The sequence below is a fragment of the Alexandromys fortis genome, unplaced genomic scaffold (genome assembly GCF_014885135.2).
Source record: "Alexandromys fortis isolate MF-2015 unplaced genomic scaffold, M_Fortis_MF-2015_v1.1 scaffold_17, whole genome shotgun sequence".
Classification (NCBI taxonomy): domain Eukaryota; kingdom Metazoa; phylum Chordata; class Mammalia; order Rodentia; family Cricetidae; genus Alexandromys; species Alexandromys fortis.
Window position 1 is genome coordinate 8973840 of NW_026067896.1, and position 122707 is coordinate 9096546.

At 35.4% G+C, this 122707-nt stretch overlaps 1 long non-coding RNA gene across 1 annotated transcript; it reads left to right on the forward strand.

Annotated features, from left to right (window-relative positions):
- Positions 1–29305: 29305 nt before the first annotated feature.
- LOC126514326 (uncharacterized) lies at positions 29306–107413 on the forward strand. The gene is made up of 3 exons (XR_007595552.1): positions 29306–29404; positions 95380–95499; positions 104524–107413. It is a non-coding gene; the product is annotated as an uncharacterized lncRNA (long non-coding RNA).
- Positions 107414–122707: the final 15294 nt, after the last annotated feature.

Genomic DNA, 122707 nt, shown 5'->3' on the forward strand with positions numbered 1-122707 from the left:
GGGGAAGAGACAGAAATCTTTAATAAATAAATAAATTAAAAAAAAAAAACAAAAAGCCCTGGGTTTGATGACAGTTCTTTATAAAGTGGTCATGGCGATAAATACCTCTAAACCTGGCATTTGGGAGTTGGTGACAGGAAGATCAAAAGTACAGCCTCATTCTTGAAATGTGGGCTGTTAGAGGTCAGCCTAGGCTCAAGACCTTACCTCAGAAAGTAGCTAATATTGAGTATTTTAGATTATTATTACAGGTGTCAAAAATAATCTGTTTTTAGCTATTCTAGTAATAGAGCAAAAACGAACTGGAGCAAAGAAATCAAGATACAGGGCTTTAGTAGAACCACAAGGACAGAGAATAAAAAAGTAATCTAGTGACTTCTAAATGAGAGTTAATGAGTGAATCTGATTGAGGGCGAAATGGGGAAGACGCAGAGAGAAATTCGAAGAAGAATAAACTGCATAATCCTATGAGAAAGTACATAAGAGAGAGCTAATTAGAGCGAGATAAGTAATATTGATGACACTGCTGTGTGCCTCCTTGGTATTCTAAAACCAAGCTGCCTTATCTTTATAAGCATACCCTGAAGGCGTCCCTTTCCTTGCAATTTAGGAATATTTTAAAATGAGGACTTAATACATTATTCTGAGAATTTTCTCATCAAGTAAAATTTGATTTTACAGTTGACTTGAGGATGGATAACTTATAATTAAAACCTAACATGTAAAAAAATAGTTTTAGACCCGAAAACTTCGACAATATTAATGGTACTTTAACAGTCAATGGCCTCATATAAGATGAGATATCTTAGTCATCAGAGGGTAATGTCGTGGACTTGATTCTGTGCCTTATAACCTGTGCTTTACTCATAAATGTTTAAAATCTTGATCTCAAATGAAAAGAGAGGGGGGCAACTTTTGTAGTTTGTTTTAATTTACATGCTGTAAATTTTAAGACACTAACATGATATTGGTGACCTGGACTTGGGGGGGGGTACAATTAATTCTAAAAGCATATAACCCATAAAAACTCATTTCTTGGTATTTGGATATGTGGTAATTATTCACTTCCCTCCTTGTGTCTTTTCTTTGTCTGTTCTATGCATCTGTTACCTGTTTGTGTTGCTTTTCTGTTATGAGTGTCTGACATCAATGTCCCGAAGCCTGTCTGTCCCTACCATATGGGTTTACTTTATCTTCAATGAATGACATCAAAAACAGGGTATAAGAAAGGAATGACGAAGGCTTTACAGGAGCCTTTAACAGACTTCTGCAATTGAAGAACTTATTTTTCTAAACTAGTTGATCCAGATTAGCACCGAAAACAACCCCCAAATGTTATCAAGATCTATCCACAAATCATTGTCAACATTTATGGGATTTAAATCTTTTGTTTATGTAGCTTTTAAACCGTTCAGAAAATGTTTATCACAACATGAACACACACCCTCACAACCTCCTGGTATTCTAGGTGAAGGGAATAGAAGATTGTTGTCTTGAGTTTTCTGTCCTGCCTAGTTCCCGCAGTTGTTAAGTCCCAAAGAATCACACAGAGGTCTCCATTAATTATAAATTGATTAGCCCATTAGCTCAGACTCTTTATTAACTCTTACAAATTATATTAGCCCATTATGCTTGTGCCTCAGTACCTTATTTGAAGAGGCAGTCACATCTTTCTTCTTCTGTGGCTGGATTACAACTGCGGACTAGGACTACCTTCTTCCCAGAATTCTTCAGTTCTCATTGACCTACTTTTACTCTTTTTTTTATTTTTTTATTTCTTTTATTTATTTATTAAAGATTTTTTTCTCTTCCCCACCGCCGCCTCCCCTTTCCCTCCCCCTCCCCCAATCAAGTCCCCCTCCCTCGTCAGCCCAAAGAGCAATCAGGGTTCACTGCCCTGTGGGAAGTCCAAGGACCACCCACCTCCATACAGGTCTAGTAAGGTGAGCATCCAAACTGCCTAGGCTCCCACAAAGCCAATAGGTGCAGTAGGATCAAAAACCCATTGCCATTGTTCTTGAGGTCTCAGTAGTCCTCATTGTCTGCTATGTTCAGCGAGACCGGTTTTAACCCAGGCTTTTTCAGACCCAGGCCAGCTGGCCTCCTTTCTGTCTGTTTGTTCTGCCTATACTTCCTTCCTGGCTACTGGCCAATCAGTGTCTTATTAAAATACAATTGAAAGGGTATAAACCATTGTACCACACCAGAAGAATACCTATTGCAGAATAAATTATACATTTAACATACAATGTAAAAGCTGATTAAATGAGAAGTACAAGGCATACTACCAAGGTTGGTTGCATAGCCTTAAAAGCAAGCAAAACTTAAGACAGATGAGTACATAGTAGGATATTGAGTATGTGGTTTAAACGATCTCAAGGTATTTACACTTTGGTTGCAAGGTCTGGCATATGTTCAGTCTCTTCAGAGTTCAGGCTAGAACAACAGTAAGTTGTAGTGGTTCCTCTGCAGGCTTCCCAGTCTGTAGGGAAAGATCAAGGGGAGATAAGGATGAAACTCAGGTAGACCCAATTTTATTGTAGCAGGTGCTGGCCAGGAATTCGAGTCTTTCCAGATGATTTTACTTTAGTCATATTTAAGCACAGCACAATTTTAGAAAAGAAAATGTATTTGTATAGCAATTAACTCAGTTCCAAATGCAAAACAATTTAAGACACCTTTTACACTGAAGCTCTTTTCAAAGTACATATGGCTTCATCATCAAAATGGTTTCTTGTTGACTAAAAAAGAAACCCATAAAATAAAAATCAGAGAAGAAATTGTTCTATAGAACACATGAGAATTAGATATAGCTAATGTTGTAAGTAATAGGGTAAATTTCCACAGTTGTGAAAATTGCTGTATGTTATAATACATGTTTATAGAGACATAGTACAAGACAAACAATTGAAAGTAAAAATATTCAAAGTAATTACAATGAATATTAAATCTTAGTCATGGAATAAACTGAGGGTATTGGGTCCCTGCATAGCTCAGCTTTTCCAGGCCTTAATGTGACTAATCTACAGGTTCCTAAGTATTCTAAAGGGAGAAATAAAGGCTTAATAGAGTATTATCCTGGAGTCATTAATGTAATCCTTTAAAATGTATAGGTGTTTGATTTTTGTAGCAATCACTGAATATTTCAACAGTAATGTAAGGAATTTGCCTCTGGGTATCTTCTAATGACTTTTTATGTAACATGATTGGCTATTGGCTTAGAAAATAAATTAAAAATCACAAGAACATTCTGAATATATTTTCCATACTGGTTGGCTTTCAGGCTTTGCTCCAAATGCAAATGCAACTGCCTTTTAAAGTTCTTTATGGAGAGAGAGAGAGAGAGAGAGAGAGAGAGAGAGAGAGAGAGAGAGAGAGAGAGAAATTTCAAAAGACCAGACTTGTTCAATATGTTCTAGCCTCTGTAAAGATCTCAAACATCATATTTTATATGTAATTTTCTCTAGTCCAGCTTGATGATTATTCAGAGAAGGAAAAAGGAGACAGAGACAGACAAAAAATGCATGCACAAGCACACACAAATGTAGAGACAGAAAGAGAAAGAGAAAAAGATAAATTGACAGTCAGCAATCAGACAGACACACACAGATACAGAGAGAGAGAGAGAGAGAGAGAGAGAGAGAGAGAGAGAGAGAATCCATCCAAACACTTTATCTCTGCTACAAGTGTAAAACAACTCTACAATGTCCATGGATTTGTTTTTCATTTGTTTTGGTGTTTCATGTGCGCATTAATAGTAAATAGGCATGATATTGCTGGACTTTGCTACAGCAGATAGATAAGGAGCTCGCTTTGTCACTGACTTGAAGAAATATTCCCCTTTCAATTGAGGTGCTAACACTACATTTTTCAGGCTATGTCTTCCTACCTTCCTCAAATATGTTAAGGCAGAAGTTCACAAAATGTCCCTGTCCAAGGAGACGAGCTGCCTTGCTGCGTGTGAAATGCAGGGACTTGTGGAGGTGGCAAGACTGAGTTTTAGAACTACAGTCTTTCCCTTCCCCTCAGGCCTTGGATCAAAATCTAAAGGAGTTTTCTGATCATGATGTCAATTTCTGACCAATGGGAATACTAGAAGCCTCCAGTTCATAGAGGGGGCCTATGAATTCATAGAGGAGTAAATATATAATATGAGTACAAGGGTTGGCACTGGAAATAAAAAACTGAGTTCTTTTTATCTTTATTATTCTCATTATGGGTGTTCTTTGGAGATAAAGATGTTCATACAGTGTAACCCACTATTCCCAGGTGAGTTCCAATAAATGGAATCAATTCTGCTATGTTCAGTGACTTTCAGAGAGCCAGTTTGAAAAGGCAATATGGGATAGTGAACAATGGGTGCTCCTCCTGTGTGCTTCACGCTCTAGTTTTACACAGAAGAAAAACACAACCTTACTGTCTAGCTTGAACAGCATTTCTGTAGCAACTTCAATCAAAAATAAACTAAGTATCACAGGACCAAAGGGAGTTGAAAATAATGTTGTATTTCATCAAATGAAGTCACTTTTAAGAGTGATTTTCTAAGATCTAAAAATAGTGAATTTCTTTTTGTTCTGCCCTCATGGGTTTGCAGCACATTTTGTGAAATGCCAAGATTTGATATTGCTTTGAACAGATTTTCAAGTGCACCAAATACATAGCAAATTTGATCTCTCCTCTTTTTAAAATACCTCCATAAAATACACACACAGAAAGCATGTCCTAGTTGTATTAAATAGTTGAAAGCACATACAAGATTAATTTTGAAGAGCATAAGAAATGAATTGTAGAAAAATTAATTGAAATTATTTGTTGAAAATAATAGGTTATATGAAAAATTTTCTGCTGGCTCCATACTGAGTGGATCTTTAATTTACAACTTTATTAATTCTTGGTTGTCTGGGGTAATTGCAGCACAGAGTATGTGGGAGGGGACAACCGATGTTTGGTTTAACTTGAGGCCCACAGCACAAGTGATATCCCATGCCCTATATTATCTGGATGTCCAGGAACCAGAAACTGGATAGTCCAAAATCCTAGGGTAGAACCAAACATGCCTGATATATGTACATACACAGATAAATAAATAAATAAATAAATAAACAAGCAAATAAATATTCTTCATGATATTCTGCTATACCCATAGATCACTGTCTTGTCTACTCATCATCAGACAGGGTTCCTTAGGCAGCAGATCAGAATGGGTGCAAAGACCCACATTTAGACACTGTGCACAGAGAGTGAGTCTAAATTATAGATCCCCATGAGGTCTTCATGCCACTCCCTCAGAGATCAGAGAACCTTGTGGAAGATGGGGAGGAAAGACTGTAGGAACCAGAGGCGATGGAGAACACGAGATCATGGTCCACCAAACCAAATAAGTCGGTCTCTCATGAGCTCATAGAGACTGGAATGACAAGTCCAGGGCCTGTTGCATATATTATGGTCTGTACTAGGTTCTTTGCATATATATTATGTCGTCTGTACCTTGGTGTTCTTTTGAGACTCCTAATAGGGTGAGTTATTGTATCTGTTTTTTTATTTATCCTTCTTTTATACATCCTAAGCACAGTTTTCCTTCCCCCCTCTTATACCAGTCCCCCCTCCACTTCCCATCTCCCCAAGAGATCCACTTCTCCTCCATTTCCCTTCCTAAAAGGGCAGATCTCCCAGGAATATCAACCAAACACGGCATAACAAGTCGCACTGAGGCTAGGCACATCCCCATCGTGTTAAGGCTGGATGAGACAACCAAATGAGGGTAAAAGAAACAGAGACAGACATACTTTCACTGTTAGGGATCCCACAAGTACCTTGCTACACAAGAAGAAAGTATTCAGAGTACTTAGCACCATAAAAATCCGTCATTGTTGCTTAAGTTTCTGTGATCCCCTATAAGTTCTGCTTAGTTGATTCTATGGGCTGTGTTCCTGTGGGATTCTTGACCCCTCTGACTCGTACCCTTCTTCCTTCCACTCTTCCACAGAGTAGTGCAGCCTAGAGGTTTCCTGTGCGTGTCTGCATCTGCTCCTATCATTTGCTGGTTGCAACCTCTCTGATGACAATTGGACTGGGGAAAAAAAAACTGAGTATAGCAGAATATAAGAGAATATCATTAGAAATTCTTTAATTGACTTGTTTTGTGGGGGTGGGGCATAGAGAATCTCTTTTGGTTCTATCCTGGGTCTCTGGGTCCCGGTAGTGTCAGGATGGGTTCTCTTTTGTAGCATGGGTTCAAAGTTGGACCAGTCATTGGTTGGGCATTCCCATAAGTTCTAGGCTAACTTTTGCCCCAGCACATTTTGCAGGCAGGACAAATTGTAGGTCAAAACTTTTGTCCCTCAGTTGAGGAATGACTCAAAAATATGTGGTACATTTACATAATGGAGTATTATTCAGCTTGATAATAAAAAATGAGAACAGGAAATTTGCAGGCAAATGGGTGGAACTAGAAAAAAAGCCACCACTGGTGAGGTAAGTGAGACCCAGAAACACAAACACGGTATGTTCTCATTTATAAGTGAGGATTGCTGCGGGAAGGTTTACAGCTAGTAACTACCGCCTACTGAGGCGTGGCCTCATAGACTACCCTAATGTAGAACCATGCCCTGCCTTTTCTCTCCTCCCCCTGGCTCCTGCTTGGTTAGATTGTTTTCGATCTCATCTCCATCCTCGGTTCAAGCAGAGAATCCTGGTTTTGTAAGTTTTCCCCATAAATAAATAAAGGTCTATTTTTCGATTCTGAGTCAGTGTGAGATTTCTTCTAAGCGCCCGGTTTCTTTGCCCATCGGGGTATTAGCTGTTAATTAAAGGATAATCATGAACAATCCACCCACCTAGAGAGGCTAAGTTACAATGAGCACTCAAGCAGGAAAGCACATGTCTTCATGGGAAGGGGAAATAGAATAGATTTAGTGGGTGAACTGGAGGACAGGAAGGTGAGAATCAGGGAGGATCAGGTGGGGAGGGGGATGGAAGTTGAGTATACTGGTAGAGGCTACTGGAATTGGGGACGAATTGGAGGTTGGGGTAGAAATCTAGTGCAACCTTAAGTCCCTGGAATTTACAAGAATGACCCTAATGAAAACTCCTAGCAACAGGGGATCCAAAGCCAGAATGGGCCAACTCCTGTGACCAGTCAAAGCTTCCAGTGGAGGAATTGGGACAATAAGCCAACCACAAAACCTTTGACCTACAATTTGTCTCTGACTCTTTGCCTGCTACTGGGCCTCCTTTGTTCCTATTGGGTAGCCTTGCTCAATTTCAACATGAGGGCTTGGCCTTCTCTTGTTGTATGTTGTTTTGTTATATTTGGTTGTTGTCTCTTAGAGACCTGCTCTTTTCTAAAGAGGAAATTAAACAGGGAGACAGTGGATCTAGGGAAGGGAAGAAGTGTGGCAGGGAGCAGTGGAGGGAGGGATGTGCTTTATGAGAGAAGAATATATTTTCAATATAAACAAAGCAAAGAAAATCCATTCACATTTTGTGCTTTCTTTAGATTTTTCCATGCTCTGTCTTACCATTACTAGGGAGACTAATAATAACCAGAGGTGGCAGTTGAGAAAGTCTGAAAAATGCAAAAAAAAAAAAAAAAAAAAAAAACTCTGTCTTGGCTGAAAGCACAGTCCTTAAGAACACCCATGTTCCAGAAATTTTAAAGCCCTGTTTTAAATGTTCTTGTAGTGGTTATTTCTGACCGATTTTTGGTGGATTCTCCTTAAGGATCAAAACTGTGATAATGTTTATCTTCCCATCTCGACTCAAGAATTGAAAAACGCTTGGAAGAGGCTACTCAAGCAAAGTCTGCACAGCCTTTCTGAAATAGGGCTCACTTCAACAGCAAATGAAAACACAACTGCAGGAGCCAGGAAGAGAGTTTTTATCTTCGGGAGTGAGAGCCACTCGTGAAGCCCCGGAAGATGTTGTTGATGTCAGACATTTAGTTCAAGGGGAAGCAGGTGAAAGTGAATTTATTAACTAAATGGGAAATGCTGTTACTTACATTCACACCGAGTTTGGCAGAATAAAATCATCTAGTTTAAAATTAACAAACCTCATACAAATCTGATTTTTTTTTCCTGAATAGATAGCACTTCAACTTATATAAAAATGATTACATTGAATATATTCTTTTATACCATTTACACATCTTAATTTTGTCATTTTCATTTCTACTCTATGGACTCCATTGAGAATGGAAAAAAATAGGGAGAAGACATGAGAAGACATGGCTTCTTATTTTGCTTTTGTTTTTGTACTATCCTGGCTCTCATTGCTGGTACTGATGTTTCCCAAAAGGAACACCTTGCTTCTAAGGTTGATATTCCTGTGAATTTACATGGTACTAGAGGTGGTAATATTTCAGGACATGCTTTCTGAAAAAAATCATCTATAATGTAAAGCTACCTGAGGAATAGACTTGTTTATATCATCTTCAGTAGGGAAGCTTCATCAGCTCTGTAGATTATGCTGTGACTTTTAACTAAACAATTATTAAGGATTTGATTGCAAAAAAAAAACCAAAAAAGACATATGTAGATTTAGAATATTCATTGGCTTTGCATACAAGTAAAGGTTATAAGACTGAGTTTCTGTTGTTATCTGTGAAATTGGCATATGATTGATGGGAGCACAGGGTCAGAGTTGAAGACTGAAACAAATTCTAAACTACCCCGGAAGAAATACCTTTTGTTCCAGCACAAATCCTGGCAAAATATATAACGCCTTTGATGACTTCTTATTCAGTGTTGTATGGTAGTTTCAAAAATCTCAAAATGTTGAATTTTTCTTTATTCACTATATCTAATCCCTTTGTTTCCCATTCCATACACATTATCATCTTATCAGTAAATATTTGAACATTACCCAGCATAGTATGCATTGACAACACATGGTAATATGTCAATATGCACAGGTTTTATTTTATGATAAAATATTTATCAATCAAAATGATGGAGTCACTTAGGATCTAATCTTTTATAATCATCTTCTGTTTCCTCACCTATATATTTTCCCTACTCTTATTTTTTCAGGTCTGATTAAATAAAGTGAATACCACCTTATCTCGTAGCTCAAACTATTATTGAGGAGTCCTTTTCTATCTGCCTTTTCTTAAGCAAGATCTTCTCTGTTCATGATTTTCAAGTGCCTTGATTCACACTATTTTTAATTTAGTTTTCAATAGACCTTTTTGTGGACTGCACCTTTACGAATGTTTTCCTTTAATATGTACACTACAGAGTGCCTTTCTATAAGCCAGAAATGACAGCCTTCCCTAGCAGGGAAGGGTCGTCAGGGTTGTTTGAATGTTGGCTCTAAGTGCAAAGCATTCTGGCTGGTCACCACCTGAGAAAGCCTTCCCTGCTGGTAGAAGTCAATACATGTAGGACACATATTGTGTGCACATACTCTTGGACATTCCCCTCATATGCAAGAGCTCACAATGTGTTGTTTATTCTAAGTACAGTGGATTCAGGCTGTAGAAATGCTTTGAAATCTCCAAGATGCTCCTTATGGAAATAGAATATGTTAATACTACCATTGCTGCTGTCGTCATTTATAGTCCGCAATTTTCTTTAGTTTGAGTGGGATTGACACGGGATGGGTGTCTTTCACTTCCTCACAAGTTACTCTTTGGACTTGTAATCCCTTGTACCATAATAAATGTATTATATTGTTTTCCATTTTGCATTTCCATTAGTTCAACAACATGCTGCTAAACTACTATTACTCAGTGGACATGTTCTGTGTGCTGAGAGATGCAGTCATTAAAATGAATTGTATTTATCTACTTTTACAGTGACTACAAAATACTGAGTGGTTCTATTACCCCTTAATGACTAAACTTGAACGACAATGTAAACGTTTTAAAGCTGTGTTTTCCAGAAATGGTTCCTAGACTAGCAGTGTCAACATTATCTGAGAGCCTACCAGAAATCCTCCCATATGCATCAGACTTTTTCAGGAGGCTCAAAGGTATGTGCTTTAACAAGGGCTCGGGGGATTCAGTTGATACTGGAACTTGAGATCCACTTTTTTTTTTTTTATAGAATTCCTGTTAGAGAGGTCAGTTGACTCTGGAGGGAACTGACAACAGGATTGCTGAGCTATAATAATATAAGTGGAAAATGAGAATGAAGTGATTACTTTCACATTGAAATGAGGAGTCAGACAAGAACAACTCAATATGGGGGTAAGAAAAAAACAGGATTTTATTTAACATCTGAAAAGCAGACCTACAAATATAAAGATAAAACAGCAATTAAAAGATGGGTTAAAAGCTATTGAAGTCATGCTGGTTTCCCCTGTAAACACTGAATTCAGGAATGTGAGGCTTCAGAGAGTTCGAGGCTATTCTAGGCTATATTGTGAAACCTGTAGGAAATGAGAGAGAGAGAGAGAGAGAGAGAGAGAGAGAGAGAGAGAGAGAGAGAGAGAGAGAGAGAGAGAGCAAACAGAATGCAACTGAATACTAAGCTTACTTGTGTCATTCTTTTGTTCAGTAGTTGCTTCAGCAGTCAAGGTAGATGGCATCTATTCAAAACATTGCAGCACCCACAGTGCTTGCTACAATGCGTTCACTGTGGATGCTTTGGTGTCTTTCTGCAGATCAAACCTCCCCGCAGCTGGCTTTTTCCTAAAATTTCTATTGTTGGATATCTTGTCTCACTGAAGATGCCACTTGCAATATTTCCATACTACAAATAAAAAATAGAGGTTGTTTTCTAGTTTTCTTTCCTTGAATTTATTCTCTGATCAAATGTTCCTTTAGGAATCTTCCCTGTTGCCACTTATTGAAGTATGTATGGTTGTGCTCAATTCATGCATCTATTACTCATTTTTCTAGCCAGCCAGTATATTATGAGTTTATCACTTCTGTAAACATAACTTTGTGTTTAAAAGTGACTGCTACACAGTACATGTTCATTAAATTGTTACTAAATGAAAAAAATCGGAGCAAAAATATATAATTGAGCAGCTATTTATTGTGAAATTATATAGTATGAATATATTTTAATTAGTACATAATAAGGACATAAATGGCATCTTATTAAAAGTATGAGAAGGAAGATGGCAGAGTAGTAGATGTGTTAGGAAAACTCTACCCAAGTTTCTTAACAAAATGCTAGAATATACACAAATTAGCAAATGGAACCTCATGAAACTGAAAAGTTGCTGTAAGGCAAAGGATACCATGATTCAGACAAAGTGGCACACCAACCCAGACTTAATAGGGGGTTATATCATGTTGTCGAGTATTTTGATCACACTCGGACATACCTAAGACTCCCAATGAAGCTAAATCTTGAATCAAAGAGCAGAGCCACTGACTGACCAGATTCGACAGTAGAGAAACCAATAATTCGAGTAAAAAAAAAAAAACACAAGAAGAAAAGGGCAGAGACTTAAATTTGGTGCTTTTTTTGGTTCTGGAACAAGGAGAGAGGCATGTTTCTTATAGTGTCTCTGGCCAAATAGCAAGGTCAACTAGTTAGTGCTCACCCTTTCTGAGCTAGCAGGGTTTCACCCCAGTCTTTGACTCCTGAGTCTTATTGATAACCGAAGGATAGAGACTTAATTTAAACCTACATATAGTATGTAGTTGACCATAAATCCTGTCAGTTCTCAATCTGAGTGGCTGGTGGAGTGCAGATATTGAGTGCATAGGGCTGCAGACCATAATTAAAATATCAATAGATTCATATGGAACCACTAAACTGACTGAAAACATCCATTTTTGGAATATATAAAGAACCTACACAACTATTTAAACATGGAGAAGTTAAATTGAGGCCTACATGTAGTCTTCACTCCTGCATGCTAGTGATTGATACAGGAATGTAATTTACATACCACTAAACAATGTTAACAGCAACCCAACTACAAACTTTTTGATCTACAATGGTGTATTGCCGGCAAATTAAGCTAGTGAAATGCAAAGCTCGAAGGAATAACTAACCAATATCTGATTTGACTTAAGACAACCTCAGGAGATGGAAACCACATGAGATAGTGCTTGTGTTACCAAAAACCTACGAAAAGATAATCCAGGGACCTAGAGTAAAACCTTTTTTTTTCTAAAGAAAAAAAAAACAGTGCAATGATAAAGAACAATTAATAAAACTCAAAGTCAGAAGTTGGGGTTCAATCTATAGATTGAATAAGCAAAGCAGCCAGCCCCTGGCTCTTACCTCAACCTCAGTCTGAAATGGTGGTCCTGCCCCCAGGAATATCAGAATAAGACTAAGACTGTGAGCTGTCTTCTTCGGTTTTATATTGCTCTCTAAGGCTGGGATTGAAGGTGTGCACCACTGGGATTAATGGCATGCATTGCCCTGTTTCTGAGGCAGCTAGTGTTGCTTCTGGGAATAAAAGTGTGTGCTACCAGTACCTGGTTTGTAAGGCTGACCAATGGAGCTGTTTTACTCTTTGCTCTTCAGGCAAGCTTTATTTATTAAAATACAAATAAAGCGGCACTACAAACTGACTCCTAATGATATTGTACTATGCTCACAGATCAGTACCTTGCTCAGTCATCATCAGAGAAACTTCCTCCTGAAGCAGATAGAAACAAATACAGAGACCCACTATAAGCCATGATGCGTAAAGTGAGAGACATCAGAACATTCAGCTACAAGCAGAATGTCTCCTTGAAATCCCTCCTCTCAGGGCTGCAGTAAAGCCTAAGTGTAAGAGACAGAGCTCATGGAAGGACACCAAGAAAACACGACCCCTCTAAGTCAACAGGATCAAATCTCATATGAGCTCACAGAAACAGAGACAGCATGAACAGGGCCTGCATGGGTCTATACCAGGTCTATACAGGTTCTCTGTGTTATATGATACTATATTTATTGTGTATAGCAATATCAATGCATATATATGTGTGTGTATGACATATACTATCATATATTATGACTTCCAGTTTAGTGGCTTTTCTATGGGATTTCTTGAGTGCGTGAATTAGTGGGTCTCTCTGGTCCTTTCTCCTTCTGTTTGTTTGATTTGTATAATTTTGATGTGTTACATTTTGTTTTATTTTAGTAATTTTTTTCATTTTCCCTAAGATGCCTGTTTGTTTTCTAATGAGAGACAGAAAGTGAGTCAATAAGGATGAGATGGGATTTGGGAGAAAATAGGAAGGGTAGAGGGAGGAGAAACAGTAATCAGAACATTATGTATGAAAAAAATCCATTTTCAATGAAATGGAATAAACCGTTATAAGGGAAAAGGAACAAATTTATATCTTAAAATCAAAATATCTAATCTTTAATTTGGCAGTGAAAAACCTTTCTTTTGATGTTGAAAATATAGATAATCATTGCTACAATGGAGGGGAACAGAGAATATCTGTTCTAAGTCCTGGATTTAAATATAACACCGAAAGTTTAGTGTGAGTACAAACACACAAACATTATGTACGTGTATACATATTCCTTATTTATGCATATACACATATATAATAAAGATATTTTAGGTATATAATATATTATTAAATACATATTGTATAATATATAGTAGACATATGATAAATACATGTGTAATATATCTTGGTTATATATACATATATTTATACATATTTATTTATATATAGTGTAAAATAATTAATTGAACAAACTAAAAATGAAATTCTGATCCCTGAGGCCCATTCTCAATGAGATAGCGGTGAGTATTTTCACAGAAGATCAAGTAGCCTGTCTTGACTTTCACAGGATTATGTGCTGCTGTTAAATCTTATTAACACAGAGCTTGGCAAGAGCAAGGAAAACAAACGCTGGCTCTCTCAGGTAAGAATTTCCCTGCAGGCTTTGTTTATCAGTTATTCTCTGTAAAGCACCAATAAGTGGAAGATTTATCTCTCATGTACCTGCTCTCAAAAGATTGGCAGAAACCATGGTTGTTTTAAGAGGAACTTTATCTTCCTTGTTTGGAGATGCCTATGCATTCTTTGTATCGGCAGTTTTGAATGCTGGAGCAGCTTGTTTTCTGTGATTTCTGGAGATGTCACGGCATCTAAAATGCTCTTTTACTCTGATTAGATCGCCCTATGTCCAAGTCCCCAGTAACTGAGGGATTCCTATTTCCATAAATTCAATCAAATCATCTTCAGAATTTGCCCAACCCTAGAGTCTAGCAATATACAATCAAGTCTGGTTTTTTAACTACTCAATCTTGTTTAGCAAAACCTGATTAGATTTTATCATCCTACTCATTAAAGATTCCATCTGTTTAAGACCTCCTTTCTGTTAGAATAGAACTCATTTCTTCATCTATGCTTTCTTGATGGCTTATTCATTTGGGGATGGTGTAATTCAAACTGGGAGCTGCTTGTATTTTTATTTGATTTTAGCTTATTTAAATACACGATTTATCTTTTTTTCATTTGGAGAGATTAATAATATTATTCCTTAAATTCAAAATTCTAGACAGTTTGTTTCAGTTTTAAACAGTATGCTATGTCAAATGAAATGAAATCTAAGGTCTCTACAACAGAGGAATTAACAGATTTAGTTAAACACACAAGAATAGTACAAGGACATTTGAGATGGGTGATGAATATGCTTAGTTCCATTGCTTCAGTGACATGTCGTAGATATGTCCAATCACATTAAGATGTGCATATTAAATATGTACATTTTACATGTTTCTATTACAGTTTAATAAAACTTAGAAAATTACAACGAGTTTCAGATGTGTTGATTATGATAATTAGTACTAAAATACCTGCTAAGGGGAAATCTCTAAATTTAAGTAAAACACTTATCTGGAGGACAGATATTTTCAGGAAAGATTATGTCATAAAGGGAGAATAAAATATTTCTTAAAACAGTGTTTTTTAACTTGTGGCTTGTGATCCTTTTGTGGGTTGAAGTAGCAAAGATTTAATGTTTGGGATCACCATGATATGATGAGCTGTATTAAAATTCCTAGCATTTGGAAGGTTGAGAGCTACTGCCTTAAAAGGAGGTGTGCAGGGAAACCTGGAGCGTTATTAAAGGAGGCTTCTGTAATCAGATAACTGTGAAATTTGTAAATAAATCCCACACTTTCAAAAAAAGTTCTTAAGTCAAATTAGCCAATTATTTGGATTTTAAATAGCTTTTTTATAAAATAGAAATATTAATACAACTAGCTACTTCTCGGTTTAAATGTATAGTATGGAAACTCTTATTCAGTGGAGTATACTGCAGCTTTAGGTAAACCCTCTGCAGTTTCTCACTTCTGACTCTATCCCATTCCTATATTACTTGTTCTTAGTGATTCATATTTCAGTTGTATTGTATTTGCTTCTTGAGGGCGTTTCACTTCCTTAACCTAAAATCTTTCCCATGTCACATGACCAACCTTGTCAACCATTTTTTTAGCACACAGCCCTCTCTAAAAACTCCCTTCTTTTATAACAACATGATAAAATTTCTAGTTTCTATTCTTCAATCATCCGTCACTATTTGAAATTATAGTATTCATTTGTAGACATAGGTATTATCTTCCCCACCAAAATGACAGAGTACTGACAATGTAAGCTAATTCTATTCCTATCCCAGTATGCCCTTAAGTCCAAATAAATCTTTTTAACAAAGTAAGCAATGAATAATTATTGAAATAACAACTAACTTAATGAATATGTATAAATAGTTTAACACTTATTTTATATATTATTAATGAGTCTCTGAAATGAAACATCAATCTAAGAAGAATATAAATCTTTTAAATATCAAGACAATTTTATTTGTATTACTTAGATTTGCAGTATTCAAACATATTGAAGATGCAAAAGAAGAAAAAAAATCCCTGGCCATTCCAGGAGATGAGTAAGAAAAGTATAATGTTAAGAAGTGATTGGAAAATATTATTAGAAGATACACATCATTTAAATGCTACTCTTCTTTATAATTTCATGAGAGTAGTACTATATAAGTTATTCTGATAACGCTGTTAAAAAATAGTAGATAATGCAGTTCAATTCACAGACATGTTTTATATCAGTGAAAAAATTAAAACCAGTAAGTTTATGTTGATCACCAGTTATATGCATAGCATATAGAATGCAAAATTTGTTAACTTCTTCTTTATTCTTATAAAGCACACAACTTAGTAGAGAAAAAAAATACAAACAGTTGCAAAGGTGTTGGTGCCCTTGATTAAGAGACAGTAATTACTACTTGGGCTAAGGAATAGGCATGCTAAATGCAAGCACTCACCTGTCCTCCAAACTCATTCCCCCAGTTTGTCTCATCCCCAGCTTTGAAGCAGACTGCCTGCTGCAACCTCCCCTCCTCTTTGTCCCCGTGAACCATGCTCATCAAGATTTTTTCTTCCAAACTTCCTCTCCCCCATTCATCCTCTTACTGCAGCCTTCGGATCCAGTGTTTCCCAAAAGATACCCCACTCCAAACATCCCTCCTGCAACTCATCACTTTATAGTAGCCTCCAATCCAAGAGATAGTTCGTGGGAAAGCAAAGGCCTCTGCTGTCAGGGAAGAAGGTGGCCTAACTGGTGATTTTCACATCTCCCTCTTTGACTCTAAATATAATCCCCACTCTCACTCCACACTCTGTAACAGACTCTGCTACAACCTTCCCATCCTATCTTCCGACTTCCAGTGGTTGATAAAGAACAGTCTTTCCCCCCCCCGTCGTAATTAGGGATTTTATTGCAGTGAAGGGGCACCACGTCCATGGTAACTCTTATAAAGGAAAACATTTAATTGAAGATGATCTATATTTACACTGTCACAGGTTTATTCCTTTATCATCATGGTGGGAAACATGGCGGCATGCAGGCTGACATGGTGCAAGAGAAGGACTGTTTCCTTTACTCCACAACCTTCCAGCATCAGCGTTTTTGATTTTGGCATTTCTTATAGGTATAAGATAAAATCTCAAAGTTGTTTTGATTTGTATTTCTCTGATGACTAAGATTGTTGAGCCATTTCCTTAAGTGTCTTTCAGGCATTTTAGATCATATGTACTCACCCATGAGTGGTTTTTAAACATAAAGCAAAGAAAAACAGCCTACAAATCACAATCTCAGATAACCTTGACCATAATGAAGACCCAAAGAGAGACATACATGGATCTAATCTACATGGGAAGTAGAAAAAGACAAGATCTTTTGAGTAAATTGGGAGCATGGGGACCAAGGATGAGGGTTGAATGGAGGGGAATATGCAGGGAGGCAGGCATAGAAAATGTATATTTCAAAATCAATTAAAAATAAATAAAATAAGAGCATATATCAATTTTAAAAACAGAGAAAGAAATTTCTTAATGAAGGTACATGGGGACAGGTGTTAACAGAAAAGTGTGCAGGACTATGTAGATTTATAGTGGTTGTGAACCACCAGACACAAGCAGCAAAATGAGACCATGCTTACACAGTAAATAAAAAAGCAAGAAGAGTAAGATGGCTTAGTGGGTAAGAGCAAACACTTGCTGCCAATCCAAAAGACTTGAGTTCCATCCCTGGTGCCCAGTGGTAGAAGAAGAAAGCTGACTTCATACAAGCTATTGTCTAATCCCACATACGTTCATGGCAAATGCTTGTGAATCTGGGCACAAACAATGAATAAATGTAACATAGATAGCCTACCATGACAAAAAAGAAGCATTTTAAGGTTTCTAACCCAAGGAATTTCAAAAAATTGTTTCCATTTCCCAAATTTTGCTTTATTAATATGACTTATTTAGTATAAGAACAGTCCATTTTTTCTTTTACCCTATCAGGAATATATATCTTCTCTGAAATTAATCTTTGTGCTTATGGAGAATAGTAGTTGCTGTAGCCTCTTCTTAACACCACCACTAATTTATATTAATTTCCCTGTGAATTACAAAACATCCCTTTATATTATTATTTCAACTCTTCTAAGAGAGAGAATGCAATGTGAAGCCAACTGTGGCTCATCTATTTTCAGTGACAGGTTCTGGGACATTATGACAAGTGCGCATAGATGACGCCTTTAGACATTCCTGTAAGAACAAATTGCACACCTATCAAATAACTTTATTGAGCCAAGCCAAAGAAAGATCAAACAGAACAAGATTTGCAAGATGTGAACAAAGGAAAATATTCATGGGAACCGTTTTTAGACTATTCCCATCTGGCCCCTGATACAGCAGAAAAGGCATCAGAGACTGTAGCACTGTTTGGGGCATATTTTGTTGGCAGGCACCTCACACTTGGGGAATTTTATTTTATTTAACGGATGTCAGAAATCAAAGGGTCTGCATTATCACATTTTACAGAAGTGTAATTTGGAGCAACAGCTGCTAGCCTCTGCACACTGTTGGTAATTCTGCTTCTTCCAAGGTCCGCTAGGCGCTCATCTTTGATTCCTAGGATTTTATTACATGTGCTAAGTAGATTATGGGAGACGTGCAAAATGGAGGTCTAGTTTTTGTACAGAGGCATTCTACTCAGAATAGCACCTGAATCTCAGGACTGTTAGATTTCCATAGCTGTTTTTAAGAACTGTATAACTGATACGTTATGTTAAATGTTACTGCCTTGTTGCCAATTATGAAGAACATGTTTCAGATTGTTATTGTCTATTTTAAAACTCTTAAAGTATTTTATAAATTAATTGGCTTTTTATTTCTTGTTTTAACTGCCTCTGACAACCTGTTATACAAATTAGTAGATATGTGTTCAAGAAAAGATTGAACTTTGCAGCTTCCACTCTATAAGATTTTTTTCTTTTAGCGTCTCCCTTTCTGCTTGCTTTCTAGAGGGAAATCACAGAGTCAGTTTACCTGGGGAAGTTGACCTGAAATTTAGACTGGTTGAAATATCCTCCAGTAAAAAGAAAAAGTTCATTTTATATTTTTATTCCATATTCTGTAAAATTAATTGTCTAAAATATGTTTTAAAGAATCTAAATTTCATTTACATTGCATAATCACCCAAGTGGCTGAGAAGGGTTTCAATATTGTTTAGGTAAATTAAGATTTCAGGATTTTTGATTCTTTGGAATTGTATCCTGCATCTATAATTTTCTTCTTTAGTTTATGTATTTCCTTTATTTTTGCCAATTATTTTCTCAGACAAAATGACCTGATTCTAACACTGCAATGGAGAATTCAACTATGAACTTTATTTCCTTTTCTCATGAAAGAGGTGAGGAACAGAGGAACATTTAGAGCGGAGTAACTTATTTCAAGTGAGACATTCATTGGAACATGAAACACACACTTTGTTCTGCCTTTGAGTGTATAGTTCAAAAAGAGATGCTAAGATCACAGATTTTCTAGATGCATAGAGTTACATCTGTGGAATACAGAGAGAAATGAGAGTCTGTCCAGCATTGTCGTTGCATCTTTTTAGTACATTGCTTGTTCATTCTTAGCGTCCTTACTCATTAATAATATATATTAAATAAGCAAAAATTGAGAACTAAATCTTCAAACCATCTTACCATTTTGTAGACAACTCTGTTATTATAATAGCAACTATTCTTCTGAATTAAAAACAAATATGTATAAATGTGTATGTTTTCATGAAGTCTAAACTGTTGACTGGTGTATAGACTAACCTTTTCATTCCAAATTTAAATTTGAATAATTGAATTATTTCTATATCTTTATTATGCACACTTTATAAAGAATTTTTTTAGAGTACTGTGGTTTTACCTCAAGGTAATGAACAACTCATACATTTGCTAGTGAGCTTTGTGCATAGCAATTATTAACATATGATTTCATTCTCTCAGTGACTCATTTTTAACATTTGTTCAGTTAGAGAAAATGTTGACACTGTCGTAAATTAACTAATAATCAATTAATTTTAAAACAAAATAGATGTATTTATCGTATGCTGCATGTTCATTTGAAATACATACATTATTTTTTTTTAAAATGAAATGTAGTTCATTCATATATTCCATTATCCCTCTTTCTGGAAAGTGTCTTGGTTTGGATGTGCATTCAGAAATGTAGTACAGATGCACAAGAGATTTTTATATGCCTACAATAAAGAGGGAAATCCTGTCCTTTGTAATATAAATGTACTTGGAAGACACTGATGGTTGGAATAGAAATTTTATTTTTGTCTTCATTTTCATCATGGTATTTGATGAAATGCATCAAAGTACAGAAAGTGAAATTTAGTGGTAGGTCTTTTGATGATTATGGTCTTTATATTTGTGACGAAGTACAAAAAACATGAACTTTGTTATGTATTTACCTATCAATTTTGCATTGAATTAGTATTTTTTCCCTAGTAAATTGTAAGAAATGTCCAGTTTCTCAGAAGTAAGTCAAGTGTGATTAATTTGAGCTCTGAAAAAATTGACTCCAACAGACTCCTCCTAAGAGTGACTGACTCCCAGAAATAGAACAATGTCAGTGGTGAAATAATCAGTAATAATTACAGTGTTGATAAGGCCAATAGTTTCTATTAAGCTTTTTTTTTACATTTTATACTATATTAAATATGCTCTCTAAATTATATGATTTGACTTTTATTTTTTTTTTTTGCCCTCTGAAATGGATGTAACAATTATACCCACTAAGGAAATAGTATATGCAGAAGTTAAGCTATAAAAATCAACAGTAACCATATCTACCCATATAACTATCTGTTTCCTTAAATGTTAAAAATGAAGGGCAGGATAATATCTCTGTAGTTAATGAGTTGTGGCCAAGCCTGAGGTTAGGAGTTTGGTCATCACTTCCTACCTGGTCATGGGAGAAAACCAATTTTCTCAAGATTTCCTATGACCTCCTAAACCACACACACTAAATAATAAACAGATACTTTAAAAGGCACTGTAAATTAAATTAATTATAAAATATATTAAACCATAAAAATAAAGAATAAAAGAAAAACATATATATCTTAGCTACTGTTCTATTTCTGTGGCAAAATACCATGACTCAGGCACTTTTTAGAAGAAATCATGTATCTGGGACTTCCTTACTGTTTCTGAGAGTTAATCCATGCTCACCATGACATGTCATTTCCTTCATTTCCTCGCCAGGCAAGTAGCTGGGAGCAGTAACTGAAAGCTTACATCTGATTGGCTAGATGCAGGGAGATGGAGAAAAAAATTGGTCCTGGCTAAGGCTTTTGAAACCTCGGAGTCAAAGCCTAGAGACACACTTCCTCCAACAAGGCAGCACCTCAAAATGCTTTGCAAAGAGTTCCATTGATTAGGGCTATGCATTCAAGCCTGTGAACCTATGGGGGCATTCTCATCCAAACCATCATAAGAGAGATTAAAATCTATGAAATATATAAGTATTTGCTATTTAATAATGAAGATAAAGCAAATTGATTTCCATGAAAAATACAAAAAAGACTGACCAGATTAGGCAGTGAATAGAAATGCAGACTCTAAATATAATATATAGCAAGCAAGAAAAAAAAAAGGGCAGTGCTTTCAAGAATGGGTTGAAAGAATTGCAAAGCACAACTGCCATAGTCTTCTACCTATTGGTTATTCTATACTCAAACTTTTTAAATGAAGAGACAAAGGACGTTTTTAAATGATGAGAGAAGGTGTTAGTTGTACCTGGAGTTGGCAAATTATTATTTCCTAAAAATAAATAGAAAACTAGATGTAAATCCCATTAAAAACGTGGGTAGAGGATGACCAGAATAAAATCATAGATGGCAAACTGCAAAGTCATCAATGTCTATTCAGGTATGTTAAATGGTTAGTATTATCATTTGCCTTTACCCACTATTAGCCATAAAGTTAGCAAAGGAAGTTATTACACAAATAGTGCTTCTATTAGAAAAAGCTAGAAATCTCACAGGTTTCTCTGAGAATAAAAATACTCAGGAGCATTTGTTAGTAATTATAGTCTCACCAACATTGAGAAAAATAACTACAAGCTCCAACCTGTATAGAGGAGAGTGGCAGGCAGCTTCCATCACTGCCCGCATCTGTAGGCAATGATCGGCTTACTAGATTTTCTTTCAGTGAAATTTATTTTTTCCATGTACCAAGAAAGCAGTTATTAGCTATCCATCACACTTACAGCTTCAGGCCATCCCATGATGCATAAAATTATCTAGCTCAACTTATTCCTGGACAAGCCTTATCCAGTAAATGATTAATGTAGATGAAGGAAACTCTGGGCAGTTTGTCCAATTAACCAAAGCACTGAAGAGCCATTTCAGCTCCAGAATTATCTGAGGGGTTGCTTTGGAGTGATAGTGGCCTGCATTGTGGCTCGGTGTTTTTTTCATTGTGTATGCTTTCTTTCCCTCCACTCATACCTTAATATATTGCCTGCACGTTAAATTGTGTAACTGAAATAAATTATAGGGATACTCAACCAGTCTGAGAGCAGTGTCCATAAGTGATCTGAGCATGCTGCATAGCCAAAAGTACAGAATTGGTCCTGAATATAGTTGTTAATCCTGGCAGACTGTAGCAAAGAGACACCAGAGTGGTTTGCTCGTGCATGTATCATTGGATACATGAGTTGCTATTCTCAGTTAGGTACTCAAAAGCATTCATAAAGTACATGAAAAATGTGATGATATAGGCAATGGTGAGAGCCGGCTCTATGAAAATTGATAAAACTATGGGCCTATTTATAGACTTTTTTTTTTTACTTCTACTCCTTGACATTGTAGCCTAAACTAGTTTAGGTAGCATAATTGGCCTGGGAGGGATGATTCCATTCGAAGCACAAAACATCCACTGATTCCTCAAGGATTTAACACTTCTTACACACTCAAAGTTGATGAAAAAAGTAAGAGTCACTCAGTTGTTACCATGAACAAATAAAATTCCTTTAAAATAATGTGGGTAGGAAGTATAAGCCAGTGCTATCTTCAAAGGTTAATAGTCAATTTAAATTACTTTGGACTACAAAGAGTTAGTTTACAATCCTCAGAGATGTAATTCTGGGTGTTCATGCCTTTGGTAGATAAGCTGCCATGGGTCTTGAATTAATTCAGTTCAGGAAATAACCAGGCTAGCTAAAAGATAAAACAATTATATTTTTATTTATTACAAGGTGAAAATTCATGAAACAGGAATGAGAAGTCCAAACTCAGCTGTGCTGCAAGGGAACCACAAAGAGAGAATGCACGTGGTCCATACACTGTTTTTCTCCAGGTCCCAGAAAGCCACACCATAACTTGGTCCCACCTCTTAAAGATATTTGGTTGACAAAGACTCCCCATCACCTCCCCCTTTGTCTAAATAAGAGCTACCCAAACCCAGTAAAAACTATATACAATAAGAACAGATATCAAGTATAAAATTACAATCAACGCCAACAATATTAAGCAAGGAACACATGGAACTGTTTTAATAAATATTATATTCCAAAAGTCTAAGTCTTGCATCAGAAATAGGCTTGACTAAAGCATAAGAGGAAGGTAACTGTGATTATCTAATCTCCAACCCCATTGAAGGCCAGAGAAGGGAGATATTACTTGAGTCAAGCAGTATATGATGGAGACAATTGGCTACTTGAGCAATTACCCAAAGTAATTTGCAGTAGTGAAGCAACCAACATTTGTTAAGGACTAGCATACCTGACAGACCATTTTTAGAACCAGGAAAAAGTTTAGAACCACCTTACCCTGTCTTAGCAAGGTTTGGCAGTTCTTTTCCTTGAGTCCCGCATATCCAGTCTGGATACCGTGTACTTTTGTCAGTGGTTGAGGCATGAGCAGTTCCTTGCCCAAAGGCCAGTTGTGCCAAAAAAACCAAACCAAAGCAGCAAAAAACCTCCAAGTGGAGTGCCTTTGGTGCTCAACATTCTCTCAGGAATAGATTTGTGCTGTCAGGAGTAATCATGTCTCATGTCAACAGAACCCTAAATTATTTAAATGCCGTGTTCTACAGGTCCTTGAAATTTTTGAAGATTACCTATCTAGGCAGAATACAATCTCTATATATCTAGAGATTCTAATTGATTTGACTATATGTATAATAAACATACATAACTATTGACCTATAGTATTTAATACCTATATAACTTAAAGATTAAGACTTTATTTCAGAATATTTAATAGTCTGTAAACAAATGTGCAGCAACTGAAGACAATGACCTCAAAATGTAAACAATGTATAAGTATCTTGATCAGAGGTAAGAACAGAATATAATGCAATATGGAAATATATTCTAAAAGTTGTATCAAAATACAAAATGTCTTAAAGAGAGGTAGAAACATGCATTATGCAATCTGAGAGAATACCTTTGCATAGGTGTACAAATATTGTAAACAGGAATAACAAATATAATTTGAGCTTATATAAATATATAAAAATATACCAATGTAAATTATCCATAAATAATAACTAACAAGTATTCACTCTATCACCCACTGATATTATTATTAGTGTGAATAAATTCACACTAAATTAGCTATTATCCTATTCATTGTTTTTTGAGCCTACATGGTTTCACCCGGACCCTTCTACCTTATATAAGTAATAATCAAATCCCTTCACATTGGGGGCCAACTGTTGAATTAACTCGGTTTGGGAAATAACCAGGCTAGCTAAAAGATAAAATAATTATATTTTTATTTATTATAAGAGAAAAACTCACAAAACAGGAATGAAAAGTCCAAGCTCAGCTGTGCTGTGAGGAAACCACACAGAGAAAGGGCACCAGGGCCGCTTGCTGATTTTTTCCACATCTCGGAAAGCCACATCGTAATTTGGTCCCACCTTTTTTTTTTTTTTCGAGACAGGGTTTCTCTGTGGCTTTGGAGCCTGCCCTGGAACTAGCTCTGTAGACCAGGCTGGTCTCGAACTCACAGAGATCCGCCTGCCTCTGCCTCCCGAGAGCTGGGATTAAAGGCGTGCGCCACCACTGCCCGGCTTGGTCCCACCTTTTAAAGACAATTGGTTGACAAAGATTCCCCATCGTGTGGGGACATCAATCTTCTTTCCCCATGCTTTTGCTGAAAAAGAAGCTTCACTAAAACCACGAAATAACTGTAGGAGACAATAAAGCAGCTAAAAGGATAAACTGGCAGTGTGTATCAAAGAAACATGTGATAGTACTGTTACCGGTGCTCCCAGAACACAGCTTAAGCTGGTATTCTCTGGAAAGATTACCCAGGTTTCCCTTGTATATTGGGAAATGACCACTACCTACCATATTAAGGACATAAAATTATAAAACTCTGACTAAATTGTCATATGTTACTTAATACAAAGAAGACTTAAATATGTATAAATATTGGTGAAAATAATTGGCTAGATAGAAATTTCACACACCAGAGTTTCATACCAAAAATTTGGGCCATGGGCCAGTGAGATACCTGAAAGGGCAAAGGCACTGGTCACCCAACAATGTAACATTTGAGTACAATTCTTGCAACACATATCAAGTTTGATTATTTTTTTGATTTTTTTCGAGACAGGGTTTCTCCGTGGCTTTAAAGCCTGTACTGGAACTAGCTCTGTAGAATAGGCTGGTCTCGAACTCACAGAGATCCACCTGCTTCTGCCTCCTGAGTGCTGGGATTAAAGACGTGCGCCACCACCACCCGGCTCACATATCAAGTTTGAAGTAAAGAACTGTCTCCACAAAGTTGTCCTCTGTCCTCTACATGTGTATTGTGTTACACATACACACACTCACACAGTAATAATAACAACAACAACGACAATACTAGTTGTTTCCTATTGGACCATATATATAAAAAGATAAAGTCGAATATTTTTTTAAAAATAATTACCATTTTCATATCAGAATTTCTAAAATAACATCTGTAATAGAATAATTTCATTATAATTATTTAATATCATCATTTGAATTCTTTGACTATCACAGTAATTTGATATTGTCATTGTGTATTCAGTAGGATCATCCTGCCCTCAAATTCAGATATCTGCAATATAAAACATGACTAGGAAAGTACTTGTATTTTTTAAACAAAATTTCATTGTGAAATTTTGACTGATCTAGGTCATGGTTACTGGCAGAACCTTTAATTGACTCAAGGCTTTATAGAAAATGCAGTTTCTTTATGTTGTCTGAAAACAAAGGTTCTTCTATTTGGATCACTGGGGAATGGGGCTGATTTGGATATGTGGGGATCCTGAGTACCTGGCTCTCTTCCCAGCCACTTGTTCTCCTCCCTTCTGGTTAGCCCTGTTTCTGGTTTGGGAACTGATCCCATCACTGTTTCATGCCAATTCCTCCTTGGGTCCAGCTGGCCCTGACTCGTTGTGGCTCTAGCTGTTCCAAATTTGCATGCCAGATTAACTCTTCTATTCCAGTGTGGTTGGTCAGAGTTATTTCACCTTTTAGACTACACTGAAATTCACACAAATTAGAAATCTGAGCGTAGCTGAGCAGAAGTGGGATGGGTAACTGGGTGTGTACTTTAATCCATCAAAATTTGTGGTACATTCATAATAATATAGCAGATAGCCTTCCTTTCCTGAAAAATTTTTGTCATTTGTTTCCATTATTCTATGTTCATTTTCGCTGCCAAAGGTGTGTGTTCAAATGATGTTGGGTCCCTTCAGGCGGACTGCCATCACATAATATTCCCAGTATTATATATTTGCAATTTCTGGAACTTACTATGGTAGACAGCAATTTTTTTGAGTGCTAGTTTATTATCGAAGTAAATAAAAATGCTAATTTGTAATTGAGAAAGCATCTAGTGCTTATTTTTCTTACACCAGGAACTAAACTCCAATCGTAAGCAGGCATTCTTTTTTATTAAATAAAGAACAAAGCAGTAGATAGAATGACACCCGAATTTCTTCTTTTCTATTGGTATTGAAACTATTTAACCAGAATAAATCAGTTTTGGACATATGGTATCATTTATCAAAACACAATAATTGTACAAATACAGTTATTCATTTCAATTATTCTAAAAATTCACATTGAAACACAAAGCTTATTTCTGTGACATAATTATAATGTAAAAAACCAAAACAAACACATAAATTAAGTCAAATGATTTTATCTAAATATACTGTATTAGTTTAAAAAAGCAGCTGTTTCAGGACAGTCTAAAATAGATTAAATATAACTGTATCAATTTGTAAAATGAATATATTTTTGCCCTCCTTGAAGCCAGGATGAATGCACAAACAACAAACTCTAGCAAATACCAAAGCAAGAATTTTCACCAGCCATTTCTAAACTGCACAGTTGGTCACAAATTTGTCAATTGTAAAAGAATAATGCCTACTGTGATTTCCACAGTGTTCCTTAATAAGTGTCCACTAAATCAATTGACAGCTATTATCTGCAGTAAATTCAGCTACTTAGAGGTGATATCAATCAGACCTGATGAAGGATGTTTTTAATTCCAGCACTTGGGAGATAGAGGTAGGAGAATTGATGAAAATTCAAAGCCAGACTGGGTACCATCATGAAACCTTGTCTCAAAACCCACAACCACAAATAAACTAACAAATTATATAAAAATAAAGAAGTATTTTAAGAACTCACTAATCCACTCAGAATCTCAGCATGAACTGAATCAACTCAGGATGGGCTTGTGCAGTGTTTCTTGCAAAATGTCAAAAATCTCATTGTATATTTTTGTTTATATATCAAAATTTAAACATGTTTTGTGTTAAAATTGTGATATTGCATACCTGATCTACTAATATGGCATAGAACTTAAATTTCTGTTAGTAATACAGTTATCTGTTAAGCTATCCTAATACTAGATGACAGTGAACCCTAGTATTGGTTGGGGAGATGGAAGGAGGCCAGAGTCAGTATGTAATGAAAATTGCAAGGCCACACTCTGTTACACATAATAGTTGTCATAAGTATGTCGGAAATCAGAAAATAGGTCTATAAGAGTTGCTGTGGTCATGGTGTCTCTTCCCAGGGATAAGCCATTTGACTAAGGCAGAAATTGATACCAAGGACTAGGGTATTAGTGAGATAGGCCTGACTATGTTTTTGTTTAAAGGAATGTGGAGCAATTGGTGATTTTAGAGAGGAAAAGTATTGAAAACTTTAAGATGGTTAATGGGCTACCTAGTAGGAGAATGGAAGACAGTGATCCGAAGTGTGATTGAAACTGCGGAGTTTCAGATGGATCGAATATTAGTATGTGGCTTAGAGAAAGTTCTTGAAATATTTTAACGAAGAATGTGTCTCCTTTTTATCCCCGTCAGAAAAGTTTGCCAGTGAATAAATTGAAGTTTTGGATTAATGGCTTTGGCGGAGGATATTTCATAAAAGCCCAGTAAGGACTGTGTTGCCCTGGGTGTTAGTGATCAGTCTTGTGCAGATCTACAATGAAAAGGAGCAAACCGAGAAAGAAAAAAGAAAAAAATACAGAGTTTGAGGAGAAATGGGACACTGGGAAATGGAATACAGCTATGTCCTGTTTTCAAAAAGATAAAAAGATTAAGGAAAAACCTGATGCTAAAAGAATAAAGAGAGTGGTGACATCAGGGCAAGACACTACCCAACTAAACTTCCAGCTTGTAAAAAGGAATTAAAGAAAAGCTTAAGGCCAGGTGTTTCCTCTCTCTATTCTAAGCACTGCAGAGGCAGACACATTTCTGAGGTCAAGACCAGCTTCGACTACAGATAGAGTTGGAGGTCTAAGCTTAGGCAGTGAAAGAAACCACCAAAAACCAGAAAGCTGATGAAAATACATTAGAAACTTGGGGGCCATGTTCAAGCCCTAGCAAACAAAATACCTTGACAGCTTCAGCCATGCGGTTCTGGTTTCAAGGGAAGGATAGAAGAAGGGATGTATGGAATCTTCCTCTTTACCTAAGGAACACAACTGAGGCTGGGCACGTGTCAGTGAATGCTCTGCGTGGACGTCTGGAGGAGGCATTGCGTGAAGCTCTGAAGGCAATATTTGGATTGCTTTAGAGACGCCAAGGTGTTGGAGAGGCCAGAGCTGCGAAATACCTGCCAAGGAAAGCCGCAGAGCGCCTTAGAACCAGAACAAGATAAAGAAGTGTGTTGCAGTTAACACAGCTGAAAGGAGTTGGCGATCTTGAGAGTATTTTGCTTTCAGACATGGAAATGAAGAGCCTGAAATTTGTCTCTCTGGTTTTCAGACTCACTTCAGCCCAGCATTTCCTCGTTATGCTCCTTCTGCTCCCTTCTGGAACGGTTATGTATGTCCTGTTCCATTGTATCCTAGAAATATGTGGTCTGAATTTTGATTTTTAATTTTACATGGGTTAGAATCAAGAGACTTTTTTGAGTCTCAGAACAGACATTGAAATTTGGACTTTTAAACAGTGTGGGGATGATGTGGGAAGGCCATTTGTCAATCTGTTGTTTCATTGGTTAATCAATAAAGAAAACTGCCTTGGCCCATTTGATAAGCCAACCCTTAGGTGGGTGGAGTATACAGAACAGAATGCTGGAGAGAAGGGAAGTGAGGCAGACGTTATGCCTCTCCTCTCTAGGACAGAGGCGAAGAAGCTATGACCCAAGATGGACATAGGCTAGAATCTTCCTGGTAAGCCACTACCTCATGGTGCTACACAGATACTAGATATGGGTTAAAGCAAGATATGAGAGTTAGCCAGTAAGAGGCTAGAGCTAATGGGCCAAGCAGTGTTTAAATGAATACAGTTTGTGTGTTGTTATTTCGGAGCAAAAGCTAGCTGGTGGTGTGGGAGCCAGGCGGGACGAAAAGCAGGCCTGCTTGCTCCTCACTACATGGAGACAGTGATAAACTATGGAGAATTTTGAGGTTACACTGAATTCATTTCTGCATTATAAAATGGCTTTAAGACTATGGGGGCCAGGAGTGGAATATGGTGGTTTAAATAAGAATCCCCCCCATAAGCTCGCTTTTGGAGTGGCTTTAGGGATTGTGATATTGGGACCTCGGAGCAGTGTGGTCCTGGTCAAGGAAGTTGTCACTAGGGATGTGATGTGAGGTTTAAAATGCTCATCAGAGCATAGTCTCACACTGCCTGTTATCTTTAGATCTGAATGTAGAACTCGTGATTATTTTCCAACAACACGACTACCTATGCACTGCCATGCTTTCCACCATGATGGCAGAGAACTAATCCTTTGAAACTATCATCAAGCCCCAGTGAAATGCTTTTAATTTTAAGCATTGTCATGGTCATGTTGTCTCTTCAAAGCAAGAGGACGCTGACTAAGACAAGGTCTATGAGTGAAAATTGCCTGGTAAGTTTGACAGAGTTTTATGTCTATTGCTCCATTGGCAATCTGCTTCCCCAAATCAGCCAAATTTTTAAAGTTTCATGTCATGAAAATCAGGTGCATTTTAGTCTTAGGAATTGATGAACATGTGCTTCTTTCTGGGGAATTTAGGTCCTCAAAAATAGACAAATGACATTCAATCCTATAAGATAATGTCTGTTTAATTTTCTCTAAACTTAGAGATCTTTGGTAATGGTAGAGTCTTATATCCTACGTACAGCAATATAAGAAATGACCTTCCTATATTTTAGTCAACCCAATTTTCTTTAACAACTTTTATTAAATATTTTAAAAATACAGAATTTGGTTTTACTATATATAATAATAGTGATTCATTTATATTTTATCAAATATTTGTGTTTTTTTGAGATAATGTCTCACTGATGCACTGGCTCTGAGTGCCCAGGATCTGGCTAAATAGACCAGGTTTGCCTCTATTGCACAAATAATTTTTCTATTGTTGTAGTGCTGGTTTTAAAGGCATTTGCCACCATTGCCAGCATTTCTCTAATGTTACTGGTGGGTTTAATAAAACTTCTGGTGATAACATTCAGTTTGGGAGAAACCTTCCTTTTATTTATTACCACATGTGTATAAATTTCTGCTTGAAATCACTTATCCCTTGAGGGCCCAAGGCACACTGTGCATGTCTACTCTGTATATAGTGAATCTCATGCATATTAGAACTAGTTTTTCTGTCTTGGAATCCTATGAATTGGTGTACCTCATACCTCTTCAAATAGGGACACACCTTGATTTTGATTTTTCCTGCTCTTTTCTGCTGTTGTTTATATTAAACACTGATAGATGAAAAGTTTCAACTCATTCTTGCAAGTTTTTGTGCTTCCTCAGTAAGTTGTCTACACTCTACCCAAACATTAGCAAAGAAATAGAAGGCTAAAAGGTCCTTCTAGTTACATGGCTACCCTCATTATGTTTTCTCAGCTTCTGAGAATTCCAGCTGCAAAACATTATGAAAATGCGATTGGGTTCAATTATTTTTCTTTGGCTTGTGTAATAAATGCATTATTTCATTCCTCTCCATAACACTCACTAATAAAAGTACTTGGATTTTCAGCTAATAATTTTTTTCTACTTAACTTTTACTTAAAATTAAAAATAAAAAAAAAATTTGTGGCTTCTTTATTGCCACTTTCCAGATTTCTTTATTCATTGCAGCTGATGTGAAGAAACACCAATATTATATCAATAAATATAAATTAACTTTATATATCAATATTACATATACTATATGATCCATAATTATTACTTAACATCCTTATACTTGCAGATGGTGTATATTTAATCTCAACACTGAACAGGAGCAACCTGCTGCACAATCTAAGAATTTTGCATGTTTCAGTGCAGTAGAGTAGCAGAGTTGAAGTTCAAAGACAAACGCGATCATACTGACAATTTAACTGCTTCTCTCATAAACTGAGAATCCTCTATTATACCTCTCTGCAAACATTCTTCCTTTTGAAAATTAGCTATTCAATAAGTTACAGATGATTCTATAAATTACAGATTCTATTTAAGTGTATTTATTTTGCTCTCTCCTGTAAAAATATCAAACAAAGGAAGAAAGGATTTACTTTTGTTAAGATTACAGAACATCAGTTTGAGAAGGCATAGTCACGGGAGCATGAGGCCCTTAGTCACATTTTCTACAATTCTGAAAATACAGAGATGAATGTCAGTGCAATACATAGTTTGTATTTTTTTTGCTTTCTTTTTATTTATTCCAGAACTTACGTAGTGCCATCCTCATTCAGAATGAATCTTCTTTCCCCAGATCAATTTATCTGGAAATGTTCTCAAAGAGGCACCATGGATGTATACCTAAGTGATTTTTGTCTCATAGAAATAAAATCTAAGCAAAATTATAGACCACAGTTAATCAAATCAAAGCAGGATATTCAGAGACAACATGTATGAATAATTTTGTACTTTTCTTTTACTCGAGAGAATATTTAAATATTAAATTTAAAATTAAGTATTTAAGTTAAGTATCTAAAGTTTATCTGTATCTCCACACCTGACATGAATTAATGTAGAAATCAATAAATGGATTTACTATAATTTGATATAAAATTACTTTTGGGAAGTGTGTTTGTATTTTTGTGTGATTTTGACTTATTTGTTTAAATACACGAAGATTCCTATTGTAGAATACAAGGAGGAGTTCCGAATTTTTCAGGCAGTGATGCTGTATGTAATCCAAACACATTAAAACGACCAAAGTTTTTCAGGAATGTGCCTTAGATTTCAGCGATACTATGCACAGAACTCCCAGGCAATTGTTCTGTTGATAATTTAAATTGCAGATGCTACAATTTCCTTTTAAAGTAGCTTTTCTTTAGTTCAAATGTTCTCAATGTGGTCTCTTATTTTCCAAATTTTATGTTTTCACACCTGGACTGATATATGAATACATATTGATTTCCCAAACAGTAAGTATTCTGTGACATCAGAGAGCTATTTGAAGGAAAATAACACCATACGTTGATATAATAGCATGTACAAAGATAAACATTATATTTTGAGAGAGTTTTGTGTTCAAGGTCTCCAAAGATAAAAGGAACTTAGTTATAAGCTGATGTGTTGCAATTTTGGTGTACCAAAATATCCCAAGCTGGCATTCCTACTTTCTTTTCTCACATGTTGGTAAAATACAGAAAAACAGAAGTATAAAAAATAATATATAGAATCTAAAGTTCTCACTGTAGCATTGGTGAAACAGAAGGATAAAAATTGCTTCTGAATATGCTGAGATGAGTATTCATGATTATAAAGCTTCTCTGGTAAGCTTTAAAAATATATGCAAGGATATATGTTATGAAGAATTTATACCAAGATGTTAAAAGTGATTTAAAAATCCCAGTAAAGGAAATAACCCTAATCATCCACAATAACACTGCATTAATTATTGATAAATCTAATCAGTAGTCTGAAATTGCTCACATTTAATATTAATCAGAATAGGGAGATGAATTCCTAGCATGCTGACATGCTCTCTGTGCCTCTGACAACCTTTATAATGTTATTATTTACAGGCTTCTGAGTTGTTGGCTGAGTCAAAACCAGAAAGATCAGATCTTTCAAAAAAAATGTCTTCATTGAGATTGGGTGTAACTTGCAAAATAATTTCATCAAGTCATAAAATCTTGTACTTTCAATGGATTTTGTTCTAGAATTCTTCTTTTTTGATATCAAATTATGTGTAATTTTCTAATATTTTCTCTATAGTTATGTGCAGAAGTAGTCATACATTCAGAAAAGTATAAATGCATTTGAATATTTATTTTCTATGTTTATTTTATTTTATTTCTATGTTTGCATTTCTGAATTCACTTCTATAAGCTAGTTTGCAAAAGGGAAGAGAATACATACATTTTGTGTATGCATCTGATATGAAAATCAAGGAGACAGAATTACATTCTGAAGAGTAGTATAAAGTATTAACATAATTCAGCTTAAGATAAGTCACTTAAATCCGAGAGCATTTCCAAAATCTTCCTGTGTTAGTCTCCACATTTAAAACTGCAGCCTACTATTAGCTGGAATTTTCTTAGTGTTAAACAACACAACATAAATGTATACATATACATATATGCACATATACATTCACAGGCAAATATGCATACACACATACTATATTCATTCTTTTATTTTTATTTTTAACTATACAAATTTTATTCATATTAATGTTGCCTTTTAGAACTAATTTAGTGCTATAGAATGTTCTAATGTATACTTATGCATATTATAAAATTCATCATTTAATTTGCTGGTGGAAATTAATTTCCAAATTCCTGAAATATCAAATACTTCTATTTTAGGTATTCTCATACATGTCCATAAGATAAGACATTCCAATGTTTCTCCAGGGCAAAAAAAAAATCTAGAAAAAAAGTATATTTTGTAACACTGTCTCAGCATCACTAATTCATTCTTAAAAGCCATGGTACTGAAATGTGCTCCCATTATCAAACCACGTGCTAAAGTATGTTCCCATTATCAAACCATGGTGCTGAAGTGTGCTCCCTTTACAAAGCCATGGTGCTAACATGTGCTTCCATTATGAATACATGTGTTAAAAGTGTGCTCCCATTATAAAGCCTCGTGCTAAAGTGTGCTCCCATTATAAAGACATGGTGCTAAATATGCTCCCATTTTAAATCTGTGGTGCTAAAGTGTGTTTCCATTATAAAGGGATGGTGATAAAGTGCGGTCCCATTGTAAAGCCGTGTGCTAAAGTGTGCTCCCATTATAAAGTCATGGTGCTAAATATGCTCCCATTATAAAGCCATGGGATAAAGTGTGCTCCCATTATAAAGTGATGGTGATTAAGTGTGCTCTCATTATAAATACTTAAAATTTTCAGTTTATTTGTTTTCTTTCAGCATGGCTTTTTGCTAGTCTGACAAATTTAAACAAGAATGAAAGGGAAAGAAAATCATCAGTAATCAATTAGACACAAGTTTAGTTCCATTCATAAATGTCAGCTCCTTCCTTGCCTCTTGCCTCTCTTTTTTCGCTGAGAGTTTTCTTTGGAAGTAGTACCAATGTAAAAAAAATAGAATAGATTTTAAGGATCTACCCCATTCTCCTTCCTTTTGAATGGCAGAAAGTAAAGCAAAGCATGGCCTTTTCTTCTTTTTTCTTATTATGGTTATGGCCTCCATATAATGTGCTATAATCCATCATCGAAAGTATCTGGGTTCCTGTTAGACAGTTAAACTAATTAAAATAAAAAATAACAATCAATCAAATTTCATGGCGCCTGAGAATGAGTATAATTAAAAGTTTTTATGTGTCTAAATATAGTTTCAGTTGCTTTTATCTTATATTTAAGCACTTGGCACACACTGGAGTTGCTACAAAGAGATCATGTTATGAAGCCTATTGGTAAGATATCATGGATGTCTAAATGGAGTTCTCTGATTCACACACATTCATAGTAAATAAAAGGATATAGAAAAGGTATCTATCAATCTTTTTCCTTCCCTTCTATAAACGTCTCTGCTGTCTTAGTTGAACAAGCTGGAAGCTCAAGATACAGTTGGATTGTGTGATTAGGTTTGCTTTTTAATTGTTCAGTGAAAAATTTCAGAGACCCATGCAAATTTGAAAAGAGGTATTACAAAAGAGAGTTCACTTGAGTTGTATTTGTCACAGAGAGAACGGTTGAAACATGAATAATGGGTGGATGTCCATGGTGTCTTTGAGTTAATTGCCTAGTGTCCCCTCTTTAGAAATACGTGTAGCTTAGGTTTCCAAGCTAAAAGTTGTTAGATTTGGGGGTTATTTAATAAAATTATTTTCATTGTCTTTCCAGATAGTCACCCTCCCTTAATAAGGGAGCACAGTTAGAGAGAGAGAGAGAGAGAGAGAGAGAGAGAGAGAGAGAGAGAGAGAGAGAAATAGACTAATTGATTTTCCTATGACACTTTCTTGATAACTAGATACATATTAGCATTCTGGAAAATTTATAACTAAATCTTCAATGCCTGAAATATGATTCTTTTTAATGTTCATCTTTCCCTACCCCCAAAAGAAACCTGCTAACGATTGCAGAACATAAAACAGATAGCCACTTTATTACCAACTTCTTCAACAGTCTTTATGAAAATTCTGGGCGGGTCAGAAACCCTGGGTGGAGAACTACAGGAGATTCTAAAGGAACAACGACTTACTTTTCTGGGTTCACAATCCTAAGGAAGACCTAAGAAAGGAGAGCTAACTTCACTGAGCCAAGGGACATAAAAGGAAATAACTGTCTCCCTTTTCTGAGTAATTGGTCCCTTTGAGCCTAACTCTGCACAAACCAGATATAATTTCAAAAGAAGGTACAAAACTCAGTGGGATACTTCTGGAGGTAATGCGAGGGGAAGGGTAGGGTGAGAGTGGGGCTGGAATCCTTGGAGAATTGCCTGTCATTGACACGGGGGCTCTACTTAGTTCCAGGGACATTTTGAACTCTTTTAAAGTCTTTTATATAGAGATTTTACTACTGACCCCAGTTTATATAGAACCCAATTGTACAAATACCTGGAGGATAAATTCCCAACCTCATATCTCATTATCAATGCTAACAAGCAAGTATAAGATGCTACTGTGCCTAAAATATAAGGTATAGAGTTACTCAGAAATGTAAATCTATCTACTATCTAGTTGTTCATTATAGAAAAAGAATGAATTTTTAATTGGAACACTTGATTTGAAATTTACCTATTGCTCTCCCCCAATAATGAAAAGAAAGGAAATACTTGTTAAGTATTAATCTAATATAGAGTAACATGCTGACTAATATGAAGGATACAATCACAAATCAGTGATCTATGCTTATGATAATCCTCAATTTCAATGACATAGGTATAATGACTGGAACACTCTGACATAAATGTGTTAAGTGCCACAATATTGTAACATGAAGAGTATAAGATTGATTTAGTGTGGTGTTTCAGGTAGTAACCTAGGCATTAGACTAAAGTCTAGAACCTTATTTTTTTAGAAATAATCAGAGTCTTCACTTTCTAAAATAGACTTTGTATATATCCCTAACTAAATTATGCTTGTACATTTACCCACAGATATTTATTTCTGCAGGCCTACTGCTCTTTGAATAATCCTTTAGAACAGATGGAGAATATTACCAGAAAGTACAGTTAGTTAAACTACAGAGTTGTGGTTCTCAGTCTCAGTAGATACATCTACAAAACAATACCCACAGTTAAGGTTCAGGGAACATTACAGAAGAAGGGCAGAAAGGTTGCAAGAACCAGTAGATAGAAGACTTTGTCGTGAGACTTCATGTCTCCTACTACTACTATCAGAAGGAACACCCTTAAAGTCTCAGCACCCTGATTGTTTAAGCATTAGCTGAAGAACAAGTGAAATACTGAAGCGGATGGTCAAAGGACTAGATGTCTTAAGCCCACATAAGAAATTACAGGAATTGAAGGAATTCAGAAAGTGGGAGAATTCATCCTCCTCATGAAATATATTACCAATTGATTATCCAAATATCACATAGTTAGCCCTTAAAACACACATACATAATACATATTTACATACATACTTACATAGTACATAAATACATACATCTCTAATCAGTTTATTTAGTGTCTCTCTTATGTACCTGTATTTAGGGCTGTAGTTAGGATTGGATAATCTCTTAGGAGGCTCATCCCTGGAGGAGACTGATTGCCCCTCCTTCAGTAGTTGTACTTTGCTTATAGGTCCCTATCTAAAGGTAGAGCCTTGTGAATATTTTTTCATCTCTATCACCATGTTGATTGATTTAAAGATACTGTCTAGGAGAAGGCATCCTGGTTCTCTGGAACTTTCTATCTTCCTACCCAGTCCAGTTCTGCAATGTTCCCTAAGCCTTAAGTCTAGGGCTGCTTGCAAATACACCAGTTGGGTTTAAACACTCCATCATCACTTTTCCTCCGTACTTTAACAAGTTTGGATCTCTGTAATATTCTTCCTCTGCTACAACAGGAAGCATCTTCAATGAAGAATGAGAACTATATTTATATATTGAAAAAAGACTTTTATTTAATAAGATGTTATTTAACTCCCAAATAACAGTGCCACTATTCTTTCATTGGGGATATCTTGCCAGAACAATCATTGCTGTGGTGCATGGACTTTAAAATAAGGTAGGATTATTGACTAACTTTCTCCTTTAGGAGTTTGTATAATACCTTTGGAAACTATGAGACCTCATCCCCTTGAAAGAGTTCTTCAGGTCACTTCAGCTTGATTACTCCTTGTTCTGTATCAGAAGGGCCTTGTTTCTTTAGAAACAGGGTCTTATTTTCAAATTCTATAAGGTACCAAAGGCAATGAGAATAGCTTATATTCTTGTTTTTCTTCATTACTATTACTTTGTCTTTTTGCCATGTACTGCTTTTCATCCAAATTTTTACAAGTGCCTTTGGTCATTGTGTTTATCACAGCAACAGAACACAAACTACTTAAGTGTGAAATAAACAGTAACACACAACAAAGCAGGCAATATTTGTGCCCATGTCTTTCATTATTATGTAAACTGCTCCATACATTATGTTTGGTCCTGGCTACATCTTCAATTTTATCTGATTTCAATATTCACTGTTACTTTTCTACTGTACCTTTTTTTTTTTCTGATTCTCATGTAGTGACGTAGTCTTATTCCATTATTATGAATCCCATCTGTGCTAATTTTGTGAATTTGTAAATAGGGAACTGTCTTTTCGTGTTATGTGTACCACAGATCCAACTTTCACTTTGTGGGCTCAGAAATGTGGTAGTAGTCATTTTTCCCTAGGTGGTTCCAATGAGACTCTTCCCCAGTGCTGGATTGCATTTATCCATCCGGATCCTGCTTTGATTCCTCCTAAGACTATTCCCCGTAGAAGCAAAGCTTTCCTCTATAGACTGCATTACCTCAACTTCCAAGCCCTGCGGTTTTGGAAGCAGAGTGCAACTTCCTGAAAGTCTGCAGAGGAAAATGTATTTGAGACTCAATATCATAATTTTCTAGATGAGAAAACTGTGTCATGCTTTTGCATTTTATTACATATGCATTGAAAGTGCTATATCCGTGAATTCCCTTGCATGCCATATAACTCATATAGAGAAATTCTGAACCTATCTTTCCAAAAGGTCTTGCTGACTTAACAAGTCATAATATACATTGTTATCTGATTCCTAGAGGTAAGAAAGAACAAAACACTTCAGATGTGTCTTTAGCGAATTTCCCCTTTTCCTTAAAGCTTTCTCATGCATATGGTTAGGGATATGATCTACTTTATGATATTAAGATGGCCAAATTGAAGCTAGATGTGTGAACATCCCCATTAAACTCGAGCAATCCACACTCTTTCCACAAAGCTATCTATAGCAGCAGTCTTTTTCGGTGTAGAATTCCATAGAACTTACCCACCTGTATCAGAATTGGAACTCAAGAAGAAAATTATATTCATCTTAAAAGTGGAAAAAGAGACAAGTCTGTGGCTAGCCATTAAGCAATTTATCTTATCTAGCTAATAACAAACAGAATGTGTATGAATTTGTAACTATGATACTCATAAATAACACGCTTATCCTTTTCTATATCTTTGGGAAAATAGTAGGTTAAGTTAAATTGTCAAAATGAAATTTGAGAGAGCTCTAGATGCAGTAGCAATATACACTGCTTATCTTCCACCAACGAGAAAAGTCCGTAGGTTGAATTAATCAGAGTTATTTTTGTTATAGGCTAGAGAAATTAAGCAGGAATGAGTTTAAGTAGGGGGTCAAAATTCAACTTAAAGACATCAAACTCCAGAAATTCATGGCAATGTTCCAAATTCATTCAAACAACTAATTGAACCAAGGAGAAGAAAGACACAATGATTTTTTGTACCGTATTTATGCTTTTTTCTACTTACTAGTTTCTGTAGCTCTCAAAAGGGCCTCTTCACAGGGCATGGGACATTCCACTAACATTTCCAAATCAACACCCTGAAGTTTTTCAACAAAGAGAGATTGAATCTTTTAAGTTTCCTTTTAGTCCAACTAGACAATAAAACCCATAAAGCTTTAAAAGGTTTGGATTAGAACATGCCTTGTGTTTGGATAGATTATTTGTTTAATTCTTCGATTAGTGTGAATAATGATTGCAAATCAAGTGCTTTTGAAAATAGTAAATATTATTGAACAGATAATATTGACAAGACAGTAACCAATGTTCTAAATATTCTTTAGACAATACCAGTTTATTTTAGAGGTGACATTCTCTATTGAGATCAGTTACTTGGTATTCTGGTCTTGTTCAATATTGTTACATAGCCAAACACAGTAAAGTTTCTATATTTACTCAAACAAAGTCCCTTTCCTGATTAGGTACTTGTTTCTCTTATTATTTTTATATGTAATTAACTGTCTTTGTATAGCACTTTCTTATATTCAACCACAAATTTTAGGAATACTCAGATCCTCTGATTTCAGGACATATGCTGCTAATAATATTTTTTTTATTTCCAAAATTTCCAAAAGTATGCAACTTTAAAATTACTTAATAGACATTAATTAGCAACATTTGGATAATCATGAGTGGATGTGTGTCTTTAATATATGCTTTGAGTGTCTGTGGATGACATTTGGGGTACATAATTCATTGAATACATTTTTATTATAAATGAAAAAGAAGCTAGTCATTAGTTGAGAGCATTTATGAGACTTATTATAAATGAAAAATAAGCTAGTCATTAGTTGAGAGCATTTATGAGACTTAAAATGGTCTGCATATTGTCCATCCTGGGTAAGAATAATATCATGAACCATTGTGCACAGTAACTCTATTTTGTGTGGACATCGAAATTCCATTCCATAATAGTTCTGCCATAGCTGAAATATAAAACACGTACACTAAAATTGTGCATCATTTATTTCAGTTTCATTGTTTTTTGTGCTGTTTGAAAAAAAACTGTTTATTTCTTACTTGACCACTGGTTTCACTGGGAGCATGTCATTTCCTTTCGTGGCTCCAAAATTAAAATCTCATAGTTGTTTGATTTGATTTGCATTTCCATGATGACTAAAGGCGTTGAGAATTTCCTTAATGTGTCTTTCACCTCTGTTTATCTCTGCACTCAATTTTTAAACTGGATTATTTTATATTTGGATATCTAGTTTCTTGAGTTCTTATTTTATTTTGGATATCAGCCCTCTGTAAGATGTGGGACTGAAGACCTTTCTTCATTCTGCAGGCTGCCATTCTGTCTTAGTGACTGTGTCTTTTGTCTTACAGAGGCTATTAAGTTTCAGAAGGTTCCATTTATTAATTGTTAATCTCAGCATCTGTGCTACAGGTGTTTTATTTAGGAAGTGGTCTCCAGTGCCAATTTGTTCAAAGATATTTACCACTTTCTCTTTTATCAGGTTCAGTTTAATTGGGTTTATATTGATGTCTTTAATCCATTTGGACTTGAGTTTTGTGTATGGTGATAGATATGGATCTATATGCATTCTTCTGTATATTGACATCCAGTTATGCCAGCACCATTTGTTAAAGATACTTCCTTTTTTCCATTTTATAATTTTAGTTTTTTGTCAACAATCAGGTATTCATAAGTGTGTGGATTAATACCAGGGCCTTCAATTTGATTCCATTGGTCCACCTGTCTATTTTTAATCCCAATATCATGCTGTTTCATTACAAGAAATAGTATAGCTCTAAGTCAACGATGATGATGCCTCCAGAAGTTTCTTTGTTATAAACAATTGTTTTGGCTATCCTTTTTCCATATGAAGCCAAATATTGTTCTTTCAAGGTCCGTGAAGAATCGTACTGGGCTTTTGATAGATTGCATTGAATCTGTAAATTGCTTTTAGTAAGATTGCTATTTTTACTGTGTTGATCATACCTATCTAAGAAAATAAAAGATCTTTCTATTTTTCTGGTGTCTTCTTCACTTTCTTTTTTCAAAGACTTAAAGTTTCTGTCATACATGTCTTTCTTTTGTTTGTTTAGAGTTACCCCAAGATATTTTATGTTGTTTGTGGCTATTGTGAAGAGTGATGTTTCTCTAATATCTTTTTAGTTGTAATTATGCAAATAGATTAAGTTTTAATAATGTATCAATTATTACTTTATATTCTAATTGAAAAACACCCAAACATGTTGGTGATGTAAATAAATTGGAGTCTAATTTGCTATTATGTGAATTTGGCAAAGAGACAGGGAATCTTGGCTAGATGTGAAGTTTCTACACTCAGGATGATTCTGTTTTCTCCTTTTTCTACCATGGCTTACGTGAGTTCTGTTTTTATTGTTTTTATTGATCTCAGACACCAATTCTAAGGAAAGAGTCACAAACAAATATCCCTTCATAGAAATACCCTTCATTGTCTGATTGTCTTATATTAGCTTTTAGTTGACAAGATGAAATTGTATTGGCATTTCTATATAAGATGATATTTTGAAATTTGCATAAATTATAAAACAACAATCTCAGGTTAGCTTTCTTGTGCCTTTCCACAGCCCCAACTTCATGTTTTATTAATTATTTGGAAATTTCATACAATGCTCACTGATTACACTCGCTTCTTTTTCCATCTAGATTCACCTTTCCACTATTGAATAACCCCCTCAAAAACCCTATTTTATATTGTCAATGTACTCATCGGAGCATGATCAAACCCTTCTGTTAAAACTCATGCTGAAGACCTGTCCTTCTGCTGTCTGCTATGGGCCGCAAAGCTTAGTTGGTAGTGCTGTCAATGGCTGCAGACTCAACTGAGAATGAGAGTCATTCAAGGCTTCTGTGACAACTTGCACCCACTCACCAAAGAAAAGGAATAACAGGAAGCTTTTGAGAAGCGTCCTTCAAAATCATAATCAAGATACTGAAATGTGTCCCTTCACAATTGATGGCTTCTGGCAGGGAACTGGGGAAAGCTTCGGTTTTCTTTAAATTGTCTTTTCAGGAGTGTTTATTAGAGGTAGTTCCACCTTGGTATTTATTATTAGCAGAACCTAATTCCAAGGTTTCATGTGTCTATGCAAAGGGAGATTTTCATAGGAAATATTAGGACAAACAAACACCACTCTCTGATAAAAGCACTTATCAAAGAACAATTAAAAACTCACATGTTGAAAAAAAAATACTTAGGAAGTTAAGATGTATTTACTATAAGAAGTTTCTTTCACTGAGTGCATCCAAATTTTATTTATTTTATTTATTATTTTAACAAATTGGAACCAAGTAATGAATAAAAATTTAAATACTTAAGTACATTAAGTTGTACATATTAGATACCTAGGAGACTAAGGGATATTATGCTATTTTACACTTATAGAGACACAGAAAGAAAATAAACATAATGTGGCATTATCATTTCTCTTTATATATTTTCAATAGTGTATGAAACACCTTGCAAACCTTTTAGAATTTGACTTCAGTGATTAAGAATCATTAAATGCTTAATTTTTTCCTCTTTTTATTGATTTTATTGAGCTATATATATTTCTCTGCTCCCCCCTTCCTCGCCCATCCCCTTCAACCCTTTCCCATGGTACCCATGCTCCCAATTTACTCAGGAGATCTTTTCTTTTTTTTTTAATTAAAATGTAATTTTAATTAATACGGTTTCTATGTGATATTTATTTATTTATTTATTTATTAAAAATTTCTGTCTCTTCCCCACCACCGCCTTCCCTTTCCCTCCCCCTCCCCCAATCAAGTCCTCCTCCCTCGTCAGCCCAAAGAGCAGTTAGCCTCCCATGTAGATTAGATCCATGTATGTCTCTCTTAGGGTCCTCATCATTGCCTAGGTTCTCTGGGATTGTGAATTGTAGGCTTGTTTTTTTTTTATTTTATGTCTAAAAGTATGAGTGAGTACATATGATATTTGCCTTTCTGAGTCTGGGGTACTTCACTCAATATGGTGTTTTCTAGATCCATCCATTTGCCCACAAATTTCAAGGTGTCATTAGTTTTCTGCTGTGTAGTATTCCATTGTGTAAATGTACCACATTTTTCTTATCTACTCTTTGGTCAAGGGACATTTAGGCTGTTTCTAGATTCTGGCTTTGATGAACAATGCTACAAATATTTGTCCTTGTGATATGATTGAGCATCTTTTGGGTATATACCCAAAAGTAGTATTTATGAGTCTTGAGGAAGGTCGTTTTCTAATTTTCTGAAAAATTACCATACTGATGTCCAAAGGGGCTGTACAGTTTTCACTCCTAGCAGCAGTGGAGGAGTGTTCTCTTTACCCAACATCCTCTCCAACATAAATTGTCATCAGTGTTTTGATCTTGGCCATTTTTACAGGTGTACGATGGAATCTCAGACTTGTTTTGATTCTCATTTCTCTGATGGTTAAGAATTTGAGCATTTCCTTAGGTGTTTTTCTTTAAAAGATATATATTTATAGAGAAGAAACAAATATAAGTCATTTAAATTACACTAACATAAAGAAATCAATATTACTTGACTTGATTAGTTATTCCCAGTAATTCATTTGCAATGCAGTCAAATAATTAATTTCTACAAGTTGTGGTACTGATCATTTTAAGAATCCTTACACCTCACAGTACATTGTCTATTATCTCAAGAGCATAAAACTTAACTTTGATTGTACATGAGTTTAATCATATTGTACCATATACAGAATACTTATAGATAAGCAGTTCATCACAGAGAACTAGAATTTGTTGGGACTATCAAGGGGAAAGAAAAACTCAATTTTCTAGAGATGAATAAATTACTAAGATAGTGGAGCCCCTTGTTTGAATTGTGAGAGAATCATTTCTGTCATTATTTGTCTCAAGTTACTTTGGGCCACATTCCAAATTAATTTTCTTTCCTAAATGCCCATGCCAATCAGAGATTTTCTTGATAAAGCACTGCTCGTTGTACAAATAATTGTCACAGTCAATTCCCTAATAGCCAAGCATCCTTTGAGGAAATCAGTGTTTTTTCATATTCACAGGAAGGACAGTTGCCAGAACTCAGTGAATTTCCTGGAGCCATACTTCATGGTGAGGTTTCCCATGAGTGGCCATATGGCCTTTTGAGGACAAGTAGCCTTTAAATCAGTCACTGCAGATTTCAACTTATTATCTCTAGGGTTTCTAATGCTAACATTCCAAAGGGGACATTTGTTTTATGTCATTGTTCAGGGCTCACAGGATTATAATTTACAAAATGCCAAAGCAAAGAAATGATTCAAAGATATATTACTATTACACTATATTATATATTATTGCATTATCTTCACAGAAAAACCAATTAAACACAGGGCAAAATACCTAATTTTGATAACAGAATCAACTTGAATTTAAAAATTTCAATATCCTGTTCTGATCATTGAGACAATAGTATTGCCTCAATTCTGTACAGTGCAAACTCTATTATAAACTAAATAATAATTGCTCTCAAAATTTCATAATATTAAAGTTCAGATTATGCCATCCTATTGTATTCAATATTCAAATATTGGAATTGCTGAAGTATTAATATGTTCTAAAAGATGTGATGTAAGGGAGAGATCCTTCCATTTTCTTCCATAAGTACATTGTCTCTCATCAAGCAGAATGCAGGATGCCTTTATGCTCCTATGACCCCCTGTTCTTGCATCTACATACGCTGAATATAATATAGTGGTTTCTTTTTGTTATTACTCATAGAAGGTGGCATTTGAACTATATATACAGTTATATTTCTCAGATGTTTAAAAAATTTTCAAGAATTCTCTATTTCCTTTTAAAAGACAAATGTGTGTTATTGTGCTTAGTATATTAACTACTTCCCATGTTGCTCTAACCCAATACCTGATACAAAGCAGCTAAAGGGAGAACATGTTTATTTTTACTTATATTACAAAGGGATATTAGCAATCGTGGCAAAGAAAGCATTGTTAGAAAAGGAAAAGGTAGCCCTTCTCTTTGTGGCCACAGTTAAAAAGCAAGGATTAGATAGTATGCAGGACTCTGTATTAAAGTGTCCAGATCTGTACCCTTGGTGACTCACAGTGACCCACTTACTCCACAAACATTCACAGCCTTCTAAAAGAGGACCACCAGATCGGGACTAAATGTTTAAATAAGTGAGCATGTGGGGACTATTTTATATTGAATCATAATACTTACAAAATACTAAATCATTTGACTCCTGAGGAACAGTGGATTTTATAACATGGTTTAAATAACTAGACTCACAAACATGTATTTCTAACTTAAAATATTTTGTAAAACCATAGTAGTAATAAAGACCATAGAAAAGAAAAGCATGAATGAAAAGTTAATTAAAGGGTAAGAAAAACATTGTACATGTGTATGAGTTTGAGAAAACATAAAATGTCGGGAATCTACAGTCTATAAGTTATACAGTATAGATATTTCTTGACCGAGGTTTCTGTCCTGCCAGGTCCTGTAGATTTTCAGCACCACAGAAACATACAAACATCTACATTAATTATAAACTAGTTGGCCTATTATCTCAGGCTACTTATAAACTCTTATAACTTACATTAGCACATACTTCTTTTTCGTGCTAACCATGTGGCGTGATACCTTTTATCAGTGAGGTATTTTCATCTTGCTTCCTCTGTGTCTGGATGATGACTGAAGACTGAACCTTTCCTCTCCCCAGAATTCTTCTGTCCTCATTGACCTGCCTATTCTGCCTGCCTGGCAATTGGTGTTTTTATAAAAATACAAGTAACAAATCTTTACAGGGTACAAGACCATTGTCCCACAGCAGATAGTCACAAATCTATTAGAATTGTTTACAATGAAATATAATTTAAAATCTTAAAGCTAAAGGCTTAAAAGACTCCTTGTCTTTTTTCCCCTCTCAGTTTCAAGACCAACTGAGAAGGACCCTGTGTAGCCCATGTTCATGTTGCCTTAGTCTCTATGAGTTCATATTGCTTCAATCCTGTTGTATTTGTTTGCTGTTTTTAGGTAGAACAAGAAAAGGGCATACATTTGGGTAGGTAAGGAGATGAAATTTTCTTTGCAAAATAGGATTATTATTTTTAAAATTGAACAGTACTGCTCTTTCCTACTGATGAAAATTCACCTAAGCCCCTCTGCACATTCAGCAAATGTCAGGGGTATCTGATAAATATTCATAGTCTGCAAGGTTGAGAGGTAGGAATTCTATTTTCTTTGTTTTATATCCTTAAACCAGTAGTATGTATCAAACAAAAAAAATGCTAATTTAAAGATATTTAAAAAGCATTCATCAGAGGGTCACATAGCAAGTTGTTAACTTATCTGGATAACTCTTTGTTTTAGACTTTCTCATGGGTATGTTGCTTGAAGTTATGACATAAAAGTTTACAATATCAATTAGTTAAATGAGAAATATAGCCACTCTACATTGAGTTTGGGATTGTGGCCACAACTTAAGTTCTAGCTGCTGTATTCCCTGAACCCTTGTATTTAGGTCTTACATTTAGGTTTCCTGTCAAAGAACAGGAAGCAGCCTCATGAGCAAACAAAGTTTCTATATAATGGATATAGAAAAGAACACACCTTAATAAATAAAGTGCTTTCTCAATTTTTGCTTATAACACTCACAGAAATAGTCTATTGACTAAAACACATTGCCAAGTTGACTATGAAAAGGTGACAGCTGTACCCCATCTCTCTCATCAGAAAACTGAAATTACTGCTAAAAGGTTTCTATGAAAGAAGAAGCAGATAATTACAGTCATAAAAACAAATGACATCAAAGATCAAAAGGGTTTTAGTTTTCAAGTGGTCTAGATATTGCTTTCGACAGAATTATAACTACTTGAAAAACAAAGCCACTAATATCACTAAACGGATGCTTCCTACAAATACTTTACCAGAAAATTATTTCTTATAAAATATCTTGTTGAATATACTCTCTGTAGTATTTTAATAGTGATATCTGATATGCTGTTTTTTGGAGTACTGGTCCCATATTTAGGCTATGCATTTCTGTCAAGATGACTTCTCCCTTCTGTTAATGGATTTTGCTGGATAGTCTATGACTCTTGCAGGGAGTATTATCATCAAAATGAATTCTGAAACAAATTCTAACATTTGACATCCCATTGAAGATTAGGAAAATTTTCCTGGGCCCAACCCTTAGAAGTAGTCAACAATTTCTGAGAAAGAAAAAATTAGTCTCCCCTTACAATGAGCCCTTAATTTGTTTTCCAACCCCAACACATTTGTCGGTCCTAAAAGCGTATCCATGCAGGCAAAATCACATGGACAGAGCAAATTGTGTTTATAAAGTGAATCTCTTGTGTGTTTATGCAAGAACACAATAGCTAAAGAAGAGAAAACTATGAATTGGAGGGAGCCTATATATGGGAAGTGTAGAAAGAAGGAAGGGGCAATTTATTTTAAATTTAAGTAAAATTTATGAATGGTTACTACTTTTGCTATAACTTCTTTCCCATTTTTCCCTTTATTTTTGTTTGTTTCCTTTTATCATTGCAGGGTATTAAAGTCAGCATTCTTAACAAAGTAGTTAGAAGATTCACCAATGAGTTACACTCCAGGATTTTAAACTAGAGTTTTTAAAGTGTATTGCATGCAGGAGATAGTAAGATGAAGCCATTGGTGCTGTAGAGGTCTCCTTCCTTTGTTTAATGAAAACAATTATAAATATAAATATAAATTATAAATGCTGTGTGAGGAGAAATCAGACTGATTAGTTATCAGAACCAAGCAGAATCGTGACCAGTGCTCACTAAACTGTTCAGTTTCTTATCTCACTTAGCTTCATATATCTGGCATTAGCCATTTCTGAAATTAACAAAACTTGCCCATCATCAGTTGATTAAAAATACTATTTTATAAATTGTAGGAATATTTTAAGAATGGATAGAAGGTTGGGTTAGCATTACATAACATTTACTTTTACTAAGAATTTTATCCTGGTGGAAAAACAAAATTAGGATTCCAGCCAGCTAGCCTCAGTTCAAAAATGTTAGAAGCACACGTTTCCAGGAATAAGTGACACTCTACTGTAATTCTCAGTAAGAGAAATCAAAGTTGAATAATATCCACAAGAGCATTGCTCTTCTAATGCTTCCTGGTGTTGGTTTGGGAGACCAAGGAGGCAGAACATGCAAGTAAAGTTAATTGCCTATAAGGCTTACAAGGAAACTTTAAGCAAGAGGGAAATCATTGCATTAGAATTCAAATACAAAGTTAAGACAGGAAATTAGTGCATGAATATAAGGTCAAATGTAGCAAAAGATCAATGAAATTCTACTCAAAAGTTATCACTTGAAATGGTTATACATGTATGAAATACATGCTGTCGGGTTATCGACTTATTTATTAATAAATTACCCCCAGTGAAAACGAGGCTAATGTTGAAACAATGAAGACAATGAACAAAGAGAACTTTAGAACTTATAGGTATAAATATCAAATCATAAAATACCTAAATTTCTGTAAGGAAAGACATCTATTGTGTAATAATTATTTAGTTATCAAAGAAATAGATAATTATTTGACACAGAAAAATTAAAACACACTGTATAAAAATTTTAATAGAAATTCTGAGAAGTTTTTCTTGAGTTTTATGTCTATTTCAAATTTATATCTTAATTTTATGTCTTAAAATCTTTATGTATTAATAGTATAACTTATATAATCATTGAAAAATTATTGTCACATTTTTAACTTCATTCTTTTCTTATATAATCCTGCCCATATAAGCCTCTCCTCCCTCCAGTCCTCCCAGCCCATCCCCCTCCAGCATTTCAACTCTCCTCCCCCAGATTCATTGTTTCTCCATTTCCCTTTAGAAAAGAGCAGGCCTCCCAGGAATATTAACCAAACATGGGATAACAAGATGTACTAATACTAGGCACACATACTCATATCAAGGCTAGGCAAAGACAACCTAGCAGTGGGAAAAATGTCCCAAGAGCAGACAAAAGAGAGTTCCTACTCCCACTGTTAGGAATCCCACAAAATTCTTAGGCTAAAGAACTATAGAATGGATGCAAAAGACCTAGCACAGACCAATGTAGACTCCATGATTGTCACCAGTCTGTGAGGTTTTGTGATCCTGTGAGCGCTGTTCTCCTGGTTGCCTCGGTCCCTCTGGCTCTGACAATCCTTTTAATAACAATTTAATTATTTCATGCCTCCCTTTCCATGTCTTCTCTTCAATTCTATTACTATTATTATTACACATATAAGAATGTATATAAATAAATACATAAATACAATCTGTTAAGTCCATTTTGCATGGCTGTTTTTATATTATTTAGGGCTGATCACTTTTTATTAGATATCCAATAAGGGAGCTTATATCCCTGTGATAATCAATTCTTTCTGTCTCTGCAGTCATTACTTGCCTTTAGTTCTTTGTCTATAGGTAGGGGCCCAAGAGATCCTCTGATCTTCATTACTGTGTCTAATGATATTATTATTAAGTTCTTGTTTAGGTGGTCATAATGTTGAAAGATCAAGAATGAAGCATTCCTGTAACTGCAAGGAAATAGAATTTTGTGTCAGACTTTCTGTTTTTTTTTTTTTCCCATCCTCTTTTCCCCAGTATTCCTTGAGGCAGACAGCAGTATGATTACTCCCCATTGTAGCTTTTATAACATTCTGGTACTATTAATGTTGGAACAAAGGAAGGAGGCTTTCAGGTGAGCTTTCAATTTCAGTCTTCTAAGTCCTTTGCCTGACTTGTGGTGTCTTTAATAATAGGAACATGCCCTTAACCTCTGAGATGCAGCCCAATGTCTCAACAATAGCCTATATTGTTTTTGAAGTCAGTCCATTTATCCTGACCATGCCCTAACACTGGTTTATAATGCGGGATACTGGGATCTGTGTTGGATAGGGAACCTCAGCAAATCACACTTCAGTTTTTACTCTGCTTAAACATTCTTCAGATCTTGCATCACTATGTGAAATCCAATTTGCTTTTTGATTGTTTACTTCTGGTCTTGGTAGTCGCACACCACTTAATAGATGGCAAAGAGAGCAAAGGGTGTGTATCATCATTTTCTCACAGTCTCTTTCTTAAAAGTTGTGCTGGTTTGGCTGTTATTGTCAACATTAAACAACCTAAAATCACCTGGGAAGCAGGAATGTCAATTCTAGAACTCTTTTGATCAGATTAGCCTATGACCATGACTGTAGAGTATTGTTTGATTGATGAGTATGGTTAGAGGGTGCAACCCACTGTGGGTAGTACCTGGGTTGTTTAAGAAGGCTAGTTGATTCTGTGGGTTTTCATGTGGTGCCCTTGGCTCCTCTGGTTTCCAGAATCCTTCCACCCCCACTTTCACAGGTTTCCCCAAGCTCCTTCTAAAGTTTGGCTAAGTCTGCCCATCTGTTTCCATTAGTTACTGGGTGAAACCTCACTGATGATAATTGGGCTAGGCAACAATGTTGCCCACTTTGGGGACCCTTTCCTCCTACTGAGCAACCTCATCTAGCCTTCATAGGAGAGGAGCAGCTTAGTCTTACTGCAACTTGATTTGCTATGGAAGGCTGATATACATGGGAGGACTGCACTTTTCTGCAGAGACAGAGCAAGACTAGATGGAGATTTGTGGGGAGAGCCTGAAAGAAAATGAGGGAGGGAAAACTATGATTGGGATGGAAAAATTAATCAATTAATCAATAATAAATTTTACAAAAAGCAAACTAGCTGAAAGAAAGTAAAGAATAATGCAGGAAGCACATTTATTCCTTTGTTTCTGCTCCTAAAGCTTACTATCTCTTGACATTACTTCCCACCATGGTGGGCTGTGGTCTACCTGTATAAACCACAAAACCCTTTCTTGCATCCAAGTTGTGACTGATCATTTTGCTTATCACAGTAACAGAAAGAAAACTAGAAACAGATGGTATGAAAAAAAAAGCTAAAATGACAAATTGACTAAATTGAATATAAATATACTTAGATGGGTGAATTAATTTTAGTGTAATATCATTGTGGGGTATTTGTCTACTCTGTAAAGATGTGTCTCTGCCTAAGGCCTTTTTCAGATTGGTTTGAAAAAGATCTGAATGGCCAATAACTAGGCAGGAGAGCACAGATGGGACTTCCAGGAAAAAAGAGAACTCTGGGAAGAAGAAAGTAAGACTTGCCAAGAGACTCCAGGGAAACAATGAAGAGGTCAGATATATTGTATTGCAATTAATTTAGTTTCTGTGTGGTTATTTCAGTTCCAGGACACCGGGAATGAATGAGCAGCATCTGAACAAAGGGGGAACAATAGTAGGTAGGGAGATGGGACAAAGGATTGGGGAGAACAATTTACTAAACATTTAAGTCAGTTGATATAGTCTTTCTTGGACCTGTTTTGCCTGCATGGCCCTCATTCTGCCAGCTACCAAATGAGTTGGATATGTTGTAGATAGTGATGGCCATGGTGCCCACATCCAGAGAGTTTTCTGGACACTATCGAAAAGCTCAGTATTTTTCACTTTCTTTGTGTTTTATTCAAACAATTTGGACAAGCTTATATTAAATAAAGGCTCCACCACTTAGCTCTTTTTATTATTTGTAGATATAAAGATGTATGTTTAAAATATTCACTGGGTTACATCTGCGGGATATGCTGAAACTGAAAAGGGAAGATCATTGCTTTGCGACATGAGGTACAATTATCACTGTTATATTTTTTTAAACAAGAACTGTTTATCAGCATGAAAGTCCAATGTGCTTTAGACAAATATTTTTCATGTGCAGTATACTAAAACTTGCAATACCCTTTTCATTTGGCTCTATATTTATTTAGACTGTTTTCCATTAGGAAGGCAAGCTTGCCTGAACTAAATTACAGAGATGATATGTAAAGGACTCTAGAAAGAACAATCCCCCACCTCAATAATGAGGAAGTAAGTTTACACATTATGAGTGAGAGTCAATATCCTAGCAGTTTTTTATGCAGTTTGATTGTTGCTAAGCAACAAACAGAGGGTGGGAGGTTAAACTTCCAGAATAACTTACAAATTAATTACAAACCAGTGACATTAGAATAATACAATCTTTAGTTGTGACAGATATTATGTATGTAGTCATACTTTGCAGTCTTCTTTCTACCTAAGAAAAAAAAAGAGACCTGTGTGGTATTTGTCATGTTGAAATGGCATTTTATTAGGACTTGAAGGTACCAAGGGAGTATTTTTAGAAAGAAACAATTAGGCGTTTTATAGCTATCTTTCCCTTTCTTCAAGGTTTCCTTTCCTAATTGCTATTGACTTTGCATTCTTTGAACTACTGAAGCTAACAATAGTTTAAGTAGGTATTAAGTTCCCAAGTTAAGTCTTCGTTAAAGGGTTTTGATGACGGATGACTGCATGATTGCCGAAGTACTTCAGACGCAATGGAATTAGATACCATGAAATGCAGGCAAATGAAAGTGGACATATTATTCCCTATACTAATCTTTATCAGAACTTAATTTTCCCACCAGGAAATGTAGCATTCACAAATCAGGGCTTCTCAATCCCCTTTTTCAAAGAATTGGTATTACTCTGTACAGTAACTCCCGCGTGGAATTGAATTGGCGTACGCCACTCCTCTCCTTTCAGATGAAAAAGCCTGAGATGTCTTAGCGCCAGCAAACACCCTTCTCTTTATCAATATTTGGCAGTAAAGTGGCCTGTGCGATATTGGAAATGACAAGTGCAGTGAGCTGCTCAAAGTCTTATCTGTGCAGAGTAGAAAAGCCTTGGCTGCTGGTCATGCACTCTGCGCTTCTCCGTCAGCAAATCTTACGAATGATTTTCGGTGTATCGTGGCCATGGACTCCAGTCTATTAGAGAAGTGCTATGCCAACAGTGCTTTTGCCTTTGCCTGTAGAAAAATCCTTTATAGACTGTGCAAAGTGAAGTGGACTATGATAATAAAATGTAAAAAACTGATTCTGATTTCAGCTCTGGTGTTTAATATCTGTTTGTTCAAAGATTACCATTTAACTGTTACCTACACTAAAGGAGTGTGGGAGGGTAGACAGTGACCTACTGCCGCGCACCGCACCCCCTCCACCCCTACCCCCCCACCCCCTGTCTGTGCTCTGTGAGCTAGAACCCAGTTCGCGAGCTTCGGGGGCAAGGGTCTGGAGGTTGAGAATACACACGCAGAGACAGACCAACACAGGGACCTCTAATCGCTGGTACAAAAGCCCTTCTTTAATAGCCCCATGGAGGCTTAAATACCCTTCAGTCAATGGCCAACAGGTGAAAATCCCATCCTCTGATCCTCTAGGCAAAGCACAGCGTTTAGCAACTTCAATGAGAAGGCTCTAGCAGGGAAGAGCAGCTGAAGGCCAGGAATCAATTAATCCCAACAACCTACTTCAAGGAATCACTGGGTGTCACAAGATGGACCCCTTTTCTTATTATCCACACTCATTGTTTGGAATCACTCACTTTATTCCTTTTCAGACTATTTATTATTGCCTGCTATATACATGTTCATGAATACATGTTCTTGTATGCTTACCTGTGGATCTGTATACCTTTGTCTGGAGAAAAAAAAAAACTTCAGGAGTAAATAAATGTAAACAGTGTAGAAAAGCTAAGAACATAAAAAATAATCTGAACTATCAATGAGAAACTATGGTTCTTTGGTGAAATACAAATTCTTGTGAAAATATTAAAATTACCTTCCTTTGTGTTATTGTTACAATGAGACATTAAAGTTTGGAAAAACTTAATTTTATCAAATATGCTGCAGTTTAAACTTACATGCTTCTGAATAAGTTGTTTGTTCCTTCACAGAAACACATCAAGCCTAGTTTGAAGCTTGCTTATCTGATGCACTTTTTTCTTTTATTTTGCAGATCAAACTCAGGTTTGACATCTTGTCTTTCACTTACAGTTAATGCTCCTCTCTATATTCGGGTGAGCTTTAGACATTCTCTCCATTCTGACTTCAATATCATGGAACATCTCCAACAGTCCTTGCCCAAAAAGAGGCCATGCCCTACACTAAGTTACTCTTTATTGTGTAAAGCAGTACTTTCTCAGGCTGTGTTCTTCCCTGAGACTCCATTTTTCACTCAGTTCTTGACTCTGTTTTGAGAATGGAGAATGTCTGTGATCCTGGGAAGACAGTACCTTTCTGACACCATCCTTGTAGCAGATGCATAAATGATTGTTTCACGGGAGGAGAAAGGGCATCACCCTATAAATGTATCAGGGTGAATTGGGATGGACAAAGCATGTAGCATATTATAATGATTTCACAGAATTTAGGACCACGATGTAACAGGTGTGAATGCCTAGCACTGCAGCGGTGAGAACCCCTAATAACTTATAACCAGCCTAATTTGTGTGCCACAGATTTAGAGCCAAGGAACTCCTGACTGTCCTTAGGAATTTAGATCTGCTTCAGCCCTGCTTTGACATGAATTACTTGATGTGTGCCCTCTGCCCATCTTCCTGTTAACCTGTCTAGACTTTTCATCCTCAGGCCACATATATGCTTGTTCCTGCCTCGGCAGCTATGCTCAGTTCCATAGCTCCCCATTGACACCAAGAGGCCTTCCTCATAGTAGTCACTTCTTAGCTGTGGTGGCTTTTGCTTTATTATTTTATCAATATAGATGTTATTACATTTTTATTAATGTACTCTGAAACTTCTTGAACTGTGACTCATCCTCTAAATTTTTGTAAACATTTTGTAATACATTTTGTAATTATGTACGTTTAACAAATATATTACTATGTACATATATGTTGAAATATGAGCGGCGGGGCTGCGTCCCCAACACCCCGGCCGCTTGGCTAGCTTATGCCCGAAATAACAACACACAAACTGTGTTCATTTAAGAACTGCTTGGCCCATGAACTCTAGCCCTTACAGGCTAATTCTCGCACCTGGACTAGCCCATTTCTAATAATGTTTGTAAGCACCCCAAGGTGCGCTTACCGGGAAGATTCTAGCCTATGTCCATCTTCATCGCGTGTGCCTCAGAGAGCAGAGCTATTGCGTCTACCCGGGAGAGCTGAGCATGGCGTCTCTGCTCCAGAGCGCAGAGCTGTCGGGTCTGTCCGGGGGCAGAGCAGAGTCTGACCTCACTTCCTCTTCCGCCCAGAATTCTATTCTGTTTACTCCTCCCATCTATGTTCCAAGCCATGAGGCCAAGCAGCTGGTTTATTATAACTTAACCAATGAAATCAACAGATTGATATATGACACTCCCACATCACATATAAAAAATAATTTTAATATATATCTCATCTATCATATATAATATGATATGACAGATGTCAGGTATATACATATATAATATATGCACAACTATAGATTTCTTGTGTGACATGATATGAGTGTTAATATTTGTAATTAACATTTACAAAGAAGCTGTGGCTTAGGCAAGTTGCCAGAGAAAGAAGGATAATCTGGCAAATGGTTATCATTGACACCACTTTATTTTGTAAATTGTCATTAATCAATAAATAAATTCTGACACAAACATTTTCCTCTCTTAGAAAGTGCTCAGGAGAAGGATGTTTCTGTCCTGCCCAGTCCCACAGATGTTCAGTCCCAAATAAACACACAGAGGCTTATATTAATTATAAACTATGAGGCCTATTGCTCAGGTTTATTACTACCTAGCTCATAGAATTTAAATTATTTCATGATTCTTACCTATATTTATCCATGTGGCTTGGTACCTTTTCATCGTATGGCATTCTCATTATGTTCCCTCTGTGCCTGCCTTTCCACTGCATCTCTGCTTTTCATCTTTCCAGAATTCTCCTCTTCTAGTTAGTGTGAGTGACACATTTTTTACATTGTACAAGAGAATTATCCCATGGCAGTGCTCCCATGACATGTGAAATTCCATTTACATAAAAGGTTCTTTGTTCTACTTTCTTTTGTTCATCACTTACTGTCTGATTGTTATATAATTTTCTTCAATGTCACTTTTCTCTTCAGGCCGATAGATTTGAACTGATTAGGTTCACCAGCACTATGTCTACCATCTTGAAGGAAGCGGCGTCAACATGTCTGTAGTTGAGACTGTTTTATAGCATTTCACATTTAATTGGAATCTCATGGTTAGCATTATTGTGTAATAGTAAATGGTAACATCCCTCCTTCAGATACTAAAAAATAAAATGCTGATGTCAGTGTATAAAGAACCAGGCATGAAGTCATTAGTCACTGACAGTGGAAAGGGTATGTAATAGGTCACATGTCTGTGCATCAATTTTTTATGTAGACTTATCAGCTGGAGAGAATTTCAGATTGTAGAAAGAACCACAAGGTTCGAGGTGATCAGACCTATAAGGTGAAAATATGAACAACTGTGTGTTAGTGGTAGAATAAATATCAGGTTTTAAGTCCTAAGAAACAATGTTTTCTTTTCTTTTCTTTTCTTTTCTTTTCTTTTCTTTTTTTTTGGACTAGGATAGATAGTCTAGCATGATAATTTTAGGAGTGGTAGGAATTTGGCTAAACATATAAAATGTTTTTAATTTAGAAAAATAGAGATATGGCAACTTAGGATTCTTCACTGTGGAAGGATATAAGTCAAAAATGACAAATATCTTTGAAATTCCTCTTGTCCTCATCCTAGAGATATTGACATAAATTAATAAGTACGTGTGGCTCTCTTTTTTCTAGATCCTATTCAGCTAGTCACAATAGTTATAAACTATAAATCATATGATTAATCACAATTTTGACTGTGAGTACATTTTTATATGTCTTTACATAAAACGTATTATAAAATGTAAAATGGTAAATGATAACTTAAAGTATTATTAAGTATTATATTAAAATGCAATACTTTATAAAGTATTGTATTATAAGAATATTATATTACATATAAAAGACTTACTATTGATATATTAATGAGTAGAAGTAGACTTCCACAAATATAAAGGCATGAATTGTTCATTAATATCAGGAAGAATGTAAGAACTACACTCAATTAAATCCAGATTTAGGCTTTGTGAAATATAGTGATTTGAGATACTTTTAACATGTAAAACTAGAACATGATAATAGTAACATTAAGAAAAGCATAGAAAGAAATATTCACAATTGTCTAAGAGAGTCTTAGCATAGTGACATGCCACTTGGCTTTTTGAAAATAGATTATATGAATTCAAATTTCAGTTATGTCACTTAATATATAATCATACAATAAATTTTGAACTTCTCTAGTCTTGACTCTTCTCTGAAAATGAGTAATAACATGATGTCTTAGTTAGGTTTCTATTGGCATGATAAAGCTCTGTGACCAAAAGCAACTTGAGCAAGAAGGGTTTATTGCAGCTCAACAGCTGGGTCACACTTCATCCCTCAGGGAACTGGGGGACAACCAAATAATACTTCTCTTTAAAAAAAAGTAATGACAGAATGACTTCTAATGATATTCTGCTCTACTCATAGATCAGTACACTGTTCAGCCATAACTAGAGAAGCCTCCTCCTTCAGCAGATGGGAACAGATACAGAAACCCCAAATCAGACATTATCTATACAGTGAGAGACCTTGGAACACTCAGTCCTAAATGGGATGTATCGATAAAATATCCCTCCTTGGAATTTAATAATTCCACACTCCATGGCTGTATTTTATGTGTATTTGTGTATGTGTGCTTTTATTGGTAATAGGGTTTTTTAAATTTTATTTTGCTTATTTTGGGGTGTAGTTTTACTTTGCTTTCCAGGGTTTGGAGGTTTTGTTGTTGCACTGGGTTTATGTTTTTTTGAGAAAGCAATTACATTTGGGTGGATAGGGAGGATCAGTAAGAACTCATGGGAAGTGAAGACAAAATAAAAACAAAAGAGCTAATTTTTAAAAAAAAGTTAAAAATAATCCTTTTTCCTAGATATATCCAGGTTTGTGACAAGTTGGGAAAACCAACCAAAACATCTAGCAATAGCACAATAGCAACAACTTCTTGATGTAGATTTTGTAAATTTAATTAAATTAAAGCATTTATGAAACAATATTTAATGGATAGTAATTGTGACTATCTTTCCATATGTGTCAAATCATGTTGAGGGAGGCAGTTTTATATGTAAATTACAACAGTCACATTAGCAAACTCATGTTATTGTTAGAAGTAGCTTCTAAATCATAACCAAAATATTATCAATCCCTATATAAATTGTAAAACTACAAAAATACTGCACTCTTATTTTTTTTATAAGTGTGGCAGGAATCATTTACTTGCAAATATACATAGCAAAATCTTTGACATAATAAAACTTTTACATATCTCTAATAAAATATCAACAAATGACTTAACATACTGTTCCTTCGTGTGTTCCAAAGATAAAATTCCAGAGAAGATTTTGAATCACATTTTAGGCTCCTCCAATTCTCAGCTAAGAATAGTGCCTAGGAAGGGCAGAGGTTAATATTGGCTCTGCAGTTCCATGGCTTTAGAAACAGGAGAAGCTTTTGATTCAAAGCAAGTTGCTGTGGCTTCATTCTACAGTTGAAGAGGTAATCTCAGCTTCCTGTTCCAGCCACCAGCTGGCCTTCCATTCTTTTCTATTATGGATTCTCTGTCTGGAACCATAAGTCAGAATAAATTCTTTCTTCCAGAAGTTGTTTTTGGCCATTTTTATCACCACAACAAAAGGTATCTGTTGCAATGTACAGTTGCATTACTCAGCTAAATCATATTTTAAAAAATGACTGTCACAAGGTAGGTGAGAGCTATTGACTACTGATAACAGTTGGGATAATAAAGGTTCTTTTTTTTTTCTTTAAGGATATCATCCTGGTAGTTTGACAACACTCTAGTGGTCAATGAAGGTTTTTATTTTGTTTATTTTATTTATTTTATTTTATTTTTTTGTGAGAATGCAGTAGTTGGTAGACGGGAAATTGGGAGTAGATTTGGGATGAGTTGGTGAAGGGTAAATAAAATCAAATGCACTGTTTGAAATTTTAAAGTAACTAATTCTAAAATATTGGCATGTAGAAGTGATGCTAAGTGATACTGGGGCACTTCCAACATCCCAGTGACATTTTACAATCACAGTTTGTCATGATAGTAGGCATGTTGTCATCCTCTATTACACTTTGTCAAGATGTTAACAAAGGTTGGATGTAATGACAAGGAAAAATTGATGTTTTGCTAAATGTGTTAATGATTCTGTTGCCTTACACATAGAGCCTGTCAACAGCTGCCTTCAAGCCAAATCCAGGCAACATTTTTGGCTGCAAAATTTTATTAGCATACATTCAGGGGTATTTGGTATACATGTTCTGCTGTTGACTTTGTGTTACATGACCATAGATGAAGAGTTTTGACAGTGATTTTACAGCTCTCAGAAACTAAATTAATCACTACTTAGCAGATTGCAGAAGTTTTCTTACCTATTTTTTACATACTAGTGATGATGGAGCCTATAATTAAATAGTTTCATTGCCTCCCCCTTAAGAGTCTGTCAATCTGTCAATGTGTATCCCAGTAATCATATTTTTATTCTGTTGAAATGGTCACTTTTCTATTCATATATTTAAACGAAAATCATTTTGTGAGAGATATTACAAATGATTTTTACTTAATTTCTCATTGTTAATTTCATTTCTTTATGTTTTGATGACATTGAATGATTAATAGTATTGAAACTTCAGTCTTTTGACATTATTATAAATTTTGAGATGTCAAACAGCCATGAGATGCAACATAGATTAATGAAAGTAACATGTCAGAAAGTACAAAGTAAATATTTACATTGTTGGTGGGAATGTAAACTGGTACAACCCTTTTGGATATCAGTATGGTGATTTCTGAGAAAATTAGAAAACAATCTTCCTCAGGATTCAGCAATACCACTTTTAGGTATAAATCCAAAGGATGTTCAATCATACCACAAGGACATGTGCTCAGTAATGTTCATAGAGGCATTATTTGTCATATCCAAAACCTGGAAACAACCTAAATGCCCTCAACCAAAAAAGGATAAGTAAGATATGGTCCATTTACACAATGGAGTCCTACACAGCAGAAAAAAAAATCACATCTTAAAATTTGCAGGCAAACTGATGGATCAAAACATCATATTGAGTGAGGTAACATAGACCCAGAAAGGCAAATATCATATGTACTCACTCATAAGTGTCTTTTAGACATAAAACAAAGAAAACTAGCCTACAATTCACAATGCCAAAGAAACTAGACAACAATGAGGACTCTAAAAGAAACATACATGGATCTAATCTACATGGGAAGTAGAAAACGACAAGATCTCCTGAGTAAATGGGAAGTATGGGAACCATGGGAGAGGGTAGAAGAGGAGGGGAGAAGAAGAGATGGGAGCAGAAAAAATATAACTCAATGAAATCAATAAAAAAATTAAATTAATATTTACTCATCTTTTGAAAAGCAAACAAACTAGAATTGGAGCAATGTTTCAGTGGTTAAGAGAACTTTTTGCTTTTCCAAAAAAAAAAAAAACAGACTTCAGTTAAGAGCATTTACATCAGGTAGATCACAATGAACTGCCTGTATCTTCAGCTCCAAAAAATGTGATGTGCAACTTTGCCTCCAGCTGCAAGTACATCTGTGACAAAGTCAGAAAGATATGCAAACACACAGACATACACACACAGAGACAGACAGGTAGACAATATAACACACCGCTACCCCATCCTTTCCCATACACATGCCAATTTAAGGCTCTGAAACCTATGAGTACTTACTCCTCACTGAGGTTCATGGGCTTTTCACAGTTTATTCCCCTAAAAAGTGGGATATATGCACCATATTCTGTCTATTTTAACATAAATTATCTAAGAAATTATTTGCTTCTCTTGAGTCCTCCGATCAGCAAACTAAATCAAATCATACTATCTGCACATCTTTTGACTTTATGCATATATTTTCTTCTAGGCTGTTTATACATGCCAGGCACAATTTATCTTTCCATCACCCACCTGCTTGTCTACATAATTATCTACATACCTACCAAATATTGAATGATTTGCATAATATTAGTTTCAGATACAAACTAACATTAGAAACTCTTCTTTTATGTTACCTCAACATCACATGCTAACTAACACTACAGCAATCTCAGAAACATACTGTTTCAAGCTCAGTAAAATTTTTCAATAAAGTATCACTCAACTTTTGTATAATACAATTCACATAACTGTTGAAATTTTAGGTAAATTGTTCTATTATTTTGTCTTTCCAAATACTCACTCAATGGACCAATAATAGTGACATTAATTGTTTTGTGTTTTTTCCAGAAAAGTATTTTAATATTTTGATATTGTTAAAATATCATGCTTTATTTGGAAAAGCAAAACTACCCTATTTATCATGCTAACTTCTAGGGTTCATTCTTGTCTCATGTAATCTGGGTGTGGTCAATCAAATCCTTATGCCTTTCTTCCCTAGCAATAAGTACAGGGATTTGAAATTATGGAATGTTCAGTAAGACATTGTAAAGATCATGTAACATCACAGAAGAGGGGAAGGAATGTTGTAAGAATAGTAGAATGTGGAAGAATATTGTGAAATGGTTCAGGACAAGACTTCACCATTGTAGTAATGACTTAAAACAGCTGTGGTAACCTGCAAAAGACCTATAGCTGTATAAGATTAAGTAAGACATAATTCCAGCTTGTTTAATAGCAAAGTGCTAGAGGAGGTCAGTTGTTTGTTCCCTGCTGCTTAGTCCTGGAATAATCACACAGGAACTGTATTAATTAAATCACTGTTTGGCACATTAGCTCTCCTTTTATTGGCTAATGCTTATATGTTGTATTAGGCTGCTTATTTGTCCCAGCCACCCAGAACCAAAATAATCACACAGATACTATATTTTTTAAAATACTTCTTGGCCCATTAGTTCTACCTTCTTATAGGCTAACTCTTATATCTTAATTTAACCCATCTCCATTAATTTGTGCATCACCACGAGGTCATGGCCTACCAGCAAAATTTCAGCATGTCTATCTGCAGCAGCAGCTCCATGGCTTCTCTCTGTCTCTGCCTCCTTTCTCCCAGCATGCCATTTAGTTTTCCCCATCTACCTAAGCTCTGCCCTATTAACAGGTCAAGGCAGTTTCTTTATTCATTAATGGTAATCACAGCATACAGAGGGAAATCCCACATCACTTATATTAATTAACCCATTTTTATTAATCTGTATATCGCCATGTGGTTGTGCCTTACCGGCTAAAGTTTTGGCGTCTGCAAATTTATTGGAATTTAAGGGCTTCTTTGGGTGGGAGAATCATTTTACTTTAGTGCTTTAGCTAGAAGTAAAGTTCTTCTTTCAGTCGCCCCCACACACATATGCATATACAGCACTCATAGAAGTCAATGATTTTTCTCCTTTCTTTCATAAGAAAGATTTTAACTTGGGAGGCAGATGTGCTGGATGTGGTACATGCAGAGTTGGCAGGTGACATGGGGATGGGTTTAGTCAAGATAATTTAAATACCTGTATGAAATTTTCAAATAATAAATAAAATATATTAAAGGAAATTTGTAGTGATATAGTGTTTGTGATCTAACAAATAAAGCTGGCCCGAAGATCAGAGTGTGGAACTAGCCACCAGTTAGCCATAAAGGTCAAGCAGTGGTAGTATTAATCCCAGCACTCAGCTGGCAGAGTTAGACAGATCTCCATGAGTTCAAGGCCACCCTGGGCTACACTAGATTGATCTAATCCCAACAAGAAACATAGCCAGGCAGTGGTGCCTCACACCTTTAATCCCAGTATTTGGGAATTATATGCCTTTAATCCCAGCATTGGGAAGGCAGAGACAGGAAAAGATATGTCTGGGCAGAGAGAGGAATATAAGGCAGGAGGAGACAGGAGCTCAAAGCATTCATTCTGAGGACTTGTAGAGACAGGATACCCCATTTGGTCTGAGTATTTTATAGAGGAGAGAACTAGTGTCTTGTTGTTCTGCCTCTCTGATCTTTCAGCTTTCACCCTCTAATATCTAACTTCAGGTTTTTTATTAGTAAGACAAGTTAGAATTCATGTTACAGAAGTTATATATTTTCAACTGAAATTATTATCCAAGTAGTATAAATAAATAAGAATTACTGAGTCCTAGAAGACTAAAGAATCGATTAATAGAGTTTGGTAATAGAGATAGAAAAGTGGATAGAGGGGAACAAAGATTTATAATAGAATATTTTTTTCTAGTGGATCAGGCTGCCAGGCATATCTCTCTACCAACTCTTTTATGTAATATAAACTGCTTAATTTCCACTCTTAGAAAATGGAAACATTTGTCTGAGCAGTCTTGTTGTAGAAAATACATTCAGTATGGATTTAAGCCTTGTCACTAATTTTAACTCAACTCCTACTAGAACTGGAATGTGTCGCTTATTAAAAATAAGAAAAACAATGGTTTTCCAAAAGTGAAAAGATTGCTTATATTCTTTTTTTATTTTAAGACGAACTTATTTTGCATAACAAAACCAGTTTCTTTTCTCTCCCTTTCTCCCTCTCCTCCCATCTTCTCCCCACTGCACCCCCATCTGCTCCTCAGGCCTCCCCTGGGGAGTTAACAAGGTCTGTCACCTCACTTGAGCACTTGAGGCAGGAATAAGGTCCTCCCCACCTGCTGTATGTAGGTTAAGCAAGGTATATTTTAATAGGGAATGGACTCCAAAGAGCCAGATCATGCACTAGAGATAAACATGGGTTCCACGTGTCCCCACAAACTTCCCATGCCACATGACTGTCACCCACATTCAGAGGTTCTAGTTTAGTCTTATGCTGGTTCCCCAGCTGTCAGTCTCGGGTCAGTGAGTTATCTCACCCATAAGCAGCCATCGCAACTGGAGGAAACCAATTTTCATTTCCTTATGAGCAACTGCAATGTAAGCAAACTCTTATTGACACTGACATAAAATAGTATCAACTAAATCTAATTCCTACCAGTATATTAAAAGTGGTGAACCCATTTCAGGTTTAATGGATGAAATAAGATGTTTAAGAATGTTTTTCAAAAGATGTTATACTCTTGGTTTTTGTGTTTTATTAAAAATCCTATGATCAAAGAAATGATTACATTCTTGATTTTTAGGTATAAGGCGCGTAGAAATAAACACCTCTCAAGTTTTAAAGGACTAAATGTATTATCCAGTGAATTTCAGAATTTTCTTATATTTGGCCTAGTTAGGAGGTGTTAATTCCAACTTTAAAATCATTACTACTCAATAATAGACATATCGAGGAAGGAAATGTATCATTTAATAAATAATTATAGTGAAATCTTCTGGTAAGCAGAGATATGATAATCATATTTGTACTCCAGATGCTTTCACCTGAAAATGTTTATGCTAAGCATGGTGGTGCATCCCTTTAATCCTAGACTCTGAGGAGCAGAGGCAGTAGGTCATCTGTGAGATCAGAACCTGCCTGGTCTCTATAGAAAGTTTCAGGCCAACATGCCCTCATGGTAGGGACCTATACATATGTATGAATTTGTGCATATATGTGTGTATCTGCAAAAAACTGACTTGAGTTCTTCCCTGAAAGGCTCCTGGCTGATTTTCTCAAGCTAAGTCTCTCGACTGCCGGAAGACAGTGTGAAGATATAGAAACTTAAAAATCAACAATCTCAATATTCTAAATACTAGTAGCACTATATGAAAGAGTCCCACTCAGGCTGTTTTTTTTTTTCCCCTAGCTCTATCCATTTGGCTTCCGATTTTCTGTTGTCTTTGTTTTTAATAGCTGAGTAGTACTCCATTGTATAAATACACCACAATTTCTTTATCTATTTCTCAGTTGAGGGACATCTGGAATGTTCTTAGGTTCTGGCTATTACAAATAAAGCTGCAATGAATATAGTTGAGCATGTGTCCTCGTGGTATGATTGAGTATCCTTTGGGTTTATGCCCAAGAGGGGTATTGCTGGGTCTTGTAGTAGGTTGAGTTGAATTATGGAGAAACTGCCACACTGACTTCTACAGTGGCTCTACAAGTTTGTGATCCCACATGAAAAGGATGAGCATTCCCTTTACTCTAGATGCTCTCCCAGTATGAGCTGTCACTCGTGTTTGTAATCTTAGTCATTCTGACAGCGGTAAGTTGGAATCTCAGAGACATTTTCACTGGCATTTGCTTGATGGCTAAGGATGTTGAAGATATTCTTAAGTGTTTCTTGGCCATTTGACATTCTTCTGTTTAGAATTCTCTATTTAGATTTGTACCCCAATTCTTAATTGGATTGTTTGCTTTGTGGATATGTATTTCTTGAGTTCTTTATATATTTTGGAAATCAGCCTTCTGTCAGATTTGGAATTAGTAAAGATTGATTCTTACTCTGTAGACTGCTGTTTTCTTCCTATTGACAGTGTCCTTTGCCTTATAGAAACTTTTCAATTTCACGAGACCCCATTTATTAATTATTGTTCTTAGTGCCTCTGCTATTGGTGTTCTGTTTAGGAAGTTATCTCCTGTACCAATGCATTCTAAATTTCTTTTTCACTTTATTTTCTATCAGGTTCAATGTATCTGCATTTATAGTGTGGTCTTTGATCTGTTTGATGAGTTTGTTGAAGGGTGATAGATAAGGATTGATTTATATTATTCAACATGCCAATATCCAGTTAGATCAGCACCATTTGTGGGTGATGTTTTTCTCCCATTGTAAAATCTTGGCTTTTTTGTTGAAAATCAGATGTTTATAAGTATATGGATTTATATCTGGGCCATTGATTTGATTCCATTGTTCCACCTGTCTGACTTTGTGCCAATACCATGTAGTTTTTGATACGATAGCTCTTTAGTAGAGCATGAAATCATAGACGATGATACCTCCGGAAATTCTTTTATTGTACAGCATTGCTTCATGTATCCTGGATGTTTTGTTCTTTCATATGAAGCTGAGTGTTGTTCTTTCAAGGTCTACAAAGAATTGGGTTGGAATTTTAAGGGTATTGCATTGAATCTGTAGATTGCTTTGGTGAAATGGCCATTTTTGCGATGTGAATACTACCAATACTTGGGAATGTAATTTCTGATATCTTTTTAAATTTTCTTTCTTTAAAGACTTGAAGTTCTTCTCACACAGTTCTTTTATTTGCTTGGTTAAAGTTACACAAATATATTTTATATTATTTGATGCTTTTGTAAAAGGTTATTGATTCTCTGATTTCATTCACAGCCCATTTATCATTTGTCTATAGGAGGAGTATTGGTTTTTCTTTTTAATTGATCTTGCGTCCAGCCACTTGACTAAAGGTGTTTATCAGCTGTAGGAGTCCTGTGGCAGAATTTTGAAGTCACTTATGAACAATATCCCATCATTTGCAAATAATGATGAATAATCCAACCCAGTTGAAGCACAAGAAAATGACCTTAAAAGTACAGTATGAAGATGCTAGAGGGTATGAGCAAATTCCTTAAAGAAATTCAGGAAAAGACAAATAAAGAATTTGAAGAAATGAACAAATCCCCCCCCCCCCAAAAAAAAACACGCCAAGACAAACAAGCAAACTGATAAAGGAAACTACTCAAGATCTGAAAACTTAAATAGAAATAATAAAGAAAATACAAATGGAAGAAATCCTGGAACTCCAAACAACATTTTAAAATGTATTTGTGAATAAGATGTTAATTGACACTTAAAAATGTCATAAAACTTGAGCAAAGATGTTTTACATGAAATAAACTCGCAAATTCATGGAGATTTACAAGCACAAAGACTGGTACTGAACAGTGGAACTAGTTGTCATTATCTTCATTCAGATGCAGAAATTTATGTTGTCAAATTCTATTAATTTATCTTGAAGTTTGAGCATAATAGCCCGTCGTGCCCTCTAAGTGTCTTATTTGAAAATAAAAGAATTCATTTCTCATCAAGAGAATGTACTTTGACAGGAAAAAATGAAATTTCAAGAAAGAGAATAAAAGCAAGTCAAATTCTTTAATTTCATAATCTTAACTAACACAATTTTGCCATGGTTCTCTTTGATAGAAACTGCTGTATTTCGCCTACCCCTGTTTTCTTTATAAGTCTCTATCTGCCTGAAATTGAGCCAGAAGAATCACATAATCTTGGCCCTACTTTCTAAGACAGTGACAGATCTTTCTGGGTTCTGCTGTACAAAGATAAAATGTGTTCTACTAATGTCAGTAGAAAGAAAGTCTGTTTTCTTCTTTAAGTACCAGAACATTGTGGTTGAGCCTCATTCCTTCCTTTCATCTCCTGTGGACTGTGAAATCAAAATACTAACGCAATGAAATGCAGACGTTGAGAAACAGAATGACAGGTCACTGGGTTGAGTGGAAAATGTAGATATTTTCTCTCCAATATGAAATCTGATTTCTTTCAAGTTGGTGGATAAATATAGCTGATGTTATCAATCTGGTAGCTGAACATTTGCTTCATCTACTCAAGTGTCCAAGATTTCAGTGAAACTCTTCAAGCAGGGTTTGTCTTTTAAACAATTTGAGATCAACGCACCTAGAAAAATCACAAGACATACTGAAGTTACTAAGATGTATTGCCAAATTGCACTGAATTAATATAATATAGTCACAGTGACAAGTAGATAAGTCGATCTTAGCAAGTTTTTCAATCCTAGGCCATTTGGTTCAGCTTTTTATTGGACTAATACACATTATTTATCTTAAGTATAATAATGCCTTTGTGTGGATATTTTCATTGCACCATAGAGCCGGTTTTCTATTAATTACCTACTTTTAGTGTAAAGAAAGATTATTTCTACTTGCAATCACTGAGCATTCTCTAAGCTCTTGAGCTTTTAATTAGGAAATTACTTTTTTCTAGGAAACATAGTCATTGAGTATGAATTTTCACCACCATGCAGATATGATCATGCAGTTTCTATCAATGGATATTCAATTTGTATGTGAGGTGTGCTTGGGAATATTGTTATAACTTTTAAACTTCATTTGCCCACAACGATGCAGATGTTTTGAATTACCATTTTATTTCCTGCACGTGAAAGGACTCATGTCATTACAGAGGCTTGCTGGAAGGGAGCTGTCCATGTTTCAGCCAGTGGAGGATTTCCTGGGTACAGCATTGATTCTCCTCCTACCTTCCTCATGAGACCCTGACATACCCACTCTCTTTTGTCACAGTGACTATTGGATGACTCCTACGAGGGGAAAAGAAATTGGAAAAGCTGATAAGCTTAGAGATGAAAACATTGGCATCTTTAAAGTGCTTAAAAAGCGATGCAGGAAACGACTAAATACCCCTTAGTTTCTTGTTGCCATTTATGTCACTAAGTTTTGACCAAATATGTTTGCATCACTGACATCTTCTATCTGTATTTTGTTTTTAATTACAGCACTTACTTAAACGTTCTTTTTGATAAGGTATCGAACCTTGAATTCAAGTTCTGTCTCATTTGCTGTATGGCTTTCACAGACTAACATGACTCTATTTTGTCAATAGTAAACCTTGCAATTCTTATGTCACAAGAGAATTGTCAGAAGCAACCTGCATAGGGCCTGGGATAAGTTCCCACTGAGCGCTTTATCTTCTCTGAAAGAGTGCGCTTTTTAAGTTGCAATGCTCACACACCCAAAGTACATAAATCTAGTATGAATCATTAGGCATCAAATTTTCAAACAGATACATTTGTTCAGTTGAAGCATTGGTAGACTTTCTTGAACTACTATCTTTACATCTTGAATCATTCATCTTCCTAATAATGTTACTAAGAGTTATTCATTTCCCAATTTTCTGACTAAAATGAATATGGTCAAAAAAGTGTTTTTTAAGTTTTAAACCTGATAGATGAATATTATTTACTCCTAGTTTTATATTTCATTTATTTGAGAGCTTCTTTTCAAACAAACATCCAATTTTCTCTCGAATCATGCCTTCGACCTGTTTTTATGGTGTAATTTTTCTGAGAGGTTTAAAAAGGAACTAAGAAATTCATGTAGGTAGGGAAAGATGGGGCATTTTTCAACTTGTGTATGCTAAAATCCTCTAAGGCTCAGTCTTTTCCTTGGTGCAATGAGGTTTAAAGCCTTAAAGAGGCTTCCCCCTTTCACAGACGGGCTAAGAATGGTCTGGAGACACACGATGAAACTGCAAGGAAACGGTGTCAAAAGCTGCTTTAGATTCTTCTTTCTACTGTTTCATTCAGTTTTTATTTTAAACAGAATGGAGTGGTCCTTAACAAATCTTAGGCTAGAAGGACAGATGGAAGAAGTAGAGACGTTGGCCAAACGAATAAGGTGTGAATTATTCAGTCCCTATTGATATGAATGATGGTGGCAGTAATAAAATATTGAATCTAAAAAAATTGCTAACGTAAAATGTTTAATCATTTGATAAATTGATGAAATGATGCAAATATCCAGTGTTCACCTTAAGGCAGGTAAGAGATAGCTCATTTTTGAGCCATATATGAATGACCGTGGCCTGAGAACAGAAGTTTAATTCAACCCAAATATTATTAACCAACATGGTAACAGGTCAACAAAATTTTATAGTAATGGAAAAAACAAAATCGTATATCAAGACATTTTTCAATTATGTTAGTAGAAACTTGTAGTGTTCCATTCTTTCCACATCACTGCAATTGCTACTTAGTCAGTCTTACAGAAGGTTCAATGTAGGAAGTGGTTCTTTTCTTTAATGCCTTCATTTTTTATATTATAATATAATTACAACATTGCCTCTTTCCTTTTCTTTCCTACAAGCCTTTCCATACATATCCCTTACTCTCTTTCAAATTCATGGCTATTTTAAAGTTTTTATTACATATATGTGTGTGTGTAAATACATATATTACACATTTTACCTACATATTACAAATAATACTAAGTAAACAGATCAGTTTGTATAATATTACTCGTATTTATGTGTTTTCAGAGCTGACCATTAAGTATTGGATAACAACTGGTGTGCTCTTCCCCAGGGAAGACTATTTTTCCCTCATCCAAGGTTATTTAGTTGCATGAGCTACTAATAGTTCTTTTTCCTATGGTTGAGGTCTCATAGCTTTCACATCATCACAGAAACATATTTATCAATGTCCTCCTTGTTCAGGTCATCTTTTGGCAGCCATGTTGGTGGGACTTCATGTGTATGGCTCCTGACACTTCTACAAAGCTCAGTCTTTAGAGCAAACTCTCCATTCTTCGGCTCTCACAATCTTTCCATTCCCCTTTCCACAATGTTCTCTGAGCCTTAGCTGCAGGAGTAGAATGAAATACATCATCTGGGACTGGACTCCACTACTCTGCATTTTGATAGGTTGTTATTTAATTTAATGGACGTCCTTTATGGTAAAAAGAAGTTGCCTTAATGAGAGCTGAGATCCATAAATACATACTTGTGGCTTTAACTACAAATATGAGAAAGCAGTTAGGGATTATGTTTCCTTAGCAAAGTGGTGGATATACAGTCTCCTCTAATGACCATGATTTCACTTGCTCTGATAAACCTGTTAGTTAGGTTTCCTGCACCAGGCAAGATGTCCCTGTTTTGAAATAGGCCTTAAGTCTCATTAATGGGCTGGCTGTTGGATACCTCCAAGGTATTTGTGGCATCATTGTGCTCTTAACGTTCTTGTGCTGCACTTGTTCTCGTTGAAGCTCATAGCAATGAGAGGCTGGATAGGACTGCAGTAGCTCCATTCCTTTGGAAATTGTAGGCCCCTTTTTGGTGCTTTGAAAACTAGTCCCCAGCAAGGATCATTACAGGTACATTCTTTCACTGATGGGTATGTTAATGAGTTTGATTGATTTTTTTACAATGTATACATAAATTAGACAATATCTTATTACCTATAAATATACCCCCCAAATTTTGTCACTTATTATTTTCAAAAACACATACATAACTTAACAGTTTATAATGTCCAGAATTTATTCAATAACCAATACAACTCAATTTATTGAACATTACACTCTATATGTAACAGTTTGATTTTTACTTACTTTTATTTATATAGGAATTTTGCCTGAATGTATGTTTTCATGCCACGTGCTTTCATGGTATCACCTAGGGGCAGATATGTCGTAAATCACCAGGAAGTGCAGTGAAAAATGGTTGTTAAGTATAATGGGTGACAGAAATCAAATCTGTGTCCACCAGAAAAGCACCTGATGTTCTGAACTACTAAGCATCTTTCCAGCCCCAATTGTCTCATTTTATTATAATTAGTAACATGCATAGGAAATATAATGCACCATTAATAAAACACATGGGAGCTTAAATGTTCCTCATGAGCATGCACTTCTTGCTTAGTGAATTCTATTGAATCTGACACAACCAGTTTTCTGATTATCATTTCAACAAAGAGAAAATAAAGACTACTGATATTTAACTCTATATTTACATTATTAAGTAATTCCATCCATCTATTTATATGGCCTTCAATCACATTAATAGATACAGATAATATCAAAAGACTAAAATACAGATTATTGTTTCAAGAAAGACATATAATCAAAACTATATCTTCCCTAAAGATATGGTGAAAAATTATTTAGTCTCTATAGGATTCTGAACAATTAATAATGATTAGACAGAACAAAATGAAAAGTTAGATAAAACTAGTTAATCACCAAATGTTGACAAAGACCATCATTACAGAAACATTTTCACTGAATAGCTGTCCATGTCCACAATATTCACACTGTCTTATGTTCAAGAAAGTTCATAAGTAGGTAAAATATGTGAAGGTCACCTCTATTATCTTTAGAAATAATTGTCAAGAGTTCTGCGTGGATGTTGAACTGTGTGGGCTGCAGATATTCTTAACTCTTTTTCTATTTGGCAACTTTGTCCTACTTTCTTTAATGAAGAATGGCAAATTCATGCTCCTTAAAGTGTCATGTATTAATTGGTTATGAAAAATGCTCAGGGACTTGCCTTAGACTTTACAGTGACCTAGAGTGGTAATCACAGGCTATCCTAACTGCTTCCCTACAATTAAAAACTGGGTCTCCCTAGCATGTTCCATGTAAAGATAACTGTGAGGGCTCATGGTTAGCAGACATTATAACAACATAAAACCATTCCTGAAGACATTTACTTTTCAGTGCCAGAGATTTTTTTTGATAAAATTCTTTAGAAAATATCAGAAAAGCATTGTTTTGAAAGTCATAAGTGATATCACTGGTAAAAGAAAAGATGGCCCTCTAAAGATGAAAAGGAACAATGACTTTTGTCATGGTGTATATTAAACAATACTTGATATATTAAGGATGGCCCAGAAAGTTAAAAGGAATACAAGTCTGTATAAAATTATTAGGAAAATTATTGTCAGTTTTAAAGTTCTTTTATAGCTATATATGAAATATTATTATTACTTAGAAAATATTCACCAATGTATATTTTCATAATATTAAATTAGAAAATAAACACTTTGTCACTGAAGAATATTTTAAAATCTTATTATAAAAAGCATGATGTAAAGAAAAAGACCAATGTCATGCATTTAAAAAATGCTTTATACACATTAACCACTTTAAACTCTACAGTTCTACTAACATGAGCTTTATAAAATGCAAATCTCCTTTTTAATACTTTAATGGATTGCCTTTCAACATTCATTGAACCTTTAACAACAAAGCAGTCTTTATGTGCAGCTCCATAATGTTGCTATCACCTCCAGTCTTAGACCTGGCCATTCTCCAAATGTCTTTGTTCCCTAAATGTTCTTGTCATGACTTAATATTCTTTTTGAAAAATAGTATTTTATTAACTTTTAAAAAAAATTTATGTAGTGTATCTTTGTTCCTTTCATCCCTTCCCTATCTCCTCCAAAATCCACCATACCTCCCTGACATAGGAAACTTTGCTCTCTCCCTTTTAAAAAAATATTAACTATAATATCTGTCTTTAAAGATGCTTCTGTGGAGGGCTTGTTTTAGAGAACAGTTGATTTACCATAGGTCACAGTGTTAAAGAAAATTTCTCTCTCTCTCTCTCTCTCTCTCTCTCTCTCTCTCTCTCTCTCTCTCTCTCTGTGTGTGTCTTTCTCTCTCCTTCTCTCTTTCTCGGCTTCTTTCTCTCTTCTCCCCCTCCTTCTTCCCTCTCTTTCTTTCCTTCTCAAAGAAGATTCCTGTGCCTTGAGTCCTAGAATGTGATACAGAAGTCTCTTATTTTCTGCATCTTGGCCAGTTGTGGGTCTCTGGGTTAGTTGCTTCAGTAGGCTCCATTTTATTATTCTTACTTCTTGTGTAAATGCATATCCTATGTCAATATTCACTCTCATTTATCAGCTCATATATTATAGTTGCTTTATCCTTTGATAACATCTGATATGTTTTATATTTCAGCACTATACTATGTTCATGGGAAGGAAACATATTGTCTGTTCCTGATCATGCTGTGTGATATAGCATAAAGTAGCCTGAACAAAGTAGGGTATTGAGAAAATGATGGCACTGCACAATGACATTTTATAAAAATGTTCATTTTTATAGGAAATTTTTTAGTTCAAGAATATTCCTGTGTCAGAAGGAAACAAGTCGATTGCTCAATATTCAATTATTTTATTTAGATAAATCTGTGTTCCTTTGCATGAAGAGAAGTACTTCTTGATTTCTTTTCATCCAGCTTCTTTTTCAACTCTCAAATAATTCAGTATTAGCAACTCCCATTGACCCGGATATACTTGATTATCTGAGTCCATGTATGGAAATATTAAAATCACAAAATCCAGAAAATGTTTGTGTTCATCTATTCTATTCTAAAGTACTTTATAAAACACATATAAAGTGCTTTGTTGGAAGATTATTATTTTAAAAAATAAAAATCTTAAAATTAAATGACAGATACTAACAGAATAAGAATAATCATTATTACATAATATATAAATTTTGCTTCTTACATAATTATGATGTATGTGTTTACCTTGCATTACACATATTTTCAGAAAGGATTGTAAAGTGTAATGTGTATGTATTCTCATAAGCATTCATTTTTATATGAACATCGTTAAAGACAATATTACAAATGTCAAAAATTTTTGCATGAATACACTATGTGTGTGTGTGTGTGTGTGTGTGTGTGTGTGTGTGTGTGTGTGTGCATTTGGGGTGCAACCACCCAGGTGTGTCTACATGTGGAGACCAGATTTTGGTGTTGGGTATTCTCCATTTATCTCTGTTACTTGAGAATGTTACTGTTTTCAACACCTATAGATTCTAAATTTAGCTAGACAAGTTAACAAGCAAATTGCTAGGATCCTTCTGTCTCTGTCCTAAAGTTCTGAGGTTATAGACATGTGCCTCCATTCCTGAAATTTATTTAAGTGATGGGGATCCAAATATAGGTCTTCATGTTTGTGTGGCAAGCACTTTACAGGAGATATTTATCATCACTGCTTCCCCCCAATGTTTTAAATAAGTTAAGGAAATAAAACACATATTTATGTTTCCCCAGAAAAAATGGTACAGATTTGATTTTGTCCTTTTATATTAAACACCCATTTTTTTTAACCTCTGTGGATGAAACCACTGTCTCGTTACCAGTCTTTCTCAATCCTAAACATGATTCTGAGTTTGGGAAACCACAATATTTTTCTTTAGTTATTAAAGGTATTTTGAGCAGTTTTGCTTCCAAGTAATGCCTGTTATTTCATGAGATCAGATTGCGAAGTATGTTATCCGGATGGAAGAAATAGAATTCAAAATTGTGCTGTGGTGGCAAACATCTGTAATCCCCTGGCGATAGGAAGAGGGGGAAGAAAATCAGAAGATCAAAGTTGTTTCAGCTATGAGGTGAGCTGAGGCCAGCCTAGACTTAAGATACTTTGTACCAAATATACCAATGCCCTAAAGAAACTAAAACAAAAAGGAATGAAAACATATATTTTAACTTACCTTTGATTATGCTTCAGTTGATGGTTACACTCATAGTCTTATTTCCTAGGAAATTTTAAGTATATCATTTATTTCAAGTATTTTATTTCTATGGATGTGAGCTGAAGTTTGAGGTTTTCATTTGAGAGCCATATTATTCTTGTCATCAGCAGAATAAACAGTTTGTAGAACAAGAGAAACTATCGCCAACTTTCCGTTTCACAGGGAATTAACACTTGGAATATATGCAAAACTCAAAGGTTTCAACAAAAAACCTGCAGAGCAACCACTCAGGGAAGAGAAACAAAAAGTTCCCAAAATAAGAACTATAAATGGTCAAAAAACATATAAAGAATATTGAACATTCTTTGTCACCAGGAAAAGGTTCATTAAAGCTATATTGTGAGATTCTCTCACTCCAGTAAAATGATTGGCTTATTATGCAAACAACAAGAACAATCACAGTGAAGTAACATTATGAACACAGTGGTCTGTTATCCACTGTGGACACCTGTATGGAGGCTCCTCAAAGAGGAAAACAAGAACTTTTCTGATACATAAAATCATGTACTTATGTTGGGAGCAGTGAGACCCCAGATCCTGAATTTCTTGTAATCCCCTGATCTGAGTGCCTACAGCTGCTCTAAGTGCTTTAGGACTTCCTGATGGCAGGAGAGTGGTTTCTGGTGGGTTTGGCTGGGGCGTGGCTATCTCTATATAATCTGCCCCTGAACACAATAAAGGCGGCATTCTTGGGGGATTCAAGGATGACCCGTGTCGCTGTCTCTCTGTCTCTGTGTGTTTGTGTATTTTAACCTCCAGCCCCTTGCCCGAAGCTCACGAACTGGGTGCCAGCGCACAGAGCGCAGACACGGGGGACGCGGTGCGCGGCATACTTACACCCATGCCCTATGTATGCAGGCTTGCTCATGCATACGTGTATATTATACAGACACACACACACACAACATGAATGTGAAGAAGAGCAGAAGGATTACCTAGGGAAGGGAGAAAGGAGAGATGAAAAAGGAAATAGTGAGGGAGTGGTAAAGGATGCCACAGAGGAGTAAAACTTTTATAACCCTGCATGCAAGCACACACCAATAGTATTAGTTGAGTTCAATGGTTGTAAAACAACATAAATTTGGGAAAGGTATGGGAGGTATGCCCATTAATAATTCTGTGTTTTTATTTATAGCAAGTTCTAAAAAGTTCAAGGGTCTGGCGTTACAGATAACTAAAAGGATAAAGAAGAAAGATGTTGCAGAAGAGATATATGATTTCATGGTTGTTTAAACATGTCAACACTTATCTACTTTATATTTTAAATATCTGCTGCCCAACTATGCCAATTATAACCTAACAAGTTTTCATATGTTTTCTAGAAATACATATTCAGATTTGACAGCCACAATTTAGATGCTAGTCATACTACTTCATGAATAAGGACGAAGAAAAATAACCCACAGGCAAAAATCCATTACTTCTAGAATGCAAATGTATGGAGTCACACTTACACAAAATAAAATTTTCCTCTGCTAAAATCCTCATAAAACTTGACTCTATATCAACAGCACAAATGTAATCAACGTAATCACACATTTGATCTTGTGAATAGCTATTTATATATCTTTAAAGTATCTAATTAAGTGTTTGTATGTTTATAAGTTGGCTTGGTACGTTAAGTGTATCTAGGAAAAATTAACGTAATATGATGACAAATGTGTTAATTTAATAGATAAGTGTGTGCTAGCGACTATTCTAAATGGAGAAATATTTCTTCCTAGTCAGCAAGTTGTGATTCCATTAAATATAGAATTTGTGATGAAAAAGATCTACTGGGGTGAGTATAGCACTATTAGTGGTGGTAAGAGCAAGATGCCCAATTAGTGACATTGTGTTCACGACGAGAACATAGAGATTTGACAAGGGTGGCAAAGGTTTCTATTTCAAGTGAAATAGAAAATCACTAAACATAATTTAGAGGGATTCTAAGTAGACTTGGCTATATAAAACAGGAAAAGAGCCGGGTGAATCAGATTTTCTAATTCCTGATATTTGAGTAATTAGGTATAATGTCCACTCAATATGTGGATGAACAAGTGTACTTCATGAAACCAAAACAATAGAAACAAGAGCATCAAATGCTGTTGTCTATCATGTGTTTTGCACATTATTGTTCATTGAAATCTGAATAGGATTTGCTGATGTCTAAAACTTTAAAAACAGTGCTGGAACTAACTTGTGAAGTATTGGGTCTAAGTTCACGCTGTTTTAGTCTAACCCGAGAATGTCTGCCCATTCTCTACCTACAATTTGTAACTGAATCTTTGGTAACATACTCATTCTCATATATAATTCTGACTACTTTATTCTGGTTAGTTTAGATCTCCAAAACAATGATTTTTAAATTTACTACTTTCCCTTAACGTTGTAGATCTTGCTCAAATTTCATCTTTAAAAAAACTCTTTGATAATATAAATAGTAACATTTAATATTTTTAATACAAACTAAAACAAATGTCATATTATGGAACTAAAAAATAGCAATTAAAACAAATACCTACATCGACTTGTTGACTGAGAGTTCACATTTAGTCCAGCTGTGACTTGAATGTATTAAGCCAGCAGGTGCCAGTCTTTGCTCACAGAACTGAGACTGAAGGAGTTGTCCAATAGTAAATTCTATTAGAAGAACTTCAATTTTTAAAATGCAGAGTGTAAATATTTATGACAAGAAAAATGTCAGTTTAATGATGTAACAAATATGCAATAACTTAAAGAAAGCTGTCAATAAAGAACTCCAACTCTCTCGACCGGAAATGAGTTTTAATAACAGACACTCAATTTTAATAGTGTAACTCTAGGGACACCCTCTGTCCTGGAAATAGACCATGTTCCCTGAATTTGACAGTAACTTTTGAGTAAAATTCTTTAAAATTATATATATATATATATTTTTTTTCTGTACTTTACTGAAACAACATTTTTGTCCTTAGTTTCCTCTGGGGAAAGTAAGTAGTTTTGGTTTTTCTTTTATATTATATTTCTGAGAATTTTTTTCTGTGAGTATAATATATTTTTATTATTATTGATTTTATTGAACTCTACATTTTTTCTCTGCTTTCCTCCCTTCTTCTTCCCTCCCCTTCAACTCTCGCCCATGGTCCCCATGCTCCCAATTTACTCAGATCTTGTTTTCTTCTACTTCCCACGTACATTAGGTCCATGGATGTCTTTCTTAGGGTCCTCGTTGTTGTCTAGGTTTTCTGGGATTGTGATTTGTAGGTTGGGTTTCTTTGTTTTTTGTTTAAAACCTACTTATGAGTGGATAGATATAAAAATTGTTCTTTTTGGCCCGGGTTACCTCACTCAATATGTTTTCCAGATCCATCCATTTGCCTGCAAATTTCAAGGTGTTATTATTATTATTATTATTATTATTATTATTATTAATTTGCTGTATAGTACTTCATTGTGTAAATGTACCACACTTTCCTTATCCATTCTTCAGTCGAGGGGCATTTAGGTTGTTTTGATGTTCTGGCTATGACAAAAAATTCAGCTATGAACATAATTGAGCACATGTCCTGGTGGTATGATTAAGCATCTTTTTGATATATACCCAAAAGTGGTAACCTATCAGAGGCTTCGCTCTGGAGAAGACCGATCCTCCTTTTATTAGCTGCCAACAGTTTCCTATAATTTTCCTCTATGGGTTGTAAGATTGTCTTGATCCCATATCCTAAGGGGGGTGTTAATAGTTGTTGGCATTGTGCAAATCTTGTTTGGGGGACATATTGTTAAGATTTCAGGGGTGCAACTCTGTCATATGTAAAGATGCAATTACTGGGCTGTGACTCTAGTCTTGTGGTTCTTAAAAAAATTTTCTCAAAACCTCTTACAAAACCTAACCCTAAGAAACAAAAAACAATGTAACAAAGAAGGGCTGGGTTACTGGAGGGAAAACCATAATGATTGTTATCTCTTTTGTTGACATAGTCAGACCTTTTTCTATTTACCTGTCGCAAGACTATCATCCATCCTTTTCAGCTCCAGGTGTGGCTCACGTAACTGATATAATCACACGTGTCATCTGGGTGCTGGTTTTCCCTGTAGGATACCATTCTATCGTGGAGACCATTCCTTACAGTGCTGTGTCCATGACCGTTTTGTTAGAGCATGCTTAGACGACGTAAGGGAAAATGGGAGCATCCACTTGAACCCACTTGAATGTTGCTGTGGTAACTTTCCTCTGAATTTAAACTTTTTTCTTTAATCTTCAAATGCTTCAAAGAAATTGAAGGGATATTAAGAAAACATGAAAATAATCAAAATTCTGATATATAAAAGTCAATTTAACTCTCATGAAATTGTGTATCTTATGAAAATATTATGAGAGTATGAGAGCTATGCAGATAAATATGAAAAAATAAAGCCTCATTCTGTGTTTGTAAATATACTGTCTTTGGCAAAATCCCAGATCAAAAATTTAAATTTTGAAATGGTTATGAGAAATTTTTGCAGGAACCACAGGGCCAGGATTGCTGCTGAGTAAAAGAGTTTCCTACTACGACAGGGAACTGAACCCTTGAAATCTCAGCAAGATGGCTATCAAAATACGATATGTACAATGACCACAACAGTCGAAATTTCCACATAGACCACGAAATCTCACAAGAACCACTCCTAGATGAGCTATATGAAGAGGTATAAATATATGTACACACATATACATGCTATCATTGAAACGGTGTCTCAATGTGGAATTGTCTAGATCAGGTTGACCTGTGAGTTTGTCTATTGGGAATGCCTTGTTTATATAATTGATACGGGAAACTTCAGCACTCTGTGGGTGCCATCATTCCTCAGATTGCGGCCCTGGCCTGTCTGGGAGTGGAGAAAATGAGTGTACACCAATTCCTCTCTTCTGCTTGCACGCGAGGTGACTAGATGCTTTAACATTTCTGGTGCCTAAACTTCCTTTCTCTGATGGAATTGTGAGGAAAAATAAAACTTTTTTTCTCCTAGGTTGCTTTTTTTTTCCAGGGTATTTTATTGCAGCCACAGAATCAAAACTAGGGCATTGTATCGCTGACATTATGGCTGGGAGTATTTTTAGCTTCTTCCCCATGGAATAAGCTCCTGCCATCACTAACCCGTGTGAGCACTTCCATTACCTGTTTTGAGAGCACTTTCATGGGGCGCACCATCAACGATTGCAGTCTTGATGTTCTCACAAACCCTATCACAGAGCTGCATCTTTATTTGTAAATTAGAATAAGGCTAACTGTTTCAATGATTTCTCCACTGCTTTCTAATAAAATGTAAGCCCATGACATGCATATCAGCCATGGCAAAGTCTTGGTCCTGGTGTCCAACCTGTGGCTCTTCATAAGTGTCTCTTCCTACTCATGTCTTACCAGGTGTTTCATAATGCAGAGTTAATAGAGATTGTTTGTTCCTTTAATATTTTAAATTATTTTTTGTTCGTCTAGAGTAGTTCTGAACTTTTTTTTAATCTACCTGAAAAACAACCTTTCAAAATATATGTACCATCCACAAAAGAGAGAGAGAGAGAGAGTTCACAGTGGGCATACTGGAACTGGCATTCCTATGAATATGTGCATTCTTCCATATGTGTGTGTTTGTAGAATGGTCACAAAACAATAATTAATCTTATCCATATTAAATGTGACATTTCTTCTCTTTCTATTTAATTATAATAATTAATCTTTTTGTTTTACTGCAAATAATGCATCCTTTATATTTAAGGGAGGGGTTATTTCATATGGAAAATTTAGAAAATAATGGTTTAATTTATTCAGGAACTTTAATTGTTATTCCTTTATTTGCCACTTTAATCGATAAAGCATGCATATCAATTGTGCTTCATATGATGTTTTGACATATGCATATATTATACAATGCTTTCTAAAAGTTTAACATATTTTTTCACAGAATTCACTATTTCTTTACTATGAAAACTTTCAAAATCTTTTCTTTTACCTTTTCCACCTAATAGCTATTGCTTAACTTTTTTTTTCATAATAAAACATACATTTCAAGTTAGGCAATCAAGAGAGCAGCTAAGTGACTTCATTTCCAAAAGTTTCATACTAGGAGTGATATAATTAAATTATACATGCTAGAATAGAAGAACCATGAAAAGGTGTATAAGGGAAGGGGATGGCAATACTTCTTCCTTTATGGACTCATGTAACTGCATGAACTATGATTCTCTTTGACTATTATCTTCAAGGAGAAATCCATGAATCAAGAGGTCTAAAGCAATATATATTACATATTATATATAGTATATTATACATATAATTAATATATTATTAATATTATGTTATACATATGTAGTATATTATAACATATAATACTATTAGATAATAGTAATATATTGTAATATATTAAAGAAATACTTCATATACACATTACTAAACACAAACTTTATTTAGTTCTTTATTTGCTTTGATATATGCATTATAGACAATTGTACCTAATCTTTTCCTAAGCAACAAATGATATTTCATTTGCTGTACCACATATAAAGTTTACCTCTAATTTATTCTGTAACAACAACCTCACCATATTCTTATGCATACATACATACATAAACTTCAGATACATTTTAATTAGAATTTATATTTTTAGAGCTATTCATTACCTACTCTTATTCAGCCCTCACATAGACTGGGTTTTGCTATACTTATAGTTTATAATTTTCTTGAACATATTCTTTTTCTAGCTTTTGTTGTGACTTTGGTCATCACCTAAATCAGAGTCAGCAGTTAATCTTGCATTTTTACCATGTTTCATCTCTAAATTGCTATGATGTGGAGCACATTTTAATTAATATAGTAATCTGTAAGAGGGTATGGCAAGGAATTTTGATTTTAATATCAGCTGCTAGTTACAGCTGCTGTGATTAAAAGACAGTTTGTCCACATGGGTGTAAAAATAACTTAGATCTGTCATACAAATTCATTTTTGTGATCATTCCTTGATCCCTCATTTAATTGTCTGTCAACCTAATTTAGCCTGTTGCTTAAGCTCATAAATACCCAACTCTAATTAATATGCTCCATGGTTCTAATTATAGACATATCACATGCATCACACAAGCATTTCTTCCCACATTTCCATAAACCAACCATTGGTTCATTGGTAAGTCTCTGGATGATATTTAATTAAGAGGATACATATAGGGAAAATTCAAATATCCTCTTAATTTTGTCCTTATCTAGGCCTGTTTTAGGGAACTGTCATGTTGAAGTATCATGGGCAAATAATATATGTCAAATCTAGAATAAACTATGTTATGGAACATGTGTGTTATGATCAATGCTGATGAACTATTGTCAGATTTCCAGTACAGTTCATTTTATTTTGCAATTAAATTCCTATCATACCTTATTTGTATGATCATTTGGTCTCAGATACTTGGGCATACAGTGTCTGAACCCTAATGAAGAAAAGCACGCACAAAAGTAGGCGGTTTCTTATAACATAGGCAGAAGCCATCTTAAAGACAGGTCGCCTTCTGGGGTGTATGCTATATCAGTAGGAGAGTGCTTGTCCGACATAATTAAAGCACTGGATTCAATTTTAAGAGTTTTAATAAAGATATATGTTGTATAAATTTACCTTGAACACAATAAAAGCCCCACATGTTATTAATTAAAATTATTCATTTATCTTATATCTCGACCACAGTTTATCTTCCCTACTTTCCTCCCATTACCCACCTCCAACGCTTCTCCACCCCACCCCATAATTTATTCCTCCTTTGTTACTGTTCAGAAAGGGGCAGACTTCTCATGGGTATTGGCAAAACATGACACATCAGGTTGAAGTAAGACTGAGTACCTCCCCTTGTGTTAGACTGTGCAGGGCAACACATTATGAGGAACAGGTTCCCAAAAGTCAGCCAAAGTGTTAGGAACAGCCCCTGCTCCCATTTCTAGGAATCCCACAAGTAGAACGAGCTATGCAACTGTCAGACATATGTGTGGATACAATTGTTAAAATATGTTATGAACACAACCAAAAAAACAAAAGCAAAAAACCAAACAAAAACATTTTCCAAATTTCTAATAGATTCAACATCTTAAAATTATAATTGACTGTTAAACAATAGAACATTTCATCTAGAAGGAAAATGAAACCTAGTTTATTAAGCAAAGCATAGAAATTTAAATGTATGGAAATTAAATCATTGTTTTCATATGAGGCTGAATATCAAACTCACAGCCTCAATGAGCTACATTCTCAGCTCTGAATATTATCCCTCGCATTTTAAACAGGCTAGATTGTGTAAGAGCCAGCACTTAGCTACCCAGCCAGGGTTACCTGGTTATGGTCAGAGGGAATGTCAATCAGGCCAGGTCAGAGGGGTCACAGCAAGAGTGAGGCTGAAACAGGTTTATTGCAAGCAATCAGACATTTAGAATTCAGGGATGGTTGTCAGGAAGAATGCAAATGATAGTTGCCAGGATACAATGAGGATTGCAAGCTATACAGGGTCCATAAGATTAATGTCTAAGGCTAATTGTTCTTCCAAGCTCTGTGTGCTTTACTGACTGCTAGAGAACACCAAGATAAACAGGTGGCCTAAATGCTTCACGGCCTGAAGAATTATCTCAGTTTCTCAGGAACTAAAAGGCAACCGTGCTCCAGGTGTCAAGGAATCTAACCTGAAAACACTATGACACATATCTCTCAAGGCAACTAGATCAGACCAGCTCTGGGATTCTCAATTTTCTGATCCCTTGCATGAATATATTAAAAAGGCCACACATTTTTGATTCAGCCAATTTCCTTTAAGGCAATATGGTGCTCAATGTAAAACTTATATATTTTTTATATTTAATTTATCAATTCATTTTACATCCTGATTGCAGTTTCTTCTCCCTCCTCTCTCATTCCCTCCTTCTACCTTACATCTGTCCCTCACTCAAATCTATCTACTCCTCTTTTGTTTCTTTTCAGAAGGGGCAGACCTCCCATGGGTATCAACAAAGGGTGGCATATCAAGTTGAAGTAAGACTAACTAAGCTCATCCATTTGTCTTAAAACTGGGCAATGAAGATGAGGGATAGATTCCCAAGAGCCAGCCAAAGCATCAGGGACAGGCTCTGCTCCCCCTGTTAGAAGTCCCACAAATAGATCAAGCTACATAACTGTCACATATCTCTAGAGGGCTTAGCATGGTCCCACTGCAACTGGTTCAGACTCTGGGAGTTCCTATGAGCCAGGTTAGTTGTTTCTTTGGGTTTCTTGTGATGTCCTCAATTCCTCTGCCTCCTACAAATCTTTCCTCCCTCTCTTCAGCAGGACTCCCAGAGTTTGGCCTACTGGTTGGTTGTGGGTCTCTGCATCTGTTTTTATCAGTTACTGGATGAAGGTAAAGCCTAAACCTTCTGTGCAATAAATTAATTTGATTTGCTAATGTGATGAACAATAACAAACTATTTTATTATGTAATATTCAGCTAACATCAAAAAGTCATGTCGGAAATATTAGTATATACATGATATTTGTTTTTCCTTAAGAGATATGTAGCATATAATATAGGATTATTAAGAATTTTCATATTAATTGTATTTATACATTTAACAATAGCAATTAAACAACAAGAGAACATGAATTTGAAATGCTGAGGAATGGATGGAGAAAAGAAGAGGGAAAATGATATAATTACATAAAAACAAATCATAAAGAAAGCATTTCTTGTTAATTGTCATATTTGTGTGTATTTTATGAAGCTTTTTGTAAGCCTTCAAAATGCCTGCTTCCAATGAATGACATTTTGTGTAATCTGCCTTATGTTACTCCGATTATTATTTTGGGTATAACAATTGCCTCTTAACAATAGAAAAGGTTCCATGCGCTTATAATAACATTTTATCTGTGGTTTTGCTTCTGGTTGAATCTTTCACTCGTGTTAGTTAAAGCAAGATCTGAATATATTAAGTGAAGAATGACAAAAATAATTCACAATTTTACACTGTGAACTATTCTAAGGAATATTAAAAAAAATTTCTGGGCTATGCTCCTCCTTCTATCCCAGAACATGAAACTTCTCTTTGTCCTGTATAGACATCATTTGCCTATTTGTTAGTCTCTGTCTCGAGCATCAGGTCAGCTTCCTTCATGGTGCTTTGCTGGTTTTCAGATCACTTTATCACTTAGGTGTTGTAGCTCCTTCCATTATCTTAAAGAGAAGAGTATAGCTGTGATGTCAACGGGTAAGCATATAACAGAAAATGCAGCCCTTGTACAAAATTGAGTTTCACTCAACAATGAATTTATGTTTTTCTAAGAAGATGGGTAGAGTCAGGGGACTCCATGTTAAGTGAAATAAGCCTGTCTTACAAATACACATGCCGTGGAATATTAGTTTAGATGTGTTACATTTATGGTGTGGAATATTTATTTAGTGATTCAAAGATGTGCTGCATTTCTTTATGTTGCATTTGTTTAATTGGGTAATGCTGTGCTACTTTGCCTTCTAAAACGCTTGATTGGTTTGTTAATAATCTAAATGGCCAACAGCTAAGCAGGAGACAGAAATAGGTGGGGCTGGCAGGCAGAGAGAATAAGTAGGAGGAGAAATTTAGAGAAGGGAGAAAGGGAAAAAGTGAGAAGAGGAGGAGAGGAGGAATCCAGGGGCCAGCCTTCCAGCTACACAACAAGCCATGGAGTAAGAAGCAAAGAAAGGTACATAAAATAGAAAGGCAGAAGCCGGGAGGCAAAAGATAGGATTATCATTTTTAAAAATACCTGGCAAGAAACAAGCCAAGCTGAGACAGGGCATTCAAAAATAAGACTACATCTCCATGTATTTATTTGGGAGCAGGGTGGTGGGCCTCCAAAGAGCAAAAGTGTTAAATAAATAAAACCCACATATTGTTTGATTCTGATATGTGGTCACTGTGTAGTGTTGTTGGGAAAGAGATTAAAGTATCATGAGAACTACCAGACTATGAAAAGAGAAGGGGAAAGAAGAACCATAAATGTGAATATCTGAATGAGTAAAAATGAACAATGTATTTTATATACATTGATGGAAATGCCATATAGTAAGCTATGTGTGCAATATGTGTTAAACTTTGCAATGATATGTGTTAAAATGAATAAAATAAATATACAAATAATGAATAAAGGCAAAAATTGAAAAAAAGAAGTGTGAAAAATACAATAATATATTTTCTGATAAAAATATCTATAACTTTTTTTTTTGAGACAGGGTTTCTCTATGTAGCCTTTGTTGTTCTGGAACTCCCTGTGAAGACCAGGCTGGTCTTGAACTTTTAGAGATTTGCCTGCCTTAAAGGCATGTGCCACCACTGTCTGGCTGTCTTTTATTAAACTATATTATCATAATAGTTTAAGCATTATTAGTTTCTGTTGCTAACATATTATTGAGACTGATTTATAAAATTTAAGTTTATAATATATTAATGTAGGAAATAACATTGCATATACATGATTCAGAGTTAAACATAGTTTTAAACATTTACTGAGATTCTAAAGATTCTCTACCAGACATTAAAATTCTAAAGGACATGTTTCCAATTGTCCTGATACTCCACCCTCCATTAAAAAGAACACTAGTCGTTCCTTAAGCTCTAAACTATGCTTAAAATAGCTAATTGGCTTGGTTTCATGTTGTAAATGTGATATCGTAAAAGGGAAGTTGATTGGGAAATTAATGATATGAATTACAAATTTACTCTTTCAGGTGATGTGAGAAAAATGTTAACAATAACTTGAGCTAAGGAATGGAGTCATTTAGCTCAGGCCATTTCTGAACAGCAGCTCCTGGAGAGAAATGACTATAGCCCTGCAGCCTACTACACAAGTCGCTCTGACCTCATTGGAACTGCATCGTCAGCACCAGGCTGTGAGCTTTACTCTTTCTCTCTCGTGTTCTGCTTAAGCTTGCAATATATCTACTGCCTTGGAAACAGGACAAAACTGATTTGGCTTCAATTGGGACAGACTGACTATAATAAAATCACATGTAGTATATATATATATATGTAATATATATATATATATATATATATATTATATATATACTATTACCCAGCCAACTATGCTAAATAAATTTTCAACTACCTTTCAGTATTTCACCATGAGGAAGAAATTTATTCACTCATTTTATTTTATTTTTATTTGAGGACAATAACCATAAAATACTTGTTTCAGCAAGCCAATTCCTATCTTGCTTAAAATGACATTTTTAAGTTTCCCACAAACATGTGTAGCTGATTATTCTCTATATTGTAGAGTTGTTGACAAATAGAAAAATATTCTGTAGACAATCATTTTTAATTACAATGTGAAGTGAACACCTTCTTCATTGTTTTCTGCTTGTTTCTTTGTAATTTTGAGACAGAATGACTCTGTGTCTACTGCTCTTCAACTTCTGATTCTCCTGCCTCTGCGCCCAACCATTGGCGATCCCACATGTGAACCTTGCTTCCTTCAGGATAACTTCTTTTGGGGAAATCACCCGTGTTTCTGAAGAAATGTGTCCCTGAAGATGTCAATCACAGGATGCGGTGCTCAGTTCCCTTTTACTGCTCTCTGCTCCATCCCACACACAGATAGTAGACGTGGTGAGACTTCAGCCTGACTAAAGCAAGAAGACTCCAGTTCTGGCCTCTTGGGAGAAAAACTGTACATTGTGTGGGGAAAAATTCTTTTTAAATTTTGAGTGTAATGTATTATCATATACTAATCGGCATGCTAGGCATCTGTAGTGATACATTGCAACTACCTTATCTTCCCTAGAGTATATATTTATTTATGATGTTTTTGTGAATGTTTTAACCAGGAAAATGACTCATAGAAAGTGGAAAGCTATGTTTTTCCCTGTGCATTTCTTTCCCCAGTGGCATCTCATTCTTATGTCTCTGTATTACATGGCATTGTCCTTCACAACTCTTGAATTCATGTTATGAGACATATAAAATATGTATAAATATATGCATAAAATACATATCCTTGCTACAATTTCCCTCCCTTTCTCTCAGTCCCTCTCCTCCATGCCTGCTCTGTTCTCATGCCCAATTCACTCCTCCTCCTTTTCTGTTCAGGAAAGGGCAGGTCTCCCATGGATATCAACAAAACATGCCATATCAATGTGCAATAAGACTAAGCACCTCCCCATACCTTAAGACTGGATAAGATGACACAGTATGAGGTGCAGAGTCCCAAAAGCCAGGAAATAGTTGGAGACAGCCCCAGTTCCCACTGTTAGGATTCCAACAGCAGTCCCAGCTACACAACTGTAGAGTACATATATGCAGAGTTCTAGGTCAGGTCCATGAAGGCAGCCTGGTTGATGTGTCATTTTCTGGAGTCCTATGATCCTAGGTTAGTTGATTTTGTGGGTTTTCTTGAGGTGCCCTTGACACTTCTGGCCACTACAATTCATTCTCCCCGTTTCTGCAGGATTCCTTAATCTCTGCCTAAAGTTTGGCTGTGGGTGTGCATCTTCTCTGATGACAATTGTGTTAGACACCAGTCTATGAGCACAGCAGAATATCGCTAGGCACCATTACATTGTCTAAGCAGTCTTCTCAAATTGGACAGTTCTTTTCCTCGAGAGGCCATAGATAAAATTTTATGATGGAGAGGGATAGAGGAAGACATCTAACAACAACTTCTGAGATCCACAAGCAACCTACTGCCATGTGTGTAGATATATACACACATAAGCATGCATACATTTATACATATAAATGTACACATAGAAAGACTCTACTGTCATAATGGCTGTCTCTCACCCACAATACATGCTTACCTCATGCCATTCATTGCCTATCACAGTGCTAGCCACATGTGAAGACTTGGTGGATTACTAAACTTTAAAAGTTAAAAAGAGCATCAATTTGAGAAAGAAATGTTTTGATGGGTCCGAAGGAAAACTAGAAGGAAGTTTTTGGGGTAAGTACAGTCAAAATGCATTTGTTGAAAACACACACACATACAGATAAACACACACAGACACAACACATGAAATTTTCAATGACTAAATACAAATACTTTAAAACAAAACCATATTTCAAATTAATGCTTGTATAAATAAATGAGGAATCTGCTATATTTGAACAGATATTCTTATTCCATTGAAGGAAATGTTCCATTTGATAGAGCTAGAGAAAATTAGATCAATTTGTGATCTATGTAATAATATAAAAATAAAATTTGATTATTTATTGTTAGATATTTATAGCTACATTATGTTAAATTAGAATGCATTATCGGTTGGGTGGTAGGTGCCATGTCTCAAAAATGATCTATTAAATCATTTTAATAAGGTAAGCATGTTTTACTTCGTACTCATAGACCAATCTATTAAAATGAGTACATAAGCAATTGAGAAACAAAACTTACATCAGAAGGAAGAGTTATATAAGGTAGTTTATTTGCCTGTGGGTACGTGGCTGATTAAAAACTCTAAAGGATAAAGAAGGAAAATGAGATACATTTATGACTACTGTCACAACTGGTTTCAAAGCTTTTTATGAATGGCTTATTTGTGGTGTTCTTAGTTCCATGCTTTATAAGGAATGTATGGAAGTTCCAATGTGCCCCACAAAGTGTTATATTTAAATAAAGCCCCAAGAGCCTTCTAAGCAAGAGAGAGCCCATAGTCGTTGTTGCACTGTTTCTCTGTTGCCAAAGCTTGGCTCTAAAACCTTCTAAAGCAGCTTCTGTGCATTAGTTTTAAATTTTGAAACAAAGTTCATTTATTTCATTGCCTGGTTTTATCTATTCCTGATGACAGATGGGAGATTGTGCATTTCTTCTTAGGATGAATATTTAAAACAAACACAAATACAGCATTTCCTTGAAGAGCAGCTAAAATGGGACACAGACCACTCTTTCTCACTTACCCTTTCCTTTTCCAAGTCCAGTCTGACTTTCCTCCTTCTATCGCAAGAGGTTTTGACCTATTATCACAGAAGTTTAGGATAATGCACACATCCCATTTGAAGATGACATTTCTGACAGGTTGAGTTCCAATCCATATGAATGCCCCGTAAGACTGATACTGAGTCTGTAGCCCTTTGCTCAATGATTATAATGGTACAATCTGTCCTTTTCATAGTTCCTGCAGCTGTTGCTTCTAGCCCTAAACTCTACTGATTTTAAAAATAGAATAATTGTTTCTTTATAAAGAACGTCTGGCTGATTTTGAAAGTTCTGACAAATTTTCATTTTCCCGTATCTGGTGTCCAAATTCTGGGTTATTTTGGAAAAGCTTCATTCTCTTAAACAGTATGATTTTTTTGGTATGGTTTAAAAATTGCCACTATAACCTTTATTCCATTTGTTTTCATGTTTAAATGTGGTAATGTGGTTAATGAGGTACACTCTTTTGGAGTTAGAGGTAAATTTTTGAGTATTTGAGTTTGACAGGCAATGGGGCCCTGGAGTGGGTGGCATCACTAGAGGAGAAAATGAGGTTCAGGGCATTATTGAAGTGCTCAATCTGGCCTAAAATTTCTTCCAAAATCACAATGCTGTCTGGGAATTGTCTAATCCCAGTTTAGATTTGTGATGACTTTTCCTTTAGAAGCAGCCCAAAAGAGCAAGTAACCAAGTGTATCTGGTTATTCATTCTCTGGATCTAAGTGCTTCCAGAAATCAACAGATTCTGTTTACTCCCTGTCCTATTTATCCCCACTCGCCTATTCCCCTCAGTGGAAACCAGCAAACAAGTACAGGTTTGACCAACTACGCAGAGTCAGTTTCCGTCAAAGCAGGCCCAACCATCTGAAACTTTCCCTTAGCCATTGGAATCATGAGAAACAACTGAGAATCTTGTTCATTTGTTTGCTCTTGTTTTGTTTTGGGTATACTTATATCTATTAAAAATTAAATAAGAAGCTCATCCCCGGGAGAGATCAATTCTCTCTCCCAGCAGTCATTTAGCTACCTTTAGCTCACTGTCTAAGGACAGGTTCCTCTTAGGTTTTCCTCCTTCCATGTCTGTATGCTCACTCCTTGAGACAGTGCACGACCTGTGATATAGATTAACCACTCCCAGGGGTGAGCCCCAGTATTGAGTGTCCAAAAAAGAGTTGTCAGCCTTGAAACTAGAAGCATACAAACAGCAAAAATTAACTTTAGGTTGTATTTATAGATTTTGTACATAAAGGTATACATATGAATGTCTATGTAAATGTGTGCTTAACAACGTTAATCAAAGAAAAAGAGTCCATAAGTTTGGATGGCGAAGAACATGGGAGGAATTCAAAAGGAATTAACTTGGGAAGTTTAAGTGAGGAGAAGGTGAAGAAACATTATGTAACTATGTAAAAACATATTTGAAAATTAAAAATAAATTAAATAGGAAAAGAATACATCAACTCTTTGTACCTAGACAGTAAAGCAAAACACAGTATTCAGCTTCTTCATTACAACCTGCCCTGTTTTTAAAACTCTGATGAAGGCGTTAGTAGAATACTTCTCTCAAGAACCCGAATGGGACTAGGTTACCCCTCACAGTGCTAGGAATGTAACTCTTCATCTTTCACATGCTAGATAGGCCGTCAGTCACTGAATCACAGACACACACTTTAATATCCTGACAGTGGACTCGCCTTCAATTTGATTTTTGCTCTTAGTAAAGTTTGGGAGGAAAAATTTTTTTTTTTTTTGGTTTTTCGAGACAGGGTTTCTCCGTGGTTTTGGAGCCTGTCCTGGAACTAGCTCTTGTAGACCAGGCTGGTCTCGAACTCACAGAGATCCGCCTGCCTCTGCCTCCCGAGTGCTGGGATTAAAGGCGTGCGCCACCACCGCCCGGCGGAAAGATATTTCTTTACCCATGATTTCTCCATAGAATCAGTTGAAGCCCAAGTGGTTAACTTTGTCTGACTTCTCAAATGGAAGACTACAGGGCCAATTGCTAAATGAAGATGTTCTGATCATTTAAGATCAATGCATTCAATACAGAGACATAACATGTTTTATATTTCATATTTGGTACACATGGAAGAGATGGAGACAGGGACACAATTCATCTGGGAAAAATGCCAGACTCTGTTAAGAGACTTAGAACATGCAGCTTTCTGTGTAGTTGGATTAGGGAATGTATACTTTGTGTATACTTTTTTCCGTGTCTCTTATGAGAAATAAACTGTATTTTTCATGAATTCTTCTCCATAAAATAATAAGGTTTCTCTTCTTTTGTATGTACCCCTTGCATATATATCTTCTACAGCATCCTCCTTAGAAACTGTAAAATCAATTCCATGCATTTTAAATTCTTATGCCATTTTCCTTTTGTAACACAGATCTTAAATTCCATGTTTGCATTGTAAAACTGAAGAACTTATTTGTTATAACATGTAACATCAAACCTTCAAATGACCTGGAGATAGGGACGATCTTTTCTACGGGGCTGTGTGTTGCCATGCATTTCCTTGACAAGATTGCTATGTTCAGTCCCAGGGTGCTACCTGAGACTTGAAGCACATTCATAGCCCCTCTGGTTTCAAGGATTTTGTGAGAATTGTGAACCCTTGATTCTCCTCCTCCTCCTCTTCCAAAGTTTATTATTCATGTTCTGATCTATGGTTGTCAATTGCAAGGTTTGTGTTAATATTTAATTTTTCACTTGTTAATATTGCATCCCTATAACACCACGAGTATTTCCCCCCTTTTAGACCTATGGGAAGAAGCATGGAGAGCCACCTGTTTAAAGGAGGAAGCAGGAGGAGGCCTCACTTGATCTAGCAGAAATTGTCTGAACCTGAGCACTCAGCTTTGACATTTAACTTCTGCATTTTGAAAGCTGACCCGAGGACAGAAAAGTTGCCTTAATCGTGTGTTATTTCATAATTTAGATAGGAAAAGAATTTGTCATTTTTTTCGTTACAGTCCCTTCATCTCTGACATTTCTGTCCTTCTGCTCAAACAGCGAAGACAGAGCCATGAAAAGCATTTGCACTTACTTGAAAACCCCAGCTATATTTTGGAATATCTGCTATTATAATTAATCTTGGTGAAGAGTTTAATGAACATTCTCATCCTAATGTAATTAAAAAATGATCATTCCCAATAAAAGAAGGGGAAAGGTTATTTAGGTTTCTTTCTAGTGAGAGAATTTGTGGAGGATTAGTATCTGTTATATGAGCCTACATGTTGTTACATTGTGCTATATAAGGAAACACACCTGCTATTTGAATGAAAATTACCATGATCTTGAATGTCCTGGTAAGTTTCCGTGTATCAGTGTACAAACTGATACTACCTCATTTATAAAATTGTATATTTTTATTAGCAAGCATTAATAATAAAACACTTGCCCATTATATAACAGAGAGTAAAATCAATTTTTATTAAAATGTTGAAATATATAATTAAAATAGTTTTATTTTTAAGTGCTCTGAAAATTCATTTGCTGATTTCATCCACTTGCACGCAAATTTTAAGATGCCATTATTTTCTACCGCTATGTAATACTACATTGTGTAAATGCACCACATTTTCTGTATCCATTCTTCAATTGAAAGGCATCTAGGTTGTTTCCAGGTTCTGGCTATTACTAATAATTCTGCTATGAACATAGTTGAACACATATCCTTGTATGATTCTTAATTGTACATACAGGACTGTCTATTTAGGAGTCTTGTCACTATGGAATACAAGTGTTAATTGTCTAACCCTGAGATCTGTTCTGTTTTTAAGCATATGGATATCACAAGGAGGTGGAAAATTATCACTGAGATAGGCGGTGGCAGGTTGGATCACCTTTGGATCATATCATATTCCTAATAACTTTAGTGAGGTAAATACTTTGTGACTATGAGCTGTAAGTATGGTAAAAGATTCAGAAAGCTTCATGGTGATGAGTCATAGATAGTCTTGTTTGTACTCCAAGTGAGGTTCTGATCCAATTATGTTTCATTTCCAGACAGTACACACCTGGTAGGTTGGCTTATTTACTGACATCTAAAGTAATAGTTTAGTCACACACAAAGGAAGCTAAAAATTTTGGATGTGTGTATATTGCTTCTGAATTGTTTCAGAAACTAAAAACACATCTCCTCATGAATCCAATATTCAATAACTAGTGCTCACTCCTTTGTAAAAGGTTCATTCGTCACAGTATCCAGAGCATTTGATTTAAGCAAAAGCGTAGACAAAATCTATTCCCCACGTCTGTCGTGTCGCATACACCATTTCTCGAATCACTGAAACACATACACATAAAACTTAGGCTTCGAAAAACCAAAGCACTTCCCACTGGATGTTAAATATTCTTTCCAACATACCATTTGTAAATAAATCCTTGTTCTATTATATAGATTCAGAGAGCTTTCTTTTTTTTTAAAAAAAAGTGCTACAAAACTTTTTAGCAGCTCTTTGGATTCTTCTCAGAGGACAGACAGAGAAAGAAGACATAGGTTCAAGCCTTATAAATCATTCAACTTGTTCATTACAGGTGGAACCAGACAGACACCTCCGTCGAAAGATCTTGTGTACAAATTTCATAAAACATTAGTTTTCTTTTTGTTGTAGCTTTCTCCGGGTTGTCTCATTGAATATATTTTTCATTTCTAAAATATATGTTCTTGCATTTTTCCTATATGTGAAAGATAATAACTTTAATTAAAGGCAAAAAGATTCTAGGTCTATAGTTATACACAAACTCATGCTTGCTTTATACATTTCTGAAATGAATAACTTCTAACCATTAGTTATCATTACTTCCTCTAGACTGTGTGTGACTTGTCAAAAGATAAAAATTTTAAATTTTTACTTCAAAGCTAAAGATTTTATTAAATATAATTTTGAAAAAATTTTATGGTTTAGATCTTGACTGTCTCTAGAAAGGCCTAAGGGTTTAACTTGCATCTCAAGAGATGTATTGGGAGTTTGTCTAGATTTAGGGGGTGGCCCTAATGGAACGTCTTTGGGTCACCCTAGGAGGATAAATGAAACATCAGCTCCTTCTTATTTCTTGTTAGACCATTGCTCATTTGGAGAGCTGCTTGCCTCACTGAAAACTCTCTGCGGTCCCCTCTGACAACTTCACCAAAGGCTTAACAGCAATGGGCCCTAGGATTATAAATTTGACTGCCTAAAATGTGAGTATAGTCATTTTATTTTTTTAAAAGAGTTGATTATGTCTGGGACACCGTTATAATAATGGAGAGTTACCTAACACAGTCACCATGTTAATGAGATAATGAGAACTGTAGTCATAGAAATAGAGGCTACTTATACGATAAATTGTTATAGGTTCTCAATCACAAACATTCATTCATACACTAACCCTGCTGAATATCTACTTCATGATCCACAGAGGCTCATCATAAGCCTGTCATTGAAAGCTTACCTTAAAAAGACAATAGAGTTATTTGACTGTATCAGACTGTGTCCTATGGGAATTGATACATATCTCAGTTATGAATTTTTTTTGTCTTACAGTAAGATTTCAGGCAGCAATTGTCCATTTATTTAAAGAGCATGTGATATACTGACATATGATGTGTCTTAAGATTGCTTATGACAAATAAATTCATTTTTCAGCAAAGGGTCTGTGACTGAGTGTTTCTCACAGGGAATACATGTATACTTTCAAAAATTCCACCACTCAGGAACTGCTGTCCTCAATGGTATTGCCTAGCTGACTTAGTTATACTTTTCTATTGCTCTGAAGAGATATGACAACCATGGCAACTCTTATAACAGGGAGCTTTTAACTGAAGATTTTCTCACAGTGAAACTACCATGGGTGTTAGTCAATGACCGACACGACAAGAACCGGGGAGTGACGGTGCTATAGCAATGGCAGAGAGGATTACATCCTGTTCATCAGGCATCAGAGAAAAGGAGAAACACCAGTGCATATTCCATCCAATAAGACCATGCATTTTCTCACAAGCCACACCTTTCCAAAATAGTTCATCAAATGGGAGTAAAAGTGCAAATTTCTCATTCAAACCACCACCTTAGTCAATAAAAGGCAGAATGCATTCTTTATATGATGTTTATACTCTGCAGGGATTCGTGCCATTTTCTGTGATACAAGATTCACTATTCAGAGTGAACTGGTATATAATACACTCACTGTCCTTCATAGATGTGAGACCAGTCACAGAGTTTCAAGGAGCAGCAACAATCAACAGTCCTAATGTCTGAGGCTTACATTTTTAAGGCTTTCTAAGTTATCATATTAAAATTCACTATCATATTAAGTTATCCTTCCTTATCATATTAAAATATCCATAACTTAGGGGATATTTGCAAAGTGTACAGTATGGAGTTGTTGCCCGTGTGTCACCCTGTGCATCTTTCTATGTACGATGATGAAGAAGGGGCTGTATTCTGTGTAAGGAGTGTAAAATAACATCACCTGTACTTGATGAGATGCTTTATGAATTGTTTCCCCAATTCTCTCCTATGGTTTTCAGTGTGGTGGTTTGAATGAAAACATCTCTCATAGGCTTATACATTTGACTGTTTAGTCCCCAGTTTGTGGAACTCTTGGGAAGAATTATTATAAAAATGTGGCCTTGCTGGAATTGATTTGATCTTATTGGAAGAGGTATGTGCTGGGGATGAGCTATGAGGTTTCGAGGTCCATTCCAGTCTAAGTCTTAGTCTTTCTGCTTGCTGTCTGTGGGTCAGGATGTAACACTCTCTACTGCTGCTCAGGCACGATGCCTGTGCGATTCTCACCATGATGTTCATGGACAAGATCTATAAAACCATTAAAAAGCAATTAAATGCTTCATTTTATATGTTGCCTTTGGAATGGTGTCTCCTCACAGACATAGAACAGGAACTAAAGCATCAACTATACCGCAGAATAAGAATAAAAAAATTCCCGCCTATTTATTTTACTAATTCTTCTACTGGAGGTCACAAGAACTCACTTGTTCTATGACAGGCACTCTGGATGAGCTTGGGACTCAAGGTGTAGACATAGGAACCTCCACTTCCTACAACTTGCAGGCATCTATTTGCTGCTGGGCATTCTTTTCACTTAGTTCTTGGCTCTGTTGGGCTACAGACAATAATTACAAAAGAAGGAATACCAAGGCAGGGAGAAAACAATAAAAGACATAGGAACACCACAAAGACAGAAAATGAAACCACACTGGGATTTCAAGATCTCAAATCTGAGATATAGCATAATTTCTAGGAACCATTAGGCCAATCTCTTAACATAATTTTGTTTCTGCTTATATACTTCAATAAACATTACATTATTTTTAAATAATACTGATTTTTACTTCTTGCTATAATGTTACATTGCTTTTGAACTGATGGATATAGGTTTAAATTATATTTTATTTGAAATCAGACTACTAAAGGCAATAAATTTAAATATTTATTCTAAGACAGGAGAAACTTGAGAATGAAGATCCATTCTCTATCTGTATGACATTCCTTCCTTTTACTATAGTCAATTTCTTCAAACCTTAATATATGTTTGCTGACTTGTATTAATTGAATTAACTAACTATTGCTCATTGATTTACCAAAGCAAACAAAATCATTATGGAAACTACTACTGATAAGCTGTTTAAAGACAAATCAATATATTGTAGTATATATATATATATATGTTTATACAAATTTATGTTTATAAAAACAAAACAAAAGTTTAAGTGTCCAGTTCCTGTATTTCTAGCTTAAAATAAATAATTTAAGGGAAACACCTCTTAGCAGCAATGACCTATCACTTTATTATTAAAATAAATCATTATGGCCTGACAACTGCATGAGAAACTTGGTCAAAACCAACAGAGAATATAAGTGGATGTCTTGCCAAAATCACAGGATTGTGAAATGAGAATTGGACTTATCCCAGAGAAACATGGCATGGGTTATCAGATGGACAAACAGCGCTTCAATGTGAAGTTTCCCTCAGTCTTGATGTTAGGGAATTATGTACATAAGAATATAAACACTCTTTTCTATCTGACCTTCTGCACAACAAAGCAGAACTAAGACCCGGAAAATCCTTTATCATGTTTGTGCTTGACCTATGTTCTACCTAACTGTTTCCAGCCACATAATGTAGTGCATTCAAGCTTTACTTGGGATGTATAATGTCACTTGAAATCAAAAGCATCTTATTTATGGCCAGTTAGCATATCAAAAATATTAAAATAGTAGTAAAATCAACAAGACACAAAATCAATATTTTAATTTTTAGTAAGCAACTATTTTACTTTAGTGCTTATCCAAATAGAAGGTGAGAACACATAGTGTCAGAAATACAAATGCATCCATAGTCACCTTGTATAGGTTGTAATATTTTTATCTCAAATCTGAGAGACTGTTAATATTCTGAATACAAACATTTGTGAATAAAATATAGGAATAAAGTTTCTAAAGAATGAAACTTTAAATTCAACTCTCTGATGATGTTTTGTTTGTGATGTAGCAAAGAAAGCCTGCCTGAAGCTCAGAGTGCAGACCTAAGCCACTATTCAGCCTTAGAGACCAGGCAGTGCTGGTACACAACTTTAATTCCAGCACTCAGGAGGCAGAGGCAAATGTGAAATTCCCAAAGAATCAATCAAAATTATGCTTACAATTTAAAAAATGAAAATTCAGAAGGAACAATGCATTTTACAAAGAAGGCAGAAGACTAATTGTGAAATATAACATCCAAGCTAAAATTAGGGCTGGAAAATTTAATTTGTTAAAATAATATATGGTTCAGTATTATGGAATATTAACACTAAACTGTTTAAATCTAACTAACTGCTTATATTTACTGCTTATGAATTGATGTTGCTTTTCACATGAAAAGTTGTAACTTATAAAAATATATGAATGATGGTCAAAAAACAAAGTTTCATTTACACACATGGAAGGCAGTGGATGCTACTTTCCTTGGCAGCCAGCTATAGGCATGGTTTTATTAAGACAATTATGTTATACTGGAAAAATGTACTTAAATTATTGCAAATTGTATCCATTAAGTTCTTGCTAGTCATAGAAACACAAAGCAGATCACAATATGCACTAATCGAGTACTCAGTAGCAACTGTTTTACTGCATGTATGCAATGTGCATTTGCCCCAAAACATACTATATACTTTAGATGTATCATATAATTAAAAGAGCGAGCACTTAATCAGCTAATGCTAAGATTAGAATTTGCAATACTGTGTAGGCTAAATATTGTACATCTCATAACTAGAATGGTAGCTAAAATTATACTCCTTTAATTTATCAATATTTTATTTTGTTATCATCTATATATACATGGATGCTGATAGTGGAGTTAGTACAAATAATATTTAAAATGTTGTGAATGCAATACGGAGAAAAAATAATGATAGTCTATTTTAACTTCATCTTAGAACAACTTGAGCCTCTAGAGTATACACTCACATTATGCTTTGAAAAAGAATCAGTCATGTCCTGAAAGAGGTTATTTGCCAAGTTCATTTAAGTGATACTTCTATGGAGTGAAGTTGGGATTTACAGCTAGGCCTACAAATTATATAAATTTTCTCAAATGTTATTTCAAGCATGTAGCCCTAGAGGTCACTCAATTTAACTGTCTCATGAAGTTATAATAATTGATTATAGTGGAAGTCAAATGGCTAGCACTTGGAACTCATAGCCATAACTGAAAGCCATTAAGTACATTCACAATGTCAGAGTCAATTGCTTTTGGAGGTGCTATTCCTGTTATCATGTTGATCAAAAGGTAATGGGAAGTGACAAGCAATATCACAGACACTCCATCGTAAACAAAATATTCTTCAAACACTTAAGTGAGCATGGTGAAATCCCGCTTTCATAACCCACCAATCCTTTACCGCTTTCAGAAGCATTGCTGTTTTATAGAAGCAAATCTTCCCCTAAGGATTTTTGAATCAAAACTGATAAACTGCCTGAAGAATAAAAGCAAAAAAAAAAAATATTGGTGTAAAAACCAGTTTACGGAGCCTACTTTCAAATGCAGCTTACATTTTTTTTCTGGTTGCTTTTTAAATATAAATAAGAATACCTGTGATGTGAATATAGAATCTTCTTCTTGATCATATCATATATTTTCTGGGCCATAAGAATTTATTATTTTTTCCTTGCCTGGAATGACTACCTTCTGCTTCTTGTCCCTGAACAGCACCATGCCATATTTCATAATTTCCCTTGAATATTACATTCCTGTAGTTGCTTTATCTAAACTCCTTTACTCCTAAATGGTGGGTTTTATTTAAATTTAATACTTTAACAAATTATGCAACTCATTTCCCACATATACAGCTTGCTCTGCAAGAACAGAATTGAACTAATATTTCTTCTTTCTCAAGGCCACTTGCCAATTCCCCAATCCACTTTCTGTTTGATCAATTTGCAAGTGATTATACCACTTTATATGTGTGGATGTTGACTACAGACTGAACTTTTCTCCTCCCAAAATTCTCTTGTACTCTGGCCAATCAGCATTTTATTAAAATACAATTGAGAGGGTACAGACTATTGTCTGACAACACTATATCTCTCCAACTTCTAGCTTCTATGTGTCTAACCTAACATTCCTCTGGCTGTTCCCTGTAGACAACTCTGTATAGACATTAATGTAATATTTGTGTAATACAGAATTATCTCTTCTTAAGGTATGTGATGAGAAGATCTGCAAAAAAAAAATGACAGTATACAATAACACCCACAGGTTCTTAGTACCAGGAGCATGATCTTTGGAGTCATCTTTCTGCCACACTAATCTAAATATCTTATACTAAGTGGAAGAGGGACTCAGAGTCTTGCATATAGTTTCTAATATAACCCAAAAGAATCAGCTTCTGGGCTGCTAGTAGGGTTCAGAGAAAAACATCCACAGAGTCACAAACTTAGGACTTTTTTAATATGAGGGATGTTCAATGTTTTTAGTACCCCTAGAGCTTATTTGTGACGATAATGACCTTCATGTTCCACACCTGATGACATGGGTTTGATTTCTAAGATCATACATCACATTCATAAACACGTTAATAATAAGGAAAATTAAAATATTTTGAATCAAATAACAAGGTTAGGTGTTAAATTTCTTCTTAATTTAAATGTGAATATCATTAACTACAATTTAGCATATATACAGTACATGTTGGGTGCGAGTTGCTAGGCTTCCTTGAGCTCCCTTATTCCCCAGAGAAAGGTGAGTGCACTCTTTCCATTCTGTAGCCCCCATGATACAGGACAATCCAGCCCCACCATGCAGGACAATCGGACATGATAGCGAATTGAGTCAGTCCAGGAACTCAGTTTATACTGTGAGCATCTGCTTATAAAAGTTAAGCAATGTCCTGTGATGTGGGGGTACCTCCAGCCAATGAGAGACAGCTAAACCCTCTCTTTGGCTGGAGGGGCAGCTACCTAAATTTTGCTATCTCATCCTCATTCAAACTCAAGCCAGGCTTTTCTCTGTCCTATAGGTCTTGAGGTAAAGGCCCTGAGATAATTTTGGCCCAACATCTCCCCTTTTGTTTTTTATCCCACCCTCTACCCCAGTCACCAGACCAGAATAGCTACCAAAAAGAGAGTATGGGTCAAGGTCACCCTTATCCAGAATTTTGGCCTAGACACCTCAAATTAAGAGTTCATCCATGGGGTGAGTTGTATTGAGCCTATCATAATGTACTTGAAGGACCATGAGTTGTACCTGTTGTATCTGTTTTTGGAACGCTTCTTTCAGTCTTTGGAAACCACATGGGGCAAAAAGATCAATAAACAAATAGCCACCAGTCCAAGTAGGGAAGAGATGAGTGTAGTAAGCCATGGGGACCAATTAAACTAGGTCTCATAGGGGGTCCTTGACTTAAATGAATCAATATCTTTTCTTAACTCATCTAGGGTTCTTGTAACTATCCCAGAAGCAATATTTTTCCCCAAGTGTGCTGCAAATTTTTCCCTTTTCCATAAACAGTAAGTCTAAGCCTTTCCTATTTTATAAGGTTACCCTTGCTGAGGAATTCAAAGACTATTGTAAATAATGTAATGCAGACTCTGCATTTTCTAATTATGTCCAGCCCAGTCTGCTCAAATCCCCAGGAAGAACAATAGTAATCAAGAGACCCCTCAGAATTTCTGATAGTGGAGGCAGTCCAGTTGCTTCCTGAGCATACATAAAAGGGTGTCTGCAGGGAGGCTTGTCTCCTAAGGACATGAGAACACCCAGGCTCATTAGGGTAAGATGCCTGGGGTAAGGTGTACACCTGAAAGCCTCCACATTCAGGTCTATCTTTGATCCCCTAAATCCATTCTCCCATACCCATCTCCCATGCACCAAACTGCAGAGGTCAAACATCAGATCAGGCCACCATGTCCAGGGTGTCATCATCCGAGAAGTCTGGTTTACAATCTTTCCAGTGCCAGCACTCAACAAGATTCACGTCACCTTTGTGGTTGGTGGGGGCTTGCTGCCTGGACCTTGGTCCCCATGAGAAGAATTTACATGATTGTTACTGGGAGGGCCATCTGAAATAGATAAATAGGCAACCCTCTCCTCAAGGGTTAATGTTCTGGCTTCTATGTGTAGTTTTGGAGCCTGTCTTGATACTCCATCTGTAGATCAGGCTGGCCTCAAACTCACCAAGATCTGCCTGCCTCTATCTTCTGCGTGCTGCAATTAAAGGAATGAGCCATAATCACCTGGCAAGCAATGAATTTTTAAGTACACTCAAATTTAGCTTATATTAGCTTTAGAAATAGAGAATCTGAAATTTCTTATATAAAATGTTCTTCAAAGATGAGTCAAAGAATGAAATCTGTGATGTTAACAATGCAAATTGACAACACCTTTTATAATTTCTGCAATTTTGTGAAGATATACTTGATCAAATTAACATAAATTATTTTGAATACAAGTTTTTAACACAATATTACAAAATTATGCAAACAGTTGATTGTGCCTTGAATGTATTATATTGTACTTATATGAAGTAAAATGTTACTCTTCCAAAGGTACTGTTAAATGTATGCTGAGGTGTTATAGAGTTCTAATTAAATTAAAAATACATGCTCTAACCCTTAAGACAGCTCTTGTACTACAAGCAAGAAAACAATCCACACAAATTTGCTCATTTAATGATCATTTATTGATATAAAATAATCATTTATTAATAGGTCTAAGCTTTCAATATTATTTTACATCATTAGAAGTTATAGATTATGATGGAAGACTTATTTTTTAGTCTCAGAGTTAGCTAAACCTAGAATGTATACCTACGCTAACAAACAAAATTGTAATGTCAGCTTTATATACAGCTTTATCCACAATTAAGGACATAATACTTATAAATCACTGGGTTGATTATCTACAGTCTAATACATATGTTTTACTACTATCATTTTTAGTGGTTAAGATATGACAAAAGGAAATGACTTTAATGGAGTTAAATTACAGCAATGCAAAGCATAGCTCATCATGCCTTATCCAGCGTGAGTATAGATACCAGAGGAAGCTTAATGGAGGTTGTGAAATGTCAGATTATTTTTGTGATAAGTGCACAGCTATGGCTTTCTAAATTATCTTTCTGTTTTCAGTGATTACATGCATGCCTATCTTTGGTAGATTCTTTGTCATATGTAAATTTTGTATTGCAAAGAAATGTGGAGAATTGTTTTAATTTGCAGATTCCAGGAAAACAAGTTATGAAAAACTTTCAAATTTATACCAAATGAATTAGTTTGACATCTTCACAGAGTGTGGTTTGTGGTATCCATATATAAACCCAGATCTGACAACCCACTCTGACTTTAATAAATGAGCAAAACTGACATTATCAAGTGTCAGGTACATTCACATGCTGTAAAGGAAATCATGAACATTCATCAAGAAATAAAACTCCAAATTTATCAATCACAGAGAACATCTTAACATGATTGCCACTTCTTTGAGATAATAAATATTTCAATAGCCTATAGTCTATACAAGAAACTATATGCATATATACTTCCAATCCAATATGTAAATTACAAAGCAAAATGTAGTACAAATAAAAATTAATAAAGTGTAAAATAGAACCAAGTAGAAAATAGAATGACTTTATGTGCCCTTTTAATATTATAATAGATCTATTGGTACCTTTTCGGTTTTCCTCTATTATGTTTTACATTTTCTTTTCTCTTATTAGCTCATGTGATCATGACCCTATATATGATGGAGAAATAGAAACCTCGTCTGGATTACTACCTTGTATGGAGTCCACCTGTTTTAGTTGCTGAATCAATTTATTATTGGTGACCACTGCCTATGACATTACAGGAAGAGTTTCAGAAAAGATCCTAGGTTTTATGGATATTCTTTGTGTACTCTGCCTGTTTTGTGTGAAATTATGCATCCAGATTGCACATTAATTTTTCAGATTCCTGTGTTCTACTGAAACAATAGCTCAAAAGGTCACAAAGTGGGGTTAATTATCAGTAGAGTCCATCTCTCGTAGCTCCTTTGTTGTGACTTCTTATTCCTTGAGACAGAAGCTGAGTGAACCAGCACTCTCAGTTGAGAAAATAAATAAAATCAAACTAAAGGGAAAAATAAATAAATTCTAGGTGTGTAATCCCTTGCAGTACATGTCAAAACATTTCTTGCCACATTCATCTGGATTTATAAGTCTTGGTTGTCAACAAGTAAAACACAAAATATATTTATTTTTGATGACAAAAAAAATGACATTTTGTACCAAAATACTAACATGAGAAACTCTATGAAAGATGAGGGAAGACTAACTGGAGCAGAATCTTTCTAATAATGGTGATGGCTGAGACTAATTTATTTTTGAAGAAGCTTTGGTGTGTGTTGTATCGTGTGTATTTGTGTTTATGTGCATATGACAAGGAAATCATTAAATAGCGTTTATAACCTTTTCTGTGCTAAGTAAATATGAATTAGCACCTCCGATGTTACTGAAAAGATTTACAGATGATAACTAAGTGGCTGTCTTATCAAAGCTGTATACAAACACACACGGTCACAGAGACATCTCTCACCAAATTTGAGTAGTTTTACATAACAATTTTAAGATTCTATTTTCTTTTTGATATTGGAATAATATATTATTATTGCTTACTGACATCTATCAGTTAAGGAGACATTAGAGACTGTATTATGACCATAGATGGACAAATTTATAAGATGCTTCTGTAAAAGGAAAGTTCAAGATGCCTTGAGAGTATAAGAAATTTAAAAATATTTATGTTTGAAATTAATGTCTAAGAAATATGCAATATTAAAATGTACCAGTAACATTCTGTAGATAGAGTAACTGTTTTCAGATATGAATTCACCACCAATAATGATTTTATTTTCAATAAAGAAGGGCATAAGAATATTTGCAAAGAGTTCAATACTATATCATCCAATATACCTCTGACCTCCATTTTATTTCCTCCTCCTTAATTATCACCTTCCCATATTCATTAGTTCATTTATTTTTCCCATTGAGACTCACTAGATTTATCCAGAAATGTCTACGCAACCACAAGAAAGGAAATATTAGCTCCTCACTGGGTAGGAAATTGAAAATAATGTTGCTCTTTCAGGATACATCAGTAGTTAATAATTCAGGAATAAGAAATAACATTTGAAGCTCCTTGCTAATTCATGATGGAATGTTGATAAGCTCAGTTTTGTGTAGCCCATTGCAGTAAATAATAACTGTTGTGAGGTCAAGACTGCATTAGTAATGACACGTTCAAAAGAGAGTATGTCACAGTCCTTTTGTCTAGTTTCGACACCTTGCACTCTGTTCTAGTCTCTCTTGAAGAACCTGAATGTCAGTGGTATAAACATTCTGAATAGTTCTGAGAACTCAGGGGTCAGCTATTCTCAGCACTTTAAGCAGACAAGTTAAACTTTAACATCAATACTTTGAACCAATGTATAGGGGTTATTGCTCCATTTATTTGTCTCTATTTTTATTTCTTTCACTATCACTAAAGTTTTCTTCCCCATGACTCACCACCACAAGCTAATGGATCCAAGTTCAGAACTCAGGGTATTTATGACATTTACTGATTATATAATAAATGTTTTATGAATGGGTTTCTGATCTTTGATAGAACAGTGACAGCTACAATAGGAAGATGAATCTAAAAAATCCTGGAGGTTGATGCATGATAAAATGTGAAGGTGGAGTTAAACAAAGGGGGAAAAGAAAAGAAAAACACTGGAAAGACAGACCAGTGTTGGTTATGATCCCACATTGCAGAGGCTAGCCACTGTTATTACCTTACCTTACAGATACATTTGTTATCTAACTTCTTTCTGTGCTGTTCTAACAAGACAGTGGCAGTCTTGCTCTTCTACAAAAAGAGATTCTAGTCTTAGATTTTAAGTCTCTAATTCACCATATCTTGTGCTTGATCATGTTTCAGCTCAGCTGTTCCTTCTGTAGTTAACTTTTTCTACCTGGGCACATCCAAGCCACTTCAGCTGAATTTCTAAATAAATGAATGAACATTAAAATAATTAACATTACATTGTATTATTCCTTTGACTGACCTTTAGTGGCCTTCATTCCCTTTACTAGCCTTTGAAAATCATTTATATCTACAAATATTCTCGCTTCTAATACCTACTAAATGACCTTCATTCTAAATTCTTACTTATATGAAAGCGCAGTGGCAGCTTCCGTGTGAAAATCTTCTTATTTTATGCAACAGTGAATCATTTTAAGCCATATATTTTCTCATTATTCTATATAGGTTGTCTGATGATAAACATTTGTGCTGGCTAATCTTATGTCAAGGTAGGGTCACCTGAAAGGAGGGAAGCTAAATGGAGAAAAATGACTCTATTGGATTCAGTTGTCAGGCATTTTCTTAATTACTGATTGATGGGGCAGGGCCAAGCCCATTGTAGGTGGTACAATGCCTTTCCTGGTGGTCCTGGGCTCTATGAGAAAGAAGAATGAGCAAGTGGTGGGAAGAAAGCCGGTGAGCAGCACCCTTCTAAAGCCTCCTTCTCAGCTTGTGCTCTGGGTTCCTGCCCTGTTTGAATTCCTTTTCTGACTTACTTTGATGTTGATCACCAATATAGATGCATAATCCAAATAAATCTTTTGTTCCTAAACTTGCTTTGTGTTCACGGTGTTTTGTCACAGCTATAGAAACCCTAACTCAGATCCCACCTCTCCTAAGTCCTGGTGATTACCATCACATGACTTGTAATCTCCTGCTTTCCTTAGTTCAAGTTATCCTTACTTTGCAGGGATGCTTCCTGCTTTTATTTTTTTAATGAAATATTTACTGATAAATATTTTATACATAAAAATGTGCATTTATACAAAATTAATTGTTTTTGATACAGTTAATATATAGGCTTGTAAAGCCATTATAATTCTAGAATTCAAAACATCTTTTTACACCAGGCAGTCCTCTCAACTATCCAGAGAATGCTGCAGAAAAGGAAGCAGAAAGATTGTAAGACTTGAAATTAAGGAGGGGGTCTTATGAGACTTTGTCTTCTGGGGAGGAAAGATTATAGGAGAGAGAGGGGTCAAGGACACTAGGAATCTTGTTATGCCCAGTTGGGTTGATATCACTGGGCCTGCTTATTTTGTTGGGAAACAGAATCAGTAGGTCTATGGGGAGAGGGAAGGTAGAGGGAATTGGGAGGAGTGGATGGAGGAGAAATTCTGGTTGGAATGTATTTTGTGAGAGAAGAATAAATGAATAAAATAAGAAGAAATAGGAAAATAACATATTTGAGGAATTCTACCATACACCAAATTCAGAGTAGAGTGATATATTTGTGTTTGAGGTCTCCCAGCCATGTTCTGTACATATCTCACTTTGTAATTTTTAAGGGCAGCTTGAGGTCAGTGTGCATTTTTTGGAAAATCCCTGTGGAGTTCCACTTCTTGGAATGTATATAGTAATTCACATGCAAAGTCTCTTGAACTTCTAGACTTTGTCATACACAATCTGTCAGCAAACGAATAAGCAGAAGGCAGTAAGGCTGAGAGGTTGAGCTTCACTATGTATTGTTCATAAGAACAGACAGAACAAAAGCTGAGAGCATTGAATGATATGGCAGTGCTGGACCTTCTTTTAAAAAAAAAACTCTAGAGCAGCGGGAGTGGATCGTTTAGTATATGCTTTCCATCCCTTCAAATAGCTTACAAGTTACTGTTATTGAAGGCAAGAGTCAGTGAAAACACATGAATTCTGATCTCTTTTTGTAGGGAATGAGACATGAGCTAATCGCCAGAATCTCCAGGACAAATTACTGAAAGACAATCCATACGTTTTCCTAGGCCTGGATAGTTTAAAAATAATTCTAACACTTAAAACCACTTTTTTTTCGGGCCAAATCTAAATGGAAATCACAAAAAAAATCATTCACAAATTAATGTATCCTTTGTTTTAAACTGTCTGAGTAAAGTTTGTTAGACACTTGAGATTCCCATGGAATGTCACTTTTCCCAAGATATTTATTTGAGGATTTTATCAGAAAAATACTGTTTCTGTTACTATGGAAAGCTAAATTGAACTTAAATTCCCAGAGTTCAGATCTCTTGTATATTCTCATGATAGCTGTTACTGGAAAAGAGTTTTCTTATAGAGAAGCTCAGCTCCTATGCCAGCTTTTATAGTCTTGACTAAAGCCATCTAAAAAAAAAGAATAAAGAAATAATATGGTGTTCCTCTTTAAACCAAGAATATTTAAAAGTATTAAGACAGTGTATGTCAAAAAGAAAGACAAATATCTATAAATGTAGCATATTTGTTGATTTCGAGTATTTATGTGAGCCTCCTCACGTACTCAAATTTTTATTTGAAACCTCCATATGCAATCACAGATTCATTGTGGATACACTGTGATTCAAGCATGCGAATTCCTCGATTTCATTGATACAATTCTGAATTTAAAATGATAACCTAAAATAGCATTTCAAATTATCATGTACTCTATCTAAACTTACATGCTTTCGTTGCTACGAATCAGCAAACACACATGTACTGAGAATGGACTTAGCATTTAGAATTTTAAATATGTCTACATAGAAACTAAGCAGTATGGAATTTACTTAAAGAACATAGAAACACTCATGCACAATTATGGTTATTATGATAATGTCTTCATGTTATCTTATTAATCTCCTATTTCTGTGAAAAAAAAAACACCATGATGAAGGCAACTTATAAAAGAAAACACTAATTTGGGGCCTTGGTGACAGTTTGAGAGGGTTAGTCCATGACCACCATGGCAAGAAACATGGTGGCAGGTTAGTCTCTAACCAGTAGCTCAGAGCTTAGCTCCAGATCCACAGGTAGGAGGCAGAGAGAAGTGAGACTAGGCCTAGTGTGGGATTTTGAAAACCCAGTGTGCACCTCCAGTGACACAACTCCTCTAGAAACATCCTAATCCTTCCTATGCAGTCCATAGACTGGGAACTAAATATTCAAATACATGATCCTTTGGGGGCCATTCATCCAATTTACCACATTGTATTACTACATCAAGGCCAAAGAATGCTAAAAATATATAATTGTTTTGCCTGACTGAAAACATGAGGCTTATCTTTCTCTCTGTGTAAAAGGCAAATTATCAAGATCATGAATAATATTACTTAATAGAAAATAAGTTAAATCACTAAAAATAAATATAAACACCCAAGGAATAAAATGGGATGCTACTTTAATATAAAATGAACTTTCTAATTTATGAGGTGATTAACAATGCAGTCTTTGGTCTATGTACATATAATCATTCAAACAGAAATTTATTAATAGGCAAGAAAAGCTATCAAGCAATACCCAAACTTTAATCTTTTTATATTTTGACAAATATGCTCAAATGGGATCTTCAGTGCGTATTTTTGTTTTCATTGCCATCTTTCAAATGAATGGCAGGATAGTTTCCATAAAGCTTTATGAAGAAGTTTTGTCTACATATTCCCTAGTGATTATCAACATAAAACCTTGTCAAATGTAACGTCGTAAGCGAATGCAGACAGATTGTCAAAATATAGACAGCTTTAATGGAGGAATAGACTTACAGAACCACCGTTCCCGCAGAGACCAGGAAAGCAGAAGCGAGGGCTGGGCGCACACTTGCCAAATTTATAGGCAAACTTTAGCCTGAGGCGAACACGCCCCCTAAGGGGTGGGACTTATCCCTACAGTCAAATAATTCTGTATAGAGGTTCTTGAGATTTAAGTTGTGACAGAGTCATTGCTAATATTTAAGACGAGAGTCAAGAGTCTCATAAATTTTAAAAACATGGCTCCAAACTTGACCCTGTCCAATTACTTTTCAGCATTGGAAGTGATTGCAATTCTAGGTCATGTCTAGACTGTTCAGTGTAGGTAAAATTTAAAAGACATTTTGCTTTAAAAATAAAATATGTTGCCTTTCCAGGATAAATAAAATGTGTGATTATTTCTTTCCAATTGTTTTGAAGGCACATTTTGATCAGTATTGAAATAGAAGAAATGAAATATTCTACTTTCTTATTTTTAAGAGCCAAGAAACAATAAATGTTAGATCTTGTATCATCAGAATGAAAATTATTTTAGAGCTGATCCCTTTACATAATAACAGATGTATCAGAAATAGTATCTTGGGTGAATATTTCTTAAACAGTCAGATTGTAATAAAAGGGAAATGTACAAAATATTTTGGTCATTAATATAAACCTTGGGCAATAGCAAAAGATGCCAATATGGGCATTCATGCAAAATGAAAATGTTAGCTGACTACTAATTAGACAGATAAATCAGAGCCAGTATGAATGAAGAACTTCTAATTGTGGTGTTAAAAACATAGCTCAAGAGTTAAGAAAGCTTAGTGCTATCAGACGTCCCAGACTTATTTCCCGACAACTACACAGCAGAGCACTTTGCAACTCCAGGGCACCAGACACACTCTCCTGGCTTCCATTGTCATGCACTTGTTGCATATACCTATATGTGGATATGCCCATATACATAAAATAAAAATATATTTTAAAAATGAATCTTTAATTATAATTAAAACCCTTTTTTCTTTTTCAATAAATTCTGATTAGTTTCCCCTCCCTCAACTCTTCTCAGTTCCTCCCACTACCCTCCCATCAGGATCCACTTTTTTCTCTAGCTCTCATTAGAAAAGAATAGGCTTCTAAGAGATAACAATAGAATACAAAAAAAAAAAAAATAGGATGCAGTTAGATAAAACTGGCACATAGAATTTGAACAAGGCAAACCAACAAACAGAAGGAAAAAGCCCCAAGCGGACCAAGAGGAGTAACAAGAATCAGAGACCCACTTGACTGCACATTCAGGAGTCTTCTGAAAATATTAAACTGAAAACTATTTTATATATATATATATATATGTGTGTGTGTGTGTACATATATATATATAAGTATATATACATTCACACACACACACACACACACACACACCACACACACACACACACACACAGAGGACCTGATGCTGATCTGTGTTTCCCTGTAAGTACATAGGCACCTTGGTTAGTTGATTCAGAAGGCCCTTTTCTACTGGTGTCTTCTTTCTTCTCTGATTCTTACACTCTTTCCTTCTTCTGTTCTGAGCGGTTTCTTAAGCTCTGAGGAGGGGGATTTGAAGGAGAAATCCCACCTACAGCTGTCTGTTCTAAGGTCTCACCTGTTGTCTGGTTGTGGGTCTCTGTATTTGTTCCCATTTGCTGGAGGGGGGGAGTTTTCTAGTTATATATTTAAGCTAATAGACTGTCATATAGCATGTGTATCATAAAAGAATTTGCTACAAAATTCTGATAATCGTCACCAAATATGTTATAAGTGATGTTAAAGAATAACATTTGCTTGCCATAGTCATTAATCTTTGATAATTATCACACCAAATGTGCAGTCATAAAAAGCAAAATCGGGCAAAATATGATTAATTGCTGTCACAGAAATCTTTACTCATATGCCAAAAATCAATGAATTTTTTTCCTGTTTAAATTAAAGTTTCACTTTATAGGAAGAAATCTTAAGATTTATAGCTGTAACAAATATATAATCTTTCCTCCTTAAACAGTGTTTTATATTTTCATCAGTATAAGACCACACAAACACACACTCTCATTAATCTGATAAAATGATATATGTATGAAAAATAATTTTTAAAGCATCTCAGTAAGGGTTCATATTGCTGTAGTGAAACACCATGACATAAAGCAAGTTGATGAGGAAAATGTTTGTTTGACTTACATGCCCAGATCCTAGTCCATTATTTTAGGCAATACACAGGACTGGAATATGGAGGCTGGAGCTGATGCAGAAGGCACAGAGGTGTGCCACTCACTGGCTTGCTCAGCCTGGTTACTTTGAGAATTCAGAACCAACAGCCCAGGGATGGCATCAGCTACAATGTGCTGGTCTCTCCTTCATCAATCACTGAGAAAATGCCTTAAGGCTGAATCTTATGGAGGTATTGTTCTAGCCCAGTTTCTCTGCTTTGAGAAAGCTCCAGCTGTGTCAAGTTGACATAAGACACACATAAGCTAGCACAAGCAGTGAGTCACTGTGCTGGAGAGCACAAAGTGTTCACAGATGGCACTGCTCTATTAGAATACAGTGACAGAAGAGAGTACCGGTGATTAGTCTTCATTAGTAAAGTGCCACGTCCAAAAGTATAGGATGGATTCTCAAACTGTTATTAGAAAGCTGTCTCTTTCATTTCTTCAGAGATTCCAGAGAAAACCTCAGATATCTACAGCAGAATAAGACACTGAAACGTGGGAGTTTCATATTTTATATGACTCAATACAACCCAGATTGAAATTTACCGATGGATATTTATTTTTCATTTAAGGAGAAAATAAGTAGGTTAGTGGCTCCATAGTGAATATCATAATCCCTTATGACTAAAAGAATGTTCTGCTATGGAGACACTTGCACATCTCTGCTCCTTGTCACTCTAATCACAGTAGCTAAGAAACTGAGTTGACTTCAGTGTTCATAACTGACGAATGGTAGCAAAAGTGGTACATGTTCACAATAGAATATTATGTAACTGTAAAGAAAAATGAAAACATGAAATTTGCAGTTAAATGGATACAACTGGAAAAAAATATTGAGTGTGGTCACCCAGTCCCCAAAAGAACAACACTACCTACAATTAATCTATATCAGAATCCTGTCTTCTAGTCTTCTTTGTGGGTTTGTCAGGGAGTAAATATGGAATCAAAGAAACTAAAACTGACACATTTTCTACTGGTGGATTTAGAGGGGAGACGGCAAAATACAGGTGAAATAAAAGTTCAGAGATATGAAATACTGGGGTAGAAGCACTCAAGTAGGTATTGGAGTGATGGACAGGGGTGAAAGTAGAGTCAGGAAAAGGGTTAGACAAGATGTAGTATATATGAAGAGGTTACTGAGGAACTGGAGATCTTTCAATTGGAGTAAATTTAACATAAAGGGACAGTGGAATAGATGAAAGAACAGTGACAGAATACTGGCAGCTAAAAGTTTAAACTTGCTAAGAAGGGAAGAGGGGGAATGGAAGGGTAGGGCTATGCTAACCCCAACGAAGGATGTATGAAGGAGCCTTAGAAAACCCAGATAGTTTGCAAGCTCATTAAAAATCTGTTTTTCCTAAAATTATGAGTTTGAACAGAAATATACCACATTAGAGAATGACATTGCTCCCCGAAGACAGAGATTATTAAATGAACTTCTCCATGATAGGTATGGATTACTTTTTTATGAATTATGTATTAGAGAGGTGCTAGAGGAAGCCAAAACAGGCTATTCTAAATGATACAACCCATACATATGATAAGACCCTAATATGATGAAGACACTACACTATTTGATTCCGGGTTATAAAGAAGTAACTTCAGAAATGACCAAGAAAATTTCCATGGTGCTTATCATTCATAGTGCTGGAAAATGCTATGTGCACTCTGAGCAGAGAAAAGACACTGGATGCTACATTTCCCAACTGTTAGATAAATTGAACGTATTCATACAATAGTGGCGAGACTACTTATAGAGGCAAACAATTATTCTCTCGATTGGATTTGCTGCCTCCTTCAGAGAAGATAATTCTTATCTGGGACAGTGAACCTATTTTAAAAAATAATAAAAAACAAACATGGCTGAGGAAATCTTAGGCCACACGGAGAAACTAATGGTGCTATATTTTGCAATGGTCAAAAAGCCTCTGTAATGTATTTATGTATATTTACTGCTCGCACACTCAGCGAGTGAGGTGTCTTTGTGCAGTTTACAATGGTTAATGCAGAAATATGTTACCGTTTGAAAGGGTGAGTAGAAGCCGCTGAGAATGGGCAGCAATAGATGGGACACCTGTATCACCACCCCCAAAAGATTTTTTCTTCTCAGGCACATATAACATCTAGTCAGAGGGGACAGAAAAATAATGAAAAGGGCCAGGGGATGAAGGAGAATGCTATAAAATCTGTCCTTTGGTCAGGTTATGGCTATTTCACATAAGAATTTACAGTAGCTATTCAAGATCTGCCTCAGATCAAATTAGCTAAAATTTTCAGGTTTGAGTATGAGGGAATGCCTAGGCTTCACGTCTAGTTTAGGAGCTGTTGGTAGGAAATGGGTGCAGAGGAGTGGAAGCTACTTATGGTCTCAAGTATGGCACTGGAGAGTCTCATGCACTAGTGGATGATAGCATTCTTATGCAGAAATGGACAGAACTAATCGGACTCCGTTTGTAACTAATAATTTTATTAAAGAATTTGTGGTTGTTAAATTCCATGAAATGTTTTGTCTACTACCACTGAAATAATTAAACATTTCAGGGCTGTAATGACTAAGTGTGTTACATTAATTAATTTAATATATACTGTAAATCTAAAAATTTATTTCTGTGACAAAACAAGCTCGATCATAATATTTTATATATTGCTTAATAAATAATCATGAATAGCTAACACATTGCTTTACAACATCAATAATTTGTCAGTTTATGTTCTCTTATTTCATATATACCAAAAGCATTAGAATGTATAAGTAGTTAGAACCATTGAAGCATGATATTTGCTATTTTTTTTAGTTATAACATGTTTTTTTTACTTTCCCACATAAGATAGTTTGATTATTTTTTAATGTGATCTTTGTTTACATTTGACTGCAAATTCAATTTTTTTCTTGGCTTACTTTTCTGTTTTTTTTACATCACACGTTTAAACTATGGTCATTTTATAGCTTCAAGAAATTTGTTGTCAAGAGTTTCCTTTAGAGATACATTGGTAGTAAGTTCTGTTTCTTTTTCTTTAATTAAAAATACTTCCATTGTTTATATATCTAAAAGCTGTGTTTGCTGGTCAACAAATAAATATTCACCAGTTTCTCTTAGTATAAAAACAACTCACAGAGCTTCTGCTATGTCTCCATACTTCCCTTCTATTTCTTCTGTCGTTCTTTCTATCCCAATTAGCATTTTCTCACAAGGCGGCAGTTACCTCAAACTACAGTAGACATATGCTTAGTACTCTGTATGTAGAAGTCCCAGGCTTCACTTGCTGCCTTTTCTATCTGGAAAATACTCACATTAGTTCATTAGCTCATAAAAGTAAGAGTGCCTTTTATCTGAAATTTCTATCTATGTCAGTAAAATGATTTTGTAGAAGTAATTCGTTCTCTACACATCAAAAAAAAACTTATGAAAGTTTAAATATCACTAAATGCAACATTATAACCAACAAAATCTTTCTAAAATGGAGCAAAGTTAAATGACTACATGACTAGTTAATTCATTTTTCAAACAGTTATGTCAAAGTATTTCTATAGATCTTAAAGTTCCACAGATGTTCGTATATCTAAAAAGTTCCAGGGTATGTACATATTTTGTAAGATGCTAAGTATCTGTAGAGCTTAATAAGACAAAGAAGTAGGCATTTGGAATCATCTCGTTTCTCTTTTGTGAAATGGAAATAATCTTTCCCATCAAATCATTAGACTTGGAATCACATTCGTTTTGACTTAATGTTCAAATTGGGGCTAGCAAGAAACCTGGCTCTAAAGAAATTTCCAGAAATCCACAAGGATGACCCCAGCTAAGACCATAATCAATAGAGGAGAAGGTGCCTGAATTGACCTTGCCCTATAATCAGACCGATGAATATATTAAATATCACCATAGAACCTTCATCCAGAAACTAATGGAAACAGAGGCAGAGACACATCAGATCACTGAACTGAGTCCCAAAGTTCAGTTGAAGAGTGGGAAGAATGAGAACATGAGCAAAGAGGTCAAGACCATGATGGGTGCACCCACTGAAACAGTCTACCTGAGCTAATGGGAGCTCACCAACAACCAGCCAGACTGGGAAGGAACAAGCATAGGACCAACCTAGTCCCTCTGAATGTGGTTGACAATTGCATGGCTGCGAAAGACTGCAGCGCCACTGGCCATGGCACCAGGATTTATCCCTACTGCTTGTACTGGCTTTTTGAGAACCTATTCTCTTTGGAGTCATACCTTGCTCAGCCTAGGTATAGTAGGGAGGAGAGCCTTGGACCTTCCCCAATACAATGTGTCTTACCTTATCTGAACAGTGAATAGTGATGGGGAGGGGTATGTGGAGGTAATGGGAGGAGAAGAGGGAGTGGGAACTGGATTGGTATGTATAATAAAAAAAGATAGTTTTTTTAAATAAAATAAAGTAAAAAGATAATGCAGAAAAAGATGTTAATGCTATGCAACACACTTAATAAATTTTGTGCAGTATAGGAAGAGTCTAGTCACCTTATATTTCTATTAATCATGGAGTTATTATGTATTTCCAGTTGTGAATAGAAGAACAGCACAGTAATACAAGCATTTCAAAACTGTGAACAATAGTTCAAGCCTTGCTTTTTATTTTGTGAGTTTATGAAGATGCACATGTGATGCCTCATTTGGCAGTGGGCCTAGGCATCCACTTGTCCTTCTTTTTCTAGTGAAGAGCCCTTGGTAGATTCTGCTTCCTTCTTTTCTGTATAATAACTTTTTATCCCAGCTTAGCTGTAGCTACAAGAAAATGCAAACCTTCTATACTCTGGGTGCATATCAGAAAATATAAATATAGAAATTAGTATGACTTTGGTGACTGATGTGTATTATAAGTACATATAAGACATCTTCCCAAGTTACTTACAATATTGGACAAATCTAAAAGACGGATTTTATGATTTCAGGGATTTCATTTAAATGAAGCTGTAAGTCCTTCTAAGCTCAGCCGGACTGAAGCAATATGAACTCAGAGACTATGACAGTGTGCAGAGGTCTGCATGGATCTGAGCACAAAGAGGTGCTGTATGTACAGAAAAAAGGGGCCATAAGTCCCATCCTTAACCCAGAAGCTAACTATAATTGGTAGTTCTTGAAAATAAAAATTAGTTTTCTGTAACAGAATCAAACTGGATATAAAAACCATTCTTATTTATTTTATTTTATGTATTTATTTATTAAAAATTTCCACCTTTTCCCCTCCTCCAATTTCCCTCCTACCACCCCCACTTTACTTCTCCCCTCCCTCTCCAGTTCTAAGAGAAGTCAGGGTGTTCTGCCCTGTAGGAGGTCCAAGGCCCTCCCCCCTTCATCCAGGTTTAGGAAGGTGAGCATCCAAACAGACTAGGCTCCCAAAAACCAGGACATGCAGTAGAATCAAAACCCAGTGCCATTAGCATTGGCTTCTCAGTCAGCCCCCAATCCAGCAATTCCACTCTTGGGAATAAAACCAAGAGATGCCCAGTCATACTACACAAGCATTTGTTCAACTATGTTCATAGCAGCACTATTTGTAATAGCCAGAACCTGGAAACAATCTAGGTGCCCGTCAATGGAAGAATGGATAAAGACGGTGTGGCACATATACACAGTAGAGTTTTACTCAGTGGTAAAAAAAAAAAANAAAAAAAAAAAAAAAAAAAAAAAAAAAAAAAAAAAAAAATGGCATCTTGAATTTTGCATGCAAATGGGAGAAAATAGAAAACACTATACTGAGTGAGGTAACCATTTTAGTTGAATTTATATATTTATTACTACAGACTATGTATCAATTTACAAAATGGTCACTGGCAGTATCTAAATTACTTCCCAAACTGCCATGCATTTTTAAGTTTATAATTCTAAAAATGAAGACAGTAATTGGTGGGAGGTGAAGTTGAGTTTGGTCCAAATTAAGATTTCTTAATTATTGAGTGATGAAATCAGTTTCTGGAATCCACATTGACTTTCAAAAATAATGATTATTTCATACTGACTTAGCCATTATATTCAATAGATAGTTTTCTCTCTGATTTTAAATTAGGGAATATTCTAACTCTGCAAATGTTTGCTGATTATACTGCTTTATGTGGTACTTGTTTGATTGATTTAGGTAAAATTTGTTGGAACAGCTTTAATAATATTCACAACAAAAAACACAAAACAAAATTCTACAGACTTGATGAACTTGATAACTTGCTTTAGCTTTTTTAAAAAGTCTTAAGTAAAAGAATAGACTAAATTATCAATGTTTCTCTCGTGCTCTACTTTTGATGGGCTCCGGGAGTAGTGGCACCGAGTCTCTCATTGGAACCTGATGAGCCCTCATTTTTGCTAGTACAATAGTTTGAAGTAGTTTTCCCCTTGCACATATAAAGCAGAAATCTAGGAAATTTCTTTTCCTTTGTTTCTCAGATATTATTTCTGTACAAAGCTGAGGTTATTATTCTCTATAAATTAAAACAAAAGAGTATAAATATAGTTTAATTATATTAATTTTAAAGACTTTCTGAGATCATTCTATTTTGACACTAATTTTACTACTAAGGATATTACCCATATGAATCCATATCATATCATGTCTGGATTAAAACCCCAAATATAGTAAATCAAAAACAGATTTACATTCTCTTAACTACTACCCACATTCTTCTGGTTTTGGCCATTATAAACGTAATAAATCTAAACTATTATCAAATTCTTAAATTGAATACAAATGTAAATTTATGAAATATATGTATATTCATGTGTTAAATTAGCAAATCAAACCATCACATGTAGTAATTTGTTAATTTATCTGATTCCTTAAATAGAACAATAATTCCTGAATGGCAGAACTATTTCTACTGTTTATTTTGGATTACTTATTAGAAAGTATCTGTTAAATATAGTTATTCAAATCAATATGCAACAAAATATCTCTTTTGCCCTATAGCAGCTATAAAGAAGCTACTTCAAAATACAAGCTAACGAAAATGAAAACTGGTCCAGGGGGCTAGTTTAAAAACATGAAAATTGATTGTGCTATCTTTCTTTAGAAAATTATGAACATGTTGGAACATCAAAATGTTTCTTGCTCTCTGTAATCTCCTTTATATAGAAATTGAACTCAATCCTCAAGGCTTTGCCCTTGTGGACTAATTATGTTCCAAAGGGCTCATCTTTTAATATCATTTCCTTGAGGTTTAACAATTCAGCAAGTGATGGGGGCAGACAGGGCACAGGCATGCATGTCATTTTGCCTCCTAAGAAAAATGTAAAATTTCTCTACAGTGTACATAGTGATATTTAATTAGTGTACAATATTAAAGTTCATTTGAGTCTATAATACTTTTTCTTTTTAGTCATTATTTTTTCATACTTTGATTGTGAAAAAATGCTAGGTATAGATTTGATCATGCAGCTATATCATCAGCCATGTTAAAACCTTTTAGTTGAGACAAGATTTTGTGAAATGTCTCATGCTGCCTTGCACTCCATCTGTTGTGCATTTAGGCTTTGAACTTGCAGTACCAATTCCATGGCTACATAAACAGATGAGATTACAAATCTGTACCACTAGTTTTGTCTTCTGTAACTCTGTTACCAATTTGATATTGAGCCTTCTACTGTATTCAACAATTTTCCCTTCTAAGTGGCTTCCTCAAATTTAAATACATAAAATACAATAAGCATAGGGTTGAAAGATAAAAATGAAAATCTTATTTATAGTCCAATGCAAAAACAAAAAAATTGAGCAAAGGAGTAAGGTCGTACCGTTGGTACTGCACAGTACACAAAGAAATTCTACAGTCTGTGAACTTGACTTCTCCAAATGTTTGAGAGTCATGTCCATCTCATCGGCTCTTTGCAGAAAATGAGAGTTGTGAGCATGTTGACACATCCATTACTATGAACATGGTGATGGTTTATTGGTTGATTTTTCTTCCAAAGAAAGTTGATAAAGGGGTTTCTTTTGCTTTGGTTTGTTTTTGTTTTGGTGCTCTGGGAAATTTTTCTGTAGTAGAAACTTCTTGGAATCTTTGAGGGTGAATTTAGTAAGGTCTCCTAGTAATAGTGGACATTGAGTCTGAATTGATAATCTTTTATAGTCAGCCAAGGCTTCCAGTGGTGGGACTGGGTTACATTTGGTTGAGATTTTGACTGACTGGTCCCCGTGTGGACCTCTAAGCAACCAGACCTGATGCTAGGACAGAAGCTTGCTCTCTGCAAGCTGACGGCAGGGCACCACAGCTGAGGCCAATATCCACTCAGTTAACACAGAGAGATCAAGCTGCTGCCTGGATGGAGCTTTCACCCTCAAGTTCTAGTCTCCTTGGGTTGAAAAGACTCTGCCGGCTACTGAGAGAGAAACCTGAACACGACCCAGGTACAAAACCTTTGACCTACAAGCTGCACAAAGTTCTGAGGTAATAGTAGTGCATATCTTATTGGAGAGGCCAACTAAGAGTTGGAGATTTGATCTCTGTTCTTTTAGCTTCTAGGTGATAAAGATTCAAGTTTTATTGTTGACAAACTATCCAGTATAATATATTCTGTCTTGATTAGTGAAACAGTAGAAAGATAATGAATCAAATAAATTTTAATACTTTTCATTCTGTTACTCAAATAAATGAAATATTCCAATTTGTTACATATTAAAATAAAATGTATAGAACTGCTTACACTAAGAAATGTCAACATTAAATACATTATTGAATACTTTTGTTCCTCATTTTGAATATCTTTATTAATTTTTTTTCTATAGTATGATGATTAATTGCCATAGTGTGCTCAACCATGTTATTAAAATCTTTAATTTCAGTGTCTGACCATAACGTATGGAGCAGTATGCAGGTGCTTCTATTTTATCTCCATACTTTTATAATTAAATTAAAGTTACATCCCATCTCTCATTCCCATTATTTTTTCTTTCATTGATAGTAATTTATATAGATGTCTATGTCTGTGTGTGCTTGCACAAATGTGCAAATACAGGCTACTGAGTCTATTCTGCTGATTATATGTATATGGTTTTATGACTGATCATTCATATTAGATGACCATAATGGGTCCTTCAAAATCATTTTGAATATATGTATTCCTCAGTCTAATTAATTAATATTTATTATATGACTATTTTCCCATATGGAAAAAAGTTGATAAAAAGAAAGAAATGCTGTAATTTTCCTGAGAAGGGTTAAATATGATATACAAACAGATGCTTAAATTAGGTAGAAAATATTATTAAATAGTGAAGTTTTTAAAACAAGTCAAAAGAAATCATTCACTGAGTATGACCATAGCACATTGGAATGATTTCCAGTAACCCACATTATTTAATAAAGTTTTTGAAAGTAAGTTAATAGTGTAAGTTAAGTTTAACCAATTATGTACCCTAAATATAAGTCAATGTTCTTCTACTTAACAGAGGAAATGTACAAAAGAAAATGTCCCTAGCCATTTTTTGTTACAAAGGGTTATTTTTTTCTTACTTAATTACTAGCCATTTAAATTTTTAGTTTAATGTAAAACCAGCCTGTCTCACTATTGTAAAGGAGTAGTATTGTAAAGAAAATTGCTAATCAGGGATTTTTTCCTCCAGAAAATATAATTATAGTGATTTTTTGCCTTTAAATGAATGCCTTCATTTTTCTGTATTTACTTATCACCCTAGATTATAATATCGATATTCTTTCAAAATTGAACATTTTTTTTAATCAGCATGGTGAAACGCAGTTTTTAGCACAATAAATGCATGAAGAGAATAATAATTTCCATGCTATTAATTTTGAGTCTGCTATTTTGCTATTCACTATGTAAGCTTTCATTGCTAGTTGGGGATATAATTCCTTTCACTGTTCAGAGAAGCCACAGTTCTTGGAGTAGCGTACTAATAAAAGTGTAGAAAAAGTATGGTACTGGTCCAACCTGATCTTTAATTTGTGTTAAAGAGTATGTAAATAACCAGTGCTCAACAACAGTTTTAAGCTCCTACTTTAAGCTCCTACTCTAAGGTTACCCACCCAGAGCAGTGAGCCTCAAGGTCCCCAGTAAGAGAGCCCGGCACCCTCAGCCTGGGCTCCAGGGGCTCCTGTGTTCTCCTGGATCCTGCACTGCCTGCCC